At 42.2% G+C, this 144,179-nt stretch overlaps 8 protein-coding genes across 9 annotated transcripts in view; 4 read left to right on the top strand and 4 right to left on the bottom strand.

The window, feature by feature from the left end:
- The window catches only part of mllt10 (MLLT10 histone lysine methyltransferase DOT1L cofactor), a 53,349-nt gene extending 45,562 nt beyond the window's left edge, over positions 1 to 7,787 (bottom strand). Inside the window, 2 exon segments of the mRNA XM_080049903.1 lie at positions 4,823 to 4,902; positions 7,456 to 7,787. Coding sequence (XP_079906029.1) covers positions 4,823 to 4,902; positions 7,456 to 7,618 — 243 coding nt within the window. The 5' untranslated portion in view covers positions 7,619 to 7,787.
- A 10,205-nt stretch (positions 7,788 to 17,992) lies between these two features.
- Positions 17,993 to 20,782, top strand: skida1 (SKI/DACH domain containing 1; the record flags this gene model as incomplete). Its single annotated transcript, XM_080050493.1, has 1 exon — positions 17,993 to 20,782. One exon carries the CDS (start codon positions 17,993 to 17,995, stop codon positions 20,552 to 20,554), a length of 2,562 nt encoding a protein of 853 aa, XP_079906619.1. The 3' UTR covers positions 20,555 to 20,782.
- Positions 20,783 to 41,990: 21,208 nt separating this feature from the next.
- On the top strand, positions 41,991 to 70,941 carry pkd1l1 (polycystin 1 like 1, transient receptor potential channel interacting; the record flags this gene model as incomplete). The annotated part of the gene is made up of 56 exons (XM_080050595.1): positions 41,991 to 42,012; positions 42,191 to 42,308; positions 44,010 to 44,252; positions 45,435 to 45,575; positions 46,676 to 46,832; positions 49,473 to 49,974; positions 50,660 to 50,825; positions 51,347 to 51,586; positions 52,044 to 52,176; positions 52,280 to 52,483; positions 52,982 to 53,163; positions 53,258 to 53,461; positions 53,697 to 53,860; positions 53,964 to 54,221; positions 54,323 to 54,379; positions 54,605 to 54,829; positions 56,440 to 56,511; positions 56,590 to 56,769; positions 56,882 to 56,959; positions 57,325 to 57,467; positions 58,094 to 58,214; positions 58,406 to 58,541; positions 58,731 to 58,923; positions 59,016 to 59,072; positions 59,181 to 59,543; positions 59,961 to 60,215; positions 60,304 to 60,417; positions 60,562 to 60,713; positions 60,801 to 60,901; positions 61,362 to 61,560; positions 61,708 to 61,794; positions 62,157 to 62,364; positions 62,560 to 62,666; positions 62,824 to 62,923; positions 63,011 to 63,139; positions 63,235 to 63,408; positions 63,510 to 63,696; positions 64,016 to 64,113; positions 64,217 to 64,680; positions 64,804 to 64,888; positions 65,000 to 65,155; positions 65,436 to 65,554; positions 65,650 to 65,740; positions 65,827 to 65,946; positions 66,120 to 66,185; positions 66,592 to 66,725; positions 66,836 to 67,070; positions 67,324 to 67,428; positions 67,819 to 67,959; positions 68,642 to 68,776; positions 68,977 to 69,129; positions 69,326 to 69,487; positions 69,800 to 69,958; positions 70,110 to 70,207; positions 70,317 to 70,669; positions 70,883 to 70,941. The coding sequence occupies 56 exons, from the start codon at positions 41,991 to 41,993 to the stop codon at positions 70,939 to 70,941; spliced, it is 9,105 nt and encodes a 3,034-aa protein (XP_079906721.1).
- A 534-nt stretch (positions 70,942 to 71,475) lies between these two features.
- pdia4 (protein disulfide isomerase family A, member 4) lies at positions 71,476 to 78,687 on the top strand. 2 transcript variants are annotated; one of them, XM_080050420.1, is made up of 10 exons: positions 71,476 to 71,770; positions 72,219 to 72,402; positions 72,524 to 72,729; positions 72,839 to 72,977; positions 73,114 to 73,319; positions 76,356 to 76,514; positions 76,681 to 76,832; positions 77,161 to 77,317; positions 77,547 to 77,780; positions 78,020 to 78,687. In XM_080050420.1, the coding sequence occupies exons 1-10, from the start codon at positions 71,695 to 71,697 to the stop codon at positions 78,433 to 78,435; spliced, it is 1,929 nt and encodes a 642-aa protein (XP_079906546.1). In that variant the 5' UTR covers positions 71,476 to 71,694; the 3' UTR covers positions 78,436 to 78,687. The 2 variants fall into 2 exon arrangements, with proteins under 2 accessions (XP_079906546.1, XP_079906545.1); XM_080050419.1 differs by having other exon boundaries at positions 72,216 to 72,402.
- Positions 78,688 to 80,112: 1,425 nt separating this feature from the next.
- On the bottom strand, positions 80,113 to 93,651 carry LOC307267577 (alanine aminotransferase 2-like). Its single transcript, XM_080049934.1, has 12 exons — positions 93,539 to 93,651; positions 93,228 to 93,446; positions 88,496 to 88,585; positions 87,600 to 87,708; positions 87,264 to 87,397; positions 86,185 to 86,428; positions 85,541 to 85,620; positions 83,387 to 83,523; positions 82,314 to 82,488; positions 81,295 to 81,450; positions 81,091 to 81,203; positions 80,113 to 80,677 (listed from the first exon to the last, which is right to left on the bottom strand). Exons 2-12 carry the CDS (start codon positions 93,372 to 93,374, stop codon positions 80,587 to 80,589), a joined length of 1,476 nt encoding a protein of 491 aa, XP_079906060.1. The 5' UTR covers positions 93,375 to 93,446; positions 93,539 to 93,651; the 3' UTR covers positions 80,113 to 80,586.
- A 3,981-nt stretch (positions 93,652 to 97,632) lies between these two features.
- Positions 97,633 to 103,906, bottom strand: ppp1r16a (protein phosphatase 1, regulatory subunit 16A; the record flags this gene model as incomplete). The annotated part of the gene is made up of 10 exons (XM_080049860.1): positions 102,959 to 103,906; positions 101,903 to 101,973; positions 100,854 to 100,999; positions 100,478 to 100,581; positions 100,011 to 100,135; positions 99,547 to 99,672; positions 99,382 to 99,457; positions 99,117 to 99,246; positions 98,632 to 98,794; positions 97,633 to 98,154 (listed from the first exon to the last, which is right to left on the bottom strand). Exons 1-10 carry the CDS (start codon positions 103,203 to 103,205, stop codon positions 97,633 to 97,635), a joined length of 1,710 nt encoding a protein of 569 aa, XP_079905986.1. The 5' UTR covers positions 103,206 to 103,906.
- A 16,617-nt stretch (positions 103,907 to 120,523) lies between these two features.
- On the top strand, positions 120,524 to 124,371 carry foxh1 (forkhead box H1; the record flags this gene model as incomplete). Its single annotated transcript, XM_080049833.1, has 3 exons — positions 120,524 to 121,036; positions 121,688 to 121,792; positions 122,994 to 124,371. The coding sequence occupies 3 exons, from the start codon at positions 120,524 to 120,526 to the stop codon at positions 124,002 to 124,004; spliced, it is 1,629 nt and encodes a 542-aa protein (XP_079905959.1). The 3' UTR covers positions 124,005 to 124,371.
- Positions 124,372 to 127,001: 2,630 nt separating this feature from the next.
- Positions 127,002 to 143,286, bottom strand: oplah (5-oxoprolinase, ATP-hydrolysing; the record flags this gene model as incomplete). Its single annotated transcript, XM_080049959.1, has 28 exons — positions 143,175 to 143,286; positions 142,145 to 142,370; positions 141,423 to 141,614; positions 140,699 to 140,813; positions 139,912 to 140,035; positions 138,800 to 138,995; positions 138,118 to 138,283; positions 137,226 to 137,364; positions 136,524 to 136,591; positions 136,005 to 136,180; positions 135,798 to 135,911; positions 135,523 to 135,635; positions 135,040 to 135,210; positions 134,369 to 134,506; positions 133,992 to 134,130; positions 133,705 to 133,817; positions 133,218 to 133,369; positions 132,558 to 132,718; positions 132,340 to 132,441; positions 131,711 to 131,885; positions 131,159 to 131,343; positions 130,330 to 130,476; positions 130,082 to 130,216; positions 129,619 to 129,768; positions 129,307 to 129,464; positions 129,046 to 129,206; positions 128,856 to 128,953; positions 127,002 to 127,154 (listed from the first exon to the last, which is right to left on the bottom strand). Exons 2-28 carry the CDS (start codon positions 142,313 to 142,315, stop codon positions 127,002 to 127,004), a joined length of 3,912 nt encoding a protein of 1,303 aa, XP_079906085.1. The 5' UTR covers positions 142,316 to 142,370; positions 143,175 to 143,286.
- Positions 143,287 to 144,179: the final 893 nt, after the last annotated feature.

The raw sequence follows: 144,179 nt of genomic DNA, 5'->3' as shown, positions 1-144,179 counted from the left end.
CATATAGGTTGTGATTTATTTTGACAGGGCGCAGCTCATAATATACTTATTTTAGTTATACATTGTGGGCACAATTTTATTTAGTTCAAAATCAAGTTTTATACACATCCATCATGCAGGTACAATGAATGGAGTAAAATATTTTATATTTTTGCTTTTAGGAGATGCAATGAGGTCAGGTGAGGAAACAAAGATGTGTTATTCAACAGAAATGTAGCACAAGGAAAAGTTAAAGCAGTGCTCTGTTGATTTGATTTTGAGTAAAGTTTTGGTGCAATATTTTGATTTATATTTTCTTTGTGGAAATGCATTGACTTCAGGTAAATATTTATTATATTTATGCAAATATATGTACATTATCAGTAATATTGCATAGCCGATCACATGGATATGAAAGCGCTGTTATGTTTACGTGACAATCCAATAAAAATATTTTACTCACTACAATTACTGAATAATCGTGGTAAAATATCGTGATATCAATATTGACCAAAATAATCGTGATAATCATTTTGGGCAATATCGTGCAGCCCTAGTGTCTGCGGCTCTGAGCGCCCGACTGCGATGCGCATGACTACGGCATGCACACGGGAGAGTAAACGAGCAGGAGCAGCCGACACTGAACTGGTGGCGAAATAAACGCAGCGCTGCTCTATGGGGATATGACACACATGCCCGTAAAAGATCAGTAAGAAAGTTTGAAAAATATGGCCGCCATTGACTAAAACGTTTACGCAGGGGCGGGGCTTAATAACAAATTGGCCATTACTAATTGACCATAGGTCCTATCATCATGAAATTTGCAGGATATGTGCAGAAGACATGTGGTAGCATGGCCCTCTAAGCTTGTAGAGATTAACCCATAGGGGGCGCCACTAATGCGAAAACCATCATTCAAAAATGCAATGTTTGACAGGCCACGCCCCTCTCACACTGACTCTGATTGACTTGACATTTCTTACACATGTACAGCTCATGGTGCTCTACAATAACGCCTCTTGGACCATAGGGGTCAGCCATGATTTTTTTTCTTCACTAATCTACTTTGTGGATTTCCTACCTATCATCACCCAATTGTGTACACAGCATCAGGTGACCGACGTACACGTGTGTATAACGTTTTAGCAAGATAGCTCAAAAAACATGGCCGCCCTTAACGAAAACGTTTTCGCTAAGAGCGGCCGTTTTCCTGACGTTTTGCCACGATTGCGACCTTCGATCGGCCACAACTCGGGACTGGAGTTTGGAAAGCCCGCAGCGGAGGTTCGTAGAAGCTTTCGGGCCCGGCCGACGGGCGGGGCGCCGCCGACGCGGGGATTGGCGGCCTGCGCAGGGCTGCCCGTACTTTCAAAATCTCCGCGGGATTTTCTAGTTTTCAATGCTGCTTTATTTGTATGTTTTAAATTGGGAAATAAATGTTCCAAAACTACCAATAACCTCTGTATTTAAAAATAAATCAAGCAAGTAGGCTAATATAACCATTAATGAATTGTGGGCTATCGCATCACAGTAGGCCTATTGTCCACAATAGTCGCACAACATCCCCCTCCAAAGAGGAACTGTAAAAAGCTGAATTTGCAATTTGACGTGCATACACATGTTAAGTGTATGGTCCATTATTTGTATCTAGTGTGTCTGCAAATAATCAATCAATCAATATCCTTTATTTAACCAGGTAAAAATTCATTGAGATTAAAATCTCTTTTTCAAGAATGACCTGGCCAAGAAGGCAGCACCATGATAAAATAAGAACAATCATCCACAATTCTCATACACCACTTTCAACATCAATTAAAGTACAATACAAGATCAGGGACAAGACTATATGAAGATTGAAATGAGTACAGTTAAAAATGAAATAAACGGGGGTGCCTTTAGCTCAGTTGGTAAGGCGTCCCCCCCATGGGCCTCGGCCAGCAGCGGACCCGGGTTCGATTCCACCCCGCGGTCGTTCTCTGCATGTCACTCCTCTCTCTCCCATTTCAACTCTGTCTCTACACTATCAATAAAGCATAAAATAAAAATTAAATAAATAAACTGGTGACAGATTAAATGAATAAACCTGGCCGTTATCAGGGTTAAATAGCTTTATAAACAATTGCATTGACCAAGAGAACTATCTTCTCTGTCCTTCAGGATTCCTTTGAATTCTCCCAAGGTGACCAGCTCCGGCAGCTTCAGCTGCTTTTGCACAGTGTTCCAGGCAGAAGGTGCAGCATAATGGCACCAAAACAGTACAAGTTTTCTTTAATTGTATGTTGTACTGTCTGCATGTTTGCACAATGTGTACCTGCACATAGCAAACAAAATTGCACAACAGTCAGGTCAGTGTCTGTTGTATTTTTGTTATTTATTTTATTAGTGCGTATTGGCATCTTTGAGCAAAATACCCCCAACGTCTTCGCCTCCTGTACTCCTGGGCAGCGACCACCTTGACTAAGACATTTCCTGGGGGAAACACTGGTAGGGAAAATAGCTGATCCCAATATTTCTGGTAGAATATATTTTGTGATTTGATTTGCAATACAATTTTCTAAAGTCAAACTGTTCAATGTTCACTGTGTAAAGATGTTAATAGACACCACGTCCTTAGCAAGGTAGTGTGTTATGGTATGTTTGTTCCCTCGAGCTACCTTCATGAGCCCATTTCATACAGAGTTAAATAACAGTTAAATAACTGACTCTGAAATAGTAGTCTGCATACTAGACTAGGATTGAGCTTCACTACTTTCTCAACTTTTTGGCTGTAGACTGTAATAAAGCTGTAATAAAGCTGCCATGGTGCTTTTTCCAAGTGTTCATATAGGATTACGGTCTCTGGCACAATACATTATTTTGTGGCACATCTGTTGCTCAAACCCAAAATACTCCCTATTAAATTGTCCAACCTTGCGTTGGGCAATTTTCTGCACCATTAATGTAACATTTTCCTGAGGGTTTCACACAGTATTTTTTGGTGGGTTGTTCACATTGGGCCAGTTCTGATTGGTGACCATAGCAGAAGGACAGGGGCATGAATTTGTAAAAGCATTGACATGACAGTTTAAAACCCTGGGTTAGGCATGCTGCATGGAGTATATTCTACATCACAGCCAAGACCATCTTATAGAAGAATAAGGATTGCTGGTCATCCAAGCAGATCATTTCTTGCACCTGTAGCAACAGTTAGGCGAGTTAATCTTGCCCTGACAAAATCTTGACGGGTCTTTAGTTTCAGTGTGTTATTAAGTTTAAACTCAGAAAGCTAAACCAGTTAGTGGCTTTAGCAACACATTTCACAAACATTAACATGTCAATTATAGACGCTCTTTCGCACAATACAGTTAGATCCTAAATATTATGATTCAGAGATCCCACATCCACACCCAACAAAAATGTGTATTTGGCAGAGTTGGTAAACTGTCCACACTCAAACAACATTTATGTTCATTTTACATGGAGCTTTTTTTAAATCAGGATTACAAATAATTTTGAAATGGAAACTTTGATTTGAAACATGATTAGAGATTCTCAAAGGCTGTGGTTAGGAGGACTGGGAATATGCAGTGCGTCTGATCGAGGGTCCAAACTGCCGTGTCAATGGGTTCACAAAGTCATGCCTACCTCCATGTGTGACGGTCATGCCCACCAATCAGAAGTGTCTCAATAATATGGCTGAGAATACGCTCACCAACAACAAACACGCAAAAACTTTACATTCATGGTGCTGCTGACAATTGCTTGCATGGCAAAAAGTCATGTAAAAGTGGTGACACTTTTAATCAGATGACTAATACAGAGTTGTTTGCAACTTTTCTCCATATGAAAGTTGCTCTTAAATTAACCATGCCATAACACACCAACTCTCTAAAGAAGATGCCAAATTAGATAATTGCACCTAATCGTTCAGCCCTATGTAATATGATGGTAACTGGTCATGAATGCAGATTGTGAGCCGACAGGCAGGCTAAGGTCAAAGGACAGCGGGAGCCGGTGCAGGCAGTTGCTCCATCATGAGTGGCACTAGCAAGGAGGACTGTGCAGACCTCTAATAACATATCTCTAGTTACAATGCCTTTCATACCACAACTTGGGCCCAACCAAGTATATAGAGAAAGCAACGACACGTTGCACCAAACCACACAAGCAACTTTTCAAGTCTCACTAATGACTTAAACAAAAGCCAAAGGAAGGCTCTACAAAGTCAGTTTAATACTACTGTGAGTAACTAAGAGCTACCCAGAAATCTAACATGATACATCGTGGTAAAACATATTTTCTAAAACGCCATACAATACAGCTGCTCAATATGCCAAAATGAATTGTTTCTAATCTTCCTCTGTAATCACGTCATAGGATTTTATCTAATTTCAATAATATAGAGACAAATTATTCTGTTAAACAATACACAAACGATAAAACACGGGAAAATACTTGTGTGGATCAAACGTTATTTCTTTTTTTAAATAGAACATGACGCGCAATTTTAAATAGTTAAACTTTCTTCCTCTGTCCTCGTCCAGCCCTGTTGTTGTGTAGGCTGCAAAGATATATTGTGAATTACAGCCCGTCCTAGATAATGACATGTTACAGCTTTGTCGGATGGTAATTACTGACATTGAATGGTGGAACCTAAAATATAAGTCATTTCTAGGGGTGTTGTAATATTAAAAAAACTGTGTCTTCAACATGTATTCTGTGATTTTATTTTTTTCAGGCGCACTAGTGATAAAAAAAAGACCTAACCTGGCACAATTTTCTTGGTGCATTTATAAATGTTAGTCACCATCTTTGGCAGACAGTCCTGTTACCGATGACTTGATGTATGGATTGTGGGACTTACCACGCGGGCAGCTCTCTCCTGAGATTCACACTTTCTACAGAACCAAGGACCAGTGGGCACCTGCACGATACCATAGCAGGCTGAGGAGAGACGGAGAGGGGCATTAAGGTAAGTCATCCCAATCACAAGAAAAGGATACATTTCATTGCAAAAAATATAGTTTTACACTTTCTAACATCTTTACAAATATCACACACCATCCCCATTTCCAGCCATTTCTAGTATCCAAACGTGTGACAGAACTGGAACAATGTTTGGACCTGACAGACTGCTGAACACCCTGCTTTGACTGCTGCTGCTGTTTTTTTTTTTTACATCGCTCCACTGACAGCTGACATAGTTTGTCTGCACTGTAAAAATATTTTAAGCCCCTGGGAGAATGACAGAATTACTACAGATGCAGTGTCAATGTCAACACACGTAATGTTTGATGATTTGCTTTACGGTTGATGTAGCCAGGCTTGTTGCACCGTACATAAATGGGCTTTGATCGAATAAAGTATACTCTTTACTTGACGTCCTCGGCATATTTCTATGAAACAGTTTGAAGAATAGTCGCCAAATATGATAAGAAAATACTCACAATGACAGGTACAAGATATATTTTATGTTACTCAGAGCTGCAAAGAAGTTCTATCTTTTCTTTATCATTTGAAACTGCATTAGTAAACAGTATGATTAACTGTGGACTTCGAATACAGTTCTTTCAGCTTTAGTTAAGCATTATTTCACAGATGCTTAGGTCGACTCAGGCTATAAGTTGCATTGCAGGGCAGGCGGTGCCACCCTCAGTGAGGCAGCACCACTGTTAATAGCCGACCTCTACACATTTTCAGATTATCTCCGATTTGACCAGAGCCCATAATCCAATGGCATCAACAGCTATAATCCAGATATCTGAGAACAAAACGCAGAAAGGTTACAGAGTTCTTTCTTTTGTTGGTATAATTTTTTTTATTTGGAGATGTTTATGAACACAGAATACCCTGGGCATACATTTTAACAGGCATATCCATAGTTGTTGTTTTTGTTTACATACACATACAAACAGGTTACAGCGTTCTAATGAAAAGAATTTAAATAAAAAATTGTGGCCAGACTAGCAGACAAAACATTACGTACCAGGTGGTTGGGATACTACACTGCTGCATACCTGATTCAATTGAATAATTATGGTTAGCTGTTTCAAACAATTTAGATCTCTATTTGTTCCTAACCGGCGCCGCTGCAAAATACAGCATGTAAATATTTTATTATTTGAGGATTTACATTCAGAAAGCTTAGTCAAACACACATAATATTTGTATGCATCGTGAATTTGTTGCTGAACATGTTAGCAATTGTGCTGGTAACTGTAATTGTATTGCATCCTGTGTAGGACTCTCAAGTTATACAGTATGTAGACCGTATGTCCAAGCTTGTCCCCATTTCAATAACCCCGGTAATAAATTAAGTACACTTTTAAATGTCATATTTAAGATTAAAAACTTTTTTGACTTTGTTGCTGATGTATACTTTTATCCCACAATGCAACATGTTATTTAAAAACAACGTGACAGTCAGTGCAACAGTGTCCAGTGGACATTTAAAACTATTTTAAACATTTGACTCACTTATAAGAATATTCCAAAAAGTTGTTATATTATCCCTATCTCAGCAAAAGGCATTTTTTTTTGATGCACCACTTATTTGGATTAAATAAATCTTTAAGTGGTCTGACAGACATACCAATGGTATGTTGCTAGTTTATTTTACCTGGCATCATGTTTCTTATTAGAGAAAGCTGTCATAACTGTGGTTCAGTGGTTCTGTGCTTACCTAATGGGGTATCTCCTACCAATAATTACACATGGGTCAAACGGTTTTGTTTATTTGCCTAGATATTTGTGCTGTCTAGTATGTAAGAGTTTGGCTGTTAATGCCTGCTCTAGTCCAGAAACACTGACAAATTGTTACAAAAACCCATGTTAAAAGTGCATATATATTGAAATACATCTGAATGGGTTCATAGTTTCTGACATTTCGAATGGTTTTCCAGTCTCCCTGTTTGCCAAATGGACACATGGCCTGCTGTAACATTTGTAAACACTGAACGTCATCATCCGAGTCATCTCGGGTGAGTACTGGCTTGGCAGCACAACATCACGGCCACTACTACTAGAAGCTAACACACAAGTAGTCTTTGTTTTGCTGCTTGAACTGTAGCAAACGATGTGCTGTAAACAAACAAAGGTTGCACCCGAGTAATATTAGTCTCCATTTATAAAGGAGTTGTAACTTATTGGGACGAATCCCATTTTAAAGTCCTCGATAAGAGTCGAGAGGAGAGCATTCTTCCAAGTGTATAACCCACATGACAGCCTTTGACAGTAGGGAAAAAATTAGCACGACTGGTATACTCGCTCAAAAAGAAGTTGCCAATTGTAGTCCGTAGCGTATAACACAGGTTAACTTCCAAGACAAATCAGTGGACTTTCCTGCGGCACGAATTGAGCCTGACCTCAGCCTGGCCTTGTATTGGCGAGGGCGGCTTCGTGCGCGAGCGCTCCATAACCTTGCAACACCACGACAACGCTAACTAGCCTGTTATACGCTAACAGCTAACTCCTAGCCAAGCTAACAGTGCAGCTTACCTTGGTGCACGGCAACGTTGCAGCCGTGTCCGTCGCAGTAGACTAGCGGGTTTTCCGCCCAGCCTCTTTCGTCAGAGCAAACACAGCACCCGCCGATCATCTCCTTCATATTATTCGCCAAGAACCAGTCGTCCAATGCCAGACAACGCTCGCCGGAGACCATATACGAAGAAAGCGGACATGCGGAGGAGTAATACGACAGAAATATACACCGAAACCTTCGCCGAAAACGGCCTTCTCTCCCCTGGTACGCCGCTTTAAGTCCCGCTCGCTCGAAATGTCATGTTTTAAACGTGTTTACGTCCCTTTTCGACACCGTATTTTTCACCAAAACATCCACTGCACGGCGCGACGTTGAGGAGAAGAGGGGGGACTCCGTAGAGAACAGGAAGTACGTAATGACGCAAGGCGCGTGTGCATACGTGCCCTCTGACAGGAAGTAAAAGACGGATGTGATTGGGCCGCCCAGCGTAACGTTCCGTTTTGGCTCCACATGGCCGAAAATGTTTGAAACTTTTGTAGCAAAAGATACTTCACTTTACTGGATTCTCTGTCAACACTGTAGCAGCATGGAGGTAGGCAAAGCTGTGGTGTATTATTGACAGAGACCCGCCAAGTTCAGCAGCTGTTAAAAGCACGATGTGGAGAAAATGGTTGTCAATAGTTCACAACAAGGTCTGTAATGATTATGCTGAGTGGACAAGCTTGCTGAGAGTAGGCGTATAGGAACAGAAATGTGAATATTTCCTGTTCAAAGTTTTAAATACTTGAAGTGTGAGGTTTATGATTGATTATTATACATAGGCCTACTTGCTAAATTTAGAGCTGAAATAATAAACCTAGTTGTGTATTAGGCCTAGTCAATAAATTGAACAAAACAACCAAAACTAATGGACAGTAAGTTTGATAAGTTAGATAAGCCTAAGATATGTCAACTTGGCTTCTGGGAAAGTTAAATAAGATTTTTATCTTTTATAATGAGAAAAAAATATGGCGAGTGTGGTGATCCCTCGCTGCAATACACCAATATTAAAGACCAAACAATGCAAAAATAATTTGCATAATGAAAAATCATTAGGCTACAATAATATTCCATGCAGGTCTGGATATATTTTTGATCACAGCTTCTTAAAATCATTGTTGGTTTGTTCCAGCAAACTATACACACTTAAACATAAGAGGTGTTGCAGTCATTTCTGGCCGAATCGAATTTTTCTACATTAAAGATTTCTTGTTTAATTTTGTAAGACCATTTGGACCACTTTTAACGGCATGTTGCTTAGCTATATTTATTGCTTATTTATGTGTGTGTTGTCTATTTTTTGTATTGTATGTTTTTTAAATGGACCTTGAGTCTAATAATAAAAGTTGATGATGATGCTATACAGTAGCTCTGATTTGAGAAACACTCCCTGTGGATAGGGCACCTAAGTGGACAAGTCAAATTTGAATACAACAAGTGCAGTGCACTTTGCATATTTCCCAATGTTGAACAGTGTATTCCTTCCAAAAAAAAACATAGTACAGAGAACTTTGAAGCTGTCTTAAAACTCAAGACCACACTGTTTCTTTTGCAAGCTTTATTTTTAAAGTAGACATTGTGTTACCTCAGGCTCAGTGCACTTTGATTTGAAACTAATCTAAAAGTCAAGTTCACAAAGTCACTTTATTTGCATTTATTTGGCCAATCAAGAAACACTGGTAATAATTGCTTTACATTGTGAATATGGACTTAACAACTTTTGATTTTAAAAAACAATAATCTTTATGTAATGTATGTGTACACATTCATCCAAACATGCACGCTTGCAACTCTGGCTTGATAGTGCTTTATTGCATCTAAACACATTCAAAACAACAAGATATTAGTTGGATGATAAAAAAAACATTTAATTCATGACTAAATTCTTCAATATTTTCCATTACACAAACGCCTTGTTTATTTATTTTTTTTAAATATAAACAAGATTTTCTATAACACAACGCTAACCCATAAAAATGTAAAAACAATGCATGTGTGTTTTCATATGTAATTGGAATCATGTGTAATCATGGTTTATATTTCACAAATGGAAAATTAGTTTGAATTTCATATTTTCAGTTATCTAAAATATTTAGGTTTTTTTTCACCATGACTAGTGAGTGGAGATCCAGTATGAGACAGCAGTTTAAAAAGCTTTTAATTGTAAGAAAGAATGCCGTAATCTTTCCAAAAATACGAGATGGGCTTTGTGAATCCTTCATCAGGCTGCATAGCAGACCTGTCAATAAACAGTTTTGTTTTGACAGCATCCCCATGCTGTTGCCAAGGATGCTCCAGAACACACACACACACGCTATTCCAAGCACTCAGCTGCTGCTTGCATCACCGATTCCTCTGAGCGAGCTACCGCTTTTGGTTTCCAGAGAAACGTAATGACTTGCCAATAATGCGCAAGAGCACACGAGCGTCCTCCGTGTAATATGGTGAGCAAGAGGTCCCTGGGAGTGCCTGCCCATTGTTTGCTTTAATTTCAAATTGCTCAAATGCTCCAGTCGACACTGGGCACTGCACTAAAAGGGGGTGTGGGAGGGATGTGAAGCTGGGGAAAAGGGGAAAAAAAAGTGAATTGTGTGTGGCAGGGGAAAACCTATTAGAGCTGTAGAGAACAAAGGGAGGCGAAGGAGGGGGCAGCGGTTGTGGAGGGGCCCATATAGCTACTGAAACATTGAAAATGGCAAATGATTTTTACAACTTGCACTTGATTAAGTCAAAGTCTGCACGAATGATGTGTAATGTTCCTCCGGTTGCCAGAGAAGAGCTTTCTCTGAGACTGCAAATTGCAGCAACGCTCTCAGCTACAGCCTCCAACCTCTGTTGATGACCTCAAAGTACATATAGCACTCAGAGCTTTTATATAATTTAAGGTATTCTGTGATTATAACCAGGCAGTCTTCTTTGATGCTATATGTTGGAGCTTTGATGTTCGTTGTGTACATCAAGTGTTGGTATCCAGCTCTAAAATTCATCTACAGGACCCGATCTGTTTGGAAAAGATGCTTTGTCTGTCTCAACCATTTTATTTTGCCACATACTATTTGATAGAAATATTAAAATTTAATACAACAAAGAAACCCACACCATTTTCCCATGATTAAGGTATAGCCTTTAAAGCACCACTCAATATCAAGGGCTACTGCCTCTGTCAGGGTGTGTGAAACGTTTTGTGTATTCCGCATCGTGCCTATTTCAGTTGTACAGAACAGTAAAGAAGAAGACGTGCTTTGGACCTTGGTGAGAGACATCAGAAATAAACAAATAACAGACAACTTCCTTTGAAAACCTATTCTACTGTTATTTCCCATTTCATTGATTTTGCCGTTTGCAGGCTTGATAAGAGAACAACATGAAATAACAAGGCTTTAATTGGCTCTCCATGCAGTATGCTCATTCATATTCCCCTCGTTGGGGTGTGTGTGTGTGTGTGTACGTTTGATTGTCAGAAAGGGGACTTCAGCACTTGAGATTTTAGAAGTCAGAGGGCTCCCCTGATTGGGTTATTATGAGCATGTTTGCATATAGGCTGAGTCAAGTTTTGTGGTCTCTGTGCAGAACGTGTAAAATACGCAGAGAGGAAAGACAACGCTGGGAAAAGCACCCCCCCCCCCCCTACACACACACACACACACTTATATGCAAGCTGCATCTAGAATGGCATTGTGTTCAAGCATTGCGTACAGAAATGCTGCCAGTCTTTCCTTGGTCTAATGGTTACTGCTCTCTTTATAGATTGCTTACCTAACTCCAAACAATTTTAAATGTGTTTTTTTGGCATTTGTAAATTCTCAGAACGACCCAGGAACACGTAAACGTTGTTAGAAAACATCACACCAGTAATAAGATCAGATTTTTTCCTTAGGAATTGCATCCCAAATGTGTGTGTGTGTGTGTGTGTACGTGCTTTGCAGGGGGAACTCCACAGCAAAACCAAGGCAGTCTGGGAGGAGTGTTTTCACAGATTGAGCTCATAAGCTTCGACAAACGACTACTGACAGCTAAGTATAGCAGTTTGATTTTGAAGCCACCATGTTCTCAAACAGACGCCATGTGCTTTGTTTTCAAATCAATTTATTAATGAGTAATGGGTATTTTTGTGGAATGTAAAGCGTCCATGGCCCCGGTAGACCTTAACTGCTAAACTAAATAAACAGCATAACAGTGTTTATGTTATGTTTCAGGAAATGATGTGCTGTGCGACATGTTTGATGCACTTTTAACACAATCTTGCCGAGCATGTAAAATCAGCCCCGCTTTTATTATTTTAAGCCTATAGTTAAATAGAAACAATGAGAACAGTGTTTCGCAGACTATCAGCAAGTTCTACATCACTCCGGTCCATGTAGCATGAAAACAACTAATGTAGTCAATTTTAAATTTAGATTGTCTATCTTCAGCAGAGCCAGTAAATGCATCACTAAATTGAAGGGAGCCTGGGGTAATTATAGGCTATGCACCAGACTTTATATATCACAACTAGTATTTTTAACTACATAATATCACATTTGACCATGTATCACACTTGGACTGATGTCTTTCTTATGGTTTATGGCAAATGTAATATCTGTACTATAGTTCTAACAGAATATGCATTTGCAGCTGGGTGAGATGATTGTATAGGCTATAGTCTATTTAAAACCTGAATTATGTGTATGGAACAATTGATGAAAAGGGGGGAACCATAACCACAAGTTAAATCCACGCACTTTATTGAACTATTTTTGGAACAGTTAATGGTGCTTTACCATCTGCTCTTTGCTCTGCTGTTGACTTTAGAGTCCCTATGTGTGGAAATAAGCGTGAAATATGGGGGAAAGTTGCAAACACACTGAAAATAACCAGAACAGCAAAATGAAGGCGACCATGCACCACCACCACCATTCAGACCCATCGTCAGTGTTGAGCCTACCCACGGTCTCCTCTCTGCTCGGCGGGTATAGCACAGGGGGCCTATAGGCAAAAAATACAAACAGTCCCCAACACGGCGGGGTGAAAGGTGAAGAGAGACCCTCCCCCCACCACTGTCCGCACACACTTCAGGCTCGGATTGCATGTATGAAAAAAAATCCCTTTCTCCCGGGGCGGGTGGAGGAGGAATTCATTGTTTTGGCATGGGGCAGTGGGTTTTGTGTCATAAAAAGCCCATGCTCTTACAAGTGCCTGCGCCTCCTTGACCAAGTGTCTCCATAAAAATCTCGATGCAAAAACAAACGACCCAGAGGGCTGCGTGCGTGCGGGAGCAACACGTTCGCTTTGACGAGTGGTAGAAGAAGAAATGGGGGAGTTTTGGAAGCTGACCGGTTAGCATAGAGATTCACCAGATCAACCAGTTCCATGAAGATCATTCAATGAAAACAGGTTTCCACGTACTTGTTGAACTGAGTGTGTGGATTTAATAGTTGTTCTTTTTGCAACTCTGTAAAATCAAAAGCAACTTTATTATGTAGGTTTAAAAGGCTTCTGTTTGTCCTGTCCAACTGTTGACATGTAGGTAACACAAAGCTATAGGATGCAGTGGTCATGTGTGTTCATTGATCCTGTGCAGTGTGTGCGTGATTGTGTTTGTGAGAGAGAGTAGGCCTTACCGTAATCCCTCGATCTCTCTCTCTCTCCCCCACCCCCCATTAAACCGGTTGTCTACTGTGAAGTAGTGGGAAATTAAACAATAGGTCAACATCCTCCATTTAGGTTCGAATAAAAATAAATTAAAAAAATACGTTCTGTCTACCCTGTTCTCTTATTTATTTGTTATGCAAATGTTTTATAGGCTATTTCAAAATGGAAAAAAAATTAAGCCCGTTCTTCTATTATAAGGCTATTATTATTTTCCTTCACTTTCACACATATCTGTCAATATTCGCCTTCAAGTAGGTAGGCCTATATTTAACTGCACGCCCTGGTAGATTAAAGGGAGTTTAGCTGCTTCCTCTTCAGTTACTCCTGCCATGCCACTAACACATTGAGCCCTACAACAGGAGTAGTTGAATGTCTATCACTAAGGATTTAATCTAAAGAGCAACCCACCAACACACAGCGGGTCGTAGTTAGGAAAAAACTCCCCCGGGTTTGAGCTCTCTCTCTCGGCCACTCGTTCTCGGTCTCCCCTCCCCTCCGACATCCAGGCGCAGCAGAGGCTGGAATAAAGTGCACTGTGGCATCTGGTGCATCACGAATCTGCATGACAAAGAGTCCCCGGTGTTAATTGGACATACTCAAATATGTATACACACACACGTTTTTTATTCGGTAATTATGACAGTATTATGTAATTGTTTTAGATGGCCCCTCGATTCAGACTGTAGGATGAGAGGAGAGCTCATTCAAAAGCAGTGATCACGGAGTTATCACGAGGCACCAATAGCGCCTATACTTCACCGGCAGATGTTTTGGGAAGTAAAAACTGAAACCTTAAAAGATAGTATGCTAAGCAAATAACTATATTATATATTTTATTTAGCAAACCTATACCCCCTTTACTTTGGTGGTCATATGTCAAAAAGTTGCACCAGATCCCGATACAAAAAATATTTATAATGTTTGGATATTTTTGTAGAGATAGACTTGTCATCACACTTTTGCTGTTTGCTATATCAACATTAAGCTTCTATTTGTCTCCAAATCAACTGTGCTAGGGCACAGTAAGACAGTAGCCTCTTGTTAGGTAGTTCAGTTATAAATTATTTAAAAAAAAAATAATATAAAAAGGTTGAAAACATGTAGGCCTGCGCTTCACATCAACATAGCGTTGATCAATACACACCTGTGTGAAATTGTTAATTGACTTGTAATAAAAACGTGAAAACAATATGTACAATCAAAGTGTTGTGTGATAGCCTATGTAGGCTATACATAGGAAAGATAACTGGTCACTTTACATTAGTATGAATCGCGTGGATTCAATTGAGAATCCAATATGCACGTATCACGGCACGACGTGAGATGAGACGAGCCCCCACACTGTCTGTTTCTCCCCGCATCCCCTGCATACAGGTCGGCATGGCGGGCACGGTGCAGTGCGGCTCTGGGATTTGTTTTATTCCCCCGGGGATCCGGACCTCACCAAGCTGCCCCTCCTCTCACTTCACTCTGCTGTGCCTCCGTGAAACTCCCAGTGCCCCGTGCATTAATGTTGTCATACGGAATCAGCACGTGGAGAGAGAGAAAAAGCGAGTTCAGATGCAGCTAGAGCGAAAGGAGCTCAACGTGCAGACCATTGGTTGTACTTAAAGCGACGAGAATGCAGGTCAGATGACCCATGGCTGCATGGGAGTAAAAGGGAAGGTAACTGATTGTGAAGTGATTGGGTACACACACACACACACACACACACACACACACACACACACACACACACAGAAACATATATGTTGTGTGTACACACACACACACACACACGGTGATCTCTCGTGGTGTGATCCAATGCTTCCCATGAGCCAAACCATTAATATCCACAAGCAACGTGTGCCGTGCACGACAGTTTTTTTGAGTTGCGGCTTATCATGTAAAATATAACCCACTTCATGGTTAGAGGAACATTTTTCAGAGGCTATTAGAAATAAAACTTTTAATTATCGCTACAATTCTATGCCACAATACGCAGAGCCGATGTAATCTTGAATTAGAAGCAAAGGTTTAACCCTAGGAGAAAATAAATATTTTTCTTCCACTACAAAGCATTGTGCCCATATGCTGACATTCCATGGTGCAACACTATGATCCTATTACTCCAAATATGTGCTCGCCCGCTTGTGTGATGGCTACAGGTACGACCACTGCATGTGGTGTAACACCCCTTTTCCAGAGGTTTGACAAGGAGCTAAAATAACAACGCCTACAACGTGCTGTTGTACATCGATTCTATACAACATAGGGTACAGCGAATGGTGTGAACATAAGTAAATATGCTTAACGTTGTGGGGATGGACATGTCCAGTCTCGAGTTTGGCCCCTTTGCGCACAGCGCTGCCCGTGAGGAACGGGCCACAAGGGACTCACGTGCTTTATAGATAACAAAGACGGAACATAACGCAGACAGTCTTAGAAAAATATGGCTCAGGGCGAAACACAATAGGTAGTCCAAACAGCTTTATGTAGGCCTACTGGTAATTCAAACAATTAGCCTATACACAGTCACATTATTTACACAGCGTTGTGGGTGGTGGTTCCAACCTATACGTCTGTTCTGCTTAATATGTAGGAGTGCGTGTGTAGGCGTGCGCCTTTTAGATTGTGCGTCTTTGTGTGCGTGTATCTTTTAGGAGTGCGCGTGCGTCTTCTAGATTGTGCGTCTTTGTGTGCTCATGCAAGTGCATGTGTATCTATTAGGAGTGCGCGTGTGTGTTTTAGATTGTGCGCGTGTGTGTTTTAGATTGTGCGTCTGTGTGCGCTTGCAAGTGTATGTGCGTGCCTGCCCTTTAGGCTTGTGTGCACGCTTATTTAAAAATCAAAGCTGTGTGTGTGTGTGTGTGTGTGTGTGTGTGTGTGTGTGTGTGTGTGTGTGTGTGTGTGTGTGTGTGTGTTATATGTGTTTTCCATTTCGACATACAAATGGCACATGCGCATAGACAAAATTTAAAAATGTATGTAAGTGTTATGCCCATTGAAACTAAAATTGCAATGTATGTTACTATATGTTATGTTCAATAACCCCAAAATAGCCCATGTTTCTCTTCCCCTATTATGAAAAGCTACTTGTTGATAGCAAGGTATTAAAAATGTTAGTAACATAACAGTTTATCAACGTATATTTTGCGATATATTCTTTAATAATTGCTCCGAGATGTCCTGGTTAAAATGTGTTGTTTTATAACAGGAGATCTTAATTGGATTTTGTAAGTGGCTACAGATTTAACCTGTCTGGAAAATCGTGTGGGAAAAGCAACCCTGACTCGGCACTTTTAGTCCGTCCAATCCCTGTTCACATTGTTTTACCAGGGTGAAAAAAGTAGGCTACAATTTAGCATGGATTCGTCGGTAGGATAGCATGACTCCATTAAATACAGACAATATAATTTCCAGAGTATAACGGTATGTCATAAAATGTATGTCCAACTGTAACAATTGCATGTGTAAACACGCAATAAAAGAACTGTGCTACACCCTGCTTTACGACACATTTCAGATTCCCTTATATACACACACACACACACACACACACACACACACACACACACACACACGCTGTAGAGGGAAAAGGTGTAAAATCATTAGAAATGCCGATGGATTTATTTAGGTATAGCCAGACAAATGAACATAGGCCTACGCAGTCTGAAGAGGTATTGTAGGATAAGTAGGTCAGTCTATGGCCAAACAGCGAGAGGAAAGAAAAACTCATATGGAAGAAAAGCTAGAGCCAGAAAAAGCAGATGAGTTGAGCCCTGGTCAGAACAGCAGCCTGACCGAGGAAAAGCAGGTCTGCAAGTGTGAAAACGCAAATGTCTTTGTTTAAGCTGCCCTGCGTTAACACACATCTCACCGTCTGAAAAATGCCTGTAGTGAGGGGTCATTTTACCAGCATACAATCGATTGCATATAGTGCTACTACCGCATGCATTTCGTGGACCGAAGGGGAATAGCACGAAACATTCCAGCCCTTATCACTTTGCAGGCTCGGCCTATAGCCTACCTATCCTTCGTTGTGTTCGCACTACGAACTGGGGGGGAGGGGGGGCGTTTTCCTGTGACTCTTTATTCAGCTTTTGAAATATGAACTTGTCATAAGTGCGTTATTTACCCAAACAGCGAATTCTGTGGGCACGATTGAAAACTATTGTTAATGGCAGGGTTTGGGGTGTGGGAAAGGGAAGGGGTGGGGATGGAATATCCATATTTATTGCATCACCTGTCAGCGGCGTCCAATGGGCGTCGACAGCAAAGGCATTAATTGATGAAGGTGTCTCCAGACTGGCGCACCTCCCCTCTCTCTTGTCATTTTATTTGTGGCTCAACCAGCAGCCTGAATAGCAGCTGCATTTTAGTTCTTATTCTGTTTCTCTCTCTGTCTCGGTCTCTCTCTCTCTTTATCCCTCCCCTCCACCCTCACAACTCCCTCTCCCTCCCTCTCTCTCTCTCTTTCTCTCTCTCTGTCTCTCTCTCTTCTCGCTATTTTATCCCTCTGGCTGAGGCAGTGGTGTGTACACCTACCCCTCGTCCTGCTGCCGTCCAGAGGGGAGTGGAGCCGGCAGAGGCAGGTATAGCAGCAGCAGCCCCGGTGGACGCAATCCGTCGCATTCCTCCACCATGCCGGACCCGGGCCAGAGGCGACGGGTGGATGCTGTCGGCTCATTCAGCCCATTATTTGACACCGGCAGCTCCATTTAACTCCGCATGTCAAAGTTTGCATTTTCCTGACGCAGCAGCAACGTGGATGGATTTAAAGGTATGATGAGCAGGATGCCTTGAGCTCGCCATGCAGCCTCCCCATGCCATTAACTGGTAAATCCATAATAAACGGAAGGGTGACTACATGGATTAATACGTTTGGAGCGGGATACATTAAATATGGGAGACCTGGAGAGTGGCTTTGAGGAGATGCAAGGAGTGAGATTGGGCTACCTGCTCATCAAAGGGCAGCAGATGTTCGCTCTGTCTCAGGTCTTCACCGACCTGCTGAAGAACATCCCACGGACCACGGTGCACAAGCGCATGGACCACCTGAATGTGAAGAAGCACCACTGCGACCTGGGGGAGCTGCGCAAGCTCAAGGCGATCAACTCGATCGCTTTCCACGCCGCTAAGTGCACGCTGATATCGCGCGAGGACGTGGAGGCACTGTATTTCTCCTGCAAGACGGAGCGGGTATTGAAGTCCAACAAAAGGAAAGCGAAAGCAGCGCTTGGTTCCCCCGGGGACAAGGACGCGTCCCCGGGGGACGAGCTCCTACGCGCCGACGCCGAGCTGTGGAAGGAAAAAGTTTGGTTTAGTTTGCACGGCGTCCCAGAGACACTCTCGCTGCACAGCAAAGCCGGCAGGAGGAGAGAGCTCACTCCTTGCCTCGGCGACTCCAAAAAACTACCTCAATTTTACCACAAAACCCACGCACGGGAATACAGTTCGGTGACCAAGTCGAGTCACAGACACTTTAAAAACTATGAAACAGCGAAAATAACAGGGAACCGCGTCACACTGAGCCAAAGGCACTCGTTTTTCCGGAGCGCGGTGAGCCGGCAGCCGGTGGCGCTTCAGTCGGCCATAGCTGCTCAGTCCAGGCTCTCGCGCACAGCCGGCGACCTACTTCACAAAAGGAAGAGGAGGCGCGAGGGGGGCGGCGGCAGCAGGGACGGCGCGAGGCACTCCTCGTGGAGCAGGAGCAGACACGCGCACCACCAGCACGCACCGCCTCCGGTGCTGCTCGTGCAACCCAAATCAGCCGGTACTACTTCTTTCGGGGCTCTGCACCTCGGGCCGGATTTCTACGTGGACCCCAGACCTCACCATCATCACCACCACCACCATCATCACCATCATCACCACCAGCAACAGCAGGAGCCCTCCAGTTACAGCAGCGACACCGAGTCCAGCACCTACTCGGACCGGGCTTACTACGCGGCAGACTCGGACTTTGGCTCGGGCCTCTCCACCACCAGCAACTCCGGGAGCTCCGAAGAGGAAGGGGAGGAGGATGAAGATGACTCTCAGTCAGAGAGTTCAGAGGTCAGTTCTGATGAGGAAGAGGAGGAAAGCTCAACTCAGTCCGACTCCAGCTCCGTGTCTAGCCGTGTGTCGGTCCAGAGCATCCGGTTCAGGCGGGCCCGGGTCGGTGGTTCTTCTCTCGCTAAAACGCTCCACACTATACCAACGACTACTACTAGTCCTAAAGCACCTTTGCTCCTGCAGCAGCCCACGTTCCACTACAACAACCACCAGCAACAAGAGAACAGGACACTGCAGCAAGGCCACCATGTCGCCACTTCACTGTACACGGCACATCAGGAGAAACGGCAGAAATGTGAATTTATATACAGTGACACCAGACTAAAAGACTCCTTTAAGGCACCAACATTTCACTCTGATCCTGGGGAGGAAGAGCTGGTCCCTTATTCCAAGGGACCCAACCGGAATTACAAAGCCTTTCAACCCTCACGCAGGACAACAACACAGGGGCAACAACATCCTGCCAACTGTCCCCCGGGCCTGAGCGCACTGCAGTGGGACCAGCACCACTACGACAGAGACGCCAAGCTCCCCAAAAGGGAGCCGAAAGCCACCCGCCTCAAACCGCCCCCTCCTCCCCCTCCTTCGCTGCTGCTGCTGAAAAAAATCAAGACCGAGGCGGAGGAGCCCTGTGTGACCCAGCCGGACAGCGGACCAACAACAAGGGCTGCCCGGACGCCCCCCTTCAACCTCCACAATGTGAAAGTTAAAGTGGAAGAGAGCTTCGATGAATATGAATACCAGCAGCAGAAGAGCCATGGCGCTGTTGCAGTCAAATGCAAAGGAGATAGGGCAGAGAGTGGGGCTACCAAACAAGGGGACTTGTTCATCGGTGGTGCTGGGGTTAAAGCCACAGCAAAGAGCCCTGGTGTGGTCCCCGCCGGGTCCCCCTCCTGCGGTTCTCCGGAATGTAAGAACGCCCGGGACACCCCATGTATTGAGGAGGGGGATCCCAAGAACAAACACTGCAGCAGGGCTCCTCTAGTGCCGAAGAAATCCCGAGTTTCCAGGACTCAAACAAAACAAAACAGGGTCAACCAGGCTGCCTCTTTCTCTTCCTTTTCGTCTTGTTCTTCGGCGTCCTCCTCCTCCTCTTCTCGCCCAGAGGAAGTCTCCCCGGAGGATTTACCGAGCAGACGCAAACGCACAGCAAACAACAACAACCACCACCACAACACGAGCACGGTATCATCGTCGTCGCCTCCCGCCGCAAAAACGCCTTTCAGCCTGATGGCCATGTTCCCATCCATGCCGTCGCTGGTGGTGGGCAGCGACGGGGATCTGTGCCCCGCGTACTCCCTCAACTCGCTGCGGGGCCCCGGGCCTCCCCCTCCGTCCCACCCCGTGTGGAGGTGGCAGCCCGGCGGCCAGATTCTCCCTCCCCCACCCGCCCAGAGAACTAGGAAATAGTGAGCTTGGATTTTCTTTCTTTTTTGTATAGAAAAAGAAAATCCCCCTACCGTGTCCATCTCCAAACCCCAAAGTCTTAACATGAGCTTACTGAAATTGCTCGCAACTTTATGATGTTTATTATTATTTTTTTCTTCCTTTGTCTCTCTCCTTCTCGTGAATGGGTTTACATTCCGCTTTGTTTTCAAGTTTTGCTGGAGGAGAACCCACGAGATCCCCCCTTTGGAGCCTCAGAAAAAGAAAGGGAAAAAAACGCCCACAGGACTATGAGACACCGCTCGTGGATTTACGCTTAGCGAAACGTGTGTTTTTTTTTTTTAAATAAGCAAATCAATCCTAAGCAATATGTATGTGAGGTTCCCATTTTCTTGACTTACCGCTCATGATTTCTTCTATCGCTTCTATACGCTCGACCTGTTGGATTGTATATGGTGCCAGGGGGTTTCAATGGTTTGTGCTTTGTCTGAAAGAGGTTTAAAAGAAAAAGAAAGCAAAACAACATTCCTTGAAATGAGGCTACACCTAATCTAGCTCGGACTGAGAGCAAGTTTGACGTGTTAAAATCACAACAAAATACCAATAGTAATAATCAGGGTTTCCCATCATGTGCCACTTGGTGTATTTTATATATATCAAAGCTGTGTGTTTATTTCCTGACTCTCACGCTGACCAGCTCGTGTCCAAGTGTTGAATTTCCGAGAATTATGATTATTATAAAAAAGAAAAAAAATTGGTTTATAATGTCTATCTTTACATGCTCACAGTTAAGCCTTTATTGGATCTGACAGGAATGTATTCCTATTTTCTTCTTCTATAGCGTCCATGTGATCTGGGTTGATTCAGTCTTGTGTGTTTTTATTTCCTGACTTGCAAACGTGTGACTATATGTACGCGAACACAACACAGGCCTTATGTACTACACAGACAATCAAAAGGAATAAGGCTCAGACCTTTCAAAGCACGTCATCATGTCCCACGATAGACTCCATTCATGTCCCTCCTGCCTGCTCCACTTTACAGCACGATGACATAAGTAAATAAAAACATATTAATCAGGAGCTTTAGAACGACAGTGAACCAATATGAACCAGGTGCTTTGGGTGGGTTGGTATTTAGGAGTCACACAGTGTGGGGGACAAACAGCACCAAAAACAGCGTGAAAACAACCTTCCCATGCAGGCTACCCAGAAAACAATGCGCAAAAAGCGCAGGGATACTGGCTTAAATGCATTGCACCTCGATTTGCTGTGTTGTGGGGGTCTTGTTTCAGCTTTAGGGTTTTCTGACTAGCCTTTGGTATGATGTCTGATTGTGGAAAAGGGAAAGAAAGAAAAATCAGCTATAAGGGTGTGAGTGTGTCTTTGGGATGTAGACACAAAGGCCAAACAGCGTTCATTTGACTGCTATTTGAATATTTAGGATTCACCCTCCGTGCCACGATGCTTTTTTTCTCATGTCCTTTTAATTTAATAATATGCTAATGTTCTTCATTATTCAGTTTTGATTTGAAGTCATTTGTCTTGAGCTGCAGCTGGGGGGGTGAAAAATAAAAACCGACAATAATTTCCAATTATTTGGTTGTGCTCCTCTGTGAGACACCCCAAAATACAATCAGTTTATAAACCATTGCTTTCTCCATTTGTCACCATCTCGCCATTTTAAATGTAGCCCATTTTTTTTAATATGGCCGCTCAGTGAATGTAGTGCTCCAGACCTTCTCCATTTAGCCCCCTGAGAAAATTCAGTATAGGAGCTACACCGACTATTAAACAGGGGTAAATCAAAGTGTTTGGAGTTGCACCTATACGTGTAGGTATATTAAGTGAACGTGTAGATGTGGATGTTTTTTTTTATAATGGCTGTGCAGTATGCGCTCTGCTAATTGGCAGGCTGTTTCTGTGTGCGACAAAGAGAGGCCCAGCTTATGGTGAGCCAGATCACAACAAACCCAAAGCCCGCGGATGATGTCAGAGCCTCCCTCACACAGGCACAGCAAAGGGAGGCCATTCATTCAGGAGGATTGTAGGAACTATTTAATGGGTGATTGTATAAAATAAAATAGGTGAAAAAATGTACAAAAAGTGTGTTCCACTCTGACTGAAAACAGCGTGGTTATAGCCTACACATGGTAGAGGTTTTTGCCACGTGATTTTTCAAAGCTCCCACTTGTGAACTCACCGTGCAATCGTATGGGGCGGCCTCTTGTCTGAGACTGGAAGTTGACAAATTCAAACTTGAACTTATATTCTTATAGGGCCCGCAAACTGGCTTTTTTTTAAAGCCACGGCACAAGCTGGTAGTATAGCCTATGAGCAGGCTATAGCAGTAAAAAAGGGAGGGAGGGGAGGGGGTGGGTGGGTTGTGAGAGAGGGGGAGTTGCCGTGTTGCAAGAGAGGCGAAGCTTTCAACCTTTAATCCGCATGTCAAAGGCATGGGCTGCACGGTGTATAGGAAGAAGAGGAATAGCCAGCCCCACACACCAGCCTATTCTCACGGCGGCGCTCACAATGAACCGACGGAGGCAGAGGAGATGGTGGTAATGGCCTGTTGGGAGGGCCCTTTTCCACCGTTAAGACAAATAGCTCTCTGACAGTGACGCTATCAATGTAAACAATTGCATCGCCGTGCAACTAGCCTGCTGCAGCGAGCTAGAAGGCACGCACGCACGCACCCCAACTCTCTCCCCCTCCACTTCCCCCCCCTGCTCCTCCTCATTCACTCATTTACTTCGCTGTTTTTTTTTGATACAATACTTGAGGTCAGGTTTTTTTGACATGGAATTTTTTGAAGTCACTGGTTGTTTATATGAAACTGAATATTTATTTTTGTGATTTTTTTTTTCCTCCTGGGGGGTTTCTCTTCTATATTGATTTGTTTTGTTGTCGTTGTGAATATCTACAGAAGACAACTGCACTCGAAATGGAAACTTGAATGGTGGATTTCTGAAGCACTTTCCCTTTCTTTCTTTGTTTTCCCCCTTTTTTTTATTATGAAGCCTTCATTAAAACGCGACTTGAGTGTAATTGTCAGACTCCTTCTCTTTCTTTTCAATTGTGGACAATCCATGTGCTGTATTGGTTAACATTTTAATGATGGCGGAATTGGACTGGGATTTGCGTCAGGAGGGTTGTATAAAAAGAGTGGATTTTTAAAAAAAAATTATTTTTATGGGGTTTCCTTTTTCTTTTTTGATACTATTTTCTTTTGGTGACGCAGCTTCTTCTCATCTTTTGAAATATATGGCACTGTCTGCTTTGTCATTAAATGTCATCAGCCTTTCAATTGACCCTGTAACACGAGTAATCCTTAACATGTTTGACGGCGTTTAAGGGAAACTAGAACTGCAAGCAGTTTTTACCGGGGGCCAAGCCTCCGACGCAACTCGTCGTCAAGCGCCGTGCCTGCCGCTCACTTCGCGGAATCCGTGGATGTAAAGTTTTTGACCGTGGGATGTTCGGTGCGGGAGTTGTATAGGTATCGCTGTTTACGGATGAATTTGGCGAAACTGCCACGGTGGAACGATGCAGCTCAATTCACAGAACAAGTGCATGTCAAGTTTTTTAATGTGCGATGTGTGGTTGGCGAGTTATGAGCAAAAGTAGATGGTCAGCCTTGACAAAATGGCCGCCGGAGCTAATTGCACAATGTAATGTCAATGGACATGCTAACATTCCCGCCTTTTTTCTTTGACGGAAAAAAAAAAATCTAATTTTATTAAAAAGTCCCTTAAACATTACTATTTCTTGGCCATATTTTTTCTATAGACTCGTGTTTGCCCCTTGATGGTTTACCGTGAGTTTTAAGAAAATTCGTCTGGCCAATTAGGAGATATAAAATTTCCTAATTTATGGCGCCCCCTTATGGCGAAAATTTCCAATTTTTTTATTGAACGCAATTAAGGGTAGTCCCAACATATGTCTAAAATTTGGACTTGATCCGACTTATGATTTTTGATTTATGAATTTTTTCGTAAAACGTAGCTAATCAAGAAATATTTAAAACGCTACCGTTTCGTTATCCATGGTCGGATCAAAATGCTTTAGCAATTTTTTTTTCCGTGTGGGTCGGTAGATGTTCTGTGCAAACTTTGGTGTCAATTGTCCAAAAATTGTGGGAGGAGTAACGAAAAGTCAGTTTTGCAGTTTTCGCGATTTTGCGAAAAATCTATAATATCGCAAATGGGCGTGGCCTATGCCAAATGATGCAGCTGACTCCAGTGAATCTGTGGATATAAAGTTTTTGACTGTGGGAGGTTCGGTGTGGGAGTTATGACCCAAAAAGCGTTTTCCTTCGTTGTAGCGCCACCTAGTGGCCGGCATGTCTGAATTTTTGTCGTATGCGTAGTCCGGACGGACCTGGATCTAGTCATGCAATTGGCATGTCTGCACCCTTTACGGTTTGGGCTGTGCACGCAGTTTTAGGGAGGTAAGTATAATAATAATAATAACTAGAACTGCAAGCAGTTTTTACCGGGGGCCAAGCCTCCGACGCAACTCGTCGTCAAGCGCCGTGCCTGCCGCTCACTTCGCGGAATCCGTGGATGTAAATTTTTTGACCGTGGGATGTTCGGTGCGGGAGTTGTATAGGTATCGCTGTTTACGGATGAATTTGGCGAAACTGCCACGGTGGAACGATGCAGCTCAATTCACAGAACAAGTGGATGTCAAGTTTTTTAATGTGCGATGTGTGGTTGGCGAGTTATGAGCAAAAGCAGATTGTCAGCCTTGACAAAATGGCCGCCGGAGCTAATTGCACAATGTAATGTCAATGGACATGCTAACATTCCCGCCTTTTTTCTTTGATGGAAAAAAAAAATATCTAATTTTATTAAAAAGTCCCTTACACATTAATATTTCTTGGCCATATTTTTTATATAGACTCGTGTATGCCCCTTGATGCTTTCCCGTGAGTTTTAAGAAATTTCCTCTGGCCAATTAGGAGATATGAAATTTCATAATTTATGGCGCCCCCTTATGGCGAAAATTTCCAAATTTTTTATTGAACGCAAATAAGGGTAGTCCCAACATATGTCTAAAATTTGGACTTGATCCGACTTATGATTTTGGATTTATGAATTTTTTCGTAAAACGTAGCTAATCAACAAATATTTAAAACGCTACCGTTTCGTTATCCATGGTCCGATCAAAATGCTTTAGCAATTTTTTTTCCCGTGTGGGTCGGTAGATGTTCTGTGCAAACTTTGGTGTCAATTGTCCAAAAATTGTGGGAGGAGTAACGAAAAATATGTTTTGCAGTTTTCGCGATTTTGCAAAAAATCTATAATATCGCAAATGGGCGTGGCCTATGCCAAATGATGCAGCTGACTCCAGTGCATATGTGGATATAAAGTTTTAGACTGTGGGACGTTCGGTGTGGGAGTTATGACCCCAAACGCGTTTTCCTTCGTTGTAGCGCCACCTAGTGGCCGGCATGTCTGAATTTTTGTCGTATGCGTAGTCCGGACGGACCTGGATCTAGTCATGCAATTGGCATGTCTGCACCCTTTACGGTTTGGGCTGTGCACGCAGTTTTAGGGAGGTAAGTATAATAATAATAATAACTAGAACTGCAAGCAGTTTTGACCGGGGGCCAAGCCTCCGACGCAACTCGTCGTCAATAGGTATCGCTGTTTATGGATGAATTTCACGAAACTGCCACGGTGGAACGATGCAGCTCAATTCACAGAACAAGTGGATGTCAAGTTTTTTAATGTGCGATGTTTGGTTGGCGAGTTATGAGCAAAAGTAAATTGTCAGCCTTGACAAAATGGCCGCCGGAGCTAATTGCACAATGTAATGTCAATGGACATGCTAACATTCCCGCCTTTTTTCTTTGACGGAAAAAAAAAAATCAAATTTTATTAAAAAGTCCCTTAAACATTACTATTTCTTGGCCATATTTTTTATATAGACTCGTGTATGCCCCTTGATGCTTTCCCGTGAGTTTTAAGAAATTTCCTCTGGCCAATTAGGAGATATGAAATTTCCTGATTTATGGCGCCCCCTTATGGCGAAAATGTCCAATTTTTTTATTGAACGCAATTAAGGGTAGCCCCAACATATGTCTAAAATTTGGACTTGATCCGACTTATGATTTTGGATTTATGAATTTTTTCGTAAAACGTAGCTAATCAACAAATATTTAAAACGCTACCGTTTCGTTATCCATGGTCGGATCAAAATGCTTTAGCATGATTTCTTTCCGTGTGGGTCGGTAGATGTTCTGTGCAAAGTTTGGTGTCAATTGTCCAAAAAATATGGGAGGAGTAGCAAAAAATATGTTTTTCATTTTTCGCGATTTTGCGAAAAATCTATAATATCGCAAATGGGCGTGGCCTATGCCAAATGATGCAGCTGACTCCAGTGCATCTGTGGATATAAAGTTTTTGACTGTGGGACGTTCGGTGTGGGAGTTATGACCCCAAACGCGTTTTCCTTCGTTGTAGCGCCACCTAGTGGCCGGCATGTCTGAATTTTGTTGTATGCCGACACGGCCCGGACCTGGATCTAGTCATGCAATTGGCATGTCTGCACCCTTTACGGTTTGGGCTGTGGACACAGTTTTAGGTGACTACAAATAATAATAATAACAATCCTTACAAAAACAATAGGGTTCCCTGCCCCGCAGGGCTTGGGAACCGCGTTGCTGTGCAAAACGCGGTCCCAGCTCCTGCTCGGGCTTGGCCCCCTAACTAGAACTGCAAGCAGTTTTTACCGGGGGCCAAGCCTCCGACGCAACTCGTCGTCAAGCGCCGTGCCTGCCGCTCACTCCACAGAACCTGTGGATGTAAAGTTTTTGACCGTGGGATGTTCGGTGCGGGAGTTGTATAGGTATCGCTGTTTATGGATGAATTTTGCGAAACTGCCACGGTGGAACGATGCAGCTCAATTCACAGAACAAGTGCATGTCAAGTTTTTTAATGTGCGATGTGTGGTTGGCGAGTTATGAGCAAAAGTAGATTGTCAGCCTTGACAAAATGGCCGCCGGAGCTAATTGCACAATGTAATGTCAATGGACATGCTAACATTCCCGCCTTTTTTCTTTGATGGAAAAAAAAAATATCTAATTTTATTAAAAAGTCCCTTACACATTAATATTTCTTGGCCATATTTTTTATATAGACTCGTGTATGCCCCTTGATGGTTTCCCGTGAGTTTCAAGAAATTTCCTCTGGCCAATTAGGAGATATGAAATTTCATAATTTATGGCGCCCCCTTATGGCGAAAATTTCCAAATCTTTTATTGAACGCAATTAAGGGTAGTCCCAACATATGTCTAAAATTTGGACTTGATCCGACTTATGATTTTGGATTTATGAATTTTTTCGTAAAACGTAGCTAATCAAGAAATATTTAAAACGCTACCGTTTCGTTATCCATGGTCGGATCAAAATGCTTTAGCAATTTTTTTTTCCGTGTGGGTCGGTAGATGTTCTGTGCAAACTTTGGTGTCGATTGTCCAAAAATTATGGGAGGAGTAGCGAAAAATATGTTTTGCAGTTTTCGCGATTTTGCGAAAAATTTATATCATCGCAAATGGGCGTGGCCTATGCCAAATGATGCAGCTGACTCCAGTGCATCTGTGGATATAAAGTTTTTGACTGTGGGACGTTCGGTGTGGGAGTTATGACCCCAAACGCATTTTCCTTCGTTGTAGCGCCACCTAGTGGCCGGCATGTCTGAATTTTTTTGTAGGCTGAGAGGCCGGGGGTCTGAACTAATGATGCTATTGGCATGTCTGCACCCTTTACGGTTTGGGCTGTGGACACAGTTTTAGGCGACGAAGTATAATAATAATAATAACTAGAACTGCAAGCAGTTTTTACCGGGGGCCAAGCCTCCGACGCAACTCGTCGTCAACCGCCGCGCCGGCCGCTCACTCCGCGGAATCTGCGGATGTAAAGTTTTTGACCGTGGGATGTTCGGTGCGGGAGTTGTATAGGTATCGCTGTTTACGGATGAATTTCGCGAAAGTGCCACGGTAGAACAATGCAGCTCAATTCACAGAACAAGTGGATGTCAAGTTTTTTAAAGTGCGATGTTTGGTTGGCGAGTTATGAGCAAAAGCAGATTGTCAGCCTTGACAAAATGGCCGCCGGAGCTAATTGCACAATGTAATGTCAATGGACATGCTAACATTCCCGCCTTTTTTCTTTGACGGAAAAGAAAAAATCTAATTTTATTAAAAAGTCCCGTAAACATTACTATTTCTTGGCCATATTTTTTCTATAGACTCGTGTTTGCCCCTTGATGTTTTACCGTGAGTTTTAAGAAAATTCCTCTGGCCAATTAGGAGATATAAAATTTCCTAATTTATGGCGCCCCCTTATGGCAAAAATGTCCAATTTTTTTATTGAATGCAAATAAGGGTAGCCCCAACATATGTCTAAAATTTGGACTTGATCCGACTTATGATTTTGGATTTATGAATTTTTTCGTAAAACGTAGCTAATCAACAAATATTTAAAACGCTACCGTTTCGTTATCGATGGTCGGATCAAAATTCTTTTACGTGATTTTTTTTCGTGTGGGTTGGTAGATGTTCTGTGCAAAGTTTGGTGTCAATTGTCCAAAAAATATGGGAGGAGTAGCGAAAAATATGTTTTGCAGTTTTCGCGATTTTGCGAAAAATCTATAATATCGCAAATGGGCGTGGCCTATGCCAAATGATGCAGCTGACTCCAGTGCATATGTGGATATGACGATTTTGACTGTGGGACGTTCGGTGTGGGAGTTATGACCCCAAACGCGTTTTCCTTCGTTGTAGCGCCACCTAGTGGCCGGCATGTCTGAATTTTTGTCGTATGCGTAGTCCGGACGGACCTGGATCTAGTCATGCAATTGGCATGTCTGCACCCTTTACGGTTTGGGCTGTGCACGCAGTTTTAGGGAGGTACAAATAATAATAATAATAACTAGAACTGCAAGCAGTTTTTACCGGGGGCCAAGCCTCCGACGCAACTCGTCGTCAACCGCCGCGCCGGCCGCTCACTCCGCAGAAGCTGCGGATGTAAAGTTTTTGACCGTGGGATGTTCGGTGCGGGAGTTGTATAGGTATCGCTGTTTACGGATGAATTTCGCGAAAGTGCCACGGTGGAACGATGCAGCTCAATTCACAGAACAAGTGGATGTCAAGTTTTTTAATGTGCGATGTGTGGTTGGCGAGTTATGAGCAAAAGCAGATTGTCAGCCTTGACAAAATGGCCGCCGGAGCTAATTGCACAATGTAATGTCAATGGACATGCTAACATTCCCGCCTTTTTTCTTTGATGGAAAAAAAAAATATCTAATTTTATTAAAAAGTCCCTTACACATTAATATTTCTTGGCCATATTTTTTATATAGACTCGTGTATGCCCCTTGATGGTTTCCCGTGAGTTTTAAGAAATTTCCTCAGGCCAATTAGGAGATATGAAATTTCCTAATTTATGGCGCCCCCTTATGGCGAAAATTTCCAAATTTTTTATTGAACGCAATTAAGGGTAGTCCCAACATATGTCTAAAATTTGGACTTGATCCGACTTATGATTTTGGATTTATGAATTTTTTCGTAAAACGTAGCTAATCAAGAAATATTTAAAACGCTACCGTTTCGTTATCCATGGTCGGATCAAAATGCTTTAGCAATTTTTTTTTCCGTGTGGGTCGGTAGATGTTCTGTGCAAACTTTGGTGTCAATTGTCCAAAAATTATGGGAGGAGTAGCGAAAAATATGTTTTGCAGTTTTCGCGATTTTGCGAAAAATCTATAATATCGCAAATGGGCGTGGCCTATGCCAAATGATGCAGCTGACTCCAGTGCATCTGTGGATATAAAGTTTTTGACGGTGGGACGTTCGGTGTGGGAGTTATGACCCCAAACGCGTTTTCCTTCGTTGTAGCGCCACCTAGTGGCCGGCATGTCTGAATTCTTTTGTATGCGTACACGGCCCGGACCTGGATCTAGTCATGCAATTGGCATGTCTGCGCCCTTTACGGTTTGGGCTGTGCACGCAGTTTTAGATGACTACAAATAATAATAATAATAATAATAACTAGAACTGCAAGCAGTTTTTACCGGGGGCCAAGCCTCCGACGCAACTCGTCGTCAACCGCCGCGCCGGCCGCTCACTCCGCAGAATCTGCGGATGTAAAGTTTTTGACCGTGGGATGTTCGGTGCGGGAGTTGTATAGGTATCGCTGTTTACGGATGAATTTCGCGAAAGTGCCACGGTGGAACGATGCAGCTCAATTCACAGAACAAGTGGATGTCAAGTTTTTTAATGTGCGATGTGTGGTTGGCGAGTTATGAGCAAAAGCAGATTGTCAGCCTTGACAAAATGGCCGCCGGAGCTAATTGCACAATGTAATGTCAATGGACATGCTAACATTCCCGCCTTTTTTATTTGATGGAAAAAAAAAATATCTAATTTTATTAAAAAGTCCCTTACACATTAATATTTCTTGGCCATATTTTTTATGTAGACTCGTGTATGCCCCTTGATGGTTTCCCGTGAGTTTCAAGAAATTTCCTCTGGCCAATTAGGAGATATGAAATTTCATAATTTATGGCGCCCCCTTATGGCGAAAATTTCCAAATCTTTTATTGAACGCAATTAAGGGTAGTCCCAACATATGTCTAAAATTTGGACTTGATCCGACTTATGATTTTGGATTTATGAATTTTTTCGTAAAACGTAGCTAATCAAGAAATATTTAAAACGCTACCGTTTCGTTATCCATGGTCGGATCAAAATGCTTTAGCAATTTTTTTTTCCGTGTGGGTCGGTAGATGTTCTGTGCAAACTTTGGTGTCGATTGTCCAAAAATTATGGGAGGAGTAGCGAAAAATATGTTTTGCAGTTTTCGCGATTTTGCGAAAAATCTATATCATCGCAAATGGGCGTGGCCTATGCCAAATGATGCAGCTGACTCCAGTGCATCTGTGGATATAAAGTTTTTGACTGTGGGACGTTCGGTGTGGGAGTTATGACCCCAAACGCATTTTCCTTCGTTGTAGCGCCACCTAGTGGCCGGCATGTCTGAATTTTTTTGTAGGCTGAGAGGCCGGGGGTCTGAACTAATGATGCTATTGGCATGTCTGCACCCTTTACGGTTTGGGCTGTGGACACAGTTTTAGGCGACGAAGTATAATAATAATAATAATAATAATAATCGCCACAAAAACAATAGGGTTCCCTGCCCCGCAGGGCTTGGGAACCGCGTTGCTGTGCAAAACGCGGTCCCAGCTCCTGCTCGGGCTTGGCCCCCTAATAATAATCGCCACAAAAACAATAGGGTTCCCTGCCCCGCAGGGCTTGGGAACCGCGTTGCTGTGCAAAACGCGGTCCCAGCTCCTGCTCGGGCTTGGCCCCCTAATAATAATAATCGCCACAAAAACAATAGGGTTCCCTGCCCCGCAGGGCTTGGGAACCGCGTTGCTGTGCAAAACGCGGTCCCAGCTCCTGCTCGGGCTTGGCCCCCTAATAATAATAATAATCGCCACAAAAACAATAGGGTTCCCTGCCCCGCAGGGCTTGGGAACCGCGTTGCTGTGCAAAACGCGGTCCCAGCTCCTGCTCGGGCTTGGCCCCCTAATTAGACACATCCACTCTTCAATTAAATAACAGATAAGGATTTTCAGTCCTGAGGCTACGAGGTGAAAGGAAACACACCTCAAATAGATCTACAGTATAGTGCTTATCCACACATTGTGGGCAGTTTAACCTAACAATGGAGCACATACGAGCTGGGGGCAAAAACAAACAAAAAACTCCCATTCACGAAATGGAGTATAGTAGTAGGCTGTAGGCTATCTTCACGTTGGTTGGAGTGGTGAGGGAATCCCTCCCCCGGCCGGTGTATTAAAAGGGTGTGTGTCGGAAGAAGTGGTAGGCCCGCTGAGCCTGCAATAATAACAAGAGGCAAACCGCAGACATTTACGCACGCGAGAATTCCAACCGCTGCGCATGAGGTGGTGGGAGCCTGCTATAGGTTTAGTACACGATGCAAAGGGCGAAAACCCTCAGTAAGCTGTTGGCCCGGGCAGCACTCCCCACAGTGACGCTGAAACATTTGAGCGACTCGTAAAGCGAATAAGCTTGTAGCTCACAATGCATTTTGTTAAGGGAAGTTTGTGAGAAAAAACACACACAATTATTCGAAGTATACTGTAAGTATTGGTCGTGGTAGGGAAAACTTTACGGCGGAATATTGTAGAAAAGGCCAGAGCATAGCGATGCCACAGGGGGTTCAATAGTCTATACAGTAAAACAAACTAACAATTCACAACCAACCGTATTGACACAAAGTAGGAGTAGGCCTACAACGTAGGATACTTTTTTTTAAGACGCTTTGACCAGACCTGCCCCTCTCTGATAAATGGGACTCGCATATATGGTCCAGGCCAAAGCCCCGAGGTTGGTAAGGGGGGAGCCGGGATAGGCAGGCTGCCTGGCCCGGGCTCCAACGGCTGACGGTGCTAGGAGAGAGTGAGACAAGCCATTCGACCTGCTGCTGCTGCTGGCGTTTCAGGGTTAAATTCCAGTGCGGATTGGGAACCAGTAGACTGTAACTTCTATAGAATAACAATAGAAAGGAAATATGTGGAGGAGGAGGAGAAAAAAAAGAACAAAACGAGACTTAATACAATTTGGTTTGGGACGATATAAAAGAAGAAAAACACTCTTTCTAAAGAACTAAGCTTATTGCGTTCAAAATGATATTTATAACGCGGCTGAGGGAACGAAGGTATGGGTAATGCTGACAGACACATGGCGCGTTAGGGGTCAGCACTTTGCATTGATCTCCGAGACAATTAAATACATGGTGGAGAGCAATAAAAGCTGTCGTTGTGGGGACGTTTTTATGTTGAATCTCTCAACTGTAAAGTATTTTGCCCCGTCACTCGCCCCTTCGCACCGCATCACCTTTACAAGCTCGTATAATATTGCTGCTGTTAAATATTCATGGGACAGAAGAAAGAAAAAACTTTGGACGTTCTCAATATTTCAATGTGTGTATGTGAAATATTTGTGCGCATGGCCTTTTAATGCAAGCAACTATTGTATGTGTGTGTGTGTGTGTGTGTGTGTGTGTGTGTGTGTGTGTGTGTGTGTGTGTGTGTGTGTGTGTGTGTGTGTGTGTGTGTGAATGAATGCATTTGTGAGTGATAGGGGGCACCAAGAAGAGCCCACAACACGACTCTCTGTGTGTGCCAAAATAGCCCAAACGTAGCACTGAATCCTCAGACTTGCAAGCACACACACTTTGTTTGCTACTGCGGTGACCTGCTGTGGACCCACCTGGGGGTGAAATCCCATTTGCATCATCGTCCTAAAATTAGAATAAAAGCTTTAAAAGAAAACTAATTATCTTGAGCCAAGTGAAAAGTTTAAAGTATTTCCTGTAAGGAAATTAAAATTAATTTTGCATAAAAGGGCAGTGATTTCTTTCTATAGCCTACACTCAGGGTTCTGTGTCACACTCCAATTGTCGTGTGCGCGCGTGTGCGTAAAGATGAGTTTTCATACCGGGCTTTTTATGTGTGGGAATAAATTGAATAGGCGGCCGCCTGTGTGGTGCTAATGGAAGGGGATAGAGTTTTATAGTATTCTATATAACTGTAGGCTATCGTTTCAAAATAAAGGCTTTACTTTAGGCTACTTTAAATCAACATCTCGTTTATTATATATAGTGTGCGTACTGGGCTGTGTCCGCCCCACACACACCACGTGAATCCGAGTTAACAGAGAACGTAGCTTCTGTTAAAGGTGTAAAACAAACTCTCCCCATCGAGAATAAAGTCTGTATAACGTAATGATATGGCTCCTCCGTGACCCCCACGTGCTTTTCCCTCTTCCGCATGAATTTATTATAGCTACAGATCTGAGAAACATGGATGGATTTAAGGCACAATAAAATCTCGTCTTTTCTCGCCCCATTCCTATATTTTCTCCTTTCTCGGTATTAATATGTTGCTCTTTTTTAGGGGAAGGATATGAGCTATACGCAGTAGCAGCAGACTTTAAATGGAGTTTAAATACAGCTCAGGAGGACCATGATTGCTTGTGTGGAGATGAGCTACTGACAAGTGAACTATCGAGGGCTTTATTATATGTCCCAACAACATTCCTGTTTTTTTAATCGCAACCCTAATAATTCAAATAGGCATACCGTGTTTATCTTTTAACAACGGAACCCCCCCCCAAAAAACACCTCCATTTAAAACCCATTGACATGTCCTTTTTCATTTTAAGTGTACGATGCCTTGTCATCAGTCACCAAGCTTAAAAGTCCGAGATCTCCATGAATGGAAAATAAGTAGTGCAAAGGTCAGGGGGCTTGTGACATTAGCCTATAATATTAATATAAGCATGGTGTTACCTAAGCATGCAGCCATTACGTAATATCGGACCCACAAAGCACAAATATGGACGAAGGGATTTTATAATCAGGACCCACCCGGAAGTTTAGGTCACTGGACAATACAATAACTGACATCCCCACATATTCATTTACATAACCACTGAAGACCTGTTTGTTCGTTTCACTGCAGCCCCCATCACCGCGTAGCCTACCGTGCAATGCATGGCTATAAGTGAAGGAGGAAACAGCGCTGCCTCTGCTGGCTCTTTACCCGGCATCCCCCTGCACAGGCCCGGGGTCAGAGGGAGGGAAGGCGGCCTGTGTGCGTGCGTGTGCGTGTGCGTGTGTGTGTGTGTGTGTGTGTGTGTGTGTGTGTGTGTGTGTGTGTGTGTGTGTGTGTGTGTGTATAGGAGATGGGAACAACAGTGCTGCTGCAGCCATTCAAACATATTTTATTTGAAATAAAATAAAAACAACACTTAAAGCAGTTTATTTACACAGAATTGTAAAATATATTGTTTAGTTTTCACATAGCTGTTGTGTCACATTGTATTGCAATGTCCCCTAAACTGCAAGCGTTTTTCTGATTGTTATACAGTTTTACTTACTTCATGCATACCAGACCTCCATGTATTTGACATGACAAATTATATATTATATTTAATAAATTAAATAATTTTGTATTTATTTTTAAGAAAAAAAGAAGAAGAAACATAGATAGGCATAATTTCCTGATGTGCTAATTGCCGAACTGTGTTCTTGTTTCATCGCCAAATAATTTGTTAGGATTACTTTGGTGAAAGTGACCCAAGTCTGGATTGTACATGGCCTGCCGATGTAAAATTAAATAACATGACCCCACGCATTTCGAAGAGGACACAGGGAGCCCACAGAACCCATGTTTCCCTGGCTATGGGGGGACGACATGGGGGGTTGGGTTGGTGCGGTGTGTGGGACCAGCACCAGAGGGCTTCTGCTCGGTCATGGAGCTCAACTCCATTTGTAAAGGCTTTTCTGCGGACAGGACAGAGCCAGATGTAGCCTAATGTCGATGGAGGCAATGGAGACTGCAGAACACGCTTTCTTCTTCTTTTTTTTTCTTAAATATAAATGAATTATTAACACACAGTTCAATCAGTTATCAACCATCCCTGTGTTATATGGGGGGAGCAGCGTGAGCCGGCTCAGTCTCAAGGAGGCATTTAAACCAACTGGCCGAACTAAATGTCCCGTGACTTAGAAATGTGTAGCCTATCATTAGTAAAAACATGATACGTTTTTTTCTCGATTGTTCTATATTGTTTTATCCTGTGAGGGTTGAATTATTCATCAGTTTTAACCTAATCCAATGTTTGCCCAATGGAAAACTATTCACACATTTAGCCTATAATATTCAAATGGGTGGTGATAACTCTATTAGAAATGTCAAACATTTGGTTCATGGAGCGTGAGAAATTACACTTGAATTAAAAAACTATACGACACAGAATTGTGTTCAAATAGTTTATTAAAAGTTATCACCGTTCACACCGTCAGTTACATGGCAAACACGTTGATTCAGTTCCGGAATTGGGAGGGTATTATTGGACATTCCCTAAATATGCCAACTCTGTGACAAAAAAACATTTCTACCCCCAAAAGTTTTCTGTTATTGTTTATTTAAATCTAAAGTTTATTTTGTTGTGACCCACATAAACAAAGTTCAAGTTTGGGATTCCTGTTTTTCAATGCGGAAAATAACCCTAATCCCATCACATGAATGATTGAACATGTGTCATGTGTGAACATGTTTTCAACCAGCCCTGAACGAATTGATTGTTATTGCTCATCATAATTGAATCAATTTATATTAAAATTGTATTTAAAATAATAATTTAAAAAAAGTCAGATAGAAAAGCTAAATGTGGAGGATTTTTTTAAAGCATTAGACTAGAGTTTTAATCAATAGGTATTGGCCTTCTAATCTGATCCCCTCCTCCACACACACACACACACACACACACACACACACACACACACACACACACACACACACACACACACACGCGCACACACACGCACACACACATACACACACAGCTCTAACAAAGTGGTTTATTTGTTGTAAGCTAAGGGAGATACACCTCATTTGTAACGATCCTTTATTTTCATTTGAAGGTACATCTTCACTGCACAGATTAAATAATACAGACATCTTTTTATTATGAATGCAAAAACATTTACATTGGCACTAAAAAGGTTTACTCATGCTGATTTTACTGGCCACATTTTCTTAAACCTGCAAGATTCAGGAGAGCTGTTCATCAAAGGGCATAAAGAGTTTTTTTAAATTAAAAATTGTTTAAAAATAGGATTCCTATTGGGCTTTTTAAGTAGTGGCAACTAAGCCGATAGTTAGCCTGCTATCAGTGTATGAATGAGTGTGTGAATGGTAACGTGTAAATGGGAACAGGTCTCCCTTGCAAAAGAGTCTTCGGACTCAATGGGATTTACCTATATAAATAAAGGTTAAAAAAAAGTAAAATTACCACAAAAAACAATGTAATAATTTTAAATGCATATTTCACAGTCATTTCTGATTGAAAAATCAATTGTGTGCACAACAAGATAAGATGACAGCTGATTAAAATGTTTCACAGACTGAAATATCTGGACACTTGTTCCTTGTTCGTTTTTTTGTTTGTTATAATGTTGAGAACATCACACACTATAGGGGGATTTGAACGAGGCCACAAGCGCCGGTGACCTTTGACCCCTTCATACCAGGGAGTTATAGGACAAGGAGCCCATGGCTGGACTGGGGATAAAAGCCACCAACACACACACACACACACACACACACACACACACACACACACACACACACACACACACACACACACACACACACACACACATACCACATTGATACAGGGTGGGGCAACTTCGATAATATATGTATTAATTAAGTATAAATGATCCTTCTATGGCCAAAGCACAAAGAGAAAGAATAGTTGAGGGTTTCAACACAGTGGCCATATCAGCTTGTTGATTATTGATCACTCTGTCAGAGACATTGCCCCTCCCCCCTATAAGTGGACAGATATTCTCACCTCCAGCCCTTCTTGTTCAGTCAGGGCTGAATATGTCAAACGTCAGACCAATGAAAAAGCACCTCCCCGTTGCCTTGCTGCAGGGCACACAGGCAGGAGAGACGGGAAGCGCGTCCTCTTCACGTGAAGTTTCTTCAATTGTGAGTGGCTGAGAAATATAATAGGACACTCTTCTATTTCGTTTTTTTTAAGGGCTGTCTGGGCCCTGGCCAGATTAGGTTTCAGTCAAAAAATGTTCAACCACTTTCTTTACATTGAGTGTATTCAGGATGTGGGACAAAGGGGAAAAAGCTCAAGACTCATTGTAACTAACTCCCCCTTTTTTTTGCTTCTTTTAGGCCTATTTGACTGGTGACCAGAAGGTGTCTTTATAAATCTGTAGAACTTTCCTTTAAAAACAACTATAGGCCTATCTATTGTGAATCAGCAATGCATTATGGGTCATATACTTCATCACGTTATCCAATATGTGATGCTGTAACCTGAAAAAGTGGCCGTTGTGTTAATAGTGAGTTTACAATGATCTTGCCTTTTTCACTGACCGTAAATATATGTTTTACATCGACGCTTTAAATAATGTTCTTATTCAATGTTGACCTCATCAGACTTCGTGGATTTTCCCATTAAATCGTATGATCAAATACTTTCCCTGATCTTTTCTTTGCTGTGTCCCAGGCAGATGCTCCACATTGCTCTTGCCGTGCTATTAGCTGTATAGTATCCCATTGTATCCCATTCTAAACCAATTTTTCTGATGTGTTTTTATTTATTTATTTGACTTATTTATTTCTCCAACAGCTGTCGGACACATGGAGAACTGCTCCCGTCCCGGTGACCCAGCCCTGATAAGATCTGCGTGTTACAGTGTGATCCCTCGTTAATATTTTGGCCTGATTGAGGCTTGTTTGGAGAGTAATCTGAGCTCTCTCTCTCTCTCTCTCTCTCTCTCTCCCTCTCTCTCTCTCTCCTCGCCCCCTCCTCCCTCCTTCCCTGAGGGCTGAGGGGAGAACGGCGACAGAGCGCTGTCAAATAACTTTAAAATAAAGATGTTTACGCACAGTGGTAACTCCAGGCAGTTGCATAAAGGACCAAACAGGACTGAAACTTTACTTCACGCATGCGCTGACAAAAGAAAGAGAAAAGAAAGAAAAAAAGCTTTAGGCTGGTGATGATGTGTGTGTTAATAGACCCATAAACTACTAATGCGCTGTTCTTCTATGCGATTACCTAACTTTCTCGTTGGCCTAATTACCCATTACTTAATACACTTTAGAGTAGCTATTGTGGAAAATGTCAATGGTAGCCTATATATATATGTGTATCTCTTTTTTACATTGTGTAGCCTACCTTTCTGTAGATACATTCATTCTCCTTTTGACCTATAGTCTCTCAGATCATGCTCCCAGAGCTGTTTTGGTTCATCGTGACCCTTTAAATGTGTGCTATTGCGCTTAATACAAGCCTCCCGTGCAGACTTTGTGTTTGAGCAGCTTGTGCATGGATTTGTGAATGCATTCAAACAACGAGAAGCCGGATCCAGGAGTGAGTTTCACGCAACAACTCAGCATAGCCTGTTAGTGCCGCAGACCAAAGTTCCTTTTAACGAGCAGCATGGTTGCACAAAAGAGTATGGATCGAGTGCTGTTCTGCTTTTATTTTTGGTTCTTTTCCCTTAAGGCATCACCACACACATGGGTACATATAGGTCTGAATGCAGCTGAATTGGGCCTCGTTAATTAATTACAACATGATCGCGTTCATGTTCTCGAGAGACCCATGCAGGACCTGTTGATAATCTATATGAATTCACGCGAGTCTTTGATTAGTTACCCATCAACGATCCAGTTGGTTGTTCATTAATAGAAGTGAATTTTTTAAAGATAAAATGTAGGCTATGTTTTACAGATTACACAGATCCACATTGGTGCAAAGCCGACATAAATAGCTGCTTGAAATAGCATTTTTATTTATAGCACCTTTCAAAACCTAAGTGCTTAACAAAAAGAGACATGAATGCAATACAAACAATAAAAACAAAAATAAAAGTACATGAGTAAAATACAGGCAATACCATCTACCCAGTAAAAGTACAGAAACATTGAGAATTAAGTCTTCGCCTGTGTTTCCTAAAACCAAAAAGAGCTTGCTGAGCACAGCCCCTTCGTGTTGTAAGTCTCGAGCTAAGAACACCTGATACAAATGGTAGTGTAGCCTACTGAAACACATATTGACTAGGCTATATAATAGAATAGAATGAAGCTAAACAAACTGATTAAATCAGGAGACAACCAGTTATGTTGCACACAGAAATGTAATGACAGAGCTGCTTCTTCCGCGACGACCCCTCTTCAAATAAAACCCCTCTTATCTTTTACATCATACCCTGTTTATTTTTTTATTGTTTGAATGAGGATTAAAGGTGCTCTTCTTTCGTGGAAGCTCGCTGCCATGACTGCAAAATCTAGCTACTTATATCGTGTTACATTTGTGTTTTGGCAACATGATGCAGCAGGTTTTACGTTTTTCTGGGCCAAATAGAAGAAACAAATGCATCGTCTACGGTGGCTACTACATCCATTCTCAAATACGGGGCCTATCACGATTAAGCTGATGCATGACCTATATCAGCATGTAACTTTCAGACAAAGTCACATTCTGAAATATTCTTTTCAATGTGGTCACACCTAAACCTTGTCCACCCCTTTATCTGACATGATTTACAAATGATTTCTCCTCCTTGCTGTTGTGTCAAAAAAAAAAAAAAAAAATCACATTCCCTGCATTTGTTTTTAGGCTCTTCTTCTCGATATCATACATGAAACATATTTTTACTGCATCCTTTACAAAGCATTCGTTGATAACAAAGAAACCGTATTTGAGCGTTGCAGAGGGGCTTCTTGTGAGATCAGGGCCAAATTGTCTTCAAGAGTCATGATCTAAAACATAATAGGTAGGCGTATAGGTATGAATGGTTAATTAGCCTATATTTCTACGGGAGAAACCCCCAAAAATAATTTGGTTAGAAAAGAGGAGGCTGCAGTCGCAAATCAATTTTCTTCTTTATTCTACTGTAAAGAGGTGGGTCAGAGGTGGGTCAGTGGCTGCTCATCGCGTGAACCACTTCAACTGAGTTCGATTTTAATATATTGTGAGCTGAAAACGCAGTTCTTCACAATAAATTGGCAAGATGTAGGTATAGTCTAGCCTGATCTTTTAATTTCCTCTCACGTCAGAATGTATTCTTAAATTACACTGATAAAAAGGCAACGGGATGCTTTTCCTCCTCTATACACGCCTGCTTCTTTTATTAACAAAACAAAAACTCTGATGACAGCAATATAAAGTCTATTTCTAATATCCCTCCACCTCTAGCGACTTCACAGTCCACCGGAGTCAGCTGAACTGTTTTTTTTTCTCTCCAGCAGCGGACTCTGTCCTCTTCAAACTGAAGGCGCTTACATAACGCCTCGTCTGTTTTGGTACGACTGTCCGTTAACGCAGCGCTGCACGCCGCCACTCCAGCACCTTTATTTATTTTTTATTAAGATTTCGTTGACGTCATCATCCGTTAATTGTATCGCCGCGTGCGCACGCTGGAAAACATAGCGAGACACTAACGAATGAAGCAGGTTGTTGTTGTTGGAGCCGAGCGGGCCTGGCTTGGGGCACGCGGCTTTTTTTATACGCACCGTCACCACTCCAGCGCTCAATGTTGATATTTATAGGGGTTTTTGGTCAGAAAGGTGCCTATCAAAGTTGGATCAGGGCACCTGCAGGGGGCTACTTGAACGGGCTGCGGGAGTGGGGGGGTGGGGGGGTGGGGGGTCCTATGGCAAATAAAGCATCATATGTTTTCATCATAAATTATTTCACATGTAATGATCCCAATTCATCAAATGAATAGGCGTCAATTTAGTCCTCAATCCAGCGTTCAGTTCCATCTATAATCAACAATTAAAAAAACAAAACAAAAAATATATTTATTATTTATTTGGCGGTGATGTCAGAGAAGATGTGTTTTCGTTAGTCCTACTATGGTCGAATGCATGTTTACTGGACGTGTGTAGAATGGGAAGACGCGCGCGACTTCCTCTGCGCGGAGACGAAACGAAATCGCCCAGATATGAGCGTTTTTCCGCATAAAAAATGGACAGAGAAAATGTGTTTGATTTCCCCCCGCTGTGCCTCTCTCCGGTACAGGCAGCCCTCGAGGAAAACGGCGCGGTCTGAGAGCGCCCCCCGCTGGCCGCAAGCAGGAGTGGCAAATTCTCTTAAAGGGGATGTCTGGAAAGCCGGAAGAGCTTTTTAAGGTGGAACGGTGGAGTTAGCTGCTGCTCTTTCCCCCGTCTTCTTCTTCACACCACTCAAAGGGGTCCACAGGGCAAAACTTGGGACTCAGACGAAAAAACACGTTCACGGCTTTCGTAGCGGGTTTGCATTTTTTCCCCTCAGCCCAACACCTCAGAGTTCGAAAAATCTGCGCCTCAAGAGGGAGTCTGTGCTTCAGATTTGAACCGTAGCCTACACCGTTTATTAAAAACCAAGTAGGCTACAAAAACATCACAGCTGGTGAGGTCACCCCCCCCCCCTTATCATTTCCCAGTTTAATAACGAAGTTTAAAAAAAAATGTTTTGCTTTGAAGAACTTGCTTTGAATTGAGTAAACTTCGTCTGACCCACGGCTCAATACACTCACTCGCACATATGAAGCCCATGCAGTTTGCGGGAGGATGTATCACCCCGTTGGCCATTTACATAGCCTACAAGCGGGAAAAAAAATTGTATTTAAAGACTGAGAATAAAACTAAATGCTCGATAATGTTTCATATTTTCTGTGTTGGCTTTAAAGTGGCTCCTTCAGGTCGGACTGGCAGGAGATCTAAGGCTGGTCCAAACAAAAAAAAATAAATTAAATTAAAACTTTAGCACCATATTCCTGTTGACCTGATAAAACCACAGGTTGGATGTGATTTCTCACTGTTTTGGTTTTAGTGTGGATGAAAGAGTAATTGATCAACATCCGGCCCATAAAGTGGTCCAAACCGGCTTCAGTGTGTCTGTTTTTGGACAATAACGGAATCAAGCATCAATAGGCTACTGGGATTTTCGTCGTGGCTTGACACAGCCTCGGTCCCACGCATGCATGGTTGTAAATAAATAATTCATCTCTTTTCTTGTGTGATCCATCCAGGTTTTAGGCCTATACCCTACCTGAAGCCCGTTGCCCTATAGGTCAATTTAGGCCAGGTCAGTCGAACCTCAATGGAACGCTTTAATCATAAGAGACAAATCCATTTAGATGGGATGATCTTTCGAATATAGCCGAAGTGTAGGCTACGTAGTCGTAGAGATAGAACAGCACACGCTCACGTTTTGTATTTTGTTTTATTTGATGTGGTCACGATTCTCGCCGCCTCAGTTTGGTCACAACATTTTGCAGCGTCTGTGACAAAAGAAGCAGCAACTAGTGTGTATCTGGCTGCTTTATTTTGCACGGCATACTCACCTGTGAAAGCCCATCTCATTCTCTCTCTCTCTCCATCTCTCTCTCTATCTCTCTCTCTCTCTCTCTCGCTTGGTATTTTCAAAGGAGTGATTGGAGAAAGTTGGACGTTAAGCTTTGAAGGAGCATAATCATAGTCCTATATATTTTTTAAAATGTGCACATTTATTTACATTCCTAAACATCCGAACATTGCATTAGTAAAGACGACAATAGATCAGTCAGCCCTCCAGCAGCACTGCGGCCTCACTCACATTTAATTATTCTAAATGTCAGAGAGGCCCTTGCAGCACACACTTATTATATTCCAGGACTATTTCGTTGCACTGGCCGCAGCATATGTTCACTTGGCCTTTCATCCCTTTGATCGCTCTTCAGTGAACGCTGCTTCTTCCGCCCTTCATTTGCATACAGTCCCTCTCTGTGTGTTCCCCATCTCCCACGCGCACCTTGTCTGCGCAGACTTGTTATTCGGGGCACCTGCTCGTCTCTCCTCCCTATCCCACATCCTTCTAGGTCTGATGTCCCTCCGCATCACACGCACTCAGTCCGGCTGAGCACGTACGCTTCAGTCGCGGCCTCACAGGTTCAGACATGTCGTTGGCTCTCGTCTTCACGCTCATTTGTTCATTGCATCCGTTTTTTCACCGCTTGTCTGCGGCAGTGCCACCACCGCATCGCGAGGAGTCCCCGTGGTTCGTGCTGTGCGTCAGCTGCAGCAGACTACGTGCACCCGAAGGAGCCCGTGACCTTGACCCGGTAACCTGTTGTTGTGCACGCTGCCCGGATGAGAGGTAAGGAGGGGGAAAACTGGGACAGGGCTCGTTAAGTTAAATGCGTATAAGCAGAATCTGCGGTACATTTGTGTAAAAATCCATTTTATGCTTAGGCTAATATAGCCCATATTTTTTAAAATTATTATTCATATTGGGAGCAGTGTTCTTTTAGTGGTGGTGACACTTCTAATCTCGTTTTGGAGTAATCTAAAGCAAAACATATGTTTAATAATTGAATAACATCACAATCATGATGAATTTGTGAAGATATGGTAATAGTTTTATATTTGAAACACAAAGCCAGCTTAAGAAATATATCAATTTATGACACTAGACTCAAAGTTCCTGTATTTTTCTTTCTTCTTAAAACCTAGTAGCCTATTTAAAAACAGTTTTTTCCATTAACCTAAAATATTTAAGGCAATTGACAAGATCATTTCCATATTATAGCACAATTCAGGCACAGGGCACAAAGTTCTTTACAGTGGCATAAAAAAAATACATAAAAATTGTGAAATAGTATGTGAAATAGTATTGAAATTGCATTTAAGAGATGATAAAAACCAAAGGTGAAAACAGGCAGACAAGTAGTTTAATTTTTTTTTAAGAAAATTGCATTCAACAGACAATCAAGACTAGCAAATTTGAACAAGTTACAGAAAAAAAGGGAAACAGAAAAGTCTTCAGGTTTGATTTCCAAGAGCTGAGAGTTGCAGCAGACCTGAAGTTTCCTGGGAGTTTGTTCCAGATATGCGGTGCTTCAAAACTGAAAGCTGCTTCTCCTTGTTTAGTCCTAACTCTGGGGACTGAAAGTAGACCTGTCCCAGACAACCTGAGAGCTCTAGATGGTTCATAATTTAGCATCAGTTCACAAATGCACCTTGGCCCTAAACAGACCATAATAAAATAAAATTTCTCAGTAGGAGGTATTGGCTGACTTTTGCACAATCCAGACATTATATCGAAATAAACTAGCCTATTTTTTATTCTTATTTGCTATAACAACATGTAGAAAGATTATTGCAACAAAGGGACATTTTAATTGTATCCCTATATTAAGTGTCACCCATATGTTTGCCAAGATGAGCCCTGAGCTTTCCTCGTAATGTGTATGAGCCGAATTCACTTATTTTTATTCACTTAAAACTATTTGTTGTTGTTGAAGGTTCCAGGTTGCAGTGTTGTTGACCTCAGAGGGTTGTTTCTGTGGCAACTGGCAACCTGGTGGTTTTGTGGCCAGCGAGTGTTTCAACACATCATCCAGTGGAGAGACAGAGGCTGTGAGGGGAGAAAGTGAGAGACAGAGGTGAGATTGGCTAATGCCTTAACAATGGATTCTCTAGGTTTGTCTCATTTCCTGATTCGCAAGCAAAAACTCTAAAACAAATCAAAGAATCCCTCCCTTTTAGAACAGTATAGGCCAGAGAAAACCATGTGAAGAAACCAACCTATAGTATCCTAGCTTCAATGAGAAAAGATAATTCATATTATGGGAAAGGAAAAGTGGAATAGGGAGCTACAGCAGGAAAAAAGTAAGGGAGTTTGGCTAGACATCTGTGATCATGCTCACAAAGTCACTAATGCCAATTTGTGGAAATAAATTCAAAGGAAGATAATTCGCAGATTTTTCCAGAACACGACACATATGTGGCAAATATTAACCTAAATCAATCAAGTATAGGGGGTCTGGAGAGACAATGGCTACTAATTTACATATTATTTTGGCAATGGCCATTGTTAGACAACTTTTGGAAATCCATTTTTACCACTATAAATAAAGTATGAAATGGTGAATTGGTAAGAGACCCCCTGATAGCCATTCTAGGAATTAAACCAGTTGTTATTCACAGTGGGAAAAATATGTATTTCTCACTAGCCGCAGCAAAGAAAATAATTATATGAGATGGCTTAAAATGAACACACCAAACCAAGAGTGGTTAACAGTTCTGAGAAATATATACACTATGAGAAAAAAAATTACATATTCGCTGAGAAGGAACTTTTCATAGACATATGGAACCCACTAAAGAAAGTAAAGGGACTGACACTGAATATATCTGCCAGGTGGAACTGGTGTACAACCCATGTTTAGTTTAAAGGTTTTTTGTTTATTATGTTTATATTGATTATTTTTAATGTTGTTATTTAATTTTTACTAACTTTTTGATTTATTGATATACATTGGTGAATTAATTGGACACAAAATGAATTATAGATGTTGTGTTCCCCCTTGTAAAGGACTGTGTCACTCAGCGGAAATAAATGTTGTAAAAGGGGATTTGAAATATTTTCTAAATAAAAAACAAGTATATAAAAAAACATTTACATTTCAAATGTCTAGAACTCAAGCTTTTTGTGTTTAATCTGTTCTAAATATTTTTTAATTCAATGTGTGGCAATCTACAGAAGTGAAGGAGCCTTTCTGCACAGCGATCGTCTGTCTACCTCCCCAGACAGAGTGCATTCTGGGAAGACTTTTGTGGTGGAGGTGTCAGCAAACCTGGATGGATACCCCAACCAGACCACAGGTCAGCTGCTGCTGCTAGCTGTGTTTCACAAGGATGTAGGCTAGTTAGGGAAAAATAAGAAACTACTTTTTGATTTGGCAAAGAGTTAAGTATTAAAAAAGTACTATACTAAAGGCATAACTGAAAATACAGATTTAAATAGTTTACATACTGTTATTTCCTATGACTCTGTTTGAAATTGTATAGGCTACATATTGTTGTGACTGCTGCTTATTGTTCATGCTTGATACATGAATCACCTTCAGTCTTGGTTTGAATGAATGACACTTTACAAAAGATTTTATGATTTTTAATTATACTAATTCTATTCTATTATTTATTATTATAAATTATTGTTACAACTAATACAGAGAGACACTTTCGGTCTACCGCTTCAACCGTGGACTAACTTTTAGAAAGATCTGTAAGTGTTTATTTAATTTAACTTTTTAAAGTTAAGTTATTTCACAGTGAAAAAAACTGTCTTGGATTCTAACTAGAAACCTGCTGAATTAAGTTGTGTTTCCACTATTGTTTCTGAACAACAGAAGATAAACTGTGGGTTAAAATGATCCACATTAATTTATTTCTATTATACATTCAAATATAATATTATATATATTATTATTTTATATATGAACTCAGTAAGCTAGAGAGCAAAGAAATGTATTAGACCAATTAATTATTAATGAACTAATGATTGAAAATATTTATTACTACATAGTAACCCTCTGTCCCTCCTCTTCTTCTCTTTTATTCTGTCGTTTTCGGTCTAGACGCCAGCAGCTCTGTGGTGAGTAGCACTGAGGAAATAGAAACTACTACGCAAAGCACACGTATTTTAGAATTATGTTTTCAGTATTTTTATTTTTAATTGATCACCATGTATTTTTTTTAACATGTAGGCTACCAATGCACCAAGTCTGATAATGAATTCTGGAAAATGAAAATAATCAGAAAAATATGCTTGTTATTTTAGCAGCTGTTTTTTTTGCATGTCATAAAGTCCCTTTTCAAATACATTTTACTTTTTTAAATAGCAAGGAAGAGAACATCTATGTGACATAGATAATTGTGTTCAAAGATGGATTTTCCGCATGTCGAATTCAGATTTTGTGAGCAAAATTCTTTTAGAATGTAGCCTACATTTTATTGGAATTCTGCTGGTATCTTCACAGAATAAGTAACCCATAAAAAAATGATAGAAAAATAAACACTTTTTACTCATGTTATTGAATTTTATTAACCTTTGTTGATGAGGGGTCAAGGGTCGCCACCTAAAACTGTTAACATAAGAATCAAAACCAATCAATAACATGGTTAACTATTTAGTGAGTTATTTATTGACCTCTTTATAGCCTCCTCTTCACAACCTCAACCTCCCATGCACACATTTCTTCTATCGCCATGACAGCCCATAATGATGGGTTAGAACTAAGCGTGATAGCTCTTTTGGCCTGTAAGTACCAGAGCTAGTAATATGCTGACTCATAGATGATGCATTTATCATTTCATATGAAAACCTTATTTAAACAGCAAGGAGAACTCCAGCATTCTGCAGGGACTTAAAGAGAGAAATAATGAAATATTAGTCTTGTAACAAATTAATCTCAAAGCTCCCTCACCAACTCAGTCTTTTTTTAAACTTGACAAATTTAAAACATTTATTTCTAAAGGATTTCAGAATTGGTGTTTTAATTATTATAATTATTGTAAACAAATAATGTGAGAAGACCAAAACAAAACAATGTGTTAGCCTGTCTATCAATAGTCTCCGACTTGAATTTATATTGCTTGAAAATGGCTCGCAAATATAGAGTTTACTTGTTTTATTTTATTTGTAATAAAGAAACAGTGCAGTATTAAGACGTATCAAACTTTGGCAGTTCAATTAATCCATTATTGATTCTGGTCTTTTCACAGGATTTATTGACAGTAAATTAAATATAAAAATGACCAAAGGTATCCTTTAATCTCACACTTCTTGCGTTTTTATTTATTATTATTAGGGCTGTCAAATTAACGCGTTAATTTCGATTAATTAATCACAGAAAAAAAACGCGATTAAAAAAATTAACGCAGATTAATCGCACTTCTATATTGCCCTTTGACCCGGTGCAAAAGAGGTGAGGCGATAGCGGAGCTGCACCTGTAGAGTAAAGAAAGAAGCAGGGGAAAGGGGCCAGGGCTCTATGGATGTGTTATGGGCTGCTCCGGACAAATAAGCATGAAGGTAGGAATTTGTTTTATGTTATTCTCCGCAGTGTCTGTGCATTATTGATTTAGTGGGTGCCTAATTAACAATGTAGGTTCATAACAGTAGGCCTATCTCTCAATCTTCCTCCGTGTCTCACTTTTGTTTGCTAGCTGTGATCGTCTCACTCAAACTGACACCCTCTCACTCTTCCTAGATATGCCTGTCTTTTTTCCTCCTTTGTGTGTGTGTGTTTGTGTGTGTGTCATTTAGCCTGCTTGTTTTTCTGTGATTTTTTTCGGCGCTAAAGAAGTTACAAGAGACAGAGAGAGAGAGAAACGAACGGTAGCCTATACAGTTGTTTATAAACAGGCATAAAAGTGTCATATAAGTATGCGATTAATTTAGATTAAGTAATTACAGAGCCTGTAATTAATTAGATTAATTTTTTAATCGCTTGACAGCCCTAATAATTATTAATGTTGCCTTTGTCCTATGCTAGGCTGTGTCTGTTCACTTGCAGGTGGCCGTGCGTCTTGCCTTCTCTGACCTCAGAGTGAGTGAAGCAGGGGATCAGCCATCTTGCAGCGAGGGTGTTTTTGTGGATATGGAGCTGTTCACCACCATAAGGCATCTGCTTGTCCTCAACTTGACACTGTGTGATGCATTTAGTAATGACAATGAAAGTATCCTCGACAAAACAACTAATAAAGTTGAAAATAATTCAAGCAGCGCTGGCGGCCGAGAGGGATTGAGAGTGAACATAACACTACTGTGCAGAAACAGCAGCGAGGGAGACAGAGAGGCAACTGCGGTTTTGCTTTTGGACCACACCGGGAAGGTCGTGGTTGAGCTTGGAGCTGAGAATCGAGTGTCTTCTTCTCAGAACAAAAGTGCTAGGGTGTTCGTTGAGGGGAACAGGAAGCTGTCACCACAAGTGAGAGTTAAACCAACATGGCCACCACCTACCAGTCAAAGTCCTGTTCACAGCCCGGCTGACAATGGTGAGAAACAACAGCCCTTTGAGCTGTACAAAACATCTTAACTTTTATTAAGCTTTCTTAAAAGTATTACTTTTTTTAAATGTAAAAAAAAAAAAAAAATTATTTACCTTTTAATCAGTTTCTAAACATTTTGATCTTAGATTATGTCACATTTTAAATACGTTTTTTAGCACCGTAAGTTCAATGAAGATCTCATGATTTTAGACCTTTCATAAACTGTTGAAGACTGAGAGTTATTAACACTGTTGGTAAGTTTATCCTAACCCCTGACGGCGGAGGCGGGCTAACGCTCCCTTTGACTACCAGTATTTGAGCTAAGCTAACTAGCGATGAGCAACCTTTGCCTATTTCTTCTTCACACAAATGCACACACAGTTAAAGTATTCATTTCTGTTGCCTTGTTTTGAAACCGTGAGTGAGGCAACAAGCTTAGAAAAATAAATAATTAATTATTCCTTTAAAGAAAATTGAGGCTTTGAGTTCTATAATGTCTGTGATGGGTCGTCATGCCAATTTCTTCCTTTGCCTTTGCATCTTCAGTTGAACCTTTTCAGCCATTTCCCACTTTCTTCAGACAAATTATTCCAGTAACTTAACATTTTCTTTAACCATCACATCATGAAGCAGTTATCATTTGTGAAATGCTTTAATGACAATGTGATGTATTTTTATTGTCCCCTTACAGTACAGATTTATGCTGCAAAGCAAGCTTATCCCACAAATACAGATATCACTTTTTTGGCATTGGCTGAAGCACTGGACCCTGTGGAGTTCCTCTGGCACTTTGGAGACTCTAAATCAGCCAGAACCACTTTGAGGGCCGTCACCAAAATATACCCCAGACCTGGCAGGTATGAGACACAGTGTGGGGGCAGTTCAACGAATACTATAGATTGTTGTTTCATGGTATCACGATTACAGCACTCAAATGTGTTATTTTGAAATGTGAATGTAACTGTGAGTAAAACTGAACACAATCTTTTTATTTCTTAAACAACATACCATGTAGAATATTCTGAACATTAACACACTTGTATGATAACATTGTACAATAAATAATTGACATAATAGTACAATAAATAATTGAATTATTCTAAGACAAAATTGAAATAAAATCAGTCATTTTAATAAAATCAGTCATTTTAAGTGAGCAGCTCAACGAGGATTTAAGAGACATGCTCACTTTCTATTCTCACTTAAATGTCAGTTTTAGTTAAAGTTATGATGCAGGAATATTCTGAGCATTAATAAACTTGTAAGTTAACATCCTGTGGAGTTAATACCTTGTGATGGAAAATAATAGACTTTTGACGGTTATGGGCCCATGCCTACTGCGGTGTTTACAACCCCTCTTCCCCTCTCTTAAATCTAGGTATGATGTGGTTGTATTATTGTCAAGTGGCCGGAACTCCGTTACTTCCGATGTGTTCTGGGTGGAAGTCCAGAGAGCAGTGAAGCTCAACAGGCTTCTCCACCAGCCTTCTGTCCTGAGGAACCAGACAGTGGAGATGGGTTGCCGTGTCAACGCGGGGACAGACGTCAATTTCCTGTGGAGCTTTGGAGACGGATTGTCCAAGCTGGGAAAAAGCACAGAGCAGCACGTCTTCCACAGGTGAGTTTAAGTATTGATTTTAAATGAGCTTTAAATAGCTCAGTTAAATTCCTATTTGGATGTCTTGAAATAGAACTAGATGCACTGCAGATTTATCAGTTTTGTTGCATATGTTATTTAATGTGTAAAAATAAAACTACAAACTACAAAGCAGTGTTTCCATTACATTTCCATTATTTTAAATTGTATTGTTTCTGTCATGCATCTATGTAGAACTACTGACTGATATATAGTTTAATATCTCATATATGATTATTGTCATCTACCTCAAAAATCCGGTATGGGTCAACCTATAGTGGTTGAATTTTTTGTTATAGACCTGTTTATTTGTTACTGAAAGGTAAAGTTTCCTTCTGTTTGATATGTCACAACCTTGTAACTATAGTTTTATTCCTCTTTGGAAATACGCTTTAGTATATTTGTTCGTGTGTAATTATGTGTTTTTTACACTCTGCAGGACAGGGGAGTTCAGAGTGACAGTAACAGTTTTCAACCTGGTCAGCTCTGCCTCTCTGAGCAGTCACATCTTTGTTGTGGACCGGCCTTGTCAACCTCCACCGGTCAAAAACATGGGGCCTCAGAAGCTACAGGTACATTTTTACCAGCAGGACTTTTACCTCAACTTTGAAATGTCTATAGTGTTGTTAATTAAAGCTAAAAAGACACTTACATTTGAGCTTTTCCCTCTTCAAGGTGCGAAGATATGAGGTAATCCGTCTGGGTGTGACCTATGACACCGAATTGGACTGTGACATCTCTGGAGGCCTCCACTACACCTGGAGCTTGTTTGACTCTGCAGGACAGGTGTTACCTCTGCCTCTCATAGACACACACAGACAGAGCCTCATACTGCCCCGCCATCTCCTGCACTATGACACCTACACGGCCATAGCCAGGGTAAGTAGCGGACAAAAAATAGCCTCACGTTTGTACTTTAAAGCTATATTGAGTAACTTCTGTCGCTCCCCCCCCCCATGAGGAATTCTGAGTAATTACAACAACAATGTCGACGCATCTACATGAGGTAAGCCATCTTTGATCGCGCATGGATTTGATACCCTCAGTTGTACGACCATGTTTTTTTCTTGGCAGTAGAATCAACAACTGAAACATTTCTTGTCACTTCTTGGGTTTTTTCTGAGCTCCTGCACCAGTGTCGGGGGGGGGCGACACCAGTTTGTAAAAGCTGCCATACTGAGAAATACAGAGAGAGTTTTGTGGAGTTCATATGGGCTTAATCAACTTTGTGTCAACTTGTGTTGTCGATGGCTTGAATGTAACCAACATTCATTTATATGAAAAAGTTACGCAATGTTGCTTTAAATGAATGAATGTCCCCCTCCAGAATTGAGAGAGTGTGGTTTATTGTCTCCAATAGCTGTATTTGCTTTGCAGGTTCAAGTCATTGGCAGTGTGGTTTATAGCAACTACAGTGTGAGAATGCAGGTGATAGCCAGCCCTCCTGTGGCCTTCATTGAGGGCGGCACCAACATCTTCATTGACATCAGGGACAGCACCATGGTTACCCTGGACGGTCATAGATCGTATGACCCTGACTTCCCCACCAAACCACTCAGGTACAGAAATGACTTTTAATGGACATTGACCAGATGGATACATAGATTTGATTCAAACTCAACGCTGTTTACATATCATTATTTTTCCTTGCAGCTTCACTTGGACGTGTAAACCAGTCAGCTCCATCGGCGGCTCCTGTTTCCCCCAAGACGTCCCCACTTCGTCCCCCGTCCTCGTATTCCCTGCTACGGTCCTCAAACACCACTTTGACCAGTTCAGCTTCACACTCACTGTCCACAGCGGAGAGAGGTCAGCTTCAGCAGAGACCTTCCTCACGTTAACATCAAACGTGATCGGGTGAGAGCTAAACGTATATCTGGAGACTATGGATGTGCATTGAGAAGCAGATTAAAATCAAAGCAGATCAAATCCTTAATGAGCGAAAATACAATTTGTAACCTTTTATGGAGCAACAGATGTAGTTGATATGGTTTAAAATGAAAAGAATTATAGAAATATTTTTCTAAAGTGCACTGTACTTTTAAACACACCACGCTACTCTTACCATGCATCTGAAAAATTCCCAATCCAGGAAGTTGTCAGTCCACTGCCCTCAATGCCATGGAGACCAGGTGAACTGGGATCAGTCCTTCTCTGTCAGCGCCTCGTGTGAAGGCTGTGGTGTTGCCCCCAAACACATCCAGTACATCTGGAGCCTGTACTTGGTCAATGCGTCCTCCAAACCTGTCATAGAAGGTAAAAAAGAAAAAAAAGATGGATGCACTTGGACACTAAACTGCTAGTATATTATTTTATTTGCAAGAACAAAAAAAATCTCATCTATGCTCTTCTGTTCTAGTGCCGTTCTGTTATGCAGTGGATCTAAGTGCTCCGTCCACCATCGTTGAGGAACCTGCTACCTCCACTCAGACTCCAGGGACTTCCACCCTTTATCCACATACTACAGATGATTTACAACACACCCCTTCTGGCAGCACATCTACTCCTGTCTCTCTGACTGAGAATGCCTCTGAAACCAGAGCCAAAAAGCTAAATATGAACTGGACTGACAGTGGAACATTATCAAAGCAAAACAGAAAGAAGTCCACTATGGCTGGTGTGTGTTATTAAATGTGACTGGTAACAGTAACCCCAGGGCTTCTGTGGAAACAGAACAACAGTGTAACTCATAACATCTTTCTCTTCCTACTCACAAAGGTTTGACAGAAACGAAGCCCATCTCTTCTCTAGTTGACATTGGAACAGCAGGGTCAGGTAAGCCGGGGGGTCAGCTGTGTAATCTGTCAGGCTGCTGCTAGCTTTACTGTTTTAAAGTGGAAAGTTATTGTGCACCATGCTCTCAGTGTTTAGCTCCAAAGCATTTAAGACACGCGCATCGATAGGGGAAAATCAACAAGAAGCAATCATGTGCTAGGTCATAGTTAAGAGTAAAATAGATAGTCTATGAATTATTTAACAGCTCCTTGTCTTTATGTCCAGGAGAGGAGCCCTTTCATCACCCTCCGGGGGACCTGGACCCTCCAGACTCTTTGTCCTCCTCCGCTGAATACCATTCACTTGCCCTTGACGACAGCGGCGTCCTACATTCAGACCACTTTGGCCACAGTGATGTCATGGGCGAGTTCCCACTTGATTGGGACTCCTCTGCTGACTGGGACTTTTCCTTTCCCGTCCACGAGAGCGGTGACACGGGCGGTCGGCCAGGTGAGAAAAACAAAAGTGTCTGAAATTTTTAATAGCTCAGTTTGGCAGGCATACAAGCTCAACAATTATAAAATGTAGTCTTTAAATGAATTATAGACTTAAAGGCCCTGCACAACACCAAATGTGTTATGAGTTATTTAGGTTGATTAGGCCTCAACTAGGTGGAGATATGCTGGGATTTCTGAGAAGCTAGCAAACTACGTGTAGCCTACGAATGAGAAAGATGACGGTGTTAATTGTCCCGCCCTCCCAGGTGCAACAGAGCTAACAGAGTGAGAGGGAGCTGTCAATCAAGCACAGTCCAGTCTAATCAGGCTCAATAGAAAACACCTGTGTAGGTGTGAAGTGCCAGTGTAGACCTGCATTAAGTGGCTAATTTTTGGCCACTTGGGGGCAGCAGAAACTTTAAACATACACTGACTTAGGGCCTGTTCTCACGGTGAAAACGTGACAGTTTTCCCGTTTTTGGTTTAAAAAAAAAACCCCGTTCAGACACAATTTATCTGACATCTTCACCCGTGCACATGTTTTCAGAGGAAACGGGACTAAATCGATGTAGTAAGCATGCCAGGCCAGCAGTGGGCGGTACAAGGTAGTAGTAAATAGCATTTCCGGTACAATTTGATGCATAAAACCTTACTGAAACCGAAAATTAATGCCACTAACGTTCATAAAGTGGTTGGTGTAAGCTTGGGGTTACAAGTTTTGTAAATGACAAGCTTTCTGTCCTCTTATTTCACCGCATTGAACTCGTGAAAACAGAAGACATGCTGTTAGTGAAGGGGCTTTGTGAGCGGCTACTTTTCCTGTTAGGCGTACTTCAAAATAAAAGTCAACTCACGTTTGTCCGGTGAAATACTGTTAATGTTTAGCCAGTGAAATGCTTTTACTGAGTGATGTAGCAAACTTGTTAGCCTACAGTAACGCATCCAGGATAGGAAGCAGCAACATTAGCTTTTGTTTCGAGTTGTTTTTATGTTCACTTTATAACTCTTTTTTATAACTCTTTGAGCTCTGGTTTTAATCCCCACCAACTCCTAATATTTTGTCTCTTAGCAGTTAAATGCTCCACTATGTTCACCAGTTTAGCTCGTAACTTTCTTACCTGCTGTCTGGTGCTTAGTTGCGGTTATCATTTCCTGTGGTTTTATCACCGTAAAGCACTTTCACATGACACATAGACATAATATCCATTGCCTATTAAAAGTGATTGATCGTAGCTGCTTTGACCAAAGATTTATATTTCCTAATGGCAACAAGCACAGAGTGAATTATGAGGAGAAATGGGAAACAGGGGGCGCCCTTAGCTCAGTTGGTAGGGCGTCCCCCCTATGGGCCTCGGCCAGCAGCGGACCCGGGTTCGATTCCAGCCCGCGGTCGTTCTCTGCATGTCACTCCCCTTTCAAGTCTGTCTCTGCACTATCAATAAAAGCATAAAGAAATGCCAAAAAAAATATATCTTAAAAAAATAAAATAAAAAATAAATGGGAAACAATCAATACAATTATTTGTCTTATCACAACACAAACTAGTAGCCTACCTTTTTATATTGATGTATACAAGATGTGTGCAGACTTTTAATATGTACATTAAATCTGATTCTATGACAGATTGGGATTATGATGTTCCCTTGATGAGCGCAGAGGAAGGAGACCCAGGGATTTCAGCAGGCAGACCCACAGGTAAAGTATCTTACATTCCTGTGTTCGCTAACATACACTAGTGTGGGAGGTGGTGGCTTAACCCATGCACATTCCCAGGTGTGGATGGCGAGAGCTTTGGATCTGGAGTTGATTCAGCGTTGGATTCAACTTTACACGAGGATCAGGGGAGTAATCTAGTGGATTCCAGGCCATCTGTTGTGGTCCAGGAGCCAAACGTGCTGGATTTCCCCCGAGACCTGGTAGACAGAGGCCTTTTTGAGTCCTACACTTACACAGGTGGGTTATACGGGAAACTCAACGACACACACTAGGCTACATACCACACTCTTTATCCAGCTGTCTCAGCCTTTGGTCATCTTTCTTTCTCTCTCTTTTTACATCTTTCCAGGGATTTCCTCCCCTTTGCTCAGCTTCAGACACTTCAGTCTGAGGCCAGGGAGCAGATACATGTTGGAAGTCACCGCCAGTAAGTCTAACAACAACAATGGATTATTTTCTTTGCAAAAATAATTGTGTTTTCAGTAGCTGCAATCCAGGTGCGGAAGGCTTTGAAACGGGTAAAAAAAAGAGATTACTGCAGTTTGGGTCCAGGCGTTTTGATTTACCTCACTTTTTCCACAGTTCTTTTACTTTTTTAATTTATTTTATTATATGTGATATTCATAATCCAACAGTTATACTAGTCCTGTAAGAAAAATGGAGAAGGTTTTCTGGATTGGCGACAGAAAAATAAATATGACAACATCAGTCCTGTGTTATAGCCCGGTTTTCCTCATGAGATCTGAAGGGATGGGATCTAGATGCTAATCCCATTGTCACACTTTTTTCTAGAGTATCACAATAGTGTTCTGGGCCGGACTCAGCTATTCCTAAGAACCAACCCTGCTCCAAGAGGCATGACGTGCCAGGTGCAGCCAGTCAATGGAATAGAGTTGTATACGCACTTCAGCGTCTTCTGCACCTCGGGGAAAGAGGTACCTCCTGTTTTATGCAACACACACACACACACACACACACACACACATACACACACACACACACACACACACACACACACACACACACACACACACACACACACACACACACACACACACACACACACACACACACACACACACACACACTCAATGCATACACAAAGTCATTCTATTTGACCATGCATACTGTATCAGAGAGTTGTTATTTTAAGTCCTTTATCCGCGGTTATTTTTGGTACAAGAAAAGTGTTGTTTTATTCATAAATAGTACCCTCACATCACTAGATACACACAATGCTTTTGCGAATGTTTAAAGCTGCAATAAGTACATCCTAAAATATAGAGATTTTTTTTTTTAATTGAAAAGAGAATGAAACAGATTCTTTATGATTATTCCTGGTCACTGGGAAAATGTACGCTTTAACACCAGATCTTCCCCTATAACATTTAAAGAAATTCTGAGTTTGTGTAGATGAGCAAGGTTCTTATAACCCAAAGGCACCATGTCACACTACAAATGCATCCTCCCTTTTCTCTCTGGCTTTTAATTTCTTTACACTGCTCACTTGTCGCCCCTTGACGTGTATGTGTGTGTGTGTGTGTGTGTGTGTGTGCTGCAGGACTTACTATACAAGTACAGCGTCAGTGTAGGAGACCGACCTCCCAGGACGTTGTATCAGGGGAGAGACTTCCAGTACTACTTCAGCCTTCCCTCTGGTGACCCCAATGACGACTATAAAGGTTAACACAGACACAGACACACACACACACACACACACACACACACACACACACACACACACACACACACACACACACACACACACACACTGATTTATAACTTTCACAGTGCACAAGCATGCATTGTCATGGCTAACTCATAACAGCGATTTCCTTTTCATTCATCGAGTGGTTGATTTTTGTTTCCGTAGTAACTATTTACACGGAGATCAGAAGCAGCGTGCATGGGACGTCTACTAAACCCTGTCCTGTCACTGTCCACGTCCAACCAAGCTTCATAAGAGACGCCTCCTCTTCTTCTTCCCATCTCGATCCTGATCTGGAACTGTAAGAACCACCATGTTTAATTAATGCTATTCTTTTATTGTTATCTTTGGATTATTTTATTTTTTATTCACAAATCAACATAATTAAACACACATATACAATACATACAAACAAGCATGCATAAATGTCCAAAATCTTAACAATTACATAAGAAGTCATATTTACCCAAACTCTCTTGTTTTCCCCCAGTTCAGAGGCAGGTCTGAGGAACCTATCTGCTCTGCTGCGGCTTGGAAATAGTGTCGAAATTCGTAACTACGTCAGCCTCCTCTCCGGCATCCTCAACAGACTCAGCCTGCACCCTGAAGCCAACACACACACACAAAGACGCGTGCGCAATGTACTCATTTGCACTGCGCGTGAGCTCGAAAGCAGTGAACAGGTAAACACACGCTAACAAAAATATTCTATCTAAGTATCTCTATGCCTTTTAATACCTTCAACAACATTTTATAACATTTCATTCAATCCTAGGCATCGATGGTGGACAACATCTGTATTCTCAAAGACCTTTTACAAGTTTCCAGTCAGGTAAGGGGAAGGATGTCTCCTTAACTCACTTTCATAAACAACAATGAACTGGTAGAAACAGGCTGAAAGATTAAACATTGCTTCTTATGCTGTTTTCATCCTATTAAGGTGACATTTGCGAGTGCAAGGCAAGTGGCGGTCCACGTTCAGGCCATCTCGGAGCGATTTTCGGAGGTTTTCTCTGGTGCTCCAGTCTGGTACAATAATCTGGACCAAAATACCCTCAACACCCTGATTGCCCTGCTCTCACACAGCCTGCAAGCGGCCGTCAACAGTAACTTTACACCTGAAATGACGAACAATGCTTACATGAAACAGGCAGTAGAATCAGACTGGCATGCCCCTTCTAATGGCTGCATGTCTGACCCATCCAGTGGTCCAGTTAACATCAAAAGAGAGGGATCCATTTCAACAAAGCAGGCGGTGCAAATCGTGTCTAGTATTCTGCAGACCGCTTCAGACCTGATGCTGGTGAGAGAAATAAGATAAGATAACATTGTATTGTCTTTTGGTTGACAACACCTGCTTTACATACAACACAATACATATCACACAATCAATCAGTGAATGTTACAAAACATGACAGTACATGACTCATAAGACAATTTATGTACTTTAGGACAGGAAAAAACTAATTAGAAATTGTCCACCTGGTTGAGAGGAGATTGCAAAAGGCCCTGTGATTCGAGAGAATTGCACATGTCCTATTATAAAATAAATGACTCTATAAGGAATACACATGGTAAAATGAATTAAAAGTAAAATTGCCCATGATAAAAGAAATTGCACAAACAAGCAACAAACGTGCTTCTCCATACCTATCGACTTACATGTTCCTCCATTTATCTCACTACTGTTAATTCTGTTTTTTTCATTTATTTTTTACAGAAGTACATCTTGCTCCACGAGGCCCAGGAGCACAGAATCAATGCAGGTCTAATTGCCTTATATGCCACACATCTAAACCAAACCTCTTCAGTAGTCAGCAGTGACTCAACCTCCTTCTACCTGCCTGCCTCCCTCATCCAGCTTCTGCTTGTTCATCACGTTAGACACACTAAAAGACATGGTTCTGCGTGTGTGCTTAGCGTGGTGACAGAGCTCAGCCACAGCCCTTACACAAGGGCCCACCATCCTGGAAGAGTGAGCCTGGCAAGATATATGATGACACTTTTTTTTTGTGTATAAGCGGCAAAGGCGTTGATATAAATTTGTATCTGATTGTTTCCAGCTAAGTGGACCAGTGGTGGACCTGAGTCTGTACACGTGTAGCACAAGGAGAAAGATCCCTGTTCGCTTCCTTGTTCAACCAGTACATGCGGTGCTGAAACAATCGCCACGAAACGTATGTCGACAAATCTTTGTTTCTGTTGTTTGGTGGCAATTTGACTCCATTATGTTTCTGGAAAGCACATTGTACAATGAAAAGCCAGTGACTAGTTACATCCCATGTGTTCACATCCATTCTGTGTTCACATCCATTCTGCAGAAGAGCTCTGTCGGTGAGTACGTCCTCCTGCGTGGCAGGATCAACTACCACAGCTTCAACATTACCCAGGAGCACTTGCAGCAGGCCATCCAGCTGACAGTTGTGTTCACGCCGCCACTCGACAAGGCTTTTCCCATCATGATGCTCTTCAGGTATATTTTCAGTGGCTTTGGTTGTAGTTTTTTTTATTTTATTTTTTATGAAAGGTAAGATAACCAAAGAGTGTCGTGTTGTGGCAGGATGTTTGAGAGGCCAACTCCCAGCATACATCACCTGCACAAGATTCACCGCTGGGAGAGCAACACCAACCGCATCACTCTGCCCGCATCCTACCTCAGTGGTAAGACATTTCCTCTGTCAGTTATTCAGCTCTGTCCCTCCCCCCTCCATCCTCGCAGCTATCAAATAAATCATCCTTAATAACGCAACCTTACCCCTACTGAACAAACGTGTAATGCTTGAGAATGTGTTCACAGTACAATGAGCAATTCAATCAACCCAAATTTGACATGATAGAAAGTTTCTTCTGATCACATTACAGTGTTATTTAGTGTCAAACAAAACTGAGCATAGCACAAACACTGATACAGTTAAAAACTCACTAAAATTGGCTAATAACTAATTATTATAAAAAATAATGATAATGATAATTTTAGTGAAAAGACACATTTGATAGAAAAGCAGCTGTGATCATATCAGAGAGAACAATGAAGTGTAAAGCGTGTCTCAGAATATTCCCCTTTACATATACTTTTGCTTGTTGCATTGCCAAAAAAAAATCACAAACGTATTTGATATAGCTGCAGGAGTGGGTCACCTGGCCCTGCTTAATGCTGACTTTGGGAAACCACCCAGACACAATCACCTGAGTGAAGAGGTGGGCTACTGTCTGACAGTGGACAGCAGCCTGTGTCTGTCCTGGGACGGCCAGCAGGGGGCCTGGACACACCACGGCTGCAGGACACAACAAACGGACTCATCTACCACAGTCAACTGCAGGTAAGGAATGGATTACTGTAAGTGTGTGTGTGTGTGTGTGTGTGTGTGTGTGTGTGTGTGTGTGTGTGTGTGTGTGTGTGTGTGTGAAATGTGAAATATATGAGACTGATGAGTGATTATCTTCTTCTTTGTTGGTGTTTGTCTCAGTTGCCACCACTTAAGTCCGCTGACAGTGGCGCAGCAGCAGATCCAGAGCAGCCATGATGACACAAGCGATCTGGACCCGTTCCTAAGGTGACCTCATCCCACTGAACAAAAGCTTTCTGTTACTGTTAACTGCAGCAGTAATGTGAGTCTTTTTAAAACGACTTCACATTCAATTTGTTACAGAGAAATATATATATTTTTTTTTGCGAGAAGCAGACATTTGCCTCCCTGAATGCCTCCTATTTGTTTTAAAATTTGAATGAGAATCAAATAATAAGAACATAACATTCCCCCCAGTGACTTCTCCGTTTCAATTTTCAATAGCTTTATTGGCATGAATTATGTGAACAATAAATGCCAAAGCATAGACGATAATACAATTCAACAATAAAACAATTCATTAAGTACAGTGAATTAAAGTAACTCTCTCTCCCTCCCTGTCTCCACAGTGCGTCCAGGGATCTAACAGTGCTAGTTGTGTTGTCGCTGTGTGTGTGTCTGTACATCCCGGTGTTGGTGGTGTGTCGCAAAGCAGATGTGGTCTCCGAGGCCAATAGTAGAGTCCACTACCTTACTGACAACTCCCCATGTGATCCACATCTCTATGCTGTTACAATACACACCGGTCTCTGCTCTGCTGCCCGGATGAGTGCAAAGGTAAGGTTATTTTATTTTTTGGTTTCTAGCTACATTTTACAAACAGTAATTCCTTTTATGTCTATGTGTAACAGTAAACAGGCTTTCAAAGCTGATGATAAAAGGAAATTCAGTGTTTGAGGGGTTGGTTCCCTAACATGCCAATGAAGTCCAGTGCTAATGTTGTGGGAACCGTCTCGTCTGTGTGTTTACCAGGTGTTTGTAGTGTTGAAAGGTGAAGATGGGTGTACGGGGACCAAAGAACTACAAGTCCCAGGATGCACTCTGTTCAGCAGGAATACTCAAGACACCTTTATATTCAGGTGAAAATCCAAATATCACCACCGGCATAGGTTCAATACACATGCTAACACATTTCACTACAGCAATACTTACAGTAGCTTTAAGACATGACCAAGGTTGGTTCATAAATTCATAAACCCTTTACTCCAATATGTTCCCTATCCCCGAATGCCACAGTGCAGCAGAGAGCCTTGGCCCGGTTTGGGGGGTTCACATCTGGCACGACAACTCTGGACCCTCCCCGGACTGGTACCTCAAACAAGTGGAGGTATCTGAGGTAAGGTTTAGTATTTTATAAATTTTCTCTTTCCTCTTTGATTGAAATTTCAATACGTACATCATTACTATGTTATTTTAAAAACAGGTGAGCAGTGGGGACGTGAAGGGCTGCGCTTGGCTCTTTGTCGGTCAGTGCTGGTTGGCTGTGAACAAAAGTGACGGACAAGTAGAGAGGATGCTGGGAGTTTGCACTCAGGGCTTGGGCTTTGCTAAGGTAGATCGCTCGTGTACATGTTAAAAAAGAAATAGAAAAGCATCTTTTAATCTCTAATCTTGCGTGACCCTGGCTCTTCATCTGTTTGCCTACAGATGTTGTCTCTCAAACTATCCGACTACATGGCCGACTACCACATCTGGATATCTGTGCACAGCTGTCCCCGGCCCAACTCTTTCACACGCGCTCAAAGACTCAGTTTAAGCCTGCTGCTCCTGTTGGGTTACGCATGTGTCAACGCTGCGATCATATCACAAATGGATGAGCAGGTAGGTTACTAAAAAACCTTCAAAAGTTAAGAGATTCATGGCAGAATAGTTCCAGAACACACGACCAATAATGCTGCCGATCCCGATCCCCTTGTTTGCAGTTGCCGTTGGAGTCAGGCATCATTGAAGTATCAGCTGTGTCTGTGAGGGTAGGAGTGTTAACTGTGGTGGCAGTGTTGCCCGCGGCAGCAATAATATCCTTCCTGTTTCGGTTGAGAGAGGTCGAGGTGACGGGGTCAGGGTTCCGACACACAAATGGCAGAAAGTCAGAAAGGGACTTTTTTGAAGGTGAGGTTTGTGCTTAAATACTAAACAAATACATCCCTAAAAAGTGTTTTAGTTCATTTATTTGACTTTTTTTGTGTTGCTCAATTGCTCTGGCAAAGTTGACTCTTGTTTTCCAAGCCAATGAATTCCCCTTGAATTGAATCGTGGGATTAGTTTCAACACAGATATTCTCCTATTTTTTAAGGAATAGACAATGAAAATGACATAAATGACCATGTGGCCTTTGGCTCTGTCTTTAACAAAAAAAAACATAATTCATCTGCTTCTTCCGTTGTCTAATTTTCTTATTCACCTTCATGGTTGTTCTGTCTCCTCACAGATGACCTCTCAGTGACAGACAGTATTTTTGAGCCTCATCTTTCTTGGAGTGCTCTTCTTCAGCAGTGGGCACAGGAAGCCTGGAGGAAGAAATACCAGGTTAAACCTCACGCATAGTACATTTTATTCTCTTTTTCCTCTAATTCTTTCTTGTTCTAAAACCTTTTTTCATCCCTATCCGACCCTTCTTCTTGGCTTGCAGGGCACAGACCTACTCACCGCCTCCCCTGCGGTTCTGGAAAATAAAAACACAGACACACAACCTGTAATTCAAACAGACGTGGCCGTCGGAAGGGAGGACGCGCCGGCAGTTGAGAACAAAAGCGGAGCGGCTCTTGAGAATGTGTTGCTGATTACCGAGCGGAGCAACGCTAATCAAGCACCTCGGGGGAAAGAGTTTGAACTTTTAAGTGAAAGCAGCAGGTTTTATGGTACCCAGAATGCTCTTGGGTGTGGCACTAGAGCTGGAGGTCAAGCTATACAAGGAGAGGATAATATTCAAGGAGAAAGGAAGGAAGGCAGCCATCAAAGTTGTTACTGCTTCACCGACAGGCTTAAAGCGGGAGGATTCCCACCAATATCGCAGTGGTGTCACTATATGTCCTGGATGTTGTGTACACTGCTGTCCCTCTCCTGTCTTGTGCTCTCTGCAGTGCTTGGAATGAGGTAATAGACATACAATGGAATTAAATACATCAACAATCATCATTTGATATTGATAATAACTTGATTGATTATTAATACTGACTTTTTGAATCACGATTTATATCATGTGACAACTACGTCAAGGTTCAGCCGCAGCCACGTTCTGCTTTGGATGCACTCGTTGTTTTTCTCCCTGGTGTCTTGCATCTTCCTCATCCAGCCACTTGCGGTAAAACTAATGTTGACAATATTTCAAATATTAGTAATAAAAAATTGGAAATACCTGGAAAACATTTAGTATAAATGCAATTCAAAATGCATTGTTCTTTTTCTTTTCCAGATAATGACAGTGGCAGTGACTGTTTCCTGTTGGTACCGGGGAAGAGCCGACTTTCACACTTTCTCCCCTGTAAGAGAGTTTGAGGTAGAGACTCCAAAACTGTTGAGCCACAATGGTGCTAAGCAACCAGAGGAGCAGTGTTCATCCCTTGAAAAGGTGACAGCCAGAATCTAAAGATATTTTTTTGGGCATTTTTATGCTTTATTGATAGTGTAGAGAGACAGAGTTGAAATGGGGCAGAGAGGGGAATGACATGCAGAGAACGACCGCGGGCTGGAATCGAACCCGGGTCTGCTGCTGGCCGAGGCCCATGGGGGGGACGCCCTACCAACTGAGCTAAGGGCGCCCCCTACAGGCAGAATCTATTTCCATTCAAATGTCTCCTCATGTGCTCTATTCTATAAAAGCCTAAAGTCAATTGTCTTTTGATTGACAGCTGCTTGAAACTCGTCGGCGAGCACGCTACCTCCGTCTTGTGCGCCCACCAACTCCAGCAGACCTGAGGCAAACCTGTGGGAAGAAAAGAAGAGAGATTCTCATCCACAATACCCTCAGGTGTGTTAGTGTGTCCTTGAGTATGTGTTCAGCTGTTTGTATGTGATTTAAAGCTACAGTACATATGAAATAATCTTTTTCCTTTGGTCATTCAGGGATGTGTGCATCTGTGGCGCCATGCTCTTTCTAATGCTGGGCATGAATTACGGCAGCTCGTTCAGTGACCATCACCTCGTCAATAAAGCTGTCAGAAAGCAGTTTGTGAGGTACATTCTTTAGTACACACATGCTGTCTCTCTCTGTCTTTGTCCTTGTTGCTATTTGTTAAACAGTCTTTCAACAGGGGCCATGATGATGCATTTATGTCCATAAAAAAGCCAGAAGACTGGTGGAAGTGGGCACAGAGCACTCTCCTTAACTCACTGTACACGAATGCATCAGCCACAGCTCAGGTAAGCTACCACAGCTCTGCACTGATTCATCACTCCCAACCTTGACCATGTTATGCAAGTCTCTACAACCCTGTAACATACATGTTCTTGTGAAGGAAATATCTTATTTTGTATATTTAATCGCTATACGACCAAACTTTTCATCCGCCCGATAGTTTGATGTCATCCGACAGTCACACATCCTGATTGGAGAGCCAATCCTGTGGAGGACGGAGGTGTCCAGCTCATTTCAAGGCCAGGTCAGTAGCAAAATGACAAAAGGACGTGTGCTTTTGTATGTCATATTCCACTACTAGATACATATACAGTATACAAATGTGTGTATGTATAAATAAGGTATGTCATTTTTTAAATATATGAAATAACAGCAATCTAAAAGTCAGAAGAGCAACTGCACTTTTCATCCAGTGTGAAACTTTGCTTTAACTTAGCTAATAATCAGTTGTTTGGTATTCTCATAAACATGTTGGTTGGTTCAGTGATATATTCTGATATCTGCCTATGTTTGGAATGTATTACATGAAGAGATAACTTCATTCTTACATTGTTAGTTGCGACCACGATGGCCAACACTTTTACCACCTAGCGTTACCTGATTTTGTTCTGTGTGTATTCTGAATGTATGTACTGTTTATGACTCCTCAGGTCTCTAGTGGGAATGTTCTACCAGAGTGTCTTCACTTATTCTTGTCTGGGAGCAGAACATGCACTTACCCACAATCCAATGCCTCTGTTACTATGGCGACGACTCCAAGGACATGGGGGTTAGGCTACACAAAGTAAGGAACACACTTGGTTGAGATTTTTATATGAGTTTTTTCAAAATGCAAAATTTGCTGAAATAATTTCCAGTGGTTCACTATATTGTTCACTCACTTGTCCTGTGCAGGGCTGAAGCCGCATCCAAACTAGCTCTCCTGCATTCAGGTGGCTGGCTGGGCAGACAGACGGTGGCCCTGAAGGTCCAGTTCACCCTGTTCAGCCCTGGGTCTAACTTATTCACTGGTGTCACCATGCTCACTGAGAAGAGCCCCATCGGAGTCCTGCTGCCCTCTGCCAAAGTCCAGTCAGTCAGGGTGTATCACACTCCTGCTGTGTGGGACTACGTTGTTATGGTGTGCCAGGTACAATGCTACAATACTAGTCTTCGAGTCTAAAACACCTAGAATAACCTACAGACAAAAATAATACAACGTACTGATGATACAAAAAAATTATTTCAGTACTAATTTTACAAACAAAAAGAAAATACTGACTATTTATTTGATGATTTTAAAAGGAGAAAATAAACACAATACTGGACTGAACAAGACTCCATCGCTGCACATTTTAATGATAGAATCTCATAGGACTTTTTTTCTTCTTCTTCCCCTCCAGCTCCTCTTCCTTCTCTTGTCTCTGCTGCAACTCTGTCATCAGGTGTACACCGTGGGCCAGCAAGGGCTCATGGGATACTGGAGGACCCCCCACAACTGCTTGGAAGTGAGTCTACTGCACCGCTATTAAACAATACTCATTTCAACATAATAACTCACAAGAAAAATTGATTCAAAGACTTCTATGAACACTGCTTGATCATACAGCAGACACAACCGAACCATGCACACACACACACACACACACACACACACACACACACACACACACACACACACACACACACACACACACACACACACACACACACACACACACCAATGCAAACAGGATCACGGTGACCTAGCTGAAAGGGTAAAGTAACCTGCAGCTCTTAAACTAACATAGTTGAGGTATTGAAGATCGAAGCACACAGAATGCTTAGCTGTACTTGATTGTGGTCCACTGCTGTAGAATTGTAACTCACTTTCCCCTCTCTTGCTCTTTCTCTTTCAGGTCAGTTTGCTGTCTGTCACCCTAGTGTACTACGTTTATTACATCTATCACTCCATTGTTAAACTGGAGGTGTTGGAGCTGCTGCAGAGGCAAAACTACAGAGGACATGTTGACGTCAGCCGCCTGGCGACATGGGAACAAGTGAGAGAAAGAAAGAGAAGAATAAAGTCCAAGTAGTCCGGAAAAACAAATATTTAATGTCGCAAACACAGTTCACTGCCACTCCTGCTTTAATGTATTACTACAGGCTACCGTCCTATGAAAACAAGAGAGCAGAAAGAAAAAGATTATTAAAACTTTGTATTTAAAGGTGGAGTCAGTGATTCTGGAGAATGCTTGTTGTCAAAATCACTTTTTGTCAAAATCAGTGAAAATCTCCTCACAAACCGCTTCCTGTCTGTACTGTCTGTGTGTGCAATGAAAAGTAATCCAGTTTTACTACACAGCCTATGCTCTGTAAAGGTGCTTTATCTACAAACCTGTTTACGGAGCCTAGGCTGTGTATTAACACCAGATTATTTTTCAGTGCACACACAGTACGGACAGGTAGTGGATCATGAGGAGATATTCACTGATTTTGACAAAAAGTGTTTTTGATCACAAGCGTTCTACAGAATTGCTGACACCACCTTTAACAGCACATTGTAGTTCTAATACTTTTAAAGAAGCTACTGTGTACAAGGTTTGTTGTTATTGTAGAACACACCCTTATTAAATACACATGGAAAGACAAAACTCAGAGGCTGAGAATTCATTTTAAGATCATGGTGTGGGGACAACAGCAATGTCTGACATGCATTTAAGGTGTGTTTTGTGTCTGCAGCATATGCGTACTCTGCGTGGAGTCGCACTCTTTCTTCTCACCTTGAAGTGTGTGAGTGTGTTGGGGGCGAACAAGACCTTGGCAGCCTCTGTTACACTCCTCACCCGCTCACTCTCCAGCCTGTTCTGGCCAACGGTAAACGCATTTTGCAGTGAATTAACAGTGTTTTCTTGAAATAAAGTGTCCTACTATTATTCTTTTTTTTCCCTAACGCAACTTTCTAACATGTATTTTTTTATTGTCATTTTTCGCAAAAAATTCAGAATGTTATTATTCTAACTGGCATGTGTTTCGGACAGAAAAGATAAAAAAGGTATTTTTTTCTGCTGTCCTAGATTTCAGGACTTATCCTGGTGGTGGCGCTGTCTTGCGTGGGGAATCTCCTGTTCGTACAACGCTCCCGGGCCTTCAGCTCACTCCTCTTCTCTGGGTGGGATTTCCTTTACCGTGGAGTTTACTATCTGTCCTCTGTGGTGTGGAAAGCAGTGGTACGTACTGTAGTGTATATATACTCTATTCCCTAAGTGTTTACCTTTTATGAAATGAACAAGACTGCATGGATAAGAGATTGACTGATCTATGTATACATTGAGCCTTTGCATAAATGATTTTGAATTGAACAAACAAATCTAAAAGTCTAGATAACAGTCGTCTAGTTCTTACGGCCATCTGTCTTTCTTTTAGGTGATATTTGTGGTGTCCTCAGTGGTCCGAAAAGCCAAAAGATCTCACAGCAGGAGGAATGTCTTCACCGTAGCAGCATTGACAGGCTACATTAGATGCAGGCTCTGTGAGTTCACCGGGCGGCGTAGAGAAGCATGGACTGATCATTCTACGAAAGGGAGGGTGAGAAAAAACCTGCTATGTCCAAAAACTGCAGAATGTCAATTTCACTTTAAAATGTATATAGGACAATTTTAAAGTTGCTGTGTAGCATTTTAAATATCTATTTATCTTCGCCCAACTAGGTTGTTGTATGAATTGAGACTATGGCCAGGATTATTGATAGAATATCTCAAGCTACTAGCAATGATACTGTGGGTGTTAAATTTAGAACCACATTTCCCATAAATCCTGTTTAGCGTATAATTGCACCTCTCCAAATGTAATGTAGTCGCAAACTGATAACATCTATGACTTTGCCTGTTTTTTATTCAGACTTATCACTTTGAGGAGTTTGAAAGCTTAGTGGATGAGCTGCTGTTCAAACTGGACGCCCTGTCAGACAGCCTGCACCACACTCTGCCCCCCAAAGCCCATCGCTACAGGCAGGAGGACAGTCCTGCCGTCTCACCCACATGGGACATGGACACACAGGTGAGCCAGCATTGTGTCAACTATTCGGAAGAAAATACAGACTTGCATACAGTGCATGCACCCACATACTCACTTGCAGTCATGCACAATGCAATACGTATTTTAAAAAAGTGTTTTCCTGGAAAGTTGAACCTATTTGATTCTGTTGTAGGAATTTGTAAGTTCACAAATGACAGAGCAGACAATGGTGACTGATCACACAGATGTCCGTGGCCTTGGAAAAACCATAACTGTATCTCACCTACTCAGGTAATACATTTTGTCTAGTGTTCACTCAGGCTATAGACCATTTTAAATATACAATTACACGATATAACAATAATTCACTTGTTTCCCCTCCATGACACTGCTGTACCAGGTCCAAGCTTGAACTGGAAACACTGCATTTCCAGCAGCAGAGAGGCCCAACAAGAGAAAATGCCTCCTCAGATGTAGGTGTGACATCTGATCATTCACAACAACCTGGAACAAGAGCTGAAGGGAACCCAAAAGACGGAGAGCTTCAGACTTATACAAAGGCACAACACTACCTGTCCCTCCCAGAGGAGACATCACCCATCAGGGTGTGGACAGAAGATGTTCTGGAGAAGCAACACATTCAAACCAATGAGTGTTACTGGTTAAGTAAAGCTCAGGCCGCACACACAGAGGTGCTGGTGGAAGTTCTGGTCCATGAGGAGCCTGGGTGTGTTGAGCCAGACCAAATGCAGGGTCTGCAATGATATATTGTATAGAATGATAGGTTTGAATTGTATGTCACCTCTTATTTCATATGGTTACAAAACTTTATAAATGGTTGTAAAAAACAATTAAACCCTTTTTTCAAGGTTGTGGGTAAATGTTTTATTTTTTTTAAATAATAAGGAATCAAATCCGCAGTAACTGTTTCGCATGTAAGTGATCAATAAATGTCTTTCTCTACAGTGTCCATTATGATCGCTAAAGAGCTGACTTCTATGTCGTCTAGGGAATCCTTCACCTGAATGTAGGCCTACTTGCAATCTGCCAATCCTAAATCCTAAATGTAGCCCATTTCAGTGTATTTCTGTTGATGCATCAATGGGGCATATGCTCACTCTGTTTTGTAAAGCATTACTTGTTTGCAAACAATAAAAGTCATTGGTGTGAGATGTGTCATGTATTAGCCTTAGCCTATACTTAATATAGCCTACCTTGTTTATAGTCCTGTGATTATGTCTAAATATATTGCCTCAAGATATAGCCTATGTCGTTTTTTGATGATTTTGATTTGCCATCTAAATATTCAGGGTAAACTGAATGAAATGGTACACAATCTATCACTGAATTAAGTTGGTTTTATATGTCAAATCTGGTGTCATCCACTCACTGGCTGGGATCATGGACTATTAAAAAAAAGGCTGGGAAACGATCATTAAAAAAAGGTGCCCAATAGCGTCCTCCAACGTATAATTGAGTGGCGAATTGTGATTGGAGCACTGCGGACGATGAGGACCAATCACGACATGGCAAGTCAGACAAGTTCCAGGCGAAGGAGGCGGCGTGCCTGATTTCAGAAGTGATTAGTTTGTATGAAACGACCAACGAGCCCAAGGCGCCCCACACAACCACACGTCAGTATCGATCCTGACGGCTGGTCTATGCAACCGACAAGAGTTTTGATGACATTAATCAGCGTGATTAGCTAAATTAAATTAGCCGGCTACTTGGGAAGAAGGCACTTCATTTAAACAAGGTGGTCGCGTCAACTGTGGACAATGAGGAAGGTCGCTCTGTTGCTGATAGTGTTGCTCGGCGTTGCACTTTTTGCGACTGTCAGCAGATGTGAAGATGGTGAGTGAGTGTGTGCCTGTGTGTCTTTATGACAACTGTTAGCTAGGTTAAGCAATATGGCGGCGGGCTTTTGTGTCTCCTGCAAGTTATTGTTGTAGGCTACTTTAGGTGTTGCTAGTTCTATTAGCAAGCTAGCTATCAGACATGAAAGCTAATGTCAACACATGCACTTAGAGGCCTCATACATACATACATATGCATTGACATGGCTTGTGTGTGTGTCTCAGTCATAAAACAATACATTGTTATTGTGGTAGTACAGTCAGACCCACAACCCTTAGTTACACACTGTAAGTATCTTGCTATCACTTGCTACACGTTGTGTCTGTACTGCTATACTACTGAATTTGCATGGAGTGAAACCAACTAAATAATGGGGATAACGCACTGTCCTAGCCTGTGTTCTATCTAAAACCAGCGTGTGTGCTCTCCCTTGTTTTGCTAGCAGATGTAGTAGAGGAGATGGAGGAGGTTGATGAAGAGAACAGTGAGGAGGAAGAGGAGGAGGAGGATGAAGAAGTGGACGACACAGTCGTGAAAGAGGAGAACGGGGTGCTGGTTCTCAACGACAAGAACTTTGAAAGCTTCATGGAGGGCAAAGACACGGTTCTGGTTGAGTTTTATGCCCCATGGTATGCCAATTATTCTTCCAAAATTTGCCTCAAACTGTTTCCTTTTTAAAAACATCACCTGATCCTTCCCATATCCCTGCAGGTGTGTCAATATCACTCTATTGTAATATTTTTTTTATAGGTGTGGCCACTGCAAAACGTTTGCCCCAGAATACGAAAAAATCGCCAAGGCTCTCAGTGAGAACGACCCTCCCGTTCCCGTGGCCAAAGTGGATGCGACAGTAGCCACCGAGGTAGCGGGCAGGTTCGACGTGTCGGGCTATCCCACCATCAAGATCCTGAAGAAAGGGGAACCAGTGGACTATGATGGAGACAGGACAGAGAAGGGTAGGCACAAGCAATTTACTTCGCCGCCTTTCTAATCAAATTATTCATATTTTCTTATTTTTTTTTAAACTTTGGCGCTAATATGAATAGAATGCCTACTATGTTGCAGCTATCGTGGCCCGGTTGAAAGAGGTGGCCCAGCCTGATTGGAAGCCCCCTCCAGAGGCCACGCTTGTGCTCACCAAGGACAACTTTGACGAGACGGTTGATAACGCCGATATCATCCTGGTGGAGTTCTATGCTCCATGGTCAGTCAATATAGCCGTTTAATTGGCGCTGTAAAATGTCCCTGATACTCTGTTTGGAGTGATCGCTGAGCTTTTTAATGGCGACTGATAAGACAAATAATAAAATCAATGTTTGGCTTCAATAACTGACCCTCAGGTGCGGACACTGTAAGAGTTTGGCTCCAGAGTACGAGAAGGCAGCCCAAGAGTTGAGTAAGCGCTCCCCTCCTATCCCTCTGGCCAAGGTGGATGCCACCGTGGAGAGTGAGGTCGCCAACCGCTTTGAGGTGACCGGCTATCCCACGCTCAAGATCTTCAGGAGAGGCAAGATGTTTGACTACAATGGACCCAGAGAGAAGCGTGGTAGGTCAACATCAATCCCTGCGCTGTGTCATTTGAACTATGGACACACTAGCCCTGCGTTCCAAATCGCATCCTCTCTTTTTTTAATATTGTGCATGCATACTGTCTACAGCTGACCATAAAAAGTATGTAGTTTACATGCAGTAGGCAATAGGCATACAATTGGGATGCACTTTTTACTTTATTTGATAATAACATCGTGCTTTGAACTTGCCTCTTGCTTATATATCCGTCGCATTACTGTTTGTTTTCATTCAGAGCCTCAGTCAACTCGGTAACTTCCGAAGCGATTTGGCTTATGGGTCAGAAAAGCGCCCAAAAAGCTCAAAGATTTCCATACTAAAAATTACGTCTGGATGTACTAGGGCAGGGGTTCTCAACCTTCTGCAAGCTGGGCCCCCCCAAAGCTGGGTCATTGCAGTTGGGCCCCCCCACCGACCCTGACAACCCCCCCCCCCACACACACACACACACACACACACACACACACCACCCTACACAGATAGATAGATAGATAGATAGATAGATAGATAGATAGATAGATAGATAGATAGATAGATAATCTATCAATTATTGTTATTGTCACAAGGGCTAGGCCAGTGGCGCACCTTTGAGTTGAACATTGGGTTTAGGGTTGGGGTCCGGAAATTTCTTATATTTTAACGTTAAATTCTGGTGCACTTTAAAAGCTAATTATGAGATTGTATCAATGTTTTTTTTTTTTAATCTCCTTAGAAGAGAAGAAAATAGTAGCCTAAATAGAACATACACAGAATAAATTCTACAATAGGTATACCTGTTATGAAAAAGCTTCACAAAACAAAGTCTATGATCAATGGGAAACACTGCTGTCTGACAACCCAGTTCAGAGAATGTTTCAACTATTGAGTCTTGGATTTGGAAAGTGGCCAGATTTAGCTCAAAATGCTACCTGCGATTAATGTGCTGTGCAGCCTGAACGCGGAGTTGTGTGTGTCTCAGTGGCGATTCCAGGAAATTTTGACTGGGGGTGGCCAAGGTGGGCCACAGAGCTAGAGTGGGGTGGCCATCGCACCCCTGAATGAATAGCATGTGATATGCTGTACAACCAATTCAAAGATGATTTATAATCCCAAATGCCCAAATCATGTTATTATCCATTGTAATGTTTGTCAGAAAACTAAACCCCTGAAGAGGGGTCTGGGGGCATCCCCCCCAGAAGATTGTTTGTGTTTTTAACATGTAATCTAAGCATTCTGGTGCATTCTGGCGAAGATAATAAAGGAAAAAGTCAATATTTATTTCAGTTCAGATGAATAGTAAAATTAGCAAGACAACATAACTTGCTAGCAGCCAGATGCCTAACAACTGCACAGAGGGACGGATGACAACTAGCTTTTGACAAAATATCTTGCTAAAAAAATAAACCTTTATTTATGAAATTCTGCCCTAAGAACATGTTACACTTGCTAACTACAAACTTACATTTTTTTATTCAGATTTCAAAAATCTGCTGGGACACGTGCCCATACACGTGCATGGGTGGCATGCATGTCACAAGCACACTTATGCTGTTTTCAAGACCTTTGCTGACCAGAGACCAGTTCTAGTGGCCACAGTCCTACCATTAATTCAGTACTTGAAAATTGCAAACTGATCTCATATCAGTGGATTGGAGTGTTTGTGTGATGAACTTGGCAAATACCTATCAGAATACCTATCAAAAGTTAAGAAAGAAAAAAAATACATATCATCTCTGAACTAGGCTACATATCAGGAAAAAAATTGAAATTACAAAAAAAAATAAATAAATAAGATTTTTTTTTTTTTTTCATCCCCCTCGCGCCCCCCCGGTAGAGTGTCCGCGCCCCCCCGGGGGGGCGCGCCCCACCGGTTGAGAACCACTGTACTAGGGTATCCGGGTATTTTTTTTCAGCATGCTAAATTTGACCACCTGTATTTGGACCTCCTGGGCAGGGCTGTACAGTGCGACAGTTTTGATCGCATTTGCTACTGAAATTGATCACGTGCGATGATGAATACAAATCCATTCGCACTCATGCGACAGGTTGATAATGAGGAGAGGCTGTCTTTGAAACACAGAGGAGCGCTGCACAACACTGCTTAGAGGGCTCTACATTAACACTGCGGGTAAATGAGTCTTAGGCAAGTAAGTTATTGAGTCCACCCTTCACTTTGGCTGGTGAAAGATGTGTGTCCTCGCGATCTGTGCTTGTGCAGCGATTCTACCTATAAAAACTTCACCAACGGCAATTACCGGAAAGAGACGGCACATTACCGCAGTTAAGTTAGCGCGTGTACAAACAGAGCATTTCCTGTGCGCCTTCACATTAAAAGCCTGTTACTAGCCAAACGTGAGTTGACTTTTATTTTGAAGCCGGTAAGAACAGGAAGTTAGCGCTTTTTTCTAGCTTGAAAGGTAACTCATTCAGCTGCAGCGAGCAGTCAACAGTAGCCTAGTCTATTTACAAAGTTTTAAATAAGCCACTGAAAAGCTACTCCCAACACATTCACAACAACCTATTTAGGCCTAATGTATCCTAAATTGTACCAATATGTATACTTATTTATTTAATAGGCTATGTTTAATGTTTTAAAGTTTGGTTTTAATTAACAGAAGCAATTGGCAGGTTAGATTATTTTTTCTAAATTGCAATCAGTGCACCCCTATTCATTTTTCCATAATTATTACTACACACACTAGGATATAATATGAGTTGAGAATCTCAAATGAGACCAAGATGACATGCTCAAAGGTAATTAGAGCGAAATGCAAGGGTTAAGGTTATGCAAGTTTTCAATCATACTTTGTGTGCTACCAAATTTATTTTTGTGCTACTGAATTTTTTTGCTTGCTAGCACCAGTGCTACCACCTAAAAAAATAAGCGTACAGCCCTGCTCCTGGGGAAAAAAAAAAAAAAGTTCTACCCTACTAAATAGCAGGGAAGTATGGGTATTGTAATGCAGCCTAAGGGTATCATTGCGAGTTTTCATCCTTCACACTAGGTCCTCCTCTTTCTCTTGGTTTCCTCTAGGCATTGTGGACTACATGGGTGAGCAGGCGGGGCCTCCCTCCAAGCAGGTGCAGACACCAAAACAGGTGCAGGAGCTCATCAAAGATGGCGACGATGCTGTCATAGTCGGTGTGTTCACTGGCGAACAGGACGCAGCCTATGAAATCTACATCGAGGCCTGTAAGTAGCTGGAGATGTGCCAGTAATGTCGCCACTGAAATATACACTGACTTATAGTTCACTATATGTCTGTTGGTGCAATATAAAGTAGACTTTGAAAGTTCTTTTATACTTGATTCCAATCAACATGGGGAAGGACTCTCACTGCTATATGTCTGTCTGGCAGGTTACGCGCTGAGGGAAGACTTCACCTTCCGTCACACCTTCAACTCAGAAGTCTTCAAACTGCTCAAAGCTAAGCCTGGTCAGGTTGTCATCGTTCACCCCGACAAGTTCCACTCCAAGTACGAGCCGGCGTCACACATACTCACGTTGAAGGTACTGTTTTGTGTTTTGTTTTTTTTATTATAGGTTTCATGGGGATTGAAACTCCTGAGTCATACCTAGTGGGACTGTGCTTTTTTTTCAGTTCTGGTATCAGTGTAAAAATAGACTAGAGACTTGGTTGTGGAGGCAGTGATTCTAGACACTGCTCGTTGTCAAAATCAGTGAATGTCTCCTCATGATACACTCCCTATCTCACAAGTGATTGTGACAACAAGAGTTCTCCAGAATCGCTCACCCCACATTTAAAGAGTATCTTTTTCTGAAATATTTGAAAAAAGTCACATATAAACTTGACGTTTTATTTATGTATGTCACATAGGACTCTACCGCGGTGTCAGAAGTGCAGGACTTCTTCAAAAAGCACGTGATCCCTCTAGTGGGCCACAGAAAACCAAGCAATGATGCCAAGCGCTACACCAAAAGACCCCTGGTGGTGGTTTACTATGGAATTGACTTCAGCTTTGACTTCAGGAAAGGTGAGTTTCTCCTATATTCAGGTATATAAGTTTGTTTTTGGGTCTTGCTAACCAGCTCGTGATTCTATTGTGTGATTTTAAATTAGTCTTTTTTTTTTTTATTTTTTTTTTTAACATTGTGGTACATGTTAGTTAGTTTAGTCATAATGGTGGTTTACGTGGCGGGAAATAATGTAATCTATATGCCGCTATTTAGGAAAGACTAACCTTTTTGTCTTTTTATGTGCAGCTACACAGTTCTGGAGGTCAAAGGTGCTGGAAGTTGCCAAAGACTTCCCGGAGTACACGTTTGCTATTGGCGATGAGGAGGACTACGCTGAAGAGCTGAAGAGTCTGGGCCTGAGTGACAGCGGAGAGGATGTGAATGTGGGAATTCTGGGAGATGGAGGCAAAAAGTTTGCCATGGAGCCAGAGGAGTTTGACGCTGAGGTGCTGAGAGACTTTGTTGTGGCTTTTAAGAAAGGTGAGTTTTTTTCTAAATAGTGTTAATTTGGAAGGATGGGGATTATGTAGAAGAACCATGGTTATCTGATTACAAATGTACCGACCATTACATTTGATGTACTTATAGGTTAATTTGATTGGCTGCCATAATCTCTTGCATCTGTATAATTATTTTTATACAGTCACATGACCGTAATTAACATTTTAGTGTAGCAGAGTCTGAAATCACACTTTATTTTTCTCTCCTCCTGTCCACAGGAAAGCTCAAGCCCATCATCAAGTCCCAGCCAGTGCCAAAGAATAACAAGGGACCAGTTAAGGTGGTGGTAGGAAAGACCTTTGATGAGATAGTCATGGACACCCAGAAGGATGTCCTCATTGAGTTCTATGCTCCTTGGTGCGGCCACTGTAAGAAACTGGAACCTGATTATATCGCTCTGGGCAAGAAGTACAAGGGGGAGAAGAACCTGGTGATCGCCAAGATGGACACCACAGCCAACGACGTGCCAAACGAAAACTTCAAAGTGGAAGGCTTCCCCACCATATACCTCGCCCCAGGCAACAGCAAACAGAGCCCCATCAAATTTGAAGGCGGAGACAGAACGCTAGAGGGCTTCAGCAAGTTCTTGGAAAAACACGCCACAAAGCTGACACAGAACAGAGATGAACTTTAGAAGAATCTCTCTGGGCGAGTGGTTGAGAACTTTTTCCGTAACTCCTCTGGGAAGGTGAGAGGGAACCAGGCAGAGTTAAACGGTGTTACTGAGTTGCTGTGATTACAATGTTCAATCATCCTTTTTACGTTCTGTTCATTCCACAAGATTTCAGCTTTCTTTTTTCTAAAAAAGCATGTAAGCACTATTGACGATTCAAAGTCTTTTTAAATAAAGCCAAAAATGATGGCGGCCTTGTGGGCTAGCACTTAATGGGACTCTTGTTTTACTGTAACTCGATGCCAGTCACACTGAGGGGTATACTACGAAGTGAGATTAAGGGCTGAGCGAGGTCTGTTGAGTCTAAAGCCAGAGTTTTCAATATCATAAAAGGTGGCTCTCTTTCTACCTGGCTAGATCACCGTGGTAACGGAGGCTGCAGGGCTAACCTGCCCAGACCAGTTTTTGTTCCAGAGTTTGAGCTTAAATTCGGCTCTTAGAGCGCTGCCCTTTGAGGAAACTACACATTTTGAAATCCCGCGGACCTGACTATATTGTCTGAGCGATAGGCCTACATTCTCATTGAGGAAACTAGTTAAATCAGTAAACTTATTGATCAGTAAGTTAATGAACGAAACGAAGCCGTGACATAAGGCTTACAGCAGAGTGAACTGGCTTTTTGCCACATGCATACAGGTATTGATGCAGGAAATGTAAAATAGCCTAGACCTACTGTATGCAGCACCGCTCTATGCTCTCACCTCAAATAATTTTACCTGGCGATCTACACACACACTGGCTCTTAATGAAGCGTTCTATAAAATCACAGGTTGCAACATTATTTCACTGTAGGCTTCTTTCTTTTCATCAGTAGCGATTACAGTTGGGACGTGACATCGCTGCAGACTCGCAGGTTAAGCTTCTCACAGATTCATCTTTGTCCGGAAAATACAGACTACAGGTTTTGTATCTAGGCTATTTATTTTATTGGTATTTATAAGATGCAAATAAATGGCTATTAGCCTAAATCAAAATTTTATTAATCTTGATGTGGCCCAAAACTAAAGTGATTTTCCACATGCTATTCATTAGGGGACAGTGTCAGACTTAAATCACATTCTTAACTATCAACTAGGCTAAATGGTGTACTGTTTAAATCAGAGTTCAACCTTTAATTGTTTTGTCACGTTACGCACTGCGAGAACGATCTGTAATATTAATCAGTTCAGTAGCCCAATTTTCTGGAAGCATTCCACTCTCTCCTTATTTGCAGTAAGAGTTATTTTTTTTCGTCTCTGTTTTCTGCTGTTCTGTGTTCATTCAGACTGACAAACTCTTCTTCAGTGAAGTCAGCGACGCACTTTTTTTATTTTTATTTTACTCAGCTGCTTGCAATCAGTCCGTTTGTGTAAAGTTAGCGGCAAAGATCAGTCCAGTCTGTGCGGAAGCAGAGTCAAATGACGGGTCAAACGCCCCCTTTCATGGGGACGCACACAGAGCCTGAAGCTGAAACCCTCGTTCAACATAAGAGGTTGATAACTGCCTTTGTGATACCGGTCAGCTCTGAGCGAGAGTATGTGTTATGTTGAACCAGATCAAGAAAAGAGAGCCAGGCTCTGAGTTTGCTTCGTAGTATACCCCTCTGGATGAGTAAAAAGATCACAAACATCTCAAACATGTGTTTTACAAATTCCGGTGTTTTTAATAGCTTTTAAGAACAATTGAAACTGTAATACAAACGGCTCTACAGCCAGGTTAATCAAGTAACACCTCATTTAGTAAGCCAACTAATTTGGCTGTATAATCTTGGCAGGAGAGAAATGTGATATACATGTAGCAGCATCTTTAAACAAGAACATCTGAATATCTTCTACTCTATGGACAACATACAAGCAGCACTACAACAACAAACCTGACTTGGTTTTACTTTGGGGAAAGTGCATCATGTAGTGAAAATCATCACATCTTCACATGAGTATGAATTCTGACTAGCTGTCTACACATGGAAATGTTCTTCACCTATGCACCAATCTTATATAACATCTTGATCTGGTGTGAATTCAGCCTTGAATTGAGGTTAAGACTTCTGACTCCTTCACACAAACAGGCACTTGGAAGATAGTGGCACTGGATGAGTTGGTTCTTGAGATTTAGCTTGGCTGTGGTGTATCGTTATGAAAACTCTTTAGTGAACCGCTGGTGGAACACCGAGATCTTCTGCAGCACAACCTTCAGCTTCTCAGTGGGCGGCAAGATAGTCATCCTGGACAGAGAAGGAAGGGTGTGGGTTAATGGCAGGTGTCATAGATGTAGTTAAAATACAAAAAGAAGGTTATACCTTGAGTCTCAGACTAACATTAATTGTTCTGTTCCAAATACGTTTCATGGCAAAATAAACTTTAAATGTGCAGATTTTAATAATATTGATAATAATCTTTATTTGAATATCACCTTTCATATGAGAAATTCAGCTCAAAGTGCTTTTCAATATAGAAATTGCATGCATGCATTACAAGAGTGCTTTACATTGAATGCCAAAAAAATAAATAAACATAACACTTAAAATCCACAATGTGATTAATAGCCATTGGCCAATCACAATATTATTTTAAAAGGTTTACTCCGTTTGAAATCACACAGTTAAGGAAGAATAAATGGCTTGAATCAGTAACTGACCTGAAGTGGAAGGTTCCCTCTCTCTGGCCAAAGCCACTACCCGGCACCAGGCAGATGCCCTCCTCCTCCAGCAGCCTCATACAGTAGAACATGTCTGCCGCCTGGCCTAGCTCCTGTGGATGGACAAACACATTTGAACACAGTCTAAACAGATGAGTGAGTCAGGGTGAAGCTCATCAGTGAGTGTGTGTGTGTAGCCCAGACCTTTGCCTTGTCGATGGCCTTCTGAGGTAGAGTGATGCGGGGGAAGGTGTACATGGCCCCCTGCACAGGGTTACAGGTGATGCCGGGTACCTGGTTCATGGTCTGCTCTGTTAGCCGAGCCTTCTCTGCTAAAGCTGCTAGCACCGCTGTCCTTTCCTGAAGGGGAAGCAAAAGGTAAGGCTGTCAGGGGGGAAAAGGTCACATGAGTTCAACCCCTGTATTGAACCCAGCCTTTTTATTTTGTATTTCTGCCCTCTTGTGGCCTTTCTGTCACTCAGCATTACTGCTGAATAAAGGGCTCTTTATGTTCCACACTGACTGAAGGTTAAAGGGAGAAGTAAATCTTTTCCAAATGATTTGAGACACGATTTCCTATTTTCGAGTCATAGGGTTAGAAAATTTTTATTTAGTTTGACTGGAAAGGTTATAAGTATTAATGCAATGCCAGGTGTCCTGGTTTGTTTCAGGCAGTCATCATATCTCTAAATAAGGTATATCATGCAAGAAGATAAAAGGTAACTAACACAGTAAATATGGGAAAATTCTAAATATTTACAGATGATTTTTATACATGTGGTTCATGCAGCCACACACTGCAGTTACAAATCTTTTGCAAATGGACTGTGTAAGACGCCCGTGGACACTATATATATGTAATATGTATGAATATGCATGTATAGTGCATATATGATCTTGTTAACAAAGCTCAAACATGTATTCTACTCTTGTAGGGGTGTCATGAATCATTTTGAAAACATATTATGCTAATACAAAAACAATTCCTTTAGTAGCATTTTTCGCAACATTACAACATTCATAAGCCGATTATTCACCCCAGACTGGAGTGCCGTGTGAGGACTTGAGCCACATCAGCACACTCAATACAGGCTGCATGTGCATGGATGATATGGCACGTTGTTAATGACTGTTTACACAAGTAACAGTGTGTGTTTGCGTACACTCGGGATGCATTGCTAGGATGTGTGCGAGCTGACGTGCTGTGTGTGTTTTTTCCAGACCTTCATAAACGTGGCGTAGGAGGGCTCGTCAGGCTGCGGGGGGTTGACCACCAGGTCCAACAAAGCCTGTCCCGTGACCGGCGGGCACAGACGCACCGACACCAGTTTGGTGAGTTGGACTTTCACCTCAGGGTCCATGTTAATCACCTCCATGTAGCCGCCACGGAATCCACACCTGACAAAAGCAAACGGAGGAATGCAGTCAAAAACGCATATGGTTCTCTTAGCACAGGTAACAGCACGTCAGTAATTTGAGCGTAGTTGGTAAAAGTGACATCTCTGGAGGGATCATTTAAAGGTCACCTATTATGCAAAATATACAATATTATATTTCATGTTTTTTTAACCTAATATGGGTGTGACAAGGGACTCCCAAAGTGTAAGAAAAACAACTGTAACTGCAGGCAGTTTTTCCTGCTCTTTAAAATATTATTTGTAATTCACTATTTGACCACAAGGTGGACTATTGCGTAATTTTTGTAAATCTACCTGTTGCCTTATTCCTTTGTCTTATTCCTTGTTTCTTTCCGGAAGTGGCAGAAGCTAACTGTGCAGCGGCAGACAAGCCACATTTTTTAATTTGTTAAGGTTTATTGCCAAGACTTCCTCCAAACAAGATTTTTGTTTAACCCCATTGGTACAAGCAGGCAAAGTGGTTAGTATTGTGACTTTGTTTCATTTTAAATTGCTGTGAAAAACTTATGTGCTGTTGGATTGTTAAGTTAATTTCATGTCTGCCACCAGTTCTACGGTGTGATGATTTCTACAAGACTGCGACTATTAAAGCAGCAGTAAAAGGGGCCGGTCTTGTGTATTCAATGGGCGTTACAACAACCACCCTCTATCTTTTTCTCAACCAACACCTTTCTGAAAACCTGTGTTCAAAAACCCAAGTCAGATATCTCTCCCCATATGACATAAGGGGAGAAGCCACGCCCCCACATTACCAAACTAATTTAGCACTGCTGATAAGCAAACCCCCAGATATCCCTGAATCTAACTGGCTGTTTGATTCAACCTGGCAAGATTCAGGCCCAATCAGAGCAGACTCAGCTTTGTGTCCAGCTACTCACTCTCCCATGTAGCATTTGGAGGTGGAGTGGAAGGAGGCCATCTCCAATGTACTGGAGTACTCTGGTCCCATCTCAAACAGCACCTTCTTAAAAGAGTGAAACTGACAGCCCTCTGCATACACATTATCTTGGTAGACCTGAAACAGGAAAAACAGCTTAAACACACAAGGCCTCAACTCAGACAGCCATTTAAATACATCTAAGGAAATAAAAAGAAAGGATCTGTGCACAAAATAAATAACAGAAACGTGCCGTATACAGTATCTCACAAAAGTGAGTACACCCCTCACATTTCTTCAAATATGTCATTATATCTTTCCATGGGACAACACTGAAGAAATGACACTTTGATATAATGTAAAGTAGTCAGTGTACAGCTTGTATAACAGTGTAAATTTACTGTCCCCTCAAAATAACTCGACACACAGCCATTAATGTCTAAACTGAAGGCAACAAAAGTGAGTACACCCCTAAGAAATTTTTTCCAAACTGGGCCCAAAGTGTCAATATTTTGTGTGGCTACCATTATTTTCCAGCACTACCTTAACCCTCTTGGGCATGGAGTTCACCAGAGCTTCACAGGTTCCCACTGGAATCCTCTTCCACCCATTCATGACGACATCACAGAGTTGGTCGATATTAGAGACCTTGCGCTCCTCCATCTCCCATTTTAAGAAGCCCCAAAGATGCTCAATAGGGTTTAGGTCTGGGGACATGCTTGGCCAGTCCATAACCTTTACCCTGAGCTTCTTTAGCAAGGCATTGGTCGTCTTGGAGGTGTGTTTAGGGTCATTATCATGTTGCAATACTGCCCTGCGGCCCAGTTTAAGAAGGTTGAGTGCACGTTTTCAGCGTCATACCAAGAGGTTGGCTTTGGAAAATAGACGTAGTATGAATACTGCCAGCATTGCTGCAGGTCTTGAAGGGGTTGGGGGTCAACCTGTCAATGCTCAGACCATACGCCACACTCTGCATCATACTGGTCTGCATGGCTGTCGTCCCAGAAGGAAGCCTATTCTAAAGATGATGCAAAAGAAAGCCCACAAACAGTTTGCTGAAGACAAGCAGACTACGGACATGGATCACTGCAACCATGTCCTGTGGTCTGATGAGACCAAGATAAACTTATTTGGTTCAGATGGTGTCAAGTGTGTGTAGTGGCAACCAGGTGAGGAGTACAAAGACAAGTGTGTCTTGCCTATAGTCAAGCATGGTGGTTGGAGTGTCATGGTCTGGGGCTGCATGAGTGCTGCCAGCAGTGGGGATCTACAGTTCATTGAATGCTAACATGTACTGTGACATACTGAAGCAGAACATGATCCCCTCCCTTCATAAACTGGGCCGCAGGGCAGTACTGCAACATGATAATGACCCCAAACACACCTCCAAGACGACCACTGCCTTGCTAAAGAAGCTCAGGGTAAAGGTTATGGACTGGCCAAGCATGTCCCCAGACCTAAACCCTATTGAGCATTTTTGGGGCTTCATAAAACAGGAGATGGAGGAGCGCAAGGTCTCCAGTATCCACTAGCTCCGTGATGTTGCCATGAATGAGGGGAAGAGGATTCCAGTGGCAACCTGTGAAGCTCTGGTGAACTCCATGCCCATGAGGGTTAAGGTAGTGCTGGAAAATAATGGTGGCCACACAAAATATTGACACTTTGGGCCCAATTTGGACATTTTAACTCAGGGGTGTACTCACTTTTGTAACCGGCAGTTTAGACATTAATGGCTGTGTGTCGAGTTATTTTGAGGGGACAGTAAATTTACACAGTTATATAAGCTGTACACACGCTACTTTACATTGTATCAAAGTGTCATTTATTCAGTGTTGTCCCATGAAAAGATATAATGAAATATTTGAAGAAATGTGAGGGGTGTACTCACTTTTGTGAGATACTGTATATACACAAGTTATGAAGAGAAAATATAGCCAATCATATACTGTTTTTCACTCCTGCACATGTAATGATTTTGAATGAAAATGTTACAATTTTCACAAAACTACAGCATCCCAAATAGTGATGTGAAAGAAAGTGATCAGCCTTTAAAAAAAAACTTGGCTCTTACATCACTAGTTTTGTTATATAAAAGACAGAGGAAACCGGGAAATTTAAGACAGTGTGAATTAAGGAAATGACATTGGGTTATTACTTCATCAGCCATGAGGAAGAGATGCTCCTCTTTGGCAAATCGGATCACATCTTCAATGCACTGTCTGCTCTGGACCTGACCTATCACACAAGGACAACCACAGTTTGATGACGCAAGCAAATGCATGCACGCACGCCGAAAAAATTCATACATTCAAGCAACTGTTTCAAGTAAGGGTGTAACAAATAATACACGTATCCTACCAAACCGTCCCTATACAGGCACTTACGGGTTGTTCCAGAGGTGAACCATAATATGTAATTATGGCGTAAATAGCGTTAATACGCAATAAATATGCTGAAAATACAGGCTTGATTTGATTGTGGTGCGGAACTTGCACTTTTATCTGAGAAGTTACTTATCCATTGGAGAATTTGCGGCAGTATTCTTGTTCTTTTTTCTTTACAAATATTTCTATAAATTTTATTTGTATGTTTCATTTAATATGAAACATTTGCCTAGTCGCTGACAGCTAAGAAATGTTTAACTCATGTTCTATATTACACACAAGCGTTTTTTTTTTGGGCCTTTTTCCTCTTACCTGAGAAACTAACCGAACCAAACCGTGAATTCAAAACCGAGCTACGTACCAAACCGTGACTTCTGTGTACCGTTTCACCAAAGTGCCATCGGCGGTAACCTACCGGTGGGGTTTCCAGGGTTGATGATGCAGAGGACGCGGGGGTTGCAGTGCTTCCTGGCTGCCTCCACGGATCTCTTCAGCTCGGCCACATCCAGACTCCAACACTTGTCTTCGTCCAGGTAGTAATTGATCTGCACTGCGGCCAGGTCTGCCAGGGCCGCAGAGTACAGCGGGTACTGAGGGATGGAGATCATCACTCCTGTGCGCCCATGACCCTCGCCACACACCAGCAACTTTAGCATGGTCTGGGATCAGGAGGAGGAGGGAGAGTAGAGATGAAAATACAATAGGGGGTGGGTGGAGGAAAGGATAAACGTTTAGAGAGTTTAGGTGTAATAGAATATTTGGACGTGTGCCATGTGCCACAGAAGTATTTACTAAGTAAGGATGTTACGGAAGAGCATAAGGGCGAGAGAAAAAAAATGGAGGGGAGGAATTTATTTTTCATTATGAACTTATTTTTTTTCTTTTTGTGAAGTCATTTAAACATACATTTTGTTTATTGTATTTTTATGCTTTTCATTTTGTTTTGTTTTTGATATGTCTGAAATAAAATGAATTCAAAAAATTCAATGAAGTCGAAATGTTGAGACTAAAGTGGAAATTCAATTGTATTTGTTCTGACCTTAGTGTTGTGTAAGTATAGTAAGGTTGTTTATAACTGAGATAGTAGGTACTGGAGACTCAGATTGCGTCAAAGTATGTTTGATATGGCTCACTCACTGTGATTATCCTGATAAAGATCTTAATTATATATTAGTTGAACATTGTGTCAACTGGTATTTCATTGTCCACTCTTATCCTAACTAGACAAACTGGTCATTCATTGCCGCGACAGAACACTGTAGGCAACAGTAGCTATCTTGTGCAGTAGTTGAGTGTATCAAGGTCACTCAGTAGTACACTGATGACGTTGCACAAAGCTGGAATTGGCTGTATTGACAGTGACAAAGGTCTGTGGGTGGTGCAAATCCAAACTGGCACAGCTGAGTATATAATTAACAGAACTGGAATATAAAAAAACAGATTCATAGGCCTATACAACTAAAAGTATGAGACATATCAAGAGTGAAAGCTTACCACAATGGCATCGCTGGCCCCAGTGGAGAGATATATGTTGTCAGGGTCAGAGGAGATCCCACCGTCTCTCTTCTCTATGTAGCGTGCTACATCCTGGCGGATGCATTCTATGCCCTGGCTAGCACTGTAGGCCCCTTGAACACAGGAAAATGAACTTTAAATTCAAACAGAACACACTCCATCGATCAGTGGATGATGTTTGAATAGCATGCAGACTCAGGGTGCTCTGATAAATTATTAATGAGAAGACGAATGGAGGGGGGTGGGGGGGGATGCTAGTGGCGTATGTGTTGTATGCGACTGTGGTTGGCGGAGTGAGGGTGGGAGTTGTCCGACCTATACTTTGGCCTCCGCAGGCTCCAAGGATACGCTGCGCTCTCTGCTTGGCATCCTCTGGAAACGTGTCGTTTGTCAGCAGCTCAGGGTAAGCACACAGAGCCAGGACCTGACAGAGGAGGGTGAAAAAAAAAAGAAAAAAAAAAACACATATCTCACATTAGGGTGAGACAGAGCAGACCAAAACATTTTTTTTTTAAGCACTATTTCTTCCATAACCTGTCTTCTTTCATTACTAGTAAATAACAAAGGGACCAAAATGTACATTTAGGTGTTTCTTTTACTAAACGTGTCTGTTTGCATCTGTATATTTCTCCTATACAACCATATTGAACAGCTAATATCTAAAACAAATTCAAAGCTTTGAACCAAACATCTCAACTTCTAAAGCACTTACACCAGCTAAACTTTCCATAATCATTCTAGCACTATTCTGAAAGTTATTACTGAAGGATGTGTTCATATGTTCTTAATGGTCTGATTCATGATACATTTCTCATTCATTCATCTGTACATACTCATTTTGTATTTATAAAATGAAAAACTTGTGCTGTTAAAACTTTTTCCAACATCTAGCTTGTTGTTTTTTTTAAAAGATGCCAATTAACGTATCATTAGTGTAATATTGCCAAATTGCATTTTTATTAAAACATTTCTGAAAAAAACATTGTAATACAAAATTTTTGTTTCAATGTAGATAATCGACTGGTAAAGTTTTATAATGATATCTATAAGTTAAAAGTTTGACCCTATTCAGCTGCAGTGTCTTGCCTTAACAGGGCATCCTTATAGGTTCAGCATGTATGAATGAAGAGTATCCAGTCGCACATGCAACAACCTTACAAAACACAGGCACCCAAATCCCTTGAGGTAAAAACTGTACATGGTGGCCATACCTGTCTGAGAAATGTGATAGGTTTCTGCCCCATGGCGTGAGCATCGCCTATGTTAGCCTTGATGACTTCTGTGAAAGGTTTCTTGACTCCCTGCAAAGAAAAAAAAAGACATAAAAAGAGAACTAAGAATCTGGACAGGCAGGTCTGTGTGCGTCATAAAAGAGAAAATTAATTACATGTAGTGACAGCTCTTTCACAAGCAGGAGACGTTTGGGACATGTACGATATATATGGGTAACAGTTTGACACCAAAATATTTCAAAAGAAAAAATCTCTACGGTGAAGAACGAAAGGCCTATGTAAGGCCTTTTCTTTTTTATTTATTAAGTTGTTTTAACCTTTTATTTTTTAGTTTTATTGACAGATGAGGAGATAAATACAGTGGAAATAGTTAAAAAAAGGGGGATGTCATGCAGCAAAGGTCCACGAGTCAGATCGAACCCACGACAAGGACTGATTCTATATGGTGTGCGCTCTACCCACTATGCCCGGTAAGGCATATTCTTAAACTCTCGTGTCCCTTTATCTTTTTGTCGGCTTTTAATGAAAAAAGGAAGGCGACCGTTATTGTCACACCACGACTGACGCATGGAGAAGTGCATTTGTCCCTCATAGACCCTCTGTGGTGGGAAAATAAAACCTTTCACATGTCCCACTCATTCTGTTGTTGCAGTCAGAACCTGATGTCTCAAGCACATAAATCAAACCAGGGACGCTCGCTATTCATCCCACGCATGCATCTTCTCTGGTCATTAGCGGGCCCCCTCTGTTTTACAAAGACACCTGGCATGGAGTCTGGTTTGGCTTCTGGATCTCTGTTTCTTAATGTGTGCATTGCCGGCTTAATCCAGATCGCATGTCGAGCTCGTTTCATTTCTAGCCCCGCCCTAAACCCATTCGCTCACTACCCGTCTTCATTGAATCAGTATAGTCCTTCATCTTGGTTGACCTAATTGGACCTGCTCACTCTCTGGCCTGGTGCCTTTAACTTAAGCCTGTTCGCTGGTCACAACTTGCTGCACCTGTTGAGGCCTGGCAGGTGAGGTAATGTGTCAATAAATAGTCCACTCACTGTTACTTCATGCTGAGCAGTATAAGGTTTAAATAGATGTTTAGATAATCATGGGGATTTCTTGGCTTCATGGTTGGTGCTTGCAAAATCCCCACAGTTAAAGTAACAGATAATGGAAATCTAATGTGCACTGGAAATGTCCAATAATATTATTTGAAATTTAAATAAAAAAGTTGACGAAGTTGGTGAAAAGTTATTATGCTGCTCTGCCGAAGGAGTGCAATCTATGCCTGCCTCAACACCACACATCCAAATCTGGCCTCTCATTCGCAGTTTCAGGCATGGATAGCGCAAAGTATATTAGTTTTACATTGACAAACCCCCTTTTTAAGTCAAATCCATGATGCACACACCGTCAAGCAAAATACCTCAATATGTAAACTATTACCGCACTGCAACACTTGCCTGGAGCTTTCCTCACCAAATATTTGTTAATTTATGTATATGGCTAGGTGCCATGTTCCGGTTGGTGAACTTGTTTTGTCTTCTTTTATTGTTTGACAGCTCAGGTGAATGTTTGTTTTTTAACCCTCCCTTAAAGCGCCTCTGGTGTTTGAAGGGTGGACGAGAGCCAACATGGAGTTAAAGCTACACAGAGGCCACCATGCTTATACCTACCTCATAGCATTTCCCATTCTGAATAGAAGTGGACTTTATAGGGGTAATTAACCACATGTTAATACTCAGGCCAACCAACAAAAGCACACAGTGTTTGCTGTCCAAGGTGCGATTTAGCACTGGAGCACTTTAATTGTTTTACCTACTGTATGTAACTGTCCCATTTGTGTTTGTGTGTATGTGTTGTCCTAACTGTGTGACGGAAGCTCACTTTTAAACTGCAACACAAGTTTACCTACGGGTACAAATAAAGTAACCTGAACCTCTCTTCCTCACATTCATTCTCTACATAACCCAAGTTTTCTGCATATAGCTAAATAAGACTCATGCACTACAATTCGAGTTTTTTTTATATGCTGCTGTTCGCATTACCCTTGTCCTGATTCAGCATGTTCTGCCTGATATAATGTCAGGTGGGAGGCCAGCAAGCAAGGGCACAGAGAGAACCTTCCCCTGGCCGCGAGTCAATATCAACATTTCTACGTCCTTGCACGGCAGAAAGGACAAGGCCAGCAAAGTTATTTGGGTTGTGGCGTTGTGTGGAATACGAGCCTGTTTGGAAACCCAAGTAACTGGATGCAGCACGTTTTTTCTTTAACAAAGAGGCTGCTGTTCTCTGGGATAGAGAGGGGCCATGTCTCACTCTGCGCCGTGCACTGATTATTACATAGGCAGGGGACCAGTCAACCCGTTCAAGAAGCCCCGCAGGTCTCCCCCAGTCTGAATAGAGCCCGGGGCCGGCCTGACCCACACTGCTCAGTTCCCATTTCAATCAGTCTTATGATGACATAACCTGTAAATGCCCTCCCTTTAACACTGTTCAGTCACGCCAGGATAACTGGAGCTGTGCCAACTCGGGCTGAAAGTGATGCAAGCTGATGAATAGCCCCACTGCTGCTTTGCTCACGTGATTTACCTAACTCAATATTCATTCGTAACAGGATGCCAACTGAGAGAAAAGTAACCAATTTCCTCAGAAGACTTCAGAACATTTCTAAAAAACAACAACATAACAAAACATGTAAAACCTTTTGTCAGACTGTCACCATTCCATTGCTACAGACAGTGGAGACCTGCCAGCAGGCCGAGATCCAAACCTGAATTTAGCGCACCGCAGCTCAGACAATGTCATGTCTGTTAGCTTAAGATTTACAAGGGTCGTCCCCACACCAGCACACGAGTCCACAAATAAACACACACACTTGAATAAAATCTGCTGAGCCGTCAGTAAAAGTGTTCCAGTCACAGATTTGACAGGAAGCACATCGAAGCAGACGACCGGGCAACATTCAGCGACGCAAAACCCCTGTGACCCCTTCAGAAAAAATGTGGATTTCACATGGTTTCCCCTTTGCGATTGTGCCGCCGCTTAACAGTAACATAACAGTTAAGTCAACTTCAAAGAGGAAACTTGGAGGTGGTTGGGTTTCTTTTAATGCACATCCTTGTTTCTCTGGCAAAACTAACTAGTGTTGATCTAACACACACACACACACACACACACACCATAGCACATCCCGTATAGTCCCGTTAGTTATTTGTTTTAAATAAAGTAAACCTAACATTACACTCCCTCTTCTGGACTTTGGATTGCACCTGTCAAACACAAACTTGTAATACTCACAAGTTAGATTTTAATTGCACTGCAATAAATTACTTAAAGTTATCCCAGTTAAATATTGGGCATTAAAGGTTGAGTCAGTGAGTCTGGAGAATGCTTGTTGTTCAAAATCCCTTTTTGTCAAAATACTGTGTGTTCGCTGAGAAAAAAATACAGCGTTAATACAAAGCCTTTAGTCTCTGTAAATGGGCAAGTTGTTAGCTGTGGTGGGCCCCCTTTGTTTACATACCAGTTTATGGAGCCTAGGCTGTTTATTAACACTGGATTTTTTCTTTCAGCACACACACAGTACGCACAGGTAGCGGATCGTGATGAGATATTCAATGATTTCGTCAGAATCACTTCTTATTCCATCTTTATGTTTTTTTCCTGAGTTCCTGGCACCACCACTTTCTGCGTAACTGGGATTGCATGTAGTGAACCTCTTTTCACAGAAAAGGCCCCTGATAATACTGGGCCTAACTCACAGCCGCATCTTCGTCCAATAAACTCTCCCACAATGGGGAGGAGGGAGTTGGGCTAGCTCAGCGGGACAAAAGACAACAGTGAATGTACCCTCTCATCTTACATAACCAAACCCTTCAAGATATATACACTTCTTCCACTCTGGATGGTGCAGCTGCCTGGGGCTAGAGAGCAGAGTGAAATGCCCTCAAACAGGAGCCGTCCCCACTAGCTAGGTTACTCGTCTTGATAAAGAAGATGTAGAGTAACTGCAGTGCAGGTTTGCATTACAGCTTTTAATAAGACTCCTGTTTAACCTGCTTGCCATTCCCCACAAAAGCACAGTGGATCAATATTACCACAGCAGAATGTAAAATGTAGAGGCTGTCATGCTGGGACCTTTAAAAGCTGACCTGACCTATAGCCTACTGTCTGCGTCCAGCTTCCAACTCTCTCGGCCAGTCAGCAAAAACTCTGTCCAAGGCAAGCAATGTTATTCACACTTACTTCTCTTTCCTCTCTCCTTAATTTATCAACATAGCCTATCTTAAGAAGTAGCCTATAGAGCAGGGACATTTTTTTTTCCTCACTGTCCAAAGTAGCTGGAAAATCCACAGAGAGGCTATAGTAGCCTACGCTTTTTAAGCTGCAGTGTTTTCAAGCAGAAGCTAACTTTTTAAACAATGTGTCTGAAAGAGAAGATGAAACTACTAGTATGAAGTCAAATTTTCACCAGTTCATCGTCACACACACAAAAATGTAGTCTATCCTTATTAATACATTATGCGTCACTTTTAATTGTCAATGTCTAAGAGAGGCGATACAATGTGTTTGTAATTAAGAAAGCAGTTAGCGTACCCCCTGCCACATCAGCACAGCTGTAGCCTATTATTAACCCTTTTGGTTACAACACCGCGTCCACTTATGCGCGTGCGTATCGCAGCCCCCCCCACGCATTTAACTTTTTTTCTGTTTACCTCCTTCAGCTCCTTCTCTATCTGCACCGCCCGCTGAACTATGGCACCACGGACAGCGTACTCAACCTTCTTCACATTGGGGTTCATGGTGTCCAAAGTAAGAACCTTGCCCCGGCTCGGGACACCGTTCGCTTTCTGCTGGGACATGTTTGTTGTTGTTGTTGAAATTGGCACACGCACGCTGTTTCTTGCCGATGCCACGCGCAGGAGGACTGATATCTTAAACATGAAAGAGAAGACACAGACACATAAGAGAACATAAACCAATTGCGGTGAACGCACTCGAATTGAGAAAGAGAACAAGCCGTTACCAGTTGGTCGCTAGTAGAACAGGCGTCCCCTCTCTTTTTGGCTCGCGCGTCAAAAGTCCCCACAGCTCCTCGAGCCCAAACTGACAGTTGAGCCTCTCGCTGTTCATATTCCCAACCGGCCCGGGCGCCACGCCTTCGCTCGCGCTAACTCGTGGTTGGCTGGATATCTTCAACAAGGCTACACTTCGCCTCTGGCTCTCAGCGTGCCAAGGGACGCCTTTAAGGGCTGTCGGTGAAAACAAAACTTTACCTCAAGTGCCCTTCGCGTGCAGCAAACGATTGTAAACTTGCCACGCATTATGGTTACAACTTAAGAAGTTGATATGGCAAACAGTGGGTTCACCACTACAAGTCACACCATTTACACAATTTGTCACATTGTTCTGTAATCCATATTATTGTATTGTTGTTGGTGAACAGCGTTTTAATACTAGAGAGGAGTTCATTTTAAACTCTTAAAAGGATATAGGCCTATACTATAGGCTAGTTCTAAAAAAAAGTAGGCTATATTTCAGGAAAAAATGGTTTGTGTTCAAATGTTAATCTGAAAGCAACGTATAGGCCTACATCCAACCATCCATTAGGCATATAGGCCTACCAGTTTAGCCATCAAATAAATTGCCTGTTGCAGAGCAAAAGTAAGGGACAATATTCTCCCAGATATTTGTTGAAAAGGCTGTAAAGTAGCCTTATAGGCCAAGGCCAACATCCAAATTGTACTGAAGGATAGTAACTGAGTAGACCTAGGTTACGTAAAATAGGCCTACTTTTAGCACATAGGCCAAGTAGATGGATCGAGATTAAATGTAGGTCTACATTACGTTATATAAACATAGGCTACATGCTAAGAGTGCTGCATTTAGGGTTCTGGGTCATAGGGCTGTATTTTTTTTAACAACAGTGCGTGGGCATGTTACTTTGGTCTTGCTAGGACTTAGGCCCCTAAGTGGAAGCAAGTTTGTTCAGGGATCCTTTAATCTATCATGTGCTCTGCATTAGGAACAATGACATTTTTGAGAAAGACCCTTAGGTTACATAAGTTTAAGGCGCATTATCTTGATTTCGTTACACTATTGACTATTAAGAATGACTTGTATTGACTATTAAGACATAGGTGTAGCCTATCTGTCTGTCTCCCCTTGTGTTTTCTGTAGAGCTGCCCTCTGGGGTTAGGGGTCGCAGAAACTGACCAGCAGTCAATCAAAGGCCTTCTCGGCATTTCCCAGCCTGTCACATGGTTCACATCACAGCACCACTCTCCGGTCTTTATTAAACCAAGCAGAACACAACATGACACAGTGTTGGTGGGAGATGACACCACACAAACCACTGCCCTTACAAAGAGGTTGAACCTGAACTGGAATCACCCACAGAAAAGCCACAATTTGACAGAGGGAAAAGTTGGTGTTGGATTTCAAAGAATGTGCAGGAATTGCAGATAATATGCAAACATCTTCCTTTGCATGCGTTTTGTTTGGACAAGATAGAGGGAACCACTGAACTAGCCATGTGTCTGTGAGGACTGAATGTGAGACTGACAAACACCCCCCTCCTCACCCCCAGATGTCTTGGAAAGGACTTGGGAAAAGACATACGATATCCCGAACTAAAACGGCTCACATACGAGCATGTGATGTCCTGGTGACTTTTATGTGTCATGGAGTACATATTTTGGCTGCATAAGACAGACGTCACAGTGTGTTCCATTTAGCCTACAGTCGATTTTAAAACATTACAAAATAAGTAAGACTAAACCAGCTCTTATTAATAGGAATTAAACCTGCAGTGCTGTGTAGAATTTGGGGATTTTTTTCATAGCAGACTTGGTAGAAAATAATTATAATATCCACAAGTATGTTTAATTGAGAGCATAAATCAGATTTCTTTTATTTGAATGATTATTTTTTCCCTTAAAAAGGGTCTCTTATATCTCCGTATTTCTCCATACCATGGACCGAGACATGGGCGCTGCCATTTTGGAAGCGTCATAGTTGGAATGTCATCAGTTCTACAGAAGCACAGAATAGAACAGTTGGCCACACTGTGTCCATCAGAACTACCAGCTGGAATGTTCTTGAAGAATGTATGTTGCTTCTCTGAACGGGAGCCATAGAGACCAACTGTTGTGATGATTTCATATTACACACTGCACCTTTAAATTGACAAATCTCAGTAGCAACAGTTAAAACATGTCTGAGCATAATAGTAATAATGTTGCTTTTTTTTTTTACAAAACCCAATGCACAGCGGTTACCAAGGCCACAGGCACCATGTCCGAACTACAGGCCTAAATGTACAGTGGGCATGTATGTGCATTTTTATTCGTGCACAGATAACGTTAGAGCTGATATTCTGCAAAGTGTGTCTTTAAGAAAAGCCACTAAATCACGATTACAGAGCGAAGCCAGCATCTTGTAATGTTGTCACAACCTGAGGTAAGGGTTCATAAAGTTGTATCCACATGTAAGACTTGAAGATATAATAGCTGAGCCCACTGGAGGGTTTACTATGTGCATCATGTGTTGCCCTGGCAGATGGATCAGAAGATCAGAACAGAATGACATTTGAAATTCTCAATTTTACCACCAGGGGGGAGTACCGTTCTCTAAACACAAGGCCACTACTTGACACTACATTGGCATCTTACAAGTTTAATGTATAAAAAGCCCAAAATTCAGTTGTTACGTTATGTTCCTTTAAATACATGTCAACCTGATTCCCTCGATTTAAATAAGATCATATCATCACATGACCAAACCTTTCAAGATATACAAAACATCATTATGCCAAGATGGATTAAATAAGACCACAAAAATCATTTGTGAAAACATGATGTTTTTATGGTTTGTTTTTCTAAACAGGCTTCAGTAAAAATCACTAACAAAACTGAAATGCAATACAGAAATTAGAGTGCATCGACAGCACGTCATGTCGGAGTCCGTGTCAAAATGGATCGATTTTATCCCACTGCTCACCAAATTTACACGTGGGACTTTTGTGCAAGCATTGCAAACCTACATCAAACCATCCACCTAAAGAAGGCACCAACCTTTGACAAATAATCATATGACAAGTTCACTGGGTTTGACAACAAAACTATACATAATCTCTTTGATAAATAACTTGCCTTCACACTTTTATCTTCATAAAAAAAAGATTCAATAACTGTACACCGTCAGCAGTATTCAGTATCAGGTAGAATAAATAATGTGATTGCATTCAGAGGGTAGAAAAACAGAAATACTGACAGAAAATTTGAAATATAGAAGTGATAATGGTGGGCTGAGTCAATGATCCACTGATTTAAATATATATTAGCTCACATTCTTTTAGAGACAAACACTGAGACGAAAATTGCACAATTACATATGTTGAAATGTAGGCTTCTTGTTCACTGGAAAAGTAAATAATCAAATTCAAGCAAGATCGCTTACATTGTAATTTACTTTGTTAATATAAATTAAAAGTAGCTATAATGTATACTGAAACTATGATGACCAAGCAATCTCCCTACCAAAAGAAGAAACCTCCTCCTGCATATCATTTAACCGTTATATGCTAATGTACATCACATACCCCTAATAGCACTCAGTAAAGTGAACAGAAATTTAACTTCATTCTTAATTCAAAGACAATCTTCTTGAGCTGCAACAAAACTTCATTAATGGATCATTCAACCTTTCCATGATTCTAAGGCTTTTCAATGAAATGTCAATCTACAGTAGTTGAGTAGTGTGATAATAGATGAGTAAAGTAATGAACAAAGACCGAGAGCAGATGCAGGTTCTCCTCTGAGACGCTTAACGGACACATTCAACGATTGGTGCAGCCCCGAAGTGGGCGCAGTACAAGGAAATTCAGTGTGAAGTGTATATCATATTGATCAAAAAAGGGTTGGGGTTAAATCAGCACGAAGATTGCCATTCAGTTCACTGGAATGCAGTGTAGACCAAACCCTCATTGGCATGTGGCCTTAACTTAAAGTCCTTAATGATTCTTTCAAGCATCACAAACAGTTTTGTAAGATTTTTGCCACTTTGGAGTGTAACATGCCCAGCATTTTTACTCTGTAGGCAGTGTGTGTGTCTGGCTGTCTACATGAGTCCACAGCAAGGCTCCTTAATGTTGGACTGGTCCTCCTCAGGAGCTCTGAGTTTCAGAAGTGGAGGGTCTCCACTGGCCGGGGTGAAGTAGACCTGGCTGGGGGAGGCCACCTCCTCTGCGTTGGGGGTCATTTGGAGCTCTGGCTGGGCCTGGGTGGGAGTCACCTCGGCCGCTGCAGCAGGAGGCTCTTCCTCTAAGGCAGGGGGCAGGGGCGGCTGAGGCGCTGGGTACTTATTGAGCTTGGCCGCCGCTCGCTGGCGTTTCAGGTCAGCCAGGGTTTGGTGGGATTTCTCCCGAGTCATACTGTCTGCCCCCTCGCCCTCTGTAGAGCCAGACGCGGGGCTGAGCTGGTAGGATGCGCTGCGCTCCATGAGACCTCCACCGCTCCACAGCTCTCCAGGGACAGAGGAGGCCAGAGAGACAGAGGTCCCTCCGTTACCCAGGCTGGACATTATATTCCTGTCTGCAGCCTCCAGCTCCTCCAAACGTGACGTGGCTCCACCGCCAGCAGCCTGAAACACAAGAGGAGCATTAACGTACACTTCATTTTAGAGTAAACAACACCAGAATTGCTATGGTCATTGGAAGATGTAAAGGGATAAATAGAAACTAGAGGATCTGTTACCTTTGAATTAACAATTGTTTTGGAAACAAATATCATGTCCTGTTTGAATGTACATTTAATGAATTATAGAAAAGGGTACCTGTTTAATATTATGTGAACAGCTTTTGAGGTCAGATAGGCCAAAAGTTATTGGTAAAATATGTAGGTGCAAAAATGAAAAAAAATCCTCCCATTGTATATAAGCAATATATGTTATATTTTGACCATGCCACACACTATTGTTGCGTTGTTATTATTGTAGGTTTGTGCTCCAAACGTTGATATTATGTTCACAAGCCATAAATAAATACAATTAAATAATCAGCTTCAACTCTTTGACACAAAGCGGTCATAACTAGACAGAAGACAGAGCTCTCACACACACCATGGTGGCGTGCTGGTGCAGCTCATTGTCCGTCTGTCTGTCCTCATCGTCGTCCTGTGGCTCTGGCTGTCGGCCGCGCTCCTGCCACACCATGGCCTCTTTGTGGTGCTCCCGCCGGTACAGACTGGAGCGCTCGTTCACACTGACACGCCGTACCACCTTACTGTATGGACAAACGAGAGAGAGACAGAGACAGAGACAGAGAGAGAGAGAGAGAGACAGATGTATATATGGTTCATATTGTTTTATTTTGACACATATTGTGTATTGTTTGAATATTGTTTGAATGTTTGGATTTATTTGATGCTTTGCTTTGGCAATATTTCTAAAAAAAAAAAAAAAAAAAACTTTCATGCCAATGCAGCCAATTTTGAATTTGAATTGACAGAGAGAGAAGCATTCGACTGCTTAGAATGTAAGTCTGTTAATAATTTCACCGGTTCCCTTTGAGCTGTGTTTTTTACTCCCGTTATGTCCCCTCTCACCCTCTGCTGCCGGTGCTAGAGGCTCGTCTTTGCAGCGTGCTCTTCTGTCGGTCCTGGCTCTTCATGATGGCGTCGTGTTTGTGCTTCAGGTCCATCAGTTTGGCTCTGACCTCTTCATCCATACACACATCTGAAAAAAGGCAGCAGCAGCAGTAAACGTTTAGAAGGTATGAATGGAATGAACAAGAAAACTATAATGGAGATGCTCTTTTAACAGAGGCTATTATAACGCTTTGCAATACTAAATAAGGCCTTCCAGTCTTACCCATAGGCGTCTCCTCCAGGACAGACTTGGTGTCTAAACTTGCTCCATTGGCCACCAACAATTCTACCATTTGGATCTATGGTGCAAATACAAACAAAAATGTTGATGGGCTGGCTTCAGAAGAGTGTAGGGCTCTTGTGTTTTGGGTTTGTATGCAGTATTTACTTGTCCCCAGCAGGAGGCGGCGTGGAGCGGCGTCCAGCCATCAGAGTCCTTCACCTCCAACTGAGCCCTGTGCTCTAGCAACAGTTCAGCCACAGACGTGTAGCCGTTAGCAGAGGCTATATGAAGCTAGGAGAGAAGTCAAACATTGATCACTGGAGTGTTGCGGGGAGGCATTTGGAAATTTGGACTTAAAGTATAGCTTACTTTGGCAAAACAACATCTCATGTAAAATATCTATTATTTAAATTCCTTCATTAAAAGAAAGGATATTGCTGAAGATATAAACTTCATGTATACTCTTGCTCGGCAGAGGTTCATGATTACGGTTGGTCTGTCAAAAAACTTCTTTATTTGAAATGATATGTGGTTAAAGCACCTGCCCTTCAGGTCCTAATTTATAGCTGTTAACTTTATTCATTTAGTTATTTAGTTTGTTGTCTACATAATGCATATCCGTGTCTCACCAGTGTTGCTTGGTTATTGTCCTGAGCGTTTAAGTCTGCTCCGCTCTGAAGCAGAGCCTGAATCTCAGCCAGCATGGCCGCCTCTTTAGCTCCTCGACAATCATCTATACGGTCCTGAGTTATCCCTACACACACGCACACACACGCGCACACACACACACACACACACACACACACACACACACAGACAGAAACAACGATACTAATTAGCAGTCTGAGCATCAGCTGTTAAAGACATACATTTTCATTCTGGTGTAAGACTGGTCATTATTGAGTGCCACCCTAAGAGGGCGATGTGTTAAACTTGAATTTTAAATCTGACATTTGACCTTCATGCAGCTTCATGCGACCGGTTAATAAAATGTCATCAAGCAACAAGCGGAAGACTAAAGACCTTGCAAAACAAATAAACGCTGATAAAGAGAGTAAAGCTCAATGACAAGTTTGATTTGACTGGGCTTACTGACCCTGTTCAGCCATAACCATTTCCAGCAGCTCAAGTGTGGCCTCGTCCTCACAGAGGTCATAGGGCATGTTGCCATCTGCATTGACAGCCAGCAGGTTAGCCCCACTAGAGGCACACATACACAGACACACACACAAATACATTGGGATCATTGTAGTACACAGTGACACATCCTGATGTACAGAACCACTCTTGAATAATAATTTGCATTGTTTATGTAAAGTAGGTTCTCTGTCACGAAAGCTCTCAGTTTGTATATGCTTTGGTCTAAAAAGAAAAATCCATTTTGCCTGGAAACATTTAAAAAAAAAATTGTCTATGGTAAACAGTATGCATTGATGAAGCCAGCTAAAATTAAGATTCATTGCAAAACTCACGCTTGAATCAGGAGCTGTACCAGTCCAGTGTGTCCACAGGTGGCAGCAGCATGCAGCGGTGTCCACAGCTCACTGTCACAGGCATTCACACAGGCACCAGCATCCAGCAGGCACTGCACTATGTCCACATAGTCATCAATGCAGCACTGAGAAGAGAGGGCATTTGTGGATATGAATGGATATTTGAATACAAATGGGAGTATTGACATAATACACAACACAGGGCTATAAAAATAATGCAAACAAGCACAAAGAGAAAAATAAATCTATGCATGATTACTGTATTAATACACTGGCTTGAGTAATAGACAACATTTGCATACATGGCCCAGCCCTCCGCTGTGTCAACAGTAAACATTAAGTTTTCCAAGGGGAAGAGCGGGCTCCACTGCTTTTATAAAGAGGTCTCTGTGCTCACAAATAAAAATGACAGGGAGAGAAAGAGGAAGGGAGAGAAAGTGTCCATTACAAATATAAAGACTGAAAAAAAAAGTGTTTCAAGGTCCCAAACATAACACATGAGTCTTATTTTCTTCTACATCTAACCTACTATTCAGGGAAGGAATGTAAGCCTAAGCAAGTTGCCCTCACTCTTCCAAACACAAACTCAACTGGTGAGAATGAATCAGTGTGTACATGTAAACGTTACTTAAGATAAGTCAAGGTTCAGATAAAATAAAAAGGCAAACAGTACTAAGTGTGAGCTGAGAGTTCCCAAAATAAAGCAAACAAACACACTGCACAGAAGGTGACCTGCAGTGTTGAAGGCAGCCACAAAGTGTACAACTGTAGAAGTAACCTCATCCCATCTACAGCTGTGAGGCAGTGCTCGTGTAAGCTGCTTCACACGTGGGTGTTGGTACTTCTAGTAGGTATAACAGCCAGGCACTAATAATGACCTGAATGCTTGAAGTAGGGGCTGGGTTGTGCATTCCAGCAAAAAATGATTGGCAATGTTTGCAGGTGGAAAGTGGGTGAAGGATCATGTCACTGCACTGGCGACTCCCACGACTAGAGGAAGGTGAAAGAGTGTGTGTGTGTGTGTGTACCTGATGTAGGGCTGTCAGTCCGTCCTCATTGACCAAATCTGGACTGATGCCACTGTTAAGCAGCTCCCTCACTACAGGAAGAACAAGCATACACACACAGTTTTGAGCATTATGAGTCCTTTACACTCAAACATTACAACACTTTTACACATCTCTGTCGACCCTAAATGGACATAGGAAATAACAAGATTCAAGATGTGTGTATGTGTCGGTTTGTATGTGAACAATGATTTAAGATGATGTGCTACTATAATTAGCAAAATAAACAAAATGCCCTGAATGTTGACTTCAAAAGTGTGATGTATCCAATATAAAATATTATGCATCAATCACTTTCTTTGAATCGTGTTTTACAGAGGACCATGCCACCGGCTGTTAAGTGCTTATGTCTCAGGAAAGGACAGTGGAAAGATAAAAAAAACCTTCCTATGTTGGTGATGTCTTCTTGGACTTAAACAAGGCATTTCATACTGTTGAAAACCAGGTTCTCCTATCTAAATGAACACACATTAACTTTTCTGAACTAGCTATCCTGTGGTTGAAATCATATATATCCAATGGGAAGCAGTTTGTTTGTGTCGAGGGCACCAAATCTCCTTAATTTGAGTGGCCTTTTGGGGTTCCACAAGGTTCTATTCTTGGACCACTTTTATTCACACTTTATATTAATTACTTACCTAATGCATGTCAAAACACCAATATTTAAATGTATGCAGATGATGCTGTAATTTATACACCTGGAAAAAAAACTCCAAGAAGCCTCCTTAATTATTACTTCTGCAATGACTAGTAATTTGTATATTTGTATTTATTTATTGTTACTTTTAATGTTTCTGTTCTTGTCACCTGCCTATGGACTACGGATGTAAATTAGTATTCATGCTAAGCCCGGCATGTTTACGTCTTGTACTTCTGGTACTGCAGTTAATCAACCTGCTCTGTCCCTATCAAATAAACAAATAAAATAAAACTTCAGAGAAGCCAAAAGAAAAAGCATGAAGACCCTGGACTAGTCCTGTGAGTGCGTTTGTGTTTAGTGCGTGCGTTTCTACTAACCCTCCTCCAGGTCACAGCGAGCAGCTGCATCTAGCAGGGTGATGGTGTTTGGGAATTTAACCTTGATGGTGCGCTTCTTCTTTTTATCCGCTTTGGCCCTTGACCCTCGAGCTGAATCCTTCTCGCTCTGCGCCCAAGTCTTCAGCTGCTGGGCGCGACGCTTCTGGGCGTGCTTCAGGCGATCGGTGGCACTGAGACGCCCGACGGAGGCCATCTCAGCCAGCAGCTCGCTGTGTTCCGCTGCCATGCCACCACAACACTACGAACAGTCACGGTGGCTTTGCTTCTCTATTAATATCTAGCAGGATATTAAATAAAAAAGCTTTCCAAATGTCTCATACAACGTACCTGGGGCCCTTCTGTGAGGCCAAACAGGCCATCGCTAGGGCCTGTGGGAGATCACAAAAAGATGCTGCAGTCTACCTGTAGAAATACTTTTTTATTTATAACAAAAGCAGTCAGCAAAATCATCCAAAGTATGATGAAAGAACTTATGTTGTAGAATCAGGTGGTGGATATTTCCATGATTTCAGAAGTAAGCAACACAAGGAATAGTTGCAATGTCTCTTTCCCATCTTTCAGATGACAACTCCTATCGTGCCGTAGAAAAGAAAACAGAGTAAGATGTCCAAAAAATAATAATCCAAGCTGTGGGTTGTAACCAACCGTCAGTCCTGCCATCCATATCAGCTGTTGGTAACTTGGCCAATGAGTCACTGAGGGAATGCGAGACAGAGAAGAGTCAAACTACTCTCCATGTTAGATGCTCCATCTGAACTTGTAATCCAAATTGGTGGTGTCTTTGAGAATCCATAGTGAGAATATGGTGGTGGTGTTCATCAAATCCAGAAGATACAGTACGTAAACCTGGAAGCTGGACCAATGACGATGAAGGGTGGTATTCGCAGAATTAGCACAAGGCTTACTTCAACCAATGCAAACAGTGAGAGGATTTAAATATCCCTTGGTGGTGGGTGGAGACTATTCCAACGTTAACGTGTTGTTGTTGGTGCACTTTTTGGCAGATCTTTAGCAGCAGACAGCTGGGAACGAAGGTTACCGTGGTTAGTTCCTGAACAACATTGTCTTCTGTCCACACCTGTGGGCGGAGAGAGTAGAGAAGAAAATGTGAGTGCTGTGTTACAGTATAATGTACACACACACACACACCCTGCTCTCCTAATCCTGTTATCTTTAACCCCTGAGCTCCTTCCCCCTACTCCCTCATATCCCACTCCTCTCCCGGAGGAAACCTGAGACGGTGGGACGCTTTTCATTAATGATTGACACACCCTGCAGCCCAACACACACTTTGGTGCCATTGGCATGCAGGGCGAGACCAAGAGGGGTATTCTAAAAAAAATATATAAAAAAAGTTAAATAGCTCGTATTGTGTAATGTGACATGTTTGAGTGCAAGTACTAGCCCTGGCAATCGCAGTCAGCCCGATCACTCATTACTATTCGTCAACTTCCCAGGCAAGATGCGAGGCACGCACACACACAAACGAATTCGGCCCTTTCCAGGCTGCTCATTTATTATTTAGGCCTGGGCCTGTGAGCGCTGAGAGGAAGGTCAACTAGAGGCACTCTCTGAGATAGAGAGAGTGACTGAGAAGCCAGTAGGCCTGGGCCACAGCGACCAACTCCCTGATGAGGTGGGAGGTGGGTGGACCTCAGCGCTCCATAAATCAGCTGATTGGATGTCAAACAGATGCAGGGTGTTTCATAATAACCAAGGTGAATTTACAGGGTTCCTCTTTCGTTGTTATCTCAATAAGGTGACAGTAACAGTGTCAACAATATAGCAATTTGACAACTTTCATGCTTCATCTTTAGCTATGTGCAGGTAAACAGATGTGTATCAAACAGTCCTGGTATAGCCTGTCAATCATAGTAAACACATGGAATTTACTTAATTTATTAAGGGAAGTAGCTACCATATTTCAGGGAAATCTAGATCAACCAAACTCAAAGTTTGACCAGCTTTGTTGGTGGACTGATAATTGGACTGGTAGTGATCCAAACACGGCATCGACTCAACACAATTATTAGGTACCACTTTTTAATCAAGCCACCCTTTATAATAGAAGTCTAAACATTGCAACACATTCTTTTATTATGAGTTTGAACTTTATATATAATTTACTGATGGTAAATTGATCAATTATATGGTTATAAACCATAAATAATTGATACAGTTGCCTGGTTGTGAAAATCCCTCTGGCTGGTGTTTCTCTTTTCTGTGTGGTAATAATGCAGGTATACATTTATTCATAAACACTTGTGGATTTCACACTTTGTACTAAGCCATCAAGTCTAGAGTAAATACAATAATAAGTTACTATTGGATGGGATTAAGTCCAGATACCATGCAGCATTGCTACCAAGATATACGTATTAAAAAGTCTAAAGGACATTTTTAGATTAACATATAAATAGTCAGTTTCCATTTGGCCTCCTACCTGCTTTTGTCGGGTGGATAGACAGACTTTTGTCATTTGTTCCTTCCCACTATTTTTAAGCTACCTAACCTCTCACCCTTTGTCACAAGCTACAATGTAAGGATTTCCTCAGCCTGAGGTCATTGCTTAACTCCCCCCAAGGCTGGCAGGATCATTCATTCAAACACTACACACATGAACATGGACATTGGAATGCACAGGATCAAGACACAGATAATGAATTTAAGGATAGTTTACAATACCATTACCAATAATAAAATAGGCCATAGAGTTAAAAAGTGTAACCAGTTCATGGTCAGCATTTTCAACCACAGTTAACACATGAAAAAAGGAACATGTTTGGTGGTATTTTCAGGGGCTATAAAAGGGAGAAAGGATTGGAGAAACACAGACGATCCCCGCAAGAACTTTCTTGTTCCTTTAGTGGGATAATGCCAGATACAATCCGAAAGATCCAAATCTTAATGGTAGTATTGCTGTAATAATTCTTTATCACATTTTGTTATTCTCAGGTCAGCCTTCAGAAGTAAAACTCAAAGACCTTATAGTGCTGAGCCTCTTTACACTGCACACTTGAGGCATAATCACACTTGGCCCGGTCAATCCGTGCCGCCCTTAAGCGCAATTGTCCCCCTCCCTCCTTTTTTAATGCTGGATGTGTGATTTTCTTTTTGTATTCCTTTGAGCTGTGACAGCTCCTGGCACCTCCTGATTGGCAGGCTTCCCGGAGCTGATTGCTAATTACTAACACCCATGCTGGTTGATCTCCTCAGCTATATAAAGGCCAGGACACACCAGTCCGACTACCCGAAAATGGTGACTGCCGATTCAGGGAGCTCCAGTCTTCCCGTCGCGGCCGAAAAAGTGCAAAGAACACACCAAACCGACTGTTGCCTTTCCGTACGCTCTGCGCTTGCGCGGGACGTAATGGCTCCATAACAGCAGGCGGCGCTAATCTGTATTGTGGCCCGAAAAAATACGGAAGCCGGAAATTATGGGACGGCTCTCTAGACCATAAACACAGATAGAAATACGTATTTATATTTATGGACCATAAAGAGCACCATTTTTAGCAGAGTGTCGAGCAGTCAACAAGGGTTGAAGCATGTGAGTACTCGCTGAACGAAACAAACAAACATATTAAAACGATGGCTAACTGTTGTTAGCTGTTTGTGCTACCCGCCTCACTTCCGGGCTTCACTGATTCGCTAGCCCTCCACAAATCAAATTGCTCCAACTGAAAGACTGATCGGCTCAAAAGAAGCCCGACGACATCAACGTCGACCGATTTCACGGCACACACCAAACAGATTCGTGTCTCCGAGCCCTCCCGACTCTACGACGGCGATTATCGGGCCGGTGTGTCCTGGCCTTAGGCTGCAGGAATCAGCCACTTAGGTCTCCCTCCCTTGATGTATGGTTTGTTTTGGTTTGGGATTTGTTTAGGTAGTTTTGTTTTGCACATATTACATTCTTCACTCACACAGACACAGCACCCATTACTGATTACTGATATTCACGCACCACTTAGTACTTACTTTAAACTTGGTTTAAATAAATTATTATTTGGCTAAACTAATTCTCTTGTGTGGTTTCCTCTTTGTCCTTCCCTTGAGCCGGGATGTGACAATCAGGAAAACAAAGTGAAGCTTTGGTTGTTAAGAGGTCCATTTATTTACATGTAATCTCATTTCTGGCCCTTGTTGAAAGCAAGCTTTGGTCCGATTATCATCTCGCATCAGCCATAACCATGATTCACTGACAGAAGTGACATCAAGACCTCAAACTTCTAACTGATAACAGGTTAATTAATTACCATTTAAAAAGGTGTAAGGAGGTTGTGTCAACAAGCAAAGATTGTACCTGCTGATATGCTGGTAAATTAGATGAGAAATCTGCTTCGCAGGACGTGGGTCTATAAAATCATTTGATGGGTCATTAGGTTTGGCCTACTCATTAGGCTACATAACCAGTGATGAGATTTAAAAGCAAAATTTAATGCAACACATATGCAAAGTTACACTAACACAGATGCTCTCGTTTTCCCACTCATTATACATTTGCATGCACAAACACATAGATTCGGGGGACAGGACAATGTTTCCCTGATAGGTAGCTGCCTTGGCAGAGCGAGAAAGACTAATCAAATCTCTGTCAGAGACAATCAGTGCAGGCAGCTGAGGCAGAGTGATGTTTACTCTGGTGAGCCCAAGTCAACAGGACACATTATAATGTCCAAGAACACAGGTGCAAATAAACATTCGTATCTATTGTATGGTAGTCAGGTGCACCCATTCCACATTATATTTCCATCAAAAACGATATCGCCAGACCAAAAATACCAGAACTTGTGCATTTCATAGAAGACATGTCAGTCAGTAGCACTGATGAGCCGCTCGCTTTTTTTAAAACCAGGATACTTTAAAACAGGACTGTGAATGTTCCAAAACACAGGCATTTACTCGTGTCTCATAAATGCAGCGCCAACTCAAACAGAAATATTAAAATAAATGTATTTAAATGGATATAAGACAATATGCAGAAGTTGGAAATGTGATGGTGTCTTGAGCTGCCATCTATCTGAAGGCTAAGAGTGTGTATTTGTTGTTAAACACTCCTGGAGCCTTACTCGAGTGTAAGTCGGTCACTGCTCAAACGTTCTCTCTCCTCTCTCTGCTCTTCTTCTGTGTAAACCACTACTTTACAAAATTGTTTGCATTCAGAAGTGCCATGGGTTCTTATTTTAAAAATGCACTCCCTCTTAACTATAGCCTTTCAGTCCAGTAAACGCTTTAGAGTCTAAAAGTAGCCTCCAGCAGGATAGTGTCTGGAGGTCCATCATTTGGATCATGTAAATAAACAAAGTAAAAAGCAGAAAGAAACATCCAGGATCCTCTCAGTAGGAGCTAGCTGTCTTTGTGTCTGACAGGCTAGCAGCTCAGTCAGTCTCAGCTAATCACCTTCTGTACATCACTCACCAGCAATTAACTGGGAGCAAGAGTGAAAGAGAAAACAGCAACACCACAGATGAGCACTGTGCTGAATTTTGGGACGCATTTAGCTTGGTCTACAACAGCAAAAAAAATAATAATTAATACAAATATTTTCAATGTCAGTTTTTTTCTTTCTAATTCTGCAATTTTATCCAAAATAGACAACAAATAAACAAAGTCCAAAATGGGCATATTTCAAGTGCAACAATACGTCCAAGTTTGTCATTTAAGAAATAGACTGACCTGCCATATACATTAAATCAATTCAATAGATAATGGAATAAATGTTTTGATCTTACCCAATTAATCTGTGTCTTGCCAATGCATCTCTCATTAACAGTCTGTAAAAACTCACTGTCAGTGGATGCAGTGATCTCAGCTAGCATTTCATTTCTCTCTATCAAGCCTTATAAAATAAATAACCTCCCTGCACAAATGGGGAATTTGTCACTGGCTAAACTGTGTAAGAGCCTTGTGATTCTCTGAGTCAGGCGGAGCCCAGACGGACAAGGTGGTGAGATCACTGACGTTGTACAAACTCTGGCCTGGCAGCACAGCACTGTACGTTGAGAAAATATGACATAGAAAAAAAATGTCCCAGACTCCCATTAATAATATGACAATTGTACACCTCTGACTTTTTCCACCTAATGACCTAAACAGGAAGGGCTGTCTACTGCTGCTGGAGAACATAGAGTTTCATGCAAAAGCTGGAATGAATAGGCCAACTATGCACACACACACACACACACACACACACACACACACACACACACACACACACACACACACACACACACACACACACACACACACACACACACACACACACACACACACACACACACACACACACACACACACACACACACACACACACACACACACACACACACAGGGTGGGTGGTGGTGGTACCTAAGTGAACGGCTACAACTCCTGCTCAGCCGTAAATCTGGCTACACAGGAAAAAGGCAAGCTGTGCTGTGTGCTTCATTCATGGATAGCCGTCATGAGTAGGGCTGGGTATCGTCAAGGACTTCGCGATACGATACGTATCACGATACACTGGTCACGATACGATATATCACGATATATCACGATATATTGCGTATCTTGATATATCACGATATATTGCGATATTCCATAAACAAGTTGCCTTGTCAAACATAACAGCACAATATAGTGATAATTGTACAGACAAATGAAGTCAAAACTATTTCATTCACAACTTCCTTTACTATTTTTCTTCCTTTTTTTGGTTTTGGCAAATTATCAAACACTGCTGCAGCTGCTTAACATCAAAATAACAAATCCAATTCACTCTTGTACTAACTGTACAGGACACAATGAAAATGAAAACACATCAGTGTGCTTTTGTGACACAGTGAATCTTAAGTATTTTTATAAACAAAACTGATCTAACTTCAATAGTCAGTATCCTAGAGGCTCAGGCCTGACAGCAAACATGGGTTTGAATCTGACCCGTGGTTGTTTCATTCCCTCTCTGCCCCACTTCATATCTGTATCTCTGCACTGTCAATAAAGCATTGAAAAGCAAAAAAAAAAAAAAAAAAAAAATCATAAAAAAAAATAATAATAAAATAAAATCGATATTTTGATATAAAAATCGATACTGATATCGGGAAACTAAGTATCGTGATATATCGATATTTCGATTTTTTGACTCAGCCCTAGTCATGAGATTCCATTGCTCAGCTGTTATGCCCGACCACCGGCCCAGTCAGTGTGCCGTTTGATTTGACCCACAGTACCTTTCACTGGTCATTTAAAAAGAACAATGCTGAGTCAATGCAGCTGGATGATTCAGGAAGGATCCAGGGCCTGCTATCTGAACCATGGAACTATTATAATCTGACCCAATGCCAAGTGACCTAGACTCAACTGCCTGCCCAATGTTCAGAAAGGTTGTTTTTCTCTCTTACTACTTCAAATAAATACAGAATGGACCATGCAGACCTTGAAACACTTTGTGTTTGGTGTTGGTGTTTTTCAGAACAGCCTTGGTACAAATGGAATATTCAGTATGGTCTGATTAGAGTCTAATATCTTGAAAATAAAAGTGTTTCCTTTATTCATGAACCGTAGAAAGATCCTTTTCTATCAACAAAGGAGCAGGGTGCGCTGCCATGTTTCTACAGTAGCACAGAACAGAAAAACCAAACGGGGTTACGCGTTTTTATTTTCCGACGGAAATGCACCTGTTGTAAGACAAAGAAGTACTACTAGAATAAATAACTTAATACATCTTCACCTCATCACTTGATATTATGGAAAGACTTGAGGCCATATTTAATAACTAGCTTCCTTTCCATGAAGGCCAACGTAGCTTCTGTAAACTATTTGAACGGGAGGGGTAGACACTGAGAGCTGCAATCTAGAACTGAAAAAATTAAAAACACCTTAACTGTACACACTGCACCTTTTAAGACCAAACTTAAAAGAGTCCACATTAGTTGCGACCCTTGGTAGGAGAACTGCAAAAAAAGAGAGAGGGAGGGGGATCTAGTTGAGAAGAGGTGGGCACATTAAGTCCTGTCATGTGTAATGGTTTGAGCTTGCTCCATATAATCACCCAGCAATCTCAGAAATGCTAAAGGCCAGAGTAGAGAGAGAGAGAGAGAGAGAGCAGAGAGGCCATGGGAAAAAAACACAGAGTGAGAGAGCGTGCATGCAGATTAAGGGAAATATCAAATTGATTTACATGGACAAACAGACAAAAGGGTGACTGCTTTTTTTTGGAGGACAGGATATGGACTGAGAGGGCAAGAGGAAGTGGAGGAAAGAATGCGAAGGAGATAGAGGAGAACATGGGATGGAGGAGGAAGGATGGGGAGGAGACAGACGGGCTAGCCAACTAGAGCTTCTAGAAAGGAGGAAGTAGACCCAGCGTCATACAGGAACAGAGGTGATGAGGAATATAGCCAGAAAGAAATCTTTAAACAGCGCCCGCCGGATGAGATGATGTACGGCACATCCACCAGCAGAATATGTGGCATTGAAACATGCGCACGTGATAATGGAGGAAAAGAATGTCTCGGAGAAAAAGGAAAATGTGGGGGAGTTTATGCACAAGAGAAAGAATGCAACAGAGAGCCAAACTTAAGCAAATGCAGCTTGACCTTTAACTGATTGAGTCATTTATCTTATCGTGAATGGAAAATATGGACGAAAATCTTTTTTTAATAATGATTTATTACCTCATGTTACATTTCAGGTATTTTTTCGTATCTATTAAGAAGAAACACTGCAGCCCAAAAGAAAACATCATTATCTCAAAATTTGTTTTTTCCCCCAATAGGCCTACTAATCTAAAGCCCCTTTTACACAGCCAGTGAAAGCCGGGAATATGCCGGAATTTCGGCCCTCCGCCCTGCTGTATAAATGCAACCGTTGCGGAACGGGGGAAGAAAGGTGCGAGAGATTGTTCCGGGAATTTTACTACCTCGGGGTGTAGTAAGATTGCCGACACAATCAGTTCCGCCTCTCTGTATAAATGCGGCCAGCCAACCTGTCACACAAACACACACAGACACACAGGTGAAGCAGTGATCGGAGTGATTTTGTCAGTTTGGTTAACAGTCCCAGTGATGTTGGACTCAGCGCGTGGGGAAAGTAAAATACGGCCCTCTTACTGCAAGCTCCAGCATTTCTGCTCTCAATTCACTGGCCAGTGTTGTTGTTGTAAAGCATGCCGGTGTTGCTTGGTTCTGTGTAAATAACACAGAAGCAAGCAAAGCCGGCATATTGGAGTGATGTTCCGTCAATATGCCGCAATCTCTGTGTAAAAGGGGCTTAAAGCACTTACTGTACATCAACTTAACTTTTCATTATCATTCTCAGCACTATTCTAAAGCTTGGTACATAAGAATTTGTTCATATGCTGTTAATCGTTTGATTTATGAGAAAATGCTTTTTTTGGATTTATAAAAAAAAAGACTGGTTCCATTATCCAAAATCTGTTCAGTAAAAACTTATATGTTTTAAAAATGAAATAAAGATTTGAACTCTGGCTTTATCCAAAATCTCATTTTTAGTTTTATTTTTTTAGGAGATGCAAGTACACATGATTAGTAAAATAGATTTATAATTAGCATATTTATTCAAACATTTATGAAATATATTTCTTCAGTGTAAATAATCAACTGTTAAAGTGTCATGATGATATCTAAGAGTAAAAAAAAAATTCTCAATTCAACTGCAGTGTCTCGCCTTAAAGCTCCCATATTATACACTTTTCAGTTCTATTATACACCATATTATATGGTCTTAGTGGTCCCTAATACGTTTTTCTTTAATTGTTTGCTGAAAAAAACTTTCAGATAATTTATTGTACTATGCTGATGTTCAGCTAATCTCACAATGGCCTATTTTTTAAAAAGAGCTGCAGCTCCCCTCGTAAATTATACAATCTTTAAGCTCCCCCCGCCCCCTGTCCGGAAGCGAAGCCAGATACGCCTCGCCCTCTGTCTGTCAGGGCTGTGGACCAATAAGAAATAGAGGTGTGGGCTGCACAGTGGAAGCTTCTGGCTTTCCAGTTTGTGAGGTCAGAAACGAGGAGAATTCTGACTGGAGTATATTAGGGGGGAGGGATGGGGGTTTCAGAAAGGGGGAGAGTGAGAAAAGGAGAGATTGTTATTTTTCTTAATATTTTGGCAGTCTCTAGGCACACCGTGGACCCATGGATATGTTAGAACACATTTAAAAAGTGCATTTAGCATAATATGTGACCTTTAAAGTGCTTGTTCAGTTGAGATAACCTTTTGTTCAATGGAGGAGGATTGCCTGCCTGCAAGAATCCACTGAAGCATGAGTGTAATCTAAAACATTTTATGATGTTCTCTCCTGGATTCTACTGATCCCACGCAGGGCTGTGTGCGTATCGAGGAGCCTAGGCTACAAGCTAATGTCTTTATGACAGCTGCACCTGCAAATATTTGACCACACATAGGAAACGCTTTAGAAAAAAAAGGTACTTTGACCACATGTGTCAGCACTTGTGAGCAAGAGTGACAAAGGCTCCACAAGAATAGAAGAGTGGTGTAGCCGTAGCGTTTTAGTGAAATAGTCTGTGATCGCCAGAGGGAAAGCAAACACAAGTGATTAACAAAAATCAGTGATTAGAATGACTTTTCCCTTAAACAACTTGACTCTACTGAAGATATGGGTTTTACAACTAATGTTACAATTATTTCAGATTCTGATGATCAGATATCTGAAACTATTCATCAAAATAGTTTTCTGCTAAACAACTGTTTTGTGTGAGCCATAATTGCTGAAGCTCTACAAAAGATACCTTGGGTGGCACAATACAATAGCCTATAACGTGATGAGCTGTGCAATCTAACACCATAGGCTACACCCATGCAAGAATAACTGCTTATTATGTGATGATTTTAAGGTTTATGAATGTGGGTGAAACAGTGACAGGCGTGGACTAAACGTTATGGATTTTAAGTAGGCTAATGGCTCAACAATGAGCAGCAGCCTGCAATTCAAAAGTGACTTAAAGTAGATTCTAAGTCAGCCATTAAACCACTGACATTAATACAACGATGCACTTCTTTCTGTTATATAGTCAGGCTGATAAAAAAAAGGTCAAATAATGAGCAATACACTCCTTGAACAGTTTGTTACAATCAATCAGTTTCTGTAAACATGGCTTTAACAACGATAGCCTATAGTTTTGCTATTGTCCCACACGGTGTAGGATTAACTGTGAACAGAGGATTAAAGAGAGCTAGACGCACACATACACACAGGCTCAACAAACAGGTGGCTAGTCTGACTGACAGGTAACGTAAGCAGCTCATTTAAGCTACCTGTCTTCATTCACTGACCGGGTTTAGATAGAGTTAATACCGACGAGTTTATCCTACATAGAAGACTTATGGCCTACTTGTTCAAAATGTGGTAGGAACACTTGTTAAGCAGCGGTAAAGTCGACTGCCTTTGATGTGGTGTGTCACGCTATCGTTACCTTAGCCTCTCAGGTTAGCTTACTTTTCTTTTCCTTTTTTTTCTAGCTACACGACAGCCTGGCATTAAAGTGAATTAAATGTTAGGTCGCTTTTAAGGACAACTTAGTTTAGCTGATACACTGCAAGTTTAAGCGAACAGGGTCCGCGTCGTCGACGTAAAATGACACAAAACACTGTGGCGACATCTTACCTGTGGGGTTGGCTGTCAGTAGCGGCTCCTGTGCAGGTCTGTGGCAGGCAGTGAAACTGAATCGGCCGCTGTGCCCTCGCTCCTGCTCCAGGCAGCCCTCAGGGGAAATGCTTCACCATAACAACCGGAGCTGCGCGCTCTCCTCCCGCCTCCCTCCCGCAGGACAGCCTCCTCCACAAGGGGGCGACAAAGGTCTGCAGACTGGCTTTATGTTGCTTTTGCACAAGTTAACTTTATTCCCATAGCACCCTCCACAGTAAGGCCTAGGTAGGGTAGGCCTACATGGCAATTCACAGTAACATGAAATACAACAATAATAGACCTACAATGTAAAGAGACTAAGACTAGATACAGATGGGTTTAGAGCTCTTCTGATGGTGAAGTGACGTTTGAATAATAGCCTTAAACCTGGAAATTGGAACAGAATATGTGTTTGCTGGACCTTAGGGGGTCATTGGTGGAAATAAGGAGTTAAAATAGATCAACAGTTGTATAAAGATAGATGGAGAGATAGATATAGGCCTATAGATAGATAGATAGATAGATAGATAGATAGATAGATAGATAGATAGATAGATAGATAGATAGATAGATAGATAGATAGACAGACAGACAGACAGACAGATAGATAGACAGACAGACAGACAGACAGACAGACAGACAGACAGACAGACAGACAGACGGCCAACAGAACGACAGACATATAGGCCAACATAGGCCTACTACACATATAGGCCTACATACATATGCACTATGCCTACATGAATACATACACATAGGCCTACTTTATTAGTCCAGCCAGACCGAAGAGAAGTGAATATACGTTGCTGTAATACAGTATGTTCATGCAAGACATTGGTGTGACTCTGTCAAATAGCTTGACATGAGCAATACCTTTTAATGAGCTGACTGAATTGAAGTTTTGTATCGAAAAACCGCCGTTACACTTGACAAAAGCTCACATCATCATAGCGCAAAAGCACCATTTGTCTGTTAAGCCGAGTGTGAAGGGTGTGTATATCTGGTAAGACAGAACTGCATGTGCTTCTCACAGTAAACTGTTAGGGTGTGTTTGCCCTCATGGTTATAGAAAGTAGTCAACAACACAAGTCCAAACACATTCTCATTTCAACTTTCCCATAATTAACTATCAATTGAATAAATTCAAAACCACCAGAGCAGTTGGATGGTCTGACTGGTTTAATGCAGCTCTCCCAGCAGCATCAGAATCAGCTGCCTGTAACTGGAAACAGATAGACGGAGATGCCCCTGTGATCTGCTGACCCCTGCAGTGAACCAGCCAACCAGCACACTGACTGATTCTCCACACAGACACAATGAGGGAACGGCTCATGAGCATGGGCTACTGTTACATATCTGGTCTTCGGCATAAGATACAACACAGTATGTGTTTATTAAAATACAGGAGCATTTGCATGTGATATAAAAAAGAGCAAAGAAAACGGCATTTCAGCACCATAAGCATTACCTATCCCAAAAGTAATGTGTGCTTTGAGAAGCTCTGTCCAGGATACTCTGCTGCTCTACAGACTATAGGCACTTTTAATGGGAACATCCCTCTCTATTGAAGAATTAGTCCCTGTGAAAACTTGTTGACGGTGAGTTCTGTGGACTTTTCAGAGAAACTGGGACACTTTTCTATTTCTGTAAAGAGGGTGATGCTGTTGAATTTGGTGACGGAAAAAGATTTGGGGACTGATATCTCAAAAGCTGCATGGCTACATACGAAATAGATATGAACGCAAGCTTTTTTTTATTCCCATCATTTGAGTGAACAGGCCCTTAGAATGGAGTCTAGTACAGTGTGCAATATGCAGCCACTTCTGCTGGGAAACTCAGACTCACAATTTTAGTTTTAGAGACAAAGGCTGAAGAAATAAACTTTTTCCTGGTGTCTGGTGCTGTGAATGAATTGTACATTGTCCCATTTTAAAAGACGGGGGAAAAGGCCACACTATGTAACAACACTCTTGCAATAACGAAGCTGAACTTTTCCACTTTCTAAAAAAAACCTAATTCCTCCTCTCCATCTCATCTCAGTTTCAGGATGCATCCCAGGGCAGCTTAGGAGGGGATTTGTCCGGACACACAATCAGCCCATGTGAACAGCCTTGTCCTGGATCGCTCTCCTATTCATATGGTGCCCTATTCTTCTCATGCAGTGGCTCACTAATCCAGGCCAAAAACCTATTAACTCCGTCACTCTGGTAGATAGGAAGAGAAAGATTGACAGTTTGTATTTAAATCAGCGTGTTTAATGCACTGGGCACTTCTGCATGTGATGGCATGTACATTGGGTTTGAACATTGTGTGTGTGGTGGTGGTGGGCGAGAGAGGTTTGTCTGTACATGTTTTACTTTTCATTTAACAAAAATAGAAAAGAAAGTTCTGACTGACAATAAAATCCATACAATTTTCTTTTTTGGGGAGAAAACTTTTTAAGAAACGGCCTGATTTTTTTTTTTAGAGGCTTTCAGGTTTTTCCCCCTAGTGAGAGTCAATTTTCTCACCTTATTTTGAGTGAAACCACTAGAGGGGGTTTCTGGACTACACCGCAGTGTGTGTGTGTTTGTGTGGCAACCAGAGAAGAAATCCTCTGGTGCAAATGTGCAGCAGAGGGGTATACTACGAAGCGAGATTAAGGGCTGAGCGAGGTCTGTTGAGTCTAAAGCGGTCTAAAGCCAGAGTTTTCAGTATCACGAAAGGTGGCTCTCTTTCTACCTGGCTAGATCACCGTGGTAACAGAGGCTGCACGGCTAACCTGCTCAGACCAGTTTTTGTTTCAGAGTTTGAGCTTAAATTCGGCTCTTATAGAGCGCTGCCCTTCAAGGAAACTACACATTTAGAAATCCCGCGGACCTGACAATATTGTCTGAGCGCTACATTCTCACTGAGGAAGCTGTTACATCTAAATTTATTGATCAGTAGGCTAAGTTAATGAACGAAACGAAGCCGTGACATTAGGCTTACAGCAGAGTGAACTGTAACATCGCGCTGGGGCTTTTTGCCACATGCATACAGTTATTGAACATGTAAAATAGCCCACACCTATACTGTATGCAGCGCCACTCTATGCTCTCCTCTCAAATGATTTTACCTGGCGATATACACACACTGGCTCTTAATAAAGCGTTCTATAAAATCACAGTTTGCAACATTATTTCACTGTGGGCTTTCTTTTCATAAGTAGCGATTACAGTTGGGACGTGACAGGTGACAGCTGTCACAGTTCGGACATCGTTGCAGACTCGCAGGTTAAGCTTCTCACAGTAGCCTAGATTCATATTTGTCCAGACTACAGGTTTTTTAATGTAGGCCTATTGGTATTTGTAAGATTCAAATAAAAGGCTAATAGTCTAAATCAAAATTGTATTCATTATGATGTGGCCCAAAACTAAATGATTTTCCATAGGCTATTCATTTTGAGACAGTGTCAGACTTAAATTACATTCTTAAGTGTGGGACTATAGGCGTAGTGCTATAAATATAGCAAAGTAGCCTATATATATATTAGGCTAAATGGTATAGTGTTTAAATCCGAGTTCAACGTTTCATTGTTTTATAATGTCACGTTACGCACTGCGAGAACGATCGGCAAGATAAATAAATAATTTCCATGCTGGCAGCATTCCACTCTCCTTAGCCTATTTGCAGTAATAGTTTTTTTCGGCTCTCTGTTTTCTGCTGTAATAATTCAGACTGACAAACTCTTCCTCTTGAATGAAGTTGGCGACACACTTTTGTTTTACTCAGCTGCTCACAATCAGTCCGTTTGTGTAAAGTTAGCGGCACAAGATCAGTCCAGTCTGTGCGGAAGCAGAGTCAAATGACGGCCAAACGCCCCCTCTCATGGGGACGCGCACAGAGCCTGAAGCTGAAACTCTCGTTCAACATAAGAGGTTGATAACTGCCTTCGTGATACCGGTTAGCTCTGAGCGAGGGTATGTGTTATGTTGAACCAGATCAAAAAAAGAGAGCCGGGCTCTGTTGAGTTTGCTTTGTAGTATACCCCTCAGGTGAAGGGAGTTTTGTTTATCACCTGGAAAACAACTTCAAACATTTTGTGTTTTACTGCAAAAAAAAAATGACAAAAGCTGCAAATGCCACGTGGTAAGTTTTTCACACAGGGGAATTATTTATGAAAGTTACATCAATTTGTTCAAAACAAATAGTCATCTATTTCTGGCTCAGAAGCAATACCACTTCAAATGAAAGGTGAATTATATTTTCCATAGGCTAGGATACTTGTCACCTAATTATGGATAAGGCATGAGTTGTAGGATTTAAGTTGTGTCGTGTCATCGTGTGTGATATCAATTAGTAAAGTCAAAATGTGAAAATCGACTGGTTTCTGGCGACAAACTTTGGTGGCACAAGCATTTGGTTCAAGGTAGTTGCTTGCGTTTTACTATGACATCTGATGTTACGTGTCCATTACTGAAATAAGAAGACTGAACCCTTATTAAATCTAGAAATGTCACTCGCTGTCAGGTTTGAGCTGTGTAACAATTTATTTAAAAAAAAGGTGCTATGCGGTTGTTGATTCATGGAGCGATGTAGTTTTTGTTTTGGGGCGATATCTTGAGGTTGTTTCCAACAATTCGAGAGAAGAACATGATTGCTCTTGTTTAAGGTGTGAATGCCCGACCCAACAGCGACACTTAGCAGCTTGTAAGCGCCAGAAAACCCACAAATGGTGTTGAATAGCCCCGGTGTTTCCTCACATGCTAAGTAGCTCCTCTGGGAAGGGACAGTCTCCAGTTTGCCAACGGGGTTCCTTCTAATCCAACTTGTTTTCACTGTCTTGCTGGGAAGAAAGCTGCAGCGCATTAGCACTACATTAAGCTGAACAAAAGACGTGCATTCCCGAAACTTAGTCTTTCAACGCCGAATGACACCCTGCATGGACACAGGGATACCCTACTGTGCGCAAAATTCTCTGCATATTGCGCGCTATGAGAGCACCCCCAAATGATTTCACCCGGATCAGCAGACAAATTACAACTTGTTAGTGTTAGTTAAAGTTTTTTAGGGCTTTTTGAAAATGCCATAAGTACATCACTAAATATGTATGAATAACCTCCATCTGTAAGAGCCTTTTGGACTTTACTACTTTTATTGTATTGCTCAAAATCTAAAAGGTATTCAAGTGACTCAAATCCAACTCATTTGATGCAGCCCATTAAAAGGAATGTTTTAACGTTTGTATATTAGCCATTCCTTAGGCCTATGTATATTGCTCAGCAAAAACTGTTGATTGCACTAAAAGCTTCAGTCGAAATTACTTCTTTCTTGCACCTGACCCCACCCCCCACACGTTTTACTTTTCGCCTCTGCGCCAAAGTGTCACTCCCAAGAATAAGCCTGATTTAATATAGCCCACAGAACGTAAGTTTTATTATTTAAATTCAGATATAAAAAGTGAATATGTCGATGTCTCTTGAGTTGTTAAAAAAATAAACAATTTAAACTGTTTGTTTTGGGTGCATTGCTTACTCCAAATACGCACTTAATACTTTTAGACCGCTGTGCGTAAATCTTGTAAGCACTGATTCCAAAGCAAACTCTTCTGAGTCTTTGCGTTGTAAGTGGCATGTTGATATTATCATAAGGGTTATTTACAGTTTTACTGTCTTTCTCTCGCCCCTCCTTGTACACAGACCCTCCCCAGCCCCCCGGGGCGATCAGTCATTCTCCTCTCAGATAGCGCGTCATTCCCCCCTCGATTACGCAGCGGGATTTACATGAAACTGTTAATTGTTTGCTCTTCAAATAGAGTCAGCCTGGAGCCAGCAGTCTGCCACAAGTTAAGGACCGACTCTTTGACCTCCCTCCCCCCTCTCTCTCTCTGCGCTCCTGTCCGAACGTGCGGGTCCCCCCTACCTCGGCTGATCAGCATGACAAAGCACTGGCCGGAGCAGCAGCAGAGCCACTTGGCACTACCCTCACTGTCCCACCTGGGAGAACATCGCAACCATCACCTTGACTATCATAGAAATGCCCATCAGCAGAGTTGTCCTCCCGGCAGTGTAGGGCGGAGAACCCCGGCACAGCATTGGACTCGCCACCCGGCTCAGATGGTTCCCCAGCAGCAGTCGTCGCGCTTGGAGAAGCTCGCAGCAGCGCGCCCCCAAAGCCACCTCCACACCCTCAACACTGCCACGACGTTCATGGATAAAGCCGTGCCACCACCGGGCTCATCGTACCACCCGAACACTCAAGATGCCAACTTCAAGCATGACATTATTAACCCGGATTTGAAGAACGGTGAACGGGAGAAGAGTAGCAGCAACAACGGTGGTGGAAAGAAAAAGAACTATCAGCGGTATCCAAAGCCACCGTACTCGTACCTCGCTATGATTGCAATGGTCATCGAAAGGTCCCCGGAGAAGAAACTTACGTTATCTGAGGTAGGAATGAATTTCTTCCAGTGCTATACTTTAGTAATTTGGGCTAAATGTATGTTGCGCTTGTTGTGTTTTACGCACGGTGCTGCTACTTAGCGCCTATATGATGATCACTTTATTTCCGTAGTATTTTATTAAAATAAATCTCAGGTGACACACTAGACCCTAGTATATTTCTATCGGATAGTTGAGTTGTGTCGAAGAGTTGATGCAAGATTTTAAATGAAATATATCATCACACACTGACAGATCACTTACAGTTCATAAAGTGACACTAAACAGCAACCTCTTTGGTGACACTTGAGTGACTACCACCTCCATGGTTTGCTTTGATAAGGTCGGACTGCAGTCAAACCAGACACTAATCCCTATCAAGGAAGTGATAAGATATGCAATGCATGTTACAACCACGTTTTAGTTGATGTTGTTATACTGTAAAAGTAGCCATGCAACCGTTAGTTTTACATTGATCATTTTAGGTGTAATTGTCCAGTAAAGGGTACTGCATGTGGAGCTGCCTTTCACTTCCCAGTCACCACATGAGTGTGTGTTTAGACAGTATTTGCATAGCATTGCCTTACCCTACTGCAATACAGTGAATGCAAAAGCTTCTTCTTCAGAAAACCATAATGACATTTCTTGTTTTATTTCTAGATCCTCAAGGAGATCAGTACTCTCTTCCCATTCTTCAAAGGAAACTACAAGGGTTGGCGAGACTCTGTGCGACACAACCTCTCCTCTTACGACTGCTTTGTGAAGGTACGTACTGTATGTTGAAACTGTGGAACAGTTCCATGGTTGGATCCCTATTTAGTCTGGTCAGTGGGCTTGATTTAAAATACTAGCCTTTACATTTACATTGCAGTGTCCCGGGTTCAGGTTTGTGACCATCTTACAGTTTTTTTCGATTGCTAAACCACAGTGGGCACAACTGGAACGACAAGTGCACAACTCTAACTACACTACACTCTAACCACAGCCTGCACAACACTGTGGATTTCCAGCCATAAAGGGAAAGCTCAAAAATATATATTTTTTTGGAAATGGATCAATGAAGACAGGTTGTTGGAGGGAGAAGAGTGGCAGTGAGAGTGTGGATGTGTGGAGGAAGACATAGAGCTGTAATGTCTGATGAAATACAGTAAGGGCTACACTGATAGACCCTGTTGTGAATCATGGTCTCTCATTGAGAGAGGCAGGGTTGAGAGTGCAACCCAATCTGCAAAAATCTAAAGTTGCATCTGTAATACGGAGTTTCCAGCAAACAAACAGCTTAGAGTTGCCTTTCCTTACAGTAAATGACAACATTACAGGATAGATTTCTGTATTACAATTATAGAATATTTACACAGATACATACTACATTTGGAAATGTTTTCAATAAAATATACAAAATATGTATCTATTGAAGCAAACTTCAGATTTTCATTTATTTTTGTTTTCCTAAAAAAAACTGGTATGTTATAAAATAAACAATTTCATGTGAAAGAATTTAACCCTTTCATCAAAGAAAATATTATGTAATTTGTGTGAAATAACTCAAATTATTCAAACTGTAAAGATTAAAAGTTTGTAATTTGTGTATTGGGGTTTGATGCTAGTGTTTGTACTCAGAGCATATTCTGACTGACAGTGTGTGTTATCTCAGTGAGGACAATTCATAGTGTTTGCTGCACTGAGCCTATTTTGCAGGTGAAGTGAACTGTTCAGCTCCAATGACTGTTGGTAGTGCAGACTGTAGTTAGAGTTTTGCACATTGAGCTACAGTTGTGCCCACTGTGGTTTAGCGATCGAAAAAAACTGTAAACATTGTAGAAACAGGCTCTGAGGGCTTTGAATCAAACCGTCATTCCTGTTTTAGGCTTTCTAGCCACTGTGTGCGCCATTCCTGCTTGACTAGGTTTTCAGGCCCAAGTGCTCATCTCACTGTCCCCCCCTTCCCCTCTCCTCCACCTTGTAGGTGCTGAAAGATCCGGGCAAGCCCCAGGGCAAAGGCAACTTCTGGGCAGTGGAGCTGAGCCGTGTACCTCTGGAGCTCCTCAAGAGGCAGAACACGGCCGTCTCTCGCCAAGACGAGACCATTTTCGCCCAGGATCTGGCCCCTTACATCCTGCACGGACTCAAGCCTGAATCGGGGCCGCCACCACCATCCCCCTCTGTCCCCGTCACCCCCTTCCCTCACCTCCCTCCTCCTCCTGTGCTCACTAGAAACCCTTCCCCACCACAAGAGGACCTGTACCGACCCAAGCTGGACTCGTCCTTCGCCATCGACTCTCTGCTTCACAGCCTGCGACTGCCTAGCCCCTTTGGGGATGTCGGGGACACGTCTACTACCAGGGACAGCTGGGGCAAAGTGGAGCGCCCGCATCTTTCACCACAACCCCCACGACCGCGCTACGCCTCATCTGCTCGCAGTGCCTCTGCCAGCTCTGCCAGCCCTGCATCCACCTCCTCCTCTTCCTCTGATGAAGAATGGAAAGGTATGTCCCTGTCTGGGAAGCGCCTGCCCCTCAACGGTGAAGCCGGGTCGGATGGTTACGAGGACTACAGGCCTCCGATGCACAAATCGGCCCGACGGGAAACTGTGGCCCCTCCCTGGGAGCTGCCCACCTCCTACGCCAAATACGCTCCCCCCAATGCTGTAGCCCCCCCTAGCATGAGGTTTAATGGCGGTCCCCTGATGCCCCTGCACGGTGGACTACCCCTTTATGGTTACGGTAGCTCTCCAGTAGCGCCCGGTCACTTCTTGGGTCACGCCTATTGGCCCATACTCCCCAGTGGAAGGGTTTCTGTCCAAGCCCCTCCCCTAATCATGGACCTGGATAACATGTTGCAATCGGTGCCACCCAATAAGAGTGTGTTTGACGTGTTGGCGCCGAACAATCAGAACTCTCACTCACATCATCATCAGCCGCCAAGTCAGTACACCCTGCAGAACGGGCCTCCCCTAAACAGGTACCCTCAGTACTGACTGACTGTGAAATACTGACTCTTTTTTTTAACTCATATTGAGCCATACTGTGTAAAGTGCACAGATGCTAAACCACTATACTGTATATACGAGGCAGCACGGGAGGTGCAATCCACAAAGGGAAATACTAATCTTTAGCAAGATCAGTGTTTTAGCAAGATTCTTAAAAGCAAATACCTTCTTGTTCATCAAGGTGTGGAGTATTACATGGTTGCGACGGAGAAAATGTACCTCATACAACAAAACAAGTATCTACCTCACTCAGTCAATGAAACGAAGCCTGCATCCCTGCCAGGCTCTCTGCATTGCCCATCGTATTTGCACTGTTTCTTTCTCCCTATGCAGCTAGTAAAACATAACTTGATGAGCAATGATACTGCAATTTTGCCAAATAATTATATATTCTTTTCATTTGAGTGTTTACTGATGTTTTAAAAAACATCTTAGCCAAGTAAATGGGCTACATTTCAGGTTATTGTCAGTCTGTGAAAACACTGGATGTTCTCAGGAAGCTGGAGACTATCATCCCCTTTCATATCTATCTATATCTCTGCTTTTTACTGGACTGGGGCATGCTTCTTGTGGACTTTGCACTGCCGGTTATTTGCACTATGTTGATGTCATTATGATCGTCTGCCGAAGGAAAATGTTTTATCAATGTCTGCCTACCTTGACAGGTGAATGTTTTTGTTTTTATGCCATTTTTTCCCGTGGTCTTGTTAGCGGTCTGTAAAGTACCTGAGCTGAAGTGAAAGCGGCTCAGAATTGTAAGTATCTAAAGAGGGTTATGGAGTTGAACAGGGTATGTAATAAAAGGCTGTTTATTTTCACCGCGCTGCCCAGTGTTGTACATCAGTTCTTCAGAGCAATCGAAAATGTATCATCAGTGCGGCTTTGAATGCTACTATAGTTGCACTTTTTTGCACATATTTTCTTTTAAAGATAATTTTTCATTAGACAGGATAGATAGAGATGTCTAATAAAAGGCAGAGAGGGGAATGACATGCAGAGAACGACCACGGGCAGGATTCAAACCTGTGGTCTGCTACTTCTTAGGACTGAGACTCTATTGGGGGACGGCACGCTCTAACCACTACACCACGAGCGCCACCCGCACTTTTTTTTTCTAGCATCATTTGAATGCTCACATTTCTCATCCGACTTGGTGTTTTCCAGCTATTCTTCCTGCAGAGCTTTACTAATAGCAATCTGCTCTAATATAATTAACAAAATACTGCATGGATGCTGTTTATCGCAAGGCTGATTTGGAGTGTTGCCATTTCGGGTCTCACAAAGCATTTGAATTACCTGAGGATTTATATACTGTAATTTCACGAGTAAGAACTTATTTTCTTCTAAGAGCCCCAAAGCTAAAAGCTGACTATTAGCAAGTAGGGATGGAGCGCTTGTTCCGAGTAGCGGCAGCAGGGGGTGAGTCTCAAATCCTCTCATCATGACGGATTGTTTTACCACAGGAATTGTAATCTATAAACAAGGAAGCTGTCTTTTGATTCAAGGTTCATGGCATCCGTATTAGAGTTTCAAGCGAACACACACACACACACACACACACACACACACACACACACACACACACACACACACACACACACACACACACACACACACACACACACACACACACACACACACACACACACACACACACACACACACACACACACACACACACACACACACACACACAGCTGATTTACATCAACAGTCCAGCAGCCGTCAGCCTGCTGCTGTTGCCCACTATCTCTTTATCAGCTGCCCATGCATGCCTGCATTCCCTCACCATCCTTCTCCTTCTCCCTGACCATTCCCGACCAGAAGATGGGAGGAGGGGACACCACTTTAGATCAGGGACATGTATGTCCCCCTCCCCCAAACACACATACACACAACTATTTTGGGTTGCATCTTGACAATACCTCTCATGAATTTGTATGTTTGACTGGCGACCACACTACTGGGCCTTGATGGGTTATTGTGTGTTTTACCTGTGGGCCCCTGAGCCATTTGCAGTGTATGTCGTTGGGAGGCAATGCAGTATCATTGAAAGCATTTGAACTGCTCCACTGCTTACATAATAAACTTGACCAGAAAAAAAACTTTTACTTAGAGTTAAGAGTGACATCACATTACTAAAGTGGTATGGAGACACAGAAAGAGCTAAAATAACTGCCACGTTCTAAGTTTCATAATATGATTTGATGAATATTTGCAACCAAAATGATGCATTAAACTGAAAGATGTTACTTGGAAGAAAAAGATGACAATCTCATTAGTAGAAATTGGGTTTATTTGTCTGTCCTTTAAAAAAAACAGAATCACCACATCGTGACTGTGTGGTGTTGGATAAGTGGTTGTTCCAGTTAAAAAACAGATTAAAAGCTGCTTCACACTGTTAGCTATTTCTTGGTTACACAGGTAGGGCTGGGATTCATTCAAAAACTAAATTTCAGTCAAGAAATACACACTGTATCTGACAAATTTTGAGTACATGTACACAGGAATATGTGTATCTAAACGGGACTCCAAAACTTGCCTTGGGTTTCTCAGATTTCCCTCGGCTATTAAAATATTCTTACATTAGCCATATCTAACTGTATCTAACATGTAACAAATGTTGTGTGTCCATCACACACACATCTGATCGATGACCTATTAGTATTTAGTCACTTTGCCTGCTTAATGCTTTCCTGTTGGAGTTTTCTTTTATGTGACATTTTTACTGCTAACATCACTAGCTTCAAATGTTTGTCAACTTCTACCTTTTAATATGTGCCTTCATTATTTCTCACAGTATAATGAGCAAACCGAGGTGAAGACCAGTTTCCCCGATCATTTTCAAGATTCTACCATCTTTGACAATGTGCCCCAATCTCTCTCTCAGTTTGACTTCCTGTGATAACCCTACCTCTTTCTTTCTCCTCCAATGGCTTGTCTCTTATCTCTCTCTCCCTCCCTCCCTCCCTCTCTCATTCCTTTTCACACTCCCTCTTGTGCCATGCGGTATTCAAAGACGCTGCCTCTCTCGGGGAAAGTCTCGTTCAAACGCCTGCGCTTGGTTTGAGGTCTATCGCCGCTGCTGTCTTCACTACCGTATCCCCCTCCTCCTGGGGTGTAGAGGCAGAACATGTCCTGTAGGGGGAGACACACACGCACGCACACACACACACACACACACACACACACACACACACACACACACACACACACACACACACACACACACACACACACACACACACACACACACACACACACACACACACACACACACACACACACACACACACACACACACACACACACACACACACACACACACACACACACACACACACAGTTTAATAACTTGAAATAATCAAGCACATCGTGGTTTTATATGTGGTATGAATGTTTTCTGGGAGTTATATTTGATGACAAAATTATTTTGACACATTTTGGAATTAAAGGTGGATTCAGCGATTCTGGAGAACACTTGTTGACAAAATCAGTGAACATCTTCTCACGACCGCTGCCTGTTCGTACAGTACTGTGTGTTTGCTTTAAAAACAAAGTGTTCATACATAGCCTAGGCCAGGGGTCTCCAACAGGTCGATCGCGAGCTACCGGTAGCTCGCGGGCGGGTTTTCAGTAGCTCGCCTGATAGGTTGACCGACTTGTAAAAAAAAAAAAAAAAAAAACTTTGCGATTTGCGGTAAATAAATGTTCACATGCATGTGTCTCAAAGCGTTTCTCTATCAGCTGGTGTGTGTGCTGCTCTGCGGCTCTGCATGCGGCCATGCATAACTACGGCATGCACTGTCTTTGACCTTTGCATAAATGTATTTAATCATTTTAAGGGGAAAACACATTGTATTTAGTTATTTGTAAAACAGCCTGCTATAGTAGCCATACAAGATTTATTTTCTGAATTTCAATGCTGCTTTATTTTTACATTTTAAATTGGGAAATACATGTTCCAAAACGACCAATAACCTCTGTATTTAAAAAGAAATCATGCAAGTAGGCTAATAATAACCATTAATGAAGTATAGGCTATCGCATCACAGTAGGCCTAATTGTCCACAATAATCTCACAACAGCCCCTATCTAAAAAGGAACTTTAAAAATGTACAACTGTAAGGTCAGTTGTCTGTTTTATTCAAATAAGCAGTTGTTTATTTCTGTAGTGCGTAATGGTATCTTTGAGCAAAATACCCCCAAAATGTTCGGCGCGCCGCATTGCGCCGCGCCTCCTCCACACCTGGGTGGTGACCACCTTGACTAAGACATTTCCTGGGGGAAACACTGTTGCGTCACAATAAGAAGTGTAGTATAGACATTGATGTCAATTTTCACTGATATGTGGCCCACAAAAAGTGTAAAGTAATGTGTTCTTGGACCTTTGATGGGAAATTATTTATGATAAGCATTGGGTATTGCAATTTCACACATGTACAAACAGAAGCTTAATTCATTTGATGTGTGCTATGTAAATAAATATAAGCGATTTGATACAAGTAGCTCTTGGCCACTTTAATTTTTTCAAAGTAGCTCTCAGTTGAAAAAAGGTTGGAGACCCCTGGCCTAGGCCCACCGTAGAGCCAAGGCTGTGGTATGAACATTGTATTATTTTTTTCACAGTACGGACAGGTTGCAGATCGTGGCGAGATATTCATTTATTTTGACAAAAAGTGATTTATATAACAAGAATTCTCCAGAATTGCTGAATCTTTTAAATGCTGTTCCCACAATAATGCAATAATTGTTATACAAACATAACAAAATTCTGTTTATTTTTACTATGTTTAATCCCTGTAATTCAGACATAGTGCATCATTGCAGTCTTTTTACCCCGGGCTGAAGGCTGACGCTGGTTTTGGCTCCCAGGTTGAGGACTCGTCCGTCTGCTCTGTGAAGCAGGTTGACCCCAGATGCACCGTCCTCACCCCCTAAGCCAGAGAGAGACAACAATCAACAACAACAACATGCTAATTAGCCTAGCCTAAACCAGGGGCAGGATCAAAAGGGTGAGAGTTTTTACCCTGCAGGCCGTAGGGGCGGGTGGAGCGCCTCTCTGTCAGCACAGACAGAACCACCTTGCTCCTGAAGCGAAGTTTGCGCGTCACACCGTCCCCTCCGCGGTATTTCCCCGCACCTCCCGAGCCGGGCCGCAGAGAGAACTGCTCTAAAACCACCGGATATCTGAACACAAACAAACACATCAATGATATTAGAAACAATGGAATTACTATCACAGGCGCAACGAATTAAGACTTAAATTTACTAAGAAATGATGCCACACCTCTTCTCCAGAATCTCGGGGTCGGTGATGCGGGTGTTGGTCATGTGACTGTGGACTCCACTCCGCCCATTCCAGCCTGGCCCCGCCCCCGCTCCCCCGGCGACCGTCTCGTAGTAACCCACCTTCTCACTGCCAAATGAAATGTTGTTCATGCAGCCCTGATGGACAGAGGAAAGAGGAATGATTAAGAAAAAGCAGTCCTATACACAAACAACACTTAACTAGTCTGGATAGCAGGTAAAGCTCCTACAAATATTGTGTCATGAACTTTTGTTTTATGTTAAAAAGAAAAGAAAATCCAGTTTCTCTCACCTGCGAAGCGGCGCAAACTTCGAACGCCCTGAAGATGACGTCCACCACCCTCTGCGACGTGAGCACATTACCTCCGACCACAGCGGCATTCTGGGAAGGCTGAAGGATTGAGCCAGGGGGTATGATGACTTTGATTGGTGCTAGACAGCCCTGGATTGGATAAACAGGAAACAGATGCATGTTAAGAAACACAGAGGACTAACTTGGTGAGTTTAAATGCTTAACAAAACAAAGGGAGAAAATAACTGCTTGTTTAAAAGCATCTGTATTTGGACCTAGACTTCCCAAAGCAGCGTGCCAAAAAACAAGTCGTTTACCGAGCCTGGGCTGTGTATAAACACTTGATGTGTTTTCAGCGCACACACTGTACAAACAGGTAGCGGATGATGAGGAGATATTCACTGATTTTGACATAAAGAGATTTTGCCATCGCTGATTCCACCCTTAAAGTAAAGCACTCTACCTGATTGAGGGGAATGTCCTGTCCGACCATGCAGCGCAGGCAGTAGATGAGGGCAGAGAGGGTGATGGCGCGTGGGGCGTTGCAGTTCCCCCACACCTCCGTTCCCGTCCCTGTGAAGTCAAACACCGCACTGCCCTGTGGTGACGGAGGTTGGCAGACATTTTATTGCATAATTTGCATAACTTCTTCTTCTTCTAGTCAGCTCAAGTTTTAAATGATTTTCTTCATATATCTCTCCCGCTGCTCACCTCTTCTTCATTGATCTGAACCCGCAGCTTGATCGGCGTTCCGTCATCCATGAAGTCCTCAGACTCCACGTCCAACGAGCCGGTCTGCTGCCGCCGGCGACGCGCAAAGTCTCTCAGCATGTCCCTCACCGCCAGCTCTGCGTTACTCTGAAACATCAACACAAAGGCTGTTAGCTGTACAACACCAGTAGCATATACTACTACTACTACTGGGGTCATCCCTATGTTCCCACAGCCCGTTGGTCCCACAGCCCTATGTTCCTGAAATCGGCGATTAGGTTCAGGCATCACAGCTGGATGGTTAGGGTTAGGGTAAATGGTAAATGGACTCCACTTATATAGCACTTTTCCCTGGTTTTTCACAGACTCAAAGCGCTTTACATTGTTTTGTACACAATCACCCAATCACACACACATTCATACACCGATAGCAGCAGCTACCACGCAGGGTGCAAGCTAACTATCGAGAGCAATTCGGGGTTCAATGTCTTTCCCAAGGACACTTCGACATGTGGCGGGTAGGCGGGGGATCGAACCTCCGATCCTGCACTCCAGAGGCGACCTCCCTGCCCACTTCGCCACTGCATTTTAGTTCAGGCTTCACAGCTGGATGGTTAGGGTTAGGCTAAGGGGACAGAGACAGGTTAGAATAGGAATGAAACACACCCAATCAATCAAACAAACAGACATACCTTTCTCTATTATATAGTTTGATTACGTAAAAATGTGGGACGAACAGGCTGTGGGACCAACGGGCTGTGGGAACATACACACGCTCCCCTACTACTACTCCTCAGAATAACAATGTATTGCTGTTTTATTGGACTACCTGAATGTATCCCATGTAGGCCTGGACCACGGCTAGCCCGTAGCTGTCAATCAACTCCCCCACCAGCGTGCTGCCTCTCTGATTGGCCGCCACCTGAGCCCGCAGGTCAGACAGGTTGTCATGGAGATTACGAGTCCCAGAGCTGTCTGGGTACTGGGCCGGAGCCATCAGGGCTTCAGTTACAGCTGATATGGAGACACAAGGAGGGGGGAGAGGATTACACTGTGTGTGTGTGTGTGTGTTTTGGAGGGGGGGAACAAACAGAAAAGCATTATGGGAAGGCAGAGAGAAGAAAGTGATACTGTACACAAATACTCAGGATTACTGCTGATAAGTAGCCTAATCACAGTTTGAAGTAGTTTTTTAGGAAGGTAGTAAGTACTAAAGTATTTAGGCATATACAGTAGTTACAAAATGCACAGTCAAAAGGTAAAGTAAAAAAAAAAAAAAAAAAAAAAGTATTGATACTATGTCGGGACTCTTTATCTCGACTTGTCAACATACACTATCTGTATTATCTTTATTCTGTCCTTTCATCAGTCAGTCTCTTACCCTCTTCCTGGAAGACTCCCCCAGTGACCAGTTTAAAGGAGATGAATACAGCGCCCTCCTGCTGTAGGGAGGTGGAGTGCGGGGGCATGGAGCCTGGAGTGATGCCTCCGATGTCAGCGTGGTGCCCCCTGCTGGCTACAAAGAAGACTGGCCTGCTCACCCCCTTCCTGAACACCTGGGGGGGAGGGAGATGGAGTGAAACCAGACACACCACGCAAGGGAAGAAAAAAAAGAGGAAAGAAAAGCAAGAGTTTGTGGTAAAATAATAGAAAACATCTCAACGTCCCACCATGAATGGATCTACAAACACAACAGATATCACTGGAACAACAAACAGCGGTACAAAAAACAAACAAATTGACCAGTTCCGCAAAATATATTTCAACACTACTTATTGGATCCATTCTGTTTTCAGTACAGTGAGCAAAAGCCATAACGCTTATAGAGTAAATCTGAGTAAAAGCAGTTAAATCAGCCGAACAATCAAAAGCTCAAAACCAAACATGAATCAAGAGACTTGTATAGCCAAACCTATTCAGTAAAAAAACATTCAACCGTATTTGTTTTAATGGATACACTAATAAAAAGATAAAAATAGGAAGAGAAGGATTGCAGTCAGAAAAGCTTACCGGCGTGATGACGGTGAGGTCCGGGAGGTGGCTGCCCCCGGCACACGGGTGGTTACTCAGAATCACGTCGCCTTCTTTCAGCTTGTTCCCCAACGATCGGATCTGCACAAAGGAGAAGAAAAAAACAAACATGTCACCCTTTTCTGTCAGAATGGGACATGGATTCTGTATAGTTTCAGCAGTAGGTCTCATCTAAAAGAGACACACACATCTCTCACCTGGTACTGCACAGTCTCCTGCATGGCCCCCAAGTGGACGGGGATGTGCGGTGCGTTGGACACTAAACCTCCGTCAGGTCCAAACACAGCGCAGGAGAAGTCCAGACGCTCCTTGATGTTGGTGGAGATGGAGGTTCTCTGGAGAACTCGACCCATCTGCTCTGTATCGGAACAGAGATGGAACACACACACACACACACACAACAGGAAATGAACGATTAAAGGTGACCTATGTAACTATGGACATTTTCTAAGGTGTATTCCCATCCCAACGGATCAAACAAACTTTCCTCCACAGGAAAATTGGATCCCTGCAACACTGTTTGAATTTAGTAAATGTTTCAGCAGCAGGGCCTATACAGTTTTATTGGCAAACATATTCCGGTTTTAAAATTGGTTCCAGGTGCCTCCAAATAATTTGAAAATTTCGATAGAATTAGTCCACACAAAGTATTAAATGTAGAGAAAATATGTTTTGTAAACTAACTGCGGGCAAATGTAAACAAATCCCCCTCCCCTTGAAACTGCAGAGTGCACCTTCTAACAGTGACCCACACTTTAAGCTTTCACTCCATGTTCCCTATTATTCTTCTTGCTTCCCAGTGTCTCATCAACAGCCTATACCTCCACCCTTGCTCTCTCCATTTTGTGCTGGTGTACCTGCTATGCTCATGAAGCGGTGGGAGAAGATGGAGAGCTGCACGGTGTTGAGCTCAGTGCCCAGGGCGCAGTGAGGGTCGGAGCCCACAGTCATGCAGACGTCGCCCCCTTCTGTCAGACGGGCCTCACAGCACGGCTCCACCAGGATGGTACTGATGGGGGATAAAATACATTTATATGAGCACAGATGTATAGACAGGCATTATTGGTTTATCTATCAATCTATCTGTCCTATCCATTCATCTGTGCATCCATCCAGTAGCAATTTTACAGTGGAAATAAGTAATGAAGCAAATATATATATTTTTAAAAATTTAACAGAAGAAGAAAAAGTCAAATAAAGAAAAGAATATACTCAGATTAAAAAAGTAAGATGAGTAAAAAAGGTATATACTGGATATGCTTCAGATGATACTAAGGGGAACACCTCTAAAAAGGCTTCATTGATGGGTATTTGAAAGCTAGAAGAAAATAAACAATCCCCTGCCTGTTTTTGTCAATGATGATGGCTGGCCCCTGGATACTGAGACCACATGGCAGCTCCTCCCATAGATACACACTGGTGTTCAGGTTACCTTCCTCAAAGTAACACTTGGTCATCTACGGGAAAGAACAAAAAATAAAGCGGCCACCATTTTTTAGCTAGCGTTTTTAGGATTTTTTTCACATACATTTTTGATGAAATACACAACGTTTTTCAGTGTCTAAGTTATAACAGTCTGTGTGATAATGCAATGCTCAGCTGTGTGCCTGTATAAGAGAGAGCCCATGTACCGTGACTGGTTTGGCCTTTGCTTGACCCATCTTTGCTTGATGAACCGATTTGATACCAGACTTCCCACAACCCCTCACTCTGATGTCATCCACCATGATGGCTCTATCTGGAATGGTGAATCCAAACTCTTTCAAATAGCTAAAAAAAAGGGAGAGATAGAAAAACATGTATAGTGATTAGAAATCCCTGAGTAGTGTAAACCAACATCAGCTTATCTCCCATGGTAAAATGAAACATTAACTCAATAATGTATTTGCTTATACAATGTAAACAGAGGAGGAGGGGAAAGTGTCTGTGGCAATGATTGATCCCCTCCTAAGTGAATGCATACATACACACAGGAATCATTGAGCACATGGGTTAACAAAGAGCTCACCGCTTGGTGAAGGCACTGCGGAAGTCTCCGGCTCGACAGGACTGGCCGTTGCTGGGGTAACCGGCAGCGGTAACCATGAGAGCGCAGTCGGTGCCCTCGTAGCGCAGGTGAAGGAAAACCTCCGTGGTTACCTGAGCGCTGGAGAAGGAACAAGGAACACAAGGATGACTCGCTGTATAATTAATTACTTATTTAAATGAATGCATTGAGTGGTCATACCTGGTTGTTTAAACAGTGAAAAAGGCATACAAAAAAGAAGCACTTTTTCATGTCTTAGATTCACTTGTGTGTTTTTCAGTTTTTCTTTAGTTTGTTGCTTTGCTGGAGGAGCCGGAGATTCAAGAATTTCATCGGCAACGACTGCTCTTGTATTTGTTTTGCATGTGATGACATACAGTATAAATAAATAGTTTTCTGTATTTTATTGCTTTTACATAACATATGCATTTTATTTATTAGTTTGTTAAACATACAGCTCTGGAAAAAAAATGACCACTTCATATTTTTCTTGAATCGGCATCTCTACATAATCATGAAAACACTCGACATGACAATACTTTTATTTGGAATATGGGAGAAATGTTGTCAGTAGTTTGTAAAGAATAGGTTTGTTGATATCTATTTATGAAGGGGTCTAACCCCCAACCATGTTGTGTTTAGCGGATGCTGACCTGGTGAATCCTCGTGCACACAGGGTATCCCTGCAGCGCTTTGAGAGGAGCTCCACCCTCTTATCCAGATCCCCGAAACAGCGCTGCTCGTACTGCAGTGAGCACGGCTCCTGAACCTCCTCCACCACGTCAGCTAGAGCCAGACCGTAGGCCGACAGCACGCCGCTGTACCTGCAATGCACACACACACACACATGCACGCACGCGCGCACACACACACACACACACACACACACACACACACACACACACACACACACACACACACACACACACACACACACACACACACACACACACACACACACACACACACACACACACACACACACACACACACACACACACACACACACACACACACACACACACACACACACACACACACACACACACACACACACACGCATTGCAGCCAAACATACTTTGACACAAATACAGTTGCATGCTCTAACTGGCACACATTTAACCCATCACCCTTACTTATGAATGAAGACAGTTTTCATCCCCAGAGCCCGGGCAATAGCACATGCATGTTGGCCACCTGCGCCCCCGAAACATGCCAACACATGTTGAGATGTATCATGGCCCTTCGCCTGTAAGGGTACAGGGAAGAGGGGAGGAAAGATAGAGGGAGAGAAAAACGCTTTGGCAATATTGTCGTCTTTGAACAGTCATGACAATAAAGCCGAATTGAGTTGAATTGAGAGAAAGACATTAGTTTCACCATGTCACCAGCAGCTCAAACCTCACAATACCTGTGTCAGAGCCCTGATTGGCCGGCACATGGCTTCATTAGCAACGCGAATGAATCCCATAGCAACCTCCTCCACACTCATCCCTGACGAGTTGTTGGCCCCATTTGCACCAGCCTGCGAATGAAAAGCAAAACAAAACAAATACGTCAGCTTCATCGTTAATACTTTTAATTTGACATTTTGAATCTATATTTCATATCTCAGTGCCTTTGCTTGGTTAGAAGACAAGAAGAGGTTGATCTCTTGGGTCAGCTTATTGAAATGCTTCATGGTTTCCTCCATTGACAGCGGCTCATTCTCTCCGGGCCCAAAGATCTTTGGGAAGAAGGAAGGGAGGAGGCGACCCAGGGCTAAGTTAGCATCGGTTACAGTCAGCGGGCCACCTAGGAAAATCACACAGGGAATCAATATTAGGTTTGATTTTCCATACTAATGCTGTTTCTGAGTATATAATTACAGGTTTAATATAACCAGTGAAGAGACACATTTCTTATTATTATTACAGCTCAAACCTAGTGCCATGAGGGGAGCTTCAGTTACATGGAAAATGGCACAACTCCAAGTGTTCAGTTTTCACGCATGTAAACCAGATTAGCAATCCAGAACAAGGGGGAAGGGTGCATGAGAACACAGAAATCCGAGACTCGTGTGTGGATTCATTTTTTTATGATTTAAAGAGAGAGTGAACCAATTATGGGTAGCAAAGGGAGACAAACAGTCAGTTACCTTTTCTGTAACAGGCGGGTCCTGGATGAGCACCTGCAGACTCTGGTCCAACCACAAACATCCCTGATCTAAAAGGAGATTGAAAGAAAGGAGAGAATACAAAAAGAGCAAAGAATAGTTCAAAGTTAAGCTATATTACAAAAAAATATATACATTGATATCATACTTTACATGAAATAGGGGGCTAGGCCAATGACACAGTAGTTATGTACGTTATTCGTTTGAAGTTGAAAGCAAGTGCCTCACTCAGTTAATCTTCCACCGGCAAGATAGAGCAGCATATATATATAGTCACTGTTCAAAACTGCAGTTGGAAATATTTACTTTTTTAAAACCTGCTGAGCTGAATGAACTCAATAGTCATCTATGCAACTAGTTACTAAAGCTCTCATACATCTATGCATTCCCCTTTTCACTATGAGAGATGTTTAGTCTCAGCTACATGAAGAAAAACACTTGTTATCAAAATCACTTCTTACTTCACATTATTTTTCCAAATTTGTAGACTTTAGGCCCGTCCAAACCGGACCCCAAAAATACTAAACACGCTTAAGGGCAAATTATCTAACTTTCCACATCTCCCTTTGGCCATTATTATAAAACTTTTTTCCCCCACATATGCAGTAGTACTCCACAAGAGCTGTAAATAAGCTTTGGTGAGTAGTTCCCCTTTAATGTACTCTGTTGCGATAGTGAACGGACCTGAAGAAGAGTCGTGACCCTCCGCCTGCAGCCACAGTGTTGATGTCCAGCTGTGGAGCCTGCAGGGTGACTCCAGCTGTGGTAGCCTCAAACACGTGTTCGTACTGGCCAGCGTAGCGACTCACATCAGTGGAGGTTCCTGGAGGGAGGGAGAGAGAAGAGAAGAGAAGAGAAGAGAAGAGAAGAGAAGAGAAGAGAAGAGAAGAGAAGAGAAGAGAAGAGAAGAGAAGAGAAGAGAAGAGAAGAGAAGAGAAGAGAAGAGGAGAGAAGAGAAGAGAAGAGAAGAGAAGAGAAGAGAGAGAGAGCAAGAGTGAGCGAGAGAGAGAGAGAGAGAAGACAGATGCAGTGGACAAGTCTGTTAAAGTGAACATTTCTCCTGTACTTTTTCTTTTCTTAAAGCAATAGTTGTATAAGTCATATGTCTAAAATAACATAGAGTGTAAAAGTATAGAGCATAACGTTGTGGTAAATAAACAGGCATACGTTTAGTGATGTTGTTAAGTTTGTCTTTTGACCTGCTTCCCTTGACTACCAGTGTAGTCTAAGCTAACCTGGATGAGTGACCTTTGCCCATTCCTATATCAAACGCACAGTTACAGGAACGGTTTCTGTCGCCTTTTCTTGAGCCGGCGAGTGATAGTTTTTTTAAACTATTCCTTTAATGTGTATCTAATCCATGCACTTTGTACCATTTGTAAAAACCTGTAAATGAAAACAAAGAAATAAAGAAACTATCACTATTTAAGTACTCAATTTACAGACAATTTATGTTTTGCATTTAATTATGCAACAAATAACCTTATAAGAAATATCCTGCTATTTTTTTAAAGTCTTGTGCACTCACAAGGGGATTTCAGTACCAACATTATTCCTCAGAATGCGGCCTACTCACCACCCATGTCAAAGCCAATGACGGGCTTCCTCTCCATCTGGCTGTAAGAGGTGATGGCGTAGCCCACCACACCCCCCGCTGGCCCGGATAGAACAGCCCGGGAGCCGCAGAACTGCTCCATGGGAGTCAGACCGCCATCAGACTGCATGAACAGGACGTCCACATCCTGAGGATGGAGGGGCCGTTAAGTTTAGTTAAGTTTGTCCGTTCTAAGCTACTGTAGAAACATGGCGGTGCAACATGCTGCTCCTCTGTCGATATAAAACACTCATTCTATGGTAATAAAAGAAAGAAAAGCTTTTATTTTCAAACGATTATACACTAATGAAAACATACCTATTAACACAATTTTCCATTTCTAACCAATTCTGTTCTGAAAAATGCCAATTCCATTTACACAATGTGCCTTTAAACTGACACCCAACTAATGGAAACATCTGGAAAATCCGGTCTGTGAACCACAGGGTAAGCACTTGATACACAGAAAATTGTGTATATAGTATCAACACACACACACACACACACACACACACACACACACACACACACACACACACACACACACACACACACACACACACACACACACACACACACACACACACACACACACACACACACACACACACACACACACACACACACACACACACACACAAATAAGAAAATACACAGAACACACCTTGAGGCCACCCTGGAACCCAGAGGTGAAGCCTTTTAAATACTGGTGTATTTTGGGTGTGAGGTAGGCATCGGCGCAGACTGTGTAGCCCCGCGGCACCGCACGCACCATGGGCATGACCTCACTGGACAGAGACACCTGGCTGAAGCCAAGCCGGCGCGCCAGGGAGCCCACTGCTTTCTCATGATCCGACCATCTGAAAGAGAGAGAAATGTTATTTTCATCATGATTAGCGCTCATATAATATGTAGTTTTTCTTTACATGAATAAGAATAGACATATCTCTATTATTTCTTTTAATTGGTATTACCATGATTTATTTTACTATAAATGTATTACTTGTAATAATTTCAATATAATATTTAATGTAAATAATGGTTTGTATTTGTTTATTTTATTATATGTACATTTGTACTCATCATATGGTTTTATGCACATAATTGTTCTGACTGTTCTCACTTGTTATTATTTGTAATACTTTGGCGATACTGTTAACCACAAAAGTCATGCCAATAAAGCTTTTTGAATTTGAGAGAGAGATACAGGGGGAGGAATGGGGTGGGGCTGGAATGAAAAATAAACATAACACTCTTGTGCAACTCCACAACTGCTTGACCATACATTTTGTCTCAACACTTTAAAGCCACCAAACCAGCTTTTTTCCGTAAGCATACTGTAGGAAGGTATGCATGTGCTTTGTATGCAGACGGTGCAAGTGCAAACAACGTCAGTGAAAGTATAGTATGGGAGTAGACCAGAAGTAAAGAGAGAAACCGTGGGAGGACAGCCATGAACTTCCACCCAGTACAGCACATGGGAAATACAGTACTGTATGTACAATATAAAAGAGGCCATTGGACACCAGATACCTCGGACATGTAGTACAGTGCGCACACTTGTACTCCTGCACAGACACGGAGAGCAAGAATGGCACAATATCACATGACTAAAAAATTATAAAAGAGCTTGATAAGTGAGTGGCGAGTTAGAGGTTGAAAGAACAAGTATGTTTAAGAGTCTAAAGAAAGAAAGCTAGTAGAAGAAATCAGATTCGGATCTTGAGTAAATAGGCCCCTATGCCCATGAGTAGAGAATCAACATGCACTACTGACGTGTAGGAGTGCAGCAGAAGGACGGCCAGACTGGTGATCCCTCGAGACAGAACTCCTTTAAGGTCTTTTTCCACTTGTTTCAAATCCAGCTCCTTCCACACCTCCAGAGAGTCTCCTGTACTGCCTGAGACAAACAAACACACACACACACACACACACACACACACACACACACACACACACACACACACACACACACACACACACACACACACACACACACACACACACACACACACACACACACACACACTAGGACAAAGGACTTTTTGACTTGAAAATGTGAATGTATGTACAGTATATCATTTACTAAACCAATTCAAACTACATAATGATGCAGTTGGATGTAAAGTTAAATACATAGTGTGTAAATTGAATGAGTGTTTTTCAGAACAGAATTGTAAGAAATGGAATATAACAGTCATAAGTATGTTTTAATTTGTGCATAAAAGTGTTTTGTTTGTTTGTTATACTGAGCGTTTAGGAGCTGGGTGTGCCGCCATGTTGCACCACCATGTTTCTACAGTAGCACAGAAAGGTACAAAATGAACCGCCTTACACATTTTTATATATATTGGGTGTAGAATAAATAACTAAATACATCTTCACCTCACCACTTGATATCGATGAAAGACTTGAGGCAATAGTGGATAATGACAACTTTAGTAACTAGCTTCCCTTTCCTGAAGGCCACATCTTGGCTAACAAATGCAGTACTATAAGTATTTAAAAAAACCCACAGTGAACAAGTTCTGTAAGAATAGAACAGGTGAGTGGCGTTTGGCACCTGTCACAATGCGTGCTGGATCTTTTTTGGGCAGCTGGCAGCCGTCTTGCCTGAGCACGACTCTCTCATCCACCTCTATGACCTCTTCATACAGCACATCGGGTACCGCCACCTCCTGTGGGCGCACACACACACACACACACACACACACAGTCCGTCAACTCAAAGTAGTGGCACCGACAAAAGAAAAAACATACGACAAACAGCAAATGCCATTGACATGCTGATAAGATTGACCGCTACGTGTTGCAAGGTGCTTTGGCTTATGGAGGGTTGGGCCAACCAAAGTGTAGAGGACTAATTGAGCAAGTTATCAGAATAAACCTGCCATGTGTTTGTCATAGAGGGAATGATCTACAGTGCTAGTTCGTTACCTTGCTCCATACCAGAGCACCGGCCTCATAGATAAGTGACCACTTAAACCACAAATGGTACAACAGGTCAGGGGGACAAACTCCAAATACCTGTACCCCTTCCCCCCCTCCCCTCTTGCTTCTCTAACACACACCATAATGACTAATTATGCTGTGGACAAGCGGTTGTTGGTATAAGCTCACTGTATCCCCTAGTCAAGTAATCCAATCTGTGTACGTGTGTACTTCTTTCCACTAGGCTATGGCTTTACAGGCAACGTGTTACACAAGCACACCTGAACCTGCTTCACCCCCGTTTACATTTTTAAACATTAACATTGAGAAAACGAAGCACATAGCATGAGACGGACCAAATCGAAGAGCTTGGGCCTGGCCTGCGTGCCGATGTGCAGCAGGTCCTTGAAGCCCCGCGTGACCAGCAGTGCGGTCCTCTCTCCCTCTCTCTCCAGCAGCGCATTGGTCGCCACCGTGGTGCCCATCCTGATCCAGCCAATCAGGGAGGTGTCCACGGGCCGCTCGCGAGGAAAGGCCCGCCCACTTTCCTGTGGATAAATCAAAACACAAACACTGTGTACAAAATGTGTCATAAAGTGCTAGTACAGATGGTGTATAGAGGTAGTGATATGACACATGACATGGTAATAAAGAGTAATGACTGTCACTTTCAGGCAGCTCAACAAAACTAGACACAAGACACACCCAAGACAGCAATGATTCCTCAGGTGGAAAAATGGTCATTTCTGCTTCAGATGTTAGTGTTACTGTGGAATTTCATGATCGAACAATATTCTAGTTATACTCTAAAGAGCTGAAAAAGCTACATGGACCATTGCAACTTGTACTGTATTATTTAGACTAACCCACACATGACTGCATGCAGACAGTGTCACGTTTCATGCCAGGAGCCATACATAAATCTACTGTGTACATGTATGTTCAATCCGGTTTCCAAGGCTTCAGGCAACCACCAGCTGTATTCACCTACATATGACCCACAATAAACACAAACCTCCTAGTATGAATGTAAAAATCACATTAAAAGTCTGCATCCTTCCACCAGCTGTCACATTACCTCTTCCAGGACTCTGCGTATGCCCTCGGTGGGAGCGTCTTTGTAGTTCTGGGGGTCCCGGGACAGCAGTTTCAGGACTCTCTCGCGACCGTCGGGCAGCCGGGCGAACACATCGGTAAAGGTGCCGCCGCGGTCGATGGCAAAGTCGAATTTCCCCTTAGTTTCGGCCATTGTCGAAGAAGAAGGGAAGAGGTAAGTGCTCCTGAAGTCCTGAGGGTGTGGATGACTGGAAGAGAGAGAGAGAGAGAGAGAGAGAGAGAGAGAGATGAGAGATGAGCTGATAAGACAACAGCTGATTGAGATAGGCTACCTGGCCCATTCATAAAATCAATATAATGACACCACTACTTTGCATCCTTCCTATCTGCCCTGTTCATAATGAACTACTAGACAAGACATCCCTCATCCTCTGATTGCACTTTTCTCTCACCACATTGGTTTGACGTTCTGCTTCCTGCAACATATTTCCTGGTGCAGCTAAACCCCACACACTTAATGTTTAACATCAACAACAACATCCGTTTGCACTCGGCTTGCACCCCCCCCCCCCCCCCCCCCCCCCCCCTTCAATGTCACATAGGCGTTTTTGGGGGGAAATTACTGCAGTAGCCAAATCTTACACGGAGCATGTCACATTGTCAATGTGTTAAGAGTTGCATGTGTTCTAACAAAGCGTGATGTCATATTGGAGGACTATAGCGTCACGGCAAAACGTGCAAATCCCAGGGGAACCCTTTTATAATTGGTCCATGGGGGAACCCCGCAGGAACACCAACACATGAACCAGACAGGCCACCGTAACGCATTAGGATTGGCGCTGAGGATAAACTCTAAACGCCCAAAACTGCAGCGCCCTCAATCCAAATGAACTCTGGACTAAATAGCCTACTTAGGGGGGAGCACACAGCTGTACTAACTGCTGCGACCCCTCCGCTGATGTTTTACGTGCCTGATCAAGCCGAATTCGAAGCAACAGAGCAGAAAAAGAGCTGAATAATGTAACGGTAATTGCGCCAGCGTCTCCACTCACCTGTGACTGTTAATCTCCGATAATCCCGTTCCTATCCGATCCGCCGCCCTACACCTCTCGTTAGGACAGAATCCACACCAAAGAAGTCCAAGCTGCTTGGTCTGTGTGCAGCTGCCCGGTCTGTAAACCCCGCCCCCTCTGCTTGAAGACCAATAAATCAAAAAGTGAAATTTTAAATGAATAATTTCGTGAATGTGCGCGTCAAATGTTTATACCTCTGCAAACGGGACTCCGTGGAAGACAGTGTTCATTTATCGTCGTACACGAGGACAGTTTTATTCATCACATGTCTATGTCAGTGGTTTGTACTAGCAGAAAACCGTCAGAAGGTGTCATTGTCGCTGCGTGGGCACGTGGACGTGTAGCAAGTAAGCACGCGCGCGCAGGAGAGGTAGCCATAAGGATGTCCGTCTGTTGTCAGTTTACCAGGGAATGACTATCTGTGTGTATGAGATGGGACTCAGAAGATGCTGTGTGACTGTGAGGTCTTCATTTAATTTTTTTTTTTTATCATCTTCAGTTTTTGCTGCCTGCCATTTTACAAATCGAAACACCTGTGGTCGGAGTCTTTAGTAGGATGCTTCACTCCAGCCTATAGGCTAGTTACCTCAATTTACCTGCCTGCCTAAACTTTTGCGTCTCTCATTGACCCCTTACAGTAGGCTATTCCCGGATCAACTATTCCCAATATCGGCTTCATAAACCCTGATTAGCAGAAGGTGCAAAAAAAAATCAATAAGGCTAAAAAGCCCTTTTAGTCCAGGCATTATATAACCTGACCTCTCAAAAATTGCAACAGAAACCATTCCAACTGTTTTTGACTCATGAATATGTAATAAATAACATACTAAAAGTCTTAAGGAATCCAAGTGGTGGAAAGTTATTTTCTAAGGGGTTTCTTAACCATACCTTTATGTCAATTTTCGGCTTCCCAAAGTACTGTTTTATGGTAGAGGGGATATGTGCAAAATTGTTAACCTTTTCAGAAAAGCTTGAAACTTGGTA

Source organism: Ammodytes marinus (genome assembly GCF_949987685.1).
Source record: "Ammodytes marinus genome assembly, chromosome: 21".
Lineage (NCBI taxonomy): Eukaryota > Metazoa > Chordata > Actinopteri > Uranoscopiformes > Ammodytidae > Ammodytes > Ammodytes marinus.
This window is presented reverse-complemented; position numbering and strand designations above follow the sequence as displayed.

What these genes read in the sequence shown, in the direction of transcription:
- LOC307267577 (XM_080049934.1), bottom strand. Translation starts at nt 93,374, where the DNA reads ATGTCCCAGCAGAAAGCGAACGGTGTCCCGAGCCGGGGCAAGGTTCTT. An exon ending in TAGAGAAGGAGCTGAAGGAG is followed by an intron (nt 88,586 to 93,227) that starts GTAAACAGAAAA and finishes TTTTCTTTGCAG; the next exon opens with GGAGTCAAGAAACCTTTCAC. An exon ending in CCTACGCCACGTTTATGAAG is followed by an intron (nt 81,451 to 82,313) that starts GTCTGGAAAAAA and finishes CTTCCCCTTCAG; the next exon opens with GAAAGGACAGCGGTGCTAGC.
- pdia4 (XM_080050419.1), top strand. Translation starts at nt 71,695, where the DNA reads ATGAGGAAGGTCGCTCTGTTGCTGATAGTGTTGCTCGGCGTTGCACTT. An exon ending in GTTGAGTTTTATGCCCCATG is followed by an intron (nt 72,403 to 72,523) that starts GTATGCCAATTA and finishes TTTTTTTTATAG; the next exon opens with GTGTGGCCACTGCAAAACGT. An exon ending in CAGCTTTGACTTCAGGAAAG is followed by an intron (nt 77,318 to 77,546) that starts GTGAGTTTCTCC and finishes TTTTATGTGCAG; the next exon opens with CTACACAGTTCTGGAGGTCA.